This window comes from Anopheles marshallii, chromosome 3, assembly GCF_943734725.1.
Source record: "Anopheles marshallii chromosome 3, idAnoMarsDA_429_01, whole genome shotgun sequence".
NCBI lineage: Eukaryota > Metazoa > Arthropoda > Insecta > Diptera > Culicidae > Anopheles > Anopheles marshallii.
In genome coordinates, this window is record NC_071327.1 from 36,990,145 (window position 1) to 37,112,040 (window position 121,896).

The 121,896-nt window shown below is 40.8% G+C and overlaps 6 protein-coding genes across 6 annotated transcripts in view; 3 read left to right on the top strand and 3 right to left on the bottom strand.

Moving 5' to 3' along the window:
• LOC128713303 (UPF0430 protein CG31712) overlaps positions 1 to 248 on the top strand; it is a 4,915-nt gene extending 4,667 nt beyond the window's left edge. Inside the window, exons 4-5 of the mRNA XM_053808164.1 lie at positions 1 to 2; positions 81 to 248. The exon at positions 1 to 2 is cut by the window's left edge and continues 82 nt beyond it. Coding sequence (XP_053664139.1) covers positions 1 to 2; positions 81 to 248 — 170 coding nt within the window. The remainder of the gene's footprint in view (positions 3 to 80) is intronic.
• A 2,253-nt stretch (positions 249 to 2,501) lies between these two features.
• On the bottom strand, positions 2,502 to 8,673 carry LOC128714714 (tubulin glycylase 3B). The gene is made up of 3 exons (XM_053809592.1): positions 7,332 to 8,673; positions 2,953 to 3,474; positions 2,502 to 2,872 (listed from the first exon to the last, which is right to left on the bottom strand). Exons 1-3 carry the CDS (start codon positions 8,671 to 8,673, stop codon positions 2,502 to 2,504), a joined length of 2,235 nt encoding a protein of 744 aa, XP_053665567.1.
• Positions 8,674 to 9,552: 879 nt separating this feature from the next.
• Positions 9,553 to 13,492, bottom strand: LOC128714096 (tubulin glycylase 3A). The gene is made up of 3 exons (XM_053808972.1): positions 11,980 to 13,492; positions 10,813 to 11,325; positions 9,553 to 10,727 (listed from the first exon to the last, which is right to left on the bottom strand). The coding sequence occupies exons 1-3, from the start codon at positions 13,490 to 13,492 to the stop codon at positions 9,553 to 9,555; spliced, it is 3,201 nt and encodes a 1,066-aa protein (XP_053664947.1).
• A 34,306-nt stretch (positions 13,493 to 47,798) lies between these two features.
• LOC128711437 (germinal center kinase 1) lies at positions 47,799 to 60,650 on the top strand. The gene is made up of 9 exons (XM_053806314.1): positions 47,799 to 48,482; positions 53,141 to 53,236; positions 53,685 to 53,813; positions 56,408 to 56,917; positions 56,994 to 57,139; positions 57,404 to 57,602; positions 57,679 to 58,305; positions 58,375 to 58,547; positions 60,608 to 60,650. The coding sequence occupies exons 1-9, from the start codon at positions 47,799 to 47,801 to the stop codon at positions 60,648 to 60,650; spliced, it is 2,607 nt and encodes an 868-aa protein (XP_053662289.1).
• Positions 60,651 to 63,845: 3,195 nt separating this feature from the next.
• On the bottom strand, positions 63,846 to 66,285 carry LOC128714839 (uncharacterized). The gene is made up of 6 exons (XM_053809720.1): positions 66,233 to 66,285; positions 66,117 to 66,153; positions 65,895 to 65,975; positions 65,659 to 65,804; positions 65,419 to 65,595; positions 63,846 to 64,371 (listed from the first exon to the last, which is right to left on the bottom strand). Exons 1-6 carry the CDS (start codon positions 66,283 to 66,285, stop codon positions 63,846 to 63,848), a joined length of 1,020 nt encoding a protein of 339 aa, XP_053665695.1.
• A 6,796-nt stretch (positions 66,286 to 73,081) lies between these two features.
• On the top strand, positions 73,082 to 111,361 carry LOC128716090 (lachesin-like). Its single transcript, XM_053811011.1, has 10 exons — positions 73,082 to 73,220; positions 98,351 to 98,457; positions 102,349 to 102,565; positions 108,206 to 108,364; positions 108,517 to 108,648; positions 108,815 to 108,965; positions 109,164 to 109,306; positions 110,797 to 110,922; positions 110,995 to 111,102; positions 111,285 to 111,361. Exons 1-10 carry the CDS (start codon positions 73,082 to 73,084, stop codon positions 111,359 to 111,361), a joined length of 1,359 nt encoding a protein of 452 aa, XP_053666986.1.
• Positions 111,362 to 121,896: the final 10,535 nt, after the last annotated feature.

Genomic DNA, 121,896 nt, shown 5'->3' on the forward strand with positions numbered 1-121,896 from the left:
TGGTAAGTCAACGGGTTGGCCCATCCATAGTGTGATCGTATTTATAACACTTGATTTTCTGTTCTCCTTGCTTCTTCAAGGCCGAAGATCGTCTTGCGATTATCGAAGAGCAAAGAAAGATGGACGAAGAGCGTCAAAAGATGCGCAAAGAGCAAGAGAAACGCATCAAAGAAGAACAAAAGATGATCCTGGGCAAGAACAATTCGAGACCGAAACTGTCGTTCTCGCTGAAACCGGGTGTATCGTAAATGAGTGGATAAAAGTGTTCGATCGTGCGACTTTCAACGGATCATTGTCCGTAACATCCATCATATCTTTCGCGGGGTTTGAGTGACACGACCACACACACACACACACACATCATACCCCTCCATAACCCATCCATAATCCTGGCTCTGTGTCCTCTGTTTGAATGGCGCTACGTTTTCCCTGTCACATGTGTGTGTGATTCATCCATGTAAGCAGTAAGATGTAAGAATTTGCTAGGAAATCTTTGAAATCAAGTCTTTTAGGGGCAATCTCTAAATCTACCATAAGTAGTAGCATGCGCTACTAACTTCAAATCGGGGGAAATGTATCTATCGTTCCTTGTTGCAAAGGAATCACTGTTACAATCGGATTTTTCTCATACTAATTGTGATCTACTGGATTATTCTTACCTTATCTGGCGACGTCCATCACGTAGTCAAATGGTCAGTCATTGAATTGATGTAATTTTTCAGGTAATGTCGAAAATTATAGTCATTTTCGAAATATGTGTGCATTTTTTTCGCCGACTCCGCTAGTAAACGGGCTTTTGTTGTAGATTGCAGATCGTTTAGAATACACTGTAGACGCACGGAATGGTACGGTACGGTACGGTTTGTATTGATAAATTCGCGTATCGCGAATGGTGGTTTCTTCGAACATACTTAACGATCGTTTTGATTCGCCTTTTATCTGTATTGGTCTGTGTTGCCAATGTTGTAATTTTGTTTGTATTACCTGACAAATTCAGCGCAAAACTTTGACTGGTACATGAGCCGAAGGTTTTACGTGTTATAAAATTAACGTGATTAGTTTTTGAGTACTGTGTCTTGTTTTTAATCGTTTTTCAGCAAGACAAATGAATTAATGCAAACAATACAAAAGTAAGATTCTGTACAGACCCGAATGATTCGATCGCAATCCTTTGCAAGGCAATAATGACGCGCATCATGGAAGTGTCGAACAGTGCAACAGAATAACGATAAACTTGAGTCAAATAATAAATTTCGGAGAAAGTTTTTCCCTCATTTACTAAAAAACAGAAACAATATATAAAACACAAAGTTGAATATGAAAGAAAATTTTTAATTCTAACACTATTAATTAAACAAAACTTCCAAACAATTTCTGTCTTCTTTATACACTGAATACAACTTTTAACGAAATTACACAATAATAGAATCGTTTCGTAACTCAAACGGTACTTCAGAAGTAAACTTAACCCAATTAACTATAACAATAACTAATTTGCGGTCAACGGGAACAAGCTCAACGCTCATGTATCAACAATCATCTTTTTTACGGCCAACGAAACTGATGCCGAAATCGTCAAATACAGAGGCCAACAAAACGTATTTTTAGACTGTTACGTATGCACGGTACAAACTTGAAAGCTTTCGCCCATTTGCCCTCGGCTTTAGCTGTACCACACCACACTAAGTCGGTCGCGGTTGCCCCAATTCCGTATCAGGAAGTTAATTTACCTCGCCAAACTTTTGGACAACTACTTCCGAAAACTTTGTCTACGTAATGCCGCGGTCAGGTCGCTTGTGTTTTCCGGCTGGGGTTATAGCTTACCGTTGCGAATGCGGCCGATTGACTGATAGTAATGGCCCCATAATATGCCATTACTCCACCTTAGCAACAGCTTACCGTTATCGACAAACTGTTCGGTGCAAGCGAGCATCGCCCTGTTACATCCGAATGGGATGCGGTAATAGGAGAAGCTTTACCATCCTGGTGCCCAGCAAGGGACCATTATAGAACGGTGTAAGTTTTGCCTAATTATTTCTGATTATCATTGCTCTGGGACATGCTACCATTCTCTGCAGATACGGAAAGCTTTCTAAAGAGACAGAATGAATGAAAAAAAAACACCCGGCGCGCGTGAGTCAGTACCGTTTTAAAGTTAGAAAATTGCTGTTGCTTCAAACCAACTCCGGCGATGGGTGTCCCACTGTTTTACGAAATAACTAGCACACATTCCACGCCGATCTGTCCCAAAGAAAATTAAGGCACTATCCGTGCTCATTATCTCACGGAAGCGTATTAGAACAACCCGAACATAAAAAAAACACGCGAAACAAAACATTAACCTTTGATAACGACATAAAATGTATTTAGAAATATAGCTATGTCAGACGAAAGTATACAGTTTTTGCTTTGATTAACTATTTTGCTAGAAAGGAGAGAAAAAAAGGATGGGAATAGTCGGGGCCCATCGTGGCAGCACCAAAAGGCACGCGCGCGTTCGCTCACTTCAGTGTCGTACGCGGTCGATCCAAAATAACGCCCGTGAGCGATGTTTTACTTCCTCTGCTGGAGGATTCCGAGCTACTGGCGGTGTAGCGTGTATATTTCGTACTTCCGGTATTAATCCCGGTCGATATTGCAGTCGCTGTTGCCGGTACCCTTTTCGGCGTTGATGTGGCAGTAGAGGAGACGGTCGGGCCGGTCGATGTGTTTATTGGCGATAGTGGGCTTTTGGAGCGATGTTTTGACTGCATCGAGCGTCCATCGACGGTTAAGCCATAGCCGTAAGGTGCTACGCGCGGTATCTCGAGAGAATGTATCAATTCGAATTGACCCGTACCGGCACGTTTGTCCTTCGTATTGTCGATTACAACTGGAACAATGACAAGAACAGTTTCGATTAGCTACTAGCATCCTTCCCGAAGCATGTCGGCGTTTCAAATGGGCTGTTACCTTTAACAAGATCTTCCTGCACCGCAGGACAAATCACGGACGTTACATCCGTCGAGGACGAAAGGTCTGGACTGGTGTTGATCTCGATAAGCAATGTGCGAAAATTTTCCGTCACCATAAAATCTGCCCCATACAGCTCGAACATGTTCCGTTCCATCTTCATCCCATCGAGGCTGGCACAGACGATTGCGAGGATGTTCTTCTTCATGTCCGGATAGATCTTACGCTCCCAGTAGAAACCTTTGTCTAACGACTGTAGATGCTCCTGGAAGCGCTTGAGCGACCACATGTTACTGGCGGGCAGTGCGTCGGCACCTTCGCGCACCTCTTTGGCGTAGTTCTTTTGGATGGAATAGTTCGTCAGATGGATGGATTCGCTGAAGTCGTCAAGATTGAACATGCGTGAGCTAAACCGTAAATAGCAGTTCTTGTACATCCACACCTTCAGCACATTGTTCGTGTAGGTGATCAGGAAGTACTGACGAATGTCGAACTTGGTGCAATGTATCAACAACGGCCGTTCTGTAAGTAGGCAAAAAGCAACGAATCTTGGAAGCAAATGGAATAATCATGTTTTGCTACCGGACAATGTCGGTTTCTTGTGCAGTTTGGAGAAAAACAAGAAACATACCCCTTCCTGAGTGAGGCAGTAGCACGCAGCACTACTTGGAAATAAATAACGACCGAAATCAAACATATAATATAGAGGGTAGATCAAAACAGGTGATAATTATCTATCTGATTGAACAGTCTATGCTAATGCATTTCCATTCCTTCATCGGGACGTATTTTAAATAAAGCTGTAATGTCTGTAAACGACTTTCAATCTAAACATTGATTCATCCGTCCCTGCCGCAAACCTTGTAGGCAAGAATGCTTGGCGCTTCCGTACAGATTACTATCTAAAATCGAATGTAAAGCTTTCCATCGTCAGCAGCGATACGATTGGCCTCATTTATAAAGACCCCCAACCACTGCTGTTGATTTAGGAAAATGGTTAACTTCAATCAAAAGCTTCTATGCTTAACGCCTCGAGGTTCATCCTTCTGCTCGAGAAATGAGGCCAATTATCCAATCAAATCACGGAATCGCGATATCTTTTTTCAACTTACACCATAAGGACGGTAGGAGTGAACGTAAAGCAAGCTTTGCCATAAAATACTAGCTCGCGTCTCCCGGTGGCTATACATTGTGCTTGCGCCTAAAGCTTTTATGGAGGATCGCAAAAATAAAAGAACTCATCCCCCGTTCGGTTTACTTTTCTTCCTCGGATAGTACCTGTTGGATCGAACAGGCGACCTTCACCTGGAAATGTCCCGGAGGAGTGTTTTCGGGCTGCAGGTTACCACCGGAAGACAGGATAAGCTTCAACTAACTTCGAACGCACATCACCACTCCCCATCACCAGCACCCAAACACTTACCGTAACGCACATCGATCGTTATGAAGTTGATTTTACTATCCAAAATCAGTACGTTGGGTTGGTGTATGAACCCCCGGTGAACCAACCGCTACTTACTACCATCCCTGACCTGCTTGCACGAGGAGCCCTTGCGAAGGTTTCGTTACGAAAGTATCATGCCCCGGTATGGCCTAGTTATTGAAAAGTATTCAATTTCCGCCAAAGTGTCGAAAGCTATTGTTGGATTGCATTTTCCTGTGGTATTTCAGGCGTAACGCTACTGTCGACTAACGACATCAGATGTTGTGCATCAGCGTCACACCTTGCGAATAAAAAGGGACACTGCGGTAACCGGTGCCAGCACCCAAACAATAGCAACCGTACCACAGGAATGTGGGTGAACATTTACGTTCTACAGCCCTTCAGGAATAGCATGTTTGGAACACCTGTCGCAACATATTGCTGAGAGAGTGCAATAAAACTCTCCATACGCGTCGTATGGAAAACTTTACCCGTTTTTTTTTTGTCACGCTGGAATTTACTCCCATTCGAGGCAGATACAGTATTGTCTATTTAACAGGAACGCATTCAATGCATCAAGAAGCATTGAACCTAATTGATCAGATTACTTTTAACAGCAATGACAGTTGTCTGCCTAGGGGGTAAGTGGTAACGATGTCGATCCTGCACACGATAGAACCGCTATCAAATCCCATCCGGTCCGGTTTCCGGCCGATACGCTGGATCATTAAGACTTAACCAATCAATCTAAGGTATATTACAGTCGTGAAGAAAACCAGAAACAGATTCCTAGTACACCCAGACAACCTCTCACGAGATTGTAGTGTTAAAAAAAACTTCATCCGTGACTATTGATATTAGGAAAGTATATCATATACTAATATACCTGTTATAAGCCTTGACTATTGGTAATAGGAAAGTATATAATACACTATTATTCTCAGTTTATTTTGAAACACACTTCATCCTCAAACCTCCTCCTCATACTCGTGACCAGAGAGTCTTCAGCGACACGCTTATGAATACAAGTGAAGTACAACATGCGAATGTACATGAACACATGCGTCCATTAAGAAATCACTCGCTAATTGAACTTCTTACGTCTTTTCCAACACTTCGCCATAGCAGCATATCTGAAGGGCAAATGCATTCATTTCTCCACGTTTCACCTTCAACAATCACAAAAATAAGTCTAAAGTGCGAGGTCAACATAGAATGCACCTTTACACACCCTGCCTTTACCCTCGGCACAGTGAGTCACCGTGAAATATAATGGTTCCACAGCGAGAGATAGCACACAAACGCCATGCAAAAAACGAAAAGAAAACAATAGATGTACAATTATCAGCAACACTCCGGCTCCCTGTAGTCGTTTGACATTATCGCATTATCTTTGCTTTGCGTGGGCGCAATAAAGCGAAACTACCAACAAGGGGAGGCAAACAAAAAGAGGAAGCCATTTCTGTTTTGCATACAACACTAACTCCACCGATATCCACCTGGTTTGTCTGTGGTGGGTAAGGGTGGATGTGCCAACGTTATGCGAACCTGTGATCCGTTACCAAGGCAGTGTTTGGGAATGCAAAGTGTAGTCTGTTGGTGGCCCCGTTTTACTTTCTTCAACTTTAACCCCCCAATGGTTTCCGCATTGCTCTCTTTGCTTCTCTTTCGCACATTCCCGTGTTTAGTGCTAGGTCTTACGTCTAGTGCTAGGATCAGGATATGAGATGATTGAGCAAATTTTCATTTAACGACCCATCACCCTGTTGTGCGTTGGTAGCAAAAAAAATAATTACATTTAAAATGGATTTCCTTTGCCACGTATTTAGAAAACCGTTCGAAAGTTTTACAAATATTAATCTTTACAGATTTAATATTGGACAAATCGATCGATCAGCTCAACCTATTTATGCAACACAATGAACGTTACTGTACGTATGCAAGCTGTAACAGGTACCAAAAAACGCTTAAAACTAGGTTTCCGAACCAGGAATCTTATTTAGTCGATTTCATGTAACAAAGACAGGAATTTCGATGCTTTATGTTCATTCCTTTGAGGTCCTTTGGTGCTTCTCGCACCACTACGCCCTCCGTTTGTGTTGTGACAACAGTGGAGTAAGCTAAAGCTCCGTTTCCGAATTGAACCTGAAATCTGATCGATTGTGGGAACGAACTAATGCTTAAGCGCGGGGTAGTAGTGAATTAGTACCCTCTGACCGGAAAATAAGGATAATCAGGTAATGAAATCAGTTCAAGCTCCTTGTCCCAGCCCATAAGCACGGTAACGGAAAGCAATTAGGGAAATGAACGGGAAGAATACTTAGCAAAGCGGTGGTAAAGGCTGGTCGACGACAACGAAATACTTTTTGATCATTTCGTGATTTCCCGGTTGACAGTAAAAGGTGCTGGAGGAATGGGAACGAAGTTTTATCGCTTAGTGAACGGTCGGCGATTTGCTCATACTTTGCCTGGTTACATAAACTTGTAACATGTGGTTAATAGAAAAGGAAATCGCTAAGGAACCCGAATTATCATCATTTGGCAATAAAATTAAATAGCAATGCGTGAATCTGGTTCAGATCCATATGTCTGCATGAATTTTTTAACTGATTGAATGACTTAGAATTCGGAAGATTTATGACTCTTCAAAGATTAATCAAACTTCAAAGTTTCATTAATGGTGAAAAATTATATTAAAATTAAGAATCCTCAATCTTTGCTTGCAAAAAAATATTCTGTTCGACTATGCAATGTAACTGCTAGAGGACTTTCTAATTTTAGCTGAAAACATAAAAAATCGTAATCTTATGAATTTTGCAGTGTTCATGGGAGTAACTTCATGATTTGAATGAAAGTTCTCGAAATATTCATTAGGCACAGACACCATAGTAGAATCAATGTTATTCATTTATGTTAATATTAAAATTACCGATAAAGAAGAGCAGATTTAACTTACCGATGTACTTCTGTGCCACGTACTTCACATCCGGATTGCTGTCCACGTGCTCCAACAGCTTACGATCATCGTTGAAGATCATTATACCCAGTCCCCGGCATCGATTGCCCGGCTTCAGTATCCACATGTTCCGTATACCGTCGATCTTCATGTCCGGGAAAATCTTTGCCGCCTCGTGCACCAACTTTTTCACCTGTGCCACCAACGACAGCACCTCATACCCCGGGATACTACCGAACTGCGCCTCACCCGCCAGTATCTGTTCCATCTCGTGTCGATTTTCAGGTGTCAGCAACGGTTCGCAGAACTCTTCATGATCGATATCCTCATGCTGGGCGCAACCGAGATAGTACCGGAGATATTTCATCGCTATCGTCAGCACATCCGTCGGCAACGTACCTTCGTCATCGAACGAGTGTTCCAAATGTTTGGACATGTGGTACAAAAAGCTGCTCACAATCGTAAGCTGATAATCCTCCTGGAACTTGGTAATGATATCCTCCGTATCGAGCAGATAGGTGCGGGGATAGTCCAACTCCGCAAAGCCTTCCTCTTGATGCCAGTGGGACGCATTGATCAACCGGATTAAGTTTTCCTTCACAGCAAAATCGTACGGCCGCTCGTAGTGAATCCGGCTGCGGTACGGCGCATAGAACCGATCCTGCTTGCAATCGCGCATATTCCGATGCTGCCAGATGAAGTACGGCAGGTAAGACTTAAGATACTTGGACACAAGGGCCTCCTCGTACTCGTTTCCATTCGATGCCTTCTGCAACAGTGCGTGATGCGACAGCTCACGCAGCAAAACACTCCGGAACGTTTGCTTCTCGAGCCAGTGGCGTGTTTTCAGTGCTTTCCGCAACGCCGGATAATGGCCAACAATCGAAAAAATATGCTTCTTTTCCACTGCCGATGCAATTTTGGCTTTCAGCTGCTTTTGCTTTAGAAAATCAAAGCTGTAGTTGCGAAAAAACTTGTGCTTCGGTGTACGGTTCGAATCATCGTCATCCTCCAGGGCATGCAACCGTGGAGTCATGCGCGGTAAAGTGTGCACCTGCTGATTTGCCTTGGGGTTTGGGAATGGTCGTGATAGCGGTGATAACGGACGATTATCACCAGTGGCAACGGGGGGAGAACTACGGTGAGGATGGGACGGCAGTTGTTCCACTGCCGGTAAAGCCTTGAGAAAGCGTCTGGAAAGATGTACCGGTGCCTGCTCGTATCGTTGGTCTAGCTGCCTGCCATAATCGATCTCACCCAGTTCCAGCGTTACGTCGGCAAGATCAACACCGGGATCACTGTCCCATACATCACTGGTAACAAATTTGATTTTTAAATGCATTTCATTTATCTATTTCGTTCAACGCGAACTATTTTCAACACCTGACGGACACGTATCAGTATATGCTCCGCATCTGCAGATGCAGGCCACGCAGTCTATTAGACGCGTTTGTTACAATTAGCTAAAACTAGAGGCTAGGAAGAGGGGGACTTAAAATATTGTATCTCTTGTTCACAACAACGATCGCTTACGAAGAACCAAAACTCCCAGACGTCAGGGATGGACAACAAAATTTCATATATCCTTTCGGGGACGGGAACATCCGCTGCTACTGCTACTACTGCTGCTTTTGCTGCTGCCGCTGCTGCTGCTGTCCGGGATATCAGGATAACACACTTATACACCGAGTAAAACGTACACTAGAATCTACTGAAACACAAAACAATTTGGTTTAAGTAAGGAAGAACCTTGAATTTTCACCAGAGGTACACGGAAAAGCGTTTCGTGGAAACGTGTGGCGGGGGTTGCTGCGTTGTGTCTACTACTTTTTACAGTACTGTTATGATAGCTGTTGCTGTTGCTGCCGTTGCTGTTGCTCATGCTGTTGCTTATAGCAGTGGAAGAAGTGGTTGTTGCTTTGCTGATGCCGTAACCATGGGTACTGCTGGAGCTGCTGCCCATGAAGCAGTGGCCCCGTGTGATGGGAAGATTACAGCGCGTGTGCCATTGGGATTGCAGCGAACTGCACGGGAAGGAAGCGTTGGCCGACGGTATGGAGGCGGTGGAGGAGCTTGGGGAGCAGGAGGAACTATAGATAGGCGGAATAAGGTGAGCGGGGGATTTGCCGGTGTACGGTGCAAAGCTGGACCTTAGCAGTAGCTGAGAAAATTCATCACCGTTCTTTCCGCCCCAGCAACGGGCGGCGGTGTTCCACGGCTGCTAGAATGCTCCGGATGTGCCGCCGGCGGAAGATTCCGCCACTCCGGCCGCACTGGTACGGTGGTGTAACGATGGCGAAACGATGCTACCCGGATGCAGCATTGCGGACGAACGCTCCCCGGCTAACGATGCTGGCAGGTCCTCGGCTGATTGTGCGTGATGCAGTTTGTTGTTGCCCGTTCGCGAACCGACCGATTTCGGAGGTTTCGTGCGTAAGCTAAATCCAAGTGTGTAGAAATTGTTTGAGGTCGTCATACGACCACCACCGGCGTGTCGTGTACTGTAGCGAATAGTGGCCGGGAACCCATTGGACGGTGCGTGAAGGTTGTTTGCAGTGGACAAGTTTTCCACACTAGCGGTACGCTTTTCCGAGTCAGAATTCGACTGGCTGCTGCACTCATCGCAATCCGTTATCTTGATCGTACACTTGTTCGTTCCACCGGAGGAGTAACCGTTGGCCGATGCCACTACGCTAGGCACCGAGGGAACCGGGCGAGATTGTCCTTCGTCCGATAATTCCGACCCGATTCGTTCTCTACCGTTGCTATTGCTAGTGCCGTTACTAACGGTGAGCGAACTGAGTGTATTGGAGAAATTATGCTGGAAGAAGCTAGTCGTGGCCCGTTCCCAAGCTTCCACACTGTCAATGTACGTATCACCATCGGTCAGATATTTGGTACCGGTACCGCCGGCCCCATTACGCCGGAACAGTTCGCCCGTTTTCGAGATGATGTATGATTTTTTCTTCTCAAAGTCGTACCGCAGGTTGGTGCTTTTGTGCGAAAAGTTCGACCGCTTATAGAGGGTAGCCGAGGTAACACCGCATGCACCACGCACCAGCCCATGCTGGTGGCGTGACATATCATCGTCGGGTTTACCGTCCCGAAACTGCATACACTCTATCAAATCCATTATGACCGGCGAGGCGGTTTGCTTTACAACAGATGCGGCCGCTGCTGAAGTTGCCAACCGGGACACCTGCAGCACGTTCTGTACCGGTTTGAGGGGAAGCATACGCATACGGTCCTTCTTGATGGAGCTCTTGGGTGTGATGCGATGGCCCCGGAGCTGCAAATTAAGCCCCATGTAGGCAGGCGTTTTCGGTATGACCTGTTTGTAGATCAGCTCAAACGAACCGGTGGGTGCGTTAGAATCGGACCGTCGATCGATCACCACTGTGTTGAAGTAGACAGACAGACAGACAGAAAGCATTCCACATCAATCGATCATCCATTCGCCGCTACCACTGATGAAACTTACCTCTGATCGTATCCTCGACACACTGTGGACAGAGCCGTGCCGTAACGCTTGTGCTGGGCGCTAGATCCGGGCTCGAGTTGATCTCGATCAGCCAGGGATAGAAATCTTCCGTAATCATAAAATCGGCACCGTACAGCTCGAACGTGTTCGGCCGCCGGTCCATGTTGTCCTGGCACGCCAACAGGGAACCGATGATTGCCTTCTGCATTCCGGGGTAGATGCGCTCGGACCACATCTCGTATTTGTCGATCTGGCGTAGGTACGCCTGGAACGTGTGGCAGTCCCACATGTTTTCGTGCGGTAACCGCTCGTCCCGTACCGCGTTGTGGTACTTTTTCTGTATCGCGTGGTTCGTCAGGTGGACCGATTCATGGTAATTCATGAGATTGTACTGCTGGGAGCTGAAGCGTAGGTAGCTTTCCTTGTAGAACCATATGTTGAGCGGCTGTACGCTGGTGATCATAAACCACTGCCGAATGTCGAATTTTGTGTTGTGTATAATGAGTGGACGCTCTGAAATGGGAAGATCAGCGTATCCAACCACGCAAAGCAATTTAAATAGTATCGTAAAAAGGGTATTGAATAGTACTAATGGCTATGATGAACATCGAAACACCTAGCGTTGTCCATTCACAAATGAAACAAAAAACGCAAAGGTCCGTTCTCGTTCGTTAATAATAACTTCAAAAACTTTGCTTTTGACCAAAAGTCTATTAAATGGCTAAACTATTTCGAATAGTGTTGACGAATTCCACCACACTGCACTGCACAGAGTTGCAAATATCGAACTTCTTTCCGACAAAACTACATTTTTCTCTGCCCAACCGAAAAAACTGAACGCACAAGTGCACAGGAATGAAAAATTGCATAGCGCAGTTCTGGCCCTCTAACACGTACACAAACATCGAACGCGTTTGCAGGAGGAAAACAGCTGGAATCGAACCGTTGTTTCTATGGTAAAAAACATAGTCCCTAGCTGGTTAGAAAATATTCTACTACCACACCGCACCCTCAGGCAGGAATAATTATGCGTGTCTTGTGCCCCGGGGAGGCCAACCCTTTGCAAAACATGCATGCCAACGCGCCCCACACAAACACTACCAGTGTCTGGAATTCGAGAATTTGCATTCCTTCACTGCCCGAGAGAGGGTTAGTTTGCGAACTTACCGATGTACTTTTGTATGACGTATCGCGTTTTGCTGACGATCGGTGGATTTACCATGGCAATGATTTGCTTGATGTTGTTCATCAGATGGATGCCTCGACCGCGGCACTTATTGCCCGGCTTCACAATCCAAATGTTAAGATACCCGTCCAGTGCGTACTGCGGCCAGTAGCTCTTGATCTGTTCCAGCACGGATTTCGCCTCCGCCAGATAGTTATCGATCGCGTCCGTATCTCGCTCTTCCTTCAGCAGCTGTATCCGGTTGTCCTCGTGCGTTAGCAGATAGTGGTGCGTGAGAAACACGTCCCAATCGTGATCCCACACCTTGGTGTCCTCCTCGATGTCGATGTCATTGTGGAGGCAATAGTCGAGGTACTCCTTGCAGCGCGTCAGTGCAAAGGTAATGCACGTGCTCGGTACGTTACCATCGTCTGCGATGATGGCATCAAGACCTTCCTCGGTCGCATGCCGTTCGATGAGCCACTTGAGCAGACCCATCGACGCCGTCAGCCGGAAATTGTCGACGAACTCGTTCAGTTCCTCCGGATTCCAGACGTTGTAGCATCGGGGAAAGTAGGTCTCGGACATGCCCTCCTCGTAGAACCAATGGAAATCGTGCAGCGCCGAGCAGAGGCCTTCCTTCGTAGTGAACGGCGCTTTGGCGAAGCGGTTAATGATCAGCGAGGAGTTTTTCGTCAAATCCAACCAGTCCGCCTTCTCGCGGCGAGCCGTCCACAGGAAATCGATCGGCGTGTGTTCGAGAAAGCGTGACATAATGCTGCGTTCGCATTTGGCGATGTGATTTTTGCGTGATTCGCCCGGTTTCCGCTCCGGAAGCTGGGACACCAGATCCTCCAGTATGAAGCCGGAAGAGGATGTGGACGCTTGGGCTTTCACGCGAAATCCGTCCAACTTTTCCACCCAACCACGCTCCACCAGTGCCCGCCGGACGGTGTGAAACGATCCACGTAGCAGAAACACCCGATGGTGCTTGGTCGCGTCCTGTACCTTTTTCCGCAGCTCGTTCAATCGGTCCGCATTGATCCAGTTGTTTTTGTACGGATTGATAAATTTCACTGTCGCTGTCAGCGGCCCCAAATTGCCCTCGATAACTTTGCCGATGGTGGTGGCTGTCGTTGCCGGTCTACTAACGCCGCCACCCGGGGAAGTATCCTTATCGATGTCGCCCACCGCACTGGCGGCCCGATCCCCGTGGACCGTATCACCTTTTGTGGTTGTGCTACTTTTCTGTGCACCGGACCGTGGAGAACCTTTCCGTTCCGCATCACTTTCGTTATCCTTATCGTTTTCACTACTCAAACTACTGTTGCTATTATCACTGGTCTTATCACTGTCACTGCTGGTACTGGTGGCGGCAGGTGTACTCTCCCCACTGCTACTACTGATGCTGGTTCGCCCCGTTTCACTATTACTAGTACTGCAGCTGATTCGACACCCACTGCTCGAACCACTATCACTGCTGCTACAGCTATTCAGTTCATCTTCCATGCTCATGCTGGAGTGCCAACGGTTTTGCGAGACGACGTCGTTATCAAGCTGCAGAAGATGGCACAGTTCTTCCCGCTTCGGAGCCTTCCATTGAACTGCTCAGACCGTCATACAAAGCAGGTTACCCAGAGGCCCCCAGGGAAATGTTTTGCCCGACTGACTACAGATATTCGTGAGCCTCAATCATTCGTGGGGCTGGGCGTGCTCTGCATGGAACTGTGTCAGCCCGCCAAAACTGACGATCACACCGCGGCGGCTCTGTCCTCGGTGTCTTCTTCCCCGCCGATGAAACCTCATTGCCCTAGCAGAACCAGAGCTAGCAGAAAAGGATATGCTCAGCTGGTCTAGTTTGGCTTGGTTTCGGGCCAATGTGGGTTGTGGGCATCAACTAGCTGGCAGTTGTAGCTTCCATTCCTTCGTATCTTCGCTTCTTCCTCTACTCTCCCACACTTTGTTCCGCCCAATCAAACACAATCAACACGCTGCGCCTGCCGTAGTATTTCACAAGCTCCTTCCCTCCGTCTACAATCGATACAAGCACTATCGAACACCACCGGTATGCTTGGGCGGGTATCTGCCCTCCCTTCGACTTGGGCTGGATCGGAAGATTGTAACGGAACAGAAAAGGATAGTAGTTGTGTTGAAGCCGAGAACGTATTCGGTGTCCGCATTCCACACACTAAGCAGCTAAGCATCAAAGCAAACTAAGCAAACAACCACCAATTCCCCAACACACGCTGGAGGACACGCTCAAATTCCACACGAACATTCACTGGAATTCTGCTCACTATGGGCAGAAACGGCTGCTGCTGCTACTATCATCATCACTATTGCAACTACACTACACTAAATGCCTACTATCGCAGCGACCCTCCCCAGGTTTGTGCGCGGACACGAAAGCACATGTTCGGCTGTTTGTCTGTGTCGTTATTTCCGGTACTTTTCAACACAAAACCAAGCGCAAATAATTTCCCTACTCGCCCCACCCGGAACATCACGACCGTTTGCATCGCTATGGAATCGGTATTCCCCAACCACCCAACATATAGAACTCCCAAAAGCGACCCCAGAATTCATTCGTACACAAAAAAACACGACCACACGTTCACAAATTCACTTCGTTGGTGTCCACATGACTCAGGATTTCAGTTCAACGGTGGTTCGAAACAAACAGTAGCCACCAGTACCGAACACGTGCTTCTATCAGGACCCTACCGCGTGGGTTCACGTTGGCACTAATACTGAATGCTTCCTGGAATGTTTAGCCCGTTTTTATACCCTGCCGACACACAGTCGGCCGTGAGTAGTGGGTTTGTTTGGCACTCGTAGGGATAAACCCTCGGTGAGTCGGGATATCGGGTGCCCCAGACAGGCCGGGTGGTAACGATTTAAATGCAGTAGGCAACGCTTCGTGTGGTTGATTAAATTCTTCTAACCAATGTTGTGAATTCCTGGAAGAAATTTTAAAGTGTGCCAATTCTTCAAAACTAAAAAGAATCGAAACCTTAAAAACGATCAGTCTATGAACCGGTAGGATATCCCGGTACATTGAACTTCAGAACACATGAAAACATAATAAATGGAAAAAGGAATGAGCTTATGGTGTTCAGAATGGGACGATTTTTCCATGGAGATAACTACAGTGGGGTGCCGATTATCCTGGTGCCATTTAACCGGGTGTCTGAGTAACCGGGCACATGGGAAATGGCAGTTCCACAGGTATTTTGACATATTCCCTACAGGATCTCTGACGGAAGTAGTGAAAGGCCTAATTTGATAAGGTGAAAAGTGCTCTAAGTAAAAAAATTCAACTACAGTTTCTTGCAAAGTTGCAGTTGCAAATATCAAACACACAGGAAAAATAAATTAGAACTATCAGCAGATTTAAAATGATGCGTAATGAACGATAATGCAAATATTTATCGCACGTAAACCAAAACCTCAAGTTTTTTTGTGATTTGGGTTTCGACAATCGGCAGTTCAAACTTCGACGAAAGTAACGTCAAAATCATCCAACACTGAACGAAAACCAAACGTCAATGCCAGTGCCGTTTTATTTGACGAAACTAGTGTCAAAGCTGTTCCTCTCGCGACGAAAAGTGTAGAAATTCAATAAGGCACATTAATGAAAACAGAACAGTTTTTGTCTATTAGTTTAATATTCTTTCGGTTATTTAACATTGCAAAATGATTCCGTTGTCGATCGCCTCGTAGTTGAACCGCAGGTAGGGAAAGGAATGCAAACAGCAGTTCAAGCGATTCTGGCAGCAAAGCAAACCTTCGGATGTGTCGCGATTTTGCAAAGTCGGTAATGAGAAACTGCGACCGCTACCCACGAAATTTTTTGTAGTGTGTAGTAAAGTGCTGGTAAACACAGTTGCGCAAAAACGGCAAACGTGCACATCCGTGGGAGAACCTCGTCCACGCGTGGTGTGAAGCCAAAAAGCATACGTACTTTGTCGGAATTTTCTGCGCCACTGCTATCGCCACTGTCGTCTCCGGCAGCCGCCGTTGGGCGATTAGGGTTTAGTGTGTAAACCGTATTCCGAATAATAGACACATAAAGCAAGAACCGTGGTGGCTACTCTCCTCATCATGGTCGTCTGAGACACTTGAAACAAACGGCAGTCTTCTTACCAGACAGCATCCAAGCAAAAAAGAAGAAAAAAACAGTAAAAGCTTTCCCGTGGCAGCACGTCTTACCGTCGTCGGTGATGCAACGCGATCAGTGTTTCTAACGTAGGGCAGTAGTTTTGTTGTTACTTTTCTCATCGGCCGATTCTACCGACGAAGCGAACTACCACGCATTAGATGCCTGTGAATATAGCTACTCGACCGCTGTGAACGTCGGCGCATTGGAAGTTAAGATTTCTTCCGTAATTCCTCCACGGTTGAAGATGGATTACGGCGAGATCTTACTGGACTAGAATTGTTTAACCCGTGACCGCAAAGTATTTCGCTTTTAAGTGTTTTGTTGTCTATTCCTTAGGGGTAGATGGTGGCAGTCAGATCGGAAATGTTTCGGTTCTATTTCCGACCAGCTTCATCACCGTATACATTCCCATCGGGTGGTCCGGGCAGTGTCGCATGATTGGTGTCTCATGAAAGGAATCTTCGTCTTCCGATGATCCACCGTAACGGCAACAGAACACCGGAACACGTTACGTAACAATAATAGCAAGAAGAGACCGGGCTACAATTGTATTTAACTAAATAGTGTGGCTGGCCAACGCTTATCGAAGTCGACCTTGGTAAAAACGAGCAGAAAACCAAGCAGAAACACACGGCGGCGCTAGCTCGATCGAACGTGTCAATTAGTGCGGTTGCCTACCGAATGGAAAACGCAGAAAAAGTAACCAAAGCAACCTTCTTCGCTGGTTTCTAGGTGGGCAAGTAAGCCAGTAAAAGGCCCGTGCCAAGAGAACGTCACACTTAATTGGTCACACACCAGTTATTTTCGCTATTTTGGCCAGCAATTCCTGGCTCTTGGTCTTCGTTCGCGTTTAAAGTTATGGTTTTTCGTGTTTTGTTTCGCTTTTAAACTTTTGTTGTAGTAAAACCATTTCTTGCCTTGCCTACATTTGCGTGTAGCTTTCCAAAAGGCGCGCATTTGTTGCACTTTGCTTCCGTTCGTCAGCACAATCATACTAAACAAACGTCTGGTAGCTAGCTGTAGGACAAAACGCGAATGTCCTCCAGTTTTGTTGCTTGATTCTTGCTATATGTCGCAGCGCGTATGGGCAACAGTACAGCAGCGTGGTGCAAAAATACCACAGAAAACATAGCGCACCAGTCATTTATTTTGCGCATCCATAGGGAAAGGCCATAAGTGTATTTACAAACACAGTATCAGGTGAAGCAGAAAGCAAGTGCGGAGAAGTGAGGATCCCCATCGTTCGCGTGTGTATGTGTAAGTGTGTGTGTGTGTGCATATGGTTCGACGTACCGAGCGAATGCAACCGCAAGTCTATGTGCTCAGCGCAACGTCCTAGGAGTGTGCCAATTTATTGTAAGAACGGTAATATCTAGCGCATAGATCCTGCGACCGTCAACATTACATTCAACATTATCATCCCGAAGCGAACGCAGTAACAACGACAACGCGCCATGGCTTTCAACGAGGTAGGTGTCTGAATCTGCTAAAACATGTTAAACTTATCCTTTGATATCAATTTTAGTGTAACGATGTGAAAATCCTATATTTGGGTGTACCGCAACCGAGATCGCTGGATGTGTGGCCGAATGTACGCTAATACGGATCAGACTGCAGATGAACGTTGCAGGACATTTATCTTCTCCGGACAACGACCTTGACCGAAATGTTTCTCACGCTGCGGTTTACATTCCGCATGGTAGCACACCGTGTGAGGAGGCAGCATGAGATAAACCTTCTATTCTTATCGATCATGCTCGCTTGTGCGTCACTCGCATCTGCAGATTTAACGATTCGAGACCAGCGGAAAAGGATACATTCGATATCAATAACGGCAGGCCGTGTGTGCATTCGTTGCCGCTGGTGGCATATTGATATGTCACCAAATAGCTCCAAAACACCAGAAAAACACATTATCGAGGAAAGATGAAATTTTACATCTTTTTAGAATAACGCTGGTCCGTATGAATTTCAATTTTTGGGGGTTGTAGATAAAAATGCACGATTAAGGTGGTTTGTCAATTGTGGAACATACCGGAACTGTTTCACGATACCCAGTCATTAAAAAATGAAGCTCGCTTTTCTGAGGATGCGTATTTAATAATACGATTAAATGATACGATCTGAGATGTGCAATTTTATGTTCCAATAGGCAATACATACAAACATACAATTTCAAAGTTTGTTAACTTATAACAAATGCCATCGAAATTGGCCACCACGTATAGCATTATTTATGCTAGAAGATTCAGTACATAATGCGTTCGAAAAGCCATAAACTTTCGTAACCCATTTATTGCTCAACAAAAAAAAAACTCGAAAAATTGTTTAGCCAAATTTCACCTAACATTCGCAAATCTCGAATATTTATCTCTAAAAATAGATATACAGGATATAGCAAAACATTAAGTCACATTGTTTGTGGTTCGATGGAATGAATCACACATTCTGTTTGATAAGGACTAAGGTGCAAGTCACAACTCATATCAGGCATGTTCAGCAGTTAATATTTCGATTCGGTGTGGAAAAATTTCATCCGGGTTTAGATATTGATAAGGAATCCGATTAGGATGTAAGGCACATACATTTCAACAAACCATAGAACATGAACAATTAGGCCAAGAACATTTAGGTGCAACTTCTGTATTTGGGTTTTTATTATAAACTAATTTAATATTACATGCGGTTTAGCGGTTGAGCGTAATTCAATAAGAATTCAAGCAATACGCAATATGTTACCAATTCGCACAGTCATTTTTGTTACCGCAAACGAATTGCAATATCGCGGTTTTTTTTATTTCGTTAACCTCATTGGTACATTTCCATTCACCTGATGCGTGAGTTTTTTTAATGGACTGTTGCGAAGGGATCTGATGCAATCTATCAACGGGCATTTAGGCAAGAATGTTAGTCGTTCGATACCCAAAAACTTTCGCACACTAGTTTCAAAGTTTTTGGTGGTGTACACATTTCGCAGAACTGGTATTGCAATACGGGATACATGATATTCAACAAGGTTGTCTCCTATGGAAACAGCGTCTATTTTGAATGAAAGCAAAAGTATGCATCGTTTAGACGTGCACTCTGACACACCAAAACTGTAGTTGCCGCGGGCCAAACAATGCTTACACGTTGCAATCGTGCATAAAGCGACGCGATTCTCACCGTTAATGAAGGACAGAACGAGATAGTGAATGTGCATGATTGCGTGCGACTTATTTGATAGCTTCTGCACGGTGTTTCATTGGTCTGGGGTCGCACGTTCGAACGCGAAACGGAATGTTCGGTGGGCAAAGGTGGAACCATTTTCTTTTCATAATGATAATGAGTTTCCCGGCAAACCTTTTTCTCCTTCGGGAGAAGGGACAGAGAGGTGCTTTGTAAGGAGTTTCGCACAACTTTCAACATGCTTTCAACTGGCAGAACAGTTCGGAAATGATCATTCTTCTATTTGTTGTCTGGCAACTTTCGCTCTTGCGGCATGGTTTTCACCAGGCGCATTGTGCAATAAATTTACATGCTTGTATGTTTCTTGATCCGGGCCCAGTACATCGAATATAAACTAAACAACCTTCTTGACGTTCAATGAATATTTCTGTCTCATCGTTCAACATTTTGATCGGTTTTTTTTTGTATGTTGAAAAATATGTTCCAAGAATGGCGTAAATATTTAGTTGATATGTGATTAAGCTTCAGCCTCGTCCCGATCCAATCTATATTGGGTTGCCAGTTTTAAGTTAATGGTTAGGTGTAGCAAGACCCGCTTCACGAATCTAGGTTGGGTTGATGTTCAAACAACGATCGCACCGTGGATTGATTGTAAGTGGGCTCCATGAGATGTGGGAAATGAATTGTGTTTGTGGCTTTGAGTTGATTTGCGCTATAGCATCGATAAAGATATAATCTGATGTATGTGCGGCATGTTTATGTATGGCCGAATTGAAGTGCTATTGAACAATCGATGGGTAGTGAAACATTATGCTCCTCCTACTGATCGATCGCTAATAGTTGGCCATAGAGAGAGAGAGAGAGAAATTTACATCAGTTCATTTCATAAATTTGAACATGGTATTGTTAAGACTGTGAACACTAATTAATCATTATTGTGTTTCAAGATATACGGCCCGGCCGTTCTGCCGATAATAGTAAAAAAACTTAACCTTTGTTATCGTAAATTAGTTCATAACTGTTTATAATACTATGCTGTATTAAAACATTTTGTTTTTGAAAAGTTGGGGTTTTAATCGCGAAACATGATAACTTGTTTTATCAGTATTTTAAGAGTCTGATATAACATGATATGGAGGTGTATTGATAGCGTCGCCGGTCTTCACCCGACAGATGACTGGTCCAAAATCCCATCCGGACCAAACCTCCGTGCACAGGACTAACTATCCAGCTACCGGTAAATAAAGTCAAAGAAAGCCAGTAATAGTAGTTCTAGACCTCTTGAGGTTGTTGTGCCCATAAACAAAAAGATATTTGATTCTCATCTAGATAAAATGTAACATCTATTGTTTATTTTTATATTGTGTTGGATTATTTTAAAGAAATGAATATTAATTATGTACACTTCTATATAACCAAATATGAAATCCTAGTTGTCAATAGTGTTACCAAATAATTAAAAATTATAATGTGTTATTTCCTAAGATACAAGAACATGATACTTACTAAAGGCAACCTTTAAAATGGGAAATATTTATGATGTTGCAATTGTTAGAAGCTCTAAGACAATGACGCTGAACAAAACGGGTTCCATTATTCCAACGACAAAAGTAGGTCGGGCATTGGCTTGGGCTGTTACATTTTCAGCCTTCTATTCAATCTTCTTGGCGATGGGGCGATGCTCAATGGGGCTTTACACACCGGAGAGGCTTGCGAGAACTGCTGTTGAAACAACAGCGTGTGGATGATACCCAAGATCAACAAGCAATCGTATCGCGCAGAAGGAAGTGGATCCGGTTGTAGGCCGTACCGTTGACTTACTTCTTGTGACAGGTCGGAATGTTGTAGTCACTACGCTCGTCCAATGATTGTTTTTTTTCTTGTATGCGTTCGAGCGGCGGAATAATTCGCTGTAGCACCTTTCCCCCAAAAGCGTTCCCAGGGCGACACAAACACAACGCACCCCGGCAGTCACAATCTTGAGATTCCATTCCCTCCTCTTAAAACCGGTGATGGTCAGGAAGAGAACGCGAATGACGGAGCTAATTTCTCCCACAAAACTCACGAATCCCGTAGTAGGAAGTGGATTTCATCCCGGGAGCAACCTGCCACAATCTGGCTGACTGTGCAAGAAGTAACCTCTCAGCTCACCCCACTTCTCCATGCCCACAACATACAAGCACCCCACAGCATGTACGCACTTCTTGCAATAATCGACTCTTGAGGCAATCTGAGGCAGTCGGGCCGCGCCGTCTCTCAGCCAGTCGCGTTCAGTATCTTTCTCTCATCGGAAGCACACGGTTGTGCATTTCGCAGCGTCCGCCGGTGTATCTCGGTTGGGGCTTAATTTGTGTTTCGTGTGCTTTCTTTTCTTTTGCTGCTAATCGCCGGTTTGCTGAGGTTTCCATCGTGGAAAAAACAAACCCGGATTGGGTTTAACGAAACTTAAACCGAGTCTTCGATTGAAACATGTGAAAAACCTGTTGCGCGACACAAATAGGCAGTGCATAATTCATCCTGTGTGTGTGACGTTCCTGTTCTTTTGAACGTCGGGGAAGTATATAAGGATAGTGGCCATTTCCATCGCCATCACGGCAGCACCATCAGTTGCTGAATGCCGATTAAAGGTGTTCCAAATTTTGTTGCATTAGCCAGATCAGCCGTCCCCGTCCTGTGTCTTGTTATTGTTTGGTGACCTATTTAGTGCTGTGCCTGTTGGCGTCGTTGTTATTAAAAGTGTATTTATAGTGTTAAGGTTGTTTTAGCAGGGTTGCTGATAATAATTTCAATTAATTTTACACTTTCATGAATCATGTGAAGGTGCTTGATCGTGGATACCTTTATCGGTGATGTGTGGCTAATAGTGCTTTTGTATTGTGAGATAGCCAGGGTCGTTAGCAAAATTATCGCAAGTGTCCGTTGGGTGTGTAGGTGGTGGTATCACGACTGATAGAGCGCACCTTCCGTCAATCAACAAGCCATTTAGCCTTTGTAGAGAGTGTAAATTTCTCAGTGTGGAAAGGTCGTGTGATTGCGATAGCCGCTAATTGTAACTTGGTTGTTTGTGTATATTCGTTGTCATTTCGTGCAACTGTCCACAATGGTGTACTCCAGCCGGGACAGCTGCAACTATCCAATGTCTTCAATGATGAGGACATCTGTGTCCTATGATCCGGCAACTTCAACGGCCGCTGTCGATTCCGAAATGACGTCACATTCGTTGACAATCGTCGACGAAACGATTGTCCATGATTGGCAGATCAGCACGGGCGGCGTCGGTTGTACCGACAGCCAGGAAGCATTGTTGGCCGCTTACCATCAATCGTCGTGCACCCCCGAACGGCCACTGTCGGCAGGTTCTGCTTCCACGTCTTGGTCCGCGGCAAGTGGTATCGAATCGGCAACGGATGAGTTCACCGTTAATCAGCACCATCAGCAGCCGGAAAAACAGGTATCGAGTTCGTTTTTGCTGTTTTTTCTTACTTCTTGTTGTTGGACTACGTGATCAGTGGCCGGTGCTGGCCGGTTTTCTAATGTTGAGGAACTTGGCCCAAATGTAGAAGTAGCAGGAAAATGTAATCGGTGATAGGCAAAAGATGGCATAGCACCAAGTGGCCTACAAACCATCGGGTGGGGAAAGATGGGATCGACGGCACTACAAGATTCTCCACAACATTACGGTATTTTTATCGCAGCCAAAGTGCTTGCTGCACAATATTTATTTTGTTTTATTTTGAGCGTTGTTTGGGTTTGCGAACCTTACACTCTTCAAGTTAATCTTTCAGCGTTGTGATCTGTTAGAAGGTGTTGATTTTTAAAACATTGAAAGTTATCACAAAATCCCAACTCTCGTTTGCTATCTTCTTTATCAGCCGTTATCATTTGTACTTGTACATCTGTGCGAAAGGTTTAATGTTTTGTGTGGAGTGTGTCTGGAAAACAGCAGTGTAACACTTAGCAAAATTATTTGTTATTCTATGCCAGATACAATTGCAAGTTGGTTTCCGTTAAACATTAGCATAGTGATGATCATTATGAGACATAGGAATTTTGTATTTAATTTAATTGTTTGTTATTTACGAGTTTTTCTTATGTTTGCCACCATGCATATTTTAATAATAAATACTCACGTAAAAATCCCAGATCCAACGGTTAGCCATGAACCTCAAACGCAGAATGTAGCTGTGGGAGAAAAAGGGTATTTTGTTCATTATTTAGATCGGTATGGCAAAACGAAATGATGCACTGCATCACATCCCAGTAAAGTATTGACTAATTCATTAAGCTTTGAGGGCGGATTTCCATCGGCGAAAGGTTTGGCATTGGAATCATCTTTTTTCAGACAGTTTTTTCTCATTTACTTTTACTTCAGAAACACCGCCACCGATGGTTGCTATGATGGTATGTGTTATGTGGCTTAGGAAAAGTTTAATGGCCTCAAATGGCTGGTTGATCATTTCCTCTTCATTAACGGCTTACTTTCCTCCGTAGGACAGGTTGTCGGTGTATTTTAAGCTACTAAATATGTTTTTTAGGAAATCCGTAGCATAGTACAACACACCTGGTGTTAATTGACGCATTCGTATGCACATTTATTTAGTATATTTAGGAGTTTCTGAACAATTAGTTACATAATATTTTGGTATGACTAAAAACTTATTTACTTTTTTTTGTTAAATTTTTCATTGCTGGGTTGGAAAAGAGAGGAGTAGAACATGCACAAGTACACCCATATTTATCATGGAAAAAGAATGAATCATAGCATTAATAAAAAAAACTAACAAGGTTTACGTAAAAATGGTTTTATAGCAAATTATATAAACTTTCTCACATTACACTCCCGCACTACAATGTAGGAAGTTTTTAACTTAACTCCTTCTTTGTGATCGCCATCTTAATTTTGAAAAGTTATATCAACACGTTTTTCTGAATGAAAATGAATCTATCAGAACGCCATGTGGAATATTGGTATTCAACATTTCATAATTGTAAATTAAATATTAAAACTGATGAGAATTATCATGAAATACTTCAATAGTCGAATTTGTTATTTCTAATTAACATGTTCATATAATATTTTTTTCCTAACAACTATGCAATGTTGAACAAGTCAAAGGCACTAAACTACATATTAGTTTATCTTATTGTACTGTTTGATGCGATAACGACGTAATAGAAATGAACATTTCAACGTTTTCTGCTGTATGTTTTTCTGACGGTGATTAAGTAGAGCAGCTAGGTCGTAGGAATTTGCTAATGTACGGCGTTTGCACGAATATCCTTCGCGGATTGGATGAAAAGTAATTAAATTTTCGCATCCAGGATTCGGGCACTGTCAGCAGATGACATGTAATCGATTTTTGAACAAACCTTGTGCAAAAAGGAGCCGTAAAAATGGGGTTATCCATGCTGTAGGCTAGAATTATGGGTACATTTTATAACATTTAGAACGAACGTTGCAGTAACTGAGGTATGGCTTCACGTGATGTTGATAAATTCAATCTAACGTTAAAAAGATTGAAAATGCTTCTACTCAGCGGCGTTACACATTATTCATATTTAGTGTTGGTGTTTTTTTTTTTCAATATCGATCGGACTCTTTGCTCTTTTAGTCTGTTGTAGCCTTCAGATTTGGTATCGTGTGGATAATCGATGAAATATTGCTCCATAGATTAGGCATGACAGTTTCCATTATCCAGCCGGAAGTTAGCACGCATAATAGCCATGGTTGGCACAGAAAATACACACTTAAAACGAAATGAATGGCACAACATGATGTGCAAGGGTTGGCAGCTGCATTCGCAGAATCATGTTGCGATGTAGAGCAAAATGTGCATATTGTTAAGTTTTTAATTCCGCACAATGTTGCATTAACTTTTTTTCAGATTACATCTCCATTAAATAAGCTGTTTCGTCCCAGATGGCATGTGTCCAACTGAGAGTAAAACAGTTTTTTGTCTATGTATCTCAAGTTTGCCTATGGCTGCATCCCACAGCTACGATATGTCGCTTTCGAATTAACAACAGCACATTTCTTTGTGAATGTCGTGTATATGCTATAACATGTACTTCCCATCATAATATCGTTATAAAAAGTTAGTTTGTGAGGAAACTGTGTGGCAGTTAAAAATTAGTGTAAGACGATACATTTATTTATTTCAACATATTTCATTCATTCTAAGCACGATACGTAGAAGTTTAAGCAAAGTTTTTTAAGCAAGGATTTGGTAGAAGCCGAATTGGCATAAAATAAATTTGTAATGCAGTTATCACGTTCAGCAATCTATTCCTATAACAGTGGCCAACGAAAATGTTTTTTCCTGTAAATTCCACAAAATATTCAATCAGTAAATGGATTTCTTGGAGGAAGAAAAGAATTGCTGAGCGTTATTAAAATTCTGCTGGCATAGCTTAGGAATCCGTGAGGTTTCTTTTTCATAATAAGTGTCATTTTCTATAGTCATATGCTTAAAATTTCTCACATGATTGTTTTAACAGGCAAAAATGTGTCGAGTTAAGTTTTCGCACAAAAAAGTTTTTTTTTTGCAATTGAATTATGATTTTTAAACGAAGAAAATGTTTTCCATGTACCAAGACTTGATTTACAAAGTTTGTGCGTGTTTATTTTTCCCCTTATATACGGTTTAACATGATTCTGGAAAGCCGGCCTTTTTAGCATCCTAGCCGATATGGTACGTTACTCTCGTCCTTTGTAGAGTTTTCCGACTGCCGCTATACTATTTCCCGCTCTCAATCTGTTCTTATTTCTCTCGTTCTCTTTCTCACACACTCTCTACGGTATCCTTTTTACTCTCGCGATGTCACACATTCATCAAAATATGAGCAAGGCATCGGGACAAATTTTCACTCCCTTCGGAAAATTTGCTCGAATACTCCTTGAAAAATAGTAGTGGTCTCTCCTTTGTTGCCCGAACGGCCGTGTCATCTCTTCGTCAGTTCGGATACCATCGTTGTTGTGTTATAGTTTTCGAACTGGCAATGGTCTTTTGCCGACACTCTCAATTCAGATGCCGTTTGGCAGTAGCAAGTGTTACAGACTCGTGTTTAGCAGCAGGAAGCAATGAAAATTGTCCTTCCGTGATTTTAACCAGTTTGGAAAAGTGAAAGTTTCCACTTTAATTTTGAGTTGTTTTTTTTCGTGAGAACGTGCATTTTACCCGTTTGGAGGGGTGATACGTCGCGGTTTAGCGTGTGGTGTATTTGTTGTGTGTGTGTGAATAATTTAGCGAAGCTATTTTCCCTACGGATGCCGCGCTTTGTACGATGCCCATGTTGAGGGTCGATGAATTTTTCGTGCTCCACACACGGTTGATAGTGTCGCTGGGGAGTAATTTGTAGAAGGTCCAACAAATCGAAAACATATGTCCGACGTGGTGTGATATTCTGAGCTTTTCTACCAGTGATTATCATTGAAAGCTACAAAAAATCAAATAAAATAAAACAAATGCAACACAGTGTCAGTTTGTAATTAGTTGCTTTTGGAACTGATTCAAGCACTCAATAATCGTCAGAAACACGATTTTAGCTGTTGCTTTAGATTTTAATAATTTTGTTGAAGTAAGCTCACCAACGCTGTGTTAGATTAACAAGTTGTCACCATTGATAATCGCGTGCAGCGGTGCAAGGCAGGTGTGAAGAAGAAAAGGATTAACTTCTTTAAGTACATTCTGTCATTTACGATATTTCGCCGTTGGAAAACAGTCCACAAGGCTGAGGAGTGTCCATCGCCCAGTGGATTTGCGATGGTTCTCCAAAATGCCTCTGGGATTGCAACAAATACATCCACAGCTAGCAACGGTGGGAATACACTGTCGCGTTGTGGCCAACAGTACATCGATACCGATGCAATTTGCTACGATGGAGATAGAAACGGAAATGACATTGGCCATAATATCAACTATGGCCTTTCTTCGCCATGTTCGTCATCTTCGATCCACTCATCGACCATCGATTGCAACCGGAATCGGATAGTAGCAAAGGTGGACGAAGCGAAATACCATCACTATGAGTCATCCACGCCGATGAATCATGGCAACAACAGCACCAACAACTATCATAACAATAACAAAAGCACTGGTGGAGGCAAACGTCAGCATCCTACAGTAAGTGGAAAAGGAGTATGCGCGTCGCTTTTTTCCTCCGGTCGTTCATCGCAACAACAGCATGATGTGGACAGTTCTCGCAGGACGACAGCACTCAACTCTGGCTGCCGAATGTCGATGGTACGTTGGGAAAGAATGTATGATCGGATACCGTGAAGGAATATTAATTTGTGGCAAAAATGTTCAAGGTGGTGTTACTTCCTCATGCATTTTTTCCGCATTCTAAAAACGAAAGCGAATGTATACTTTTCTGAAATCATTTAATGAAAATTTACGAGTCACAATACGGTAGAATAAAACACTTTTTACTTTGATAACCAGGATGGTCCATGGCAAAGTGAATGAGATTTACGTTTGGTAACGGTTTAATCAATTTCGTGTTTGCTCATACTGCGACAAAAATATGAAATGTATTGAAACACATTTTTATCGATTTTTATGTACTTTCCACCAGGAGCCACGTAGGAGCGTATATCAACGAGAACTTTGAGGTGGTGGAATAGTCTATGTACACTGGCAATAGCATTTCGGTTTATTACCGGAATTCCGGTTTGTGGCAGGACGTATTTGCATACTGCATACCGTGTGGACTTTAGAAAATTACGAATATGAACAACTTTTTATTGGATTATATCCCTGGACGATGGCAGGAAGCGGTCGTTTTTTCGTTTTCCCCTATTCGCCATCGTAATGCGGGCATGAGTGTCATTTTCTATAGTCATATGCTTAAAATTTCTCACATGATTGTTTTAACAGGCAAAAATGTGTCGAGTTAAGTTTTCGCACAAAAAAGTTTTTTTTTTTGCAATTGAATTATGATTTTTAAACGAAGAAAATGTTTTCCATGTACCAAGACTTGATTTACAAAGTTTGTGCGTGTTTATTTTTCCCCTTATATACGGTTTAACATGATTCTGGAAAGCCGGCCTTTTTAGCATCCTAGCCGATATGGTACGTTACTCTCGTCCTTTGTAGAGTTTTCCGACTGCCGCTATACTATTTCCCGCTCTCAATCTGTTCTTATTTCTCTCGTTCTCTTTCTCACACACTCTCTACGGTATCCTTTTTACTCTCGCGATGTCACACATTCATCAAAATATGAGCAAGGCATCGGGACAAATTTTCACTCCCTTCGGAAAATTTGCTCGAATACTCCTTGAAAAATAGTAGTGGTCTCTCCTTTGTTGCCCGAACGGCCGTGTCATCTCTTCGTCAGTTCGGATACCATCGTTGTTGTGTTATAGTTTTCGAACTGGCAATGGTCTTTTGCCGACACTCTCAATTCAGATGCCGTTTGGCAGTAGCAAGTGTTACAGACTCGTGTTTGGCAGCAGGAAGCAATGAAAATTGTCCTTCCGTGATTTTAACCAGTTTGGAAAAGTGAAAGTTTCCACTTTAATTTTGAGTTGTTTTTTTTCGTGAGAACGTGCATTTTACCCGTTTGGAGGGGTGATACGTCGCGGTTTAGCGTGTGGTGTATTTGTTGTGTGTGTGTGAATAATTTAGCGAAGCTATTTTCCCTACGGATGCCGCGCTTTGTACGATGCCCATGTTGAGGGTCGATGAATTTTTCGTGCTCCACACACGGTTGATAGTGTCGCTGGGGAGTAATTTGTAGAAGGTCCAACAAATCGAAAACATATGTCCGACGTGGTGTGATATTCTGAGCTTTTCTACCAGTGATTATCATTGAAAGCTACAAAAAATCAAATAAAATAAAACAAATGCAACACAGTGTCAGTTTGTAATTAGTTGCTTTTGGAACTGATTCAAGCACTCAATAATCGTCAGAAACACGATTTTAGCTGTTGCTTTAGATTTTAATAATTTTGTTGAAGTAAGCTCACCAACGCTGTGTTAGATTAACAAGTTGTCACCATTGATAATCGCGTGCAGCGGTGCAAGGCAGGTGTGAAGAAGAAAAGGATTAACTTCTTTAAGTACATTCTGTCATTTACGATATTTCGCCGTTGGAAAACAGTCCACAAGGCTGAGGAGTGTCCATCGCCCAGTGGATTTGCGATGGTTCTCCAAAATGCCTCTGGGATTGCAACAAATACATCCACAGCTAGCAACGGTGGGAATACACTGTCGCGTTGTGGCCAACAGTACATCGATACCGATGCAATTTGCTACGATGGAGATAGAAACGGAAATGACATTGGCCATAATATCAACTATGGCCTTTCTTCACCATGTTCGTCATCTTCGATCCACTCATCGACCATCGATTGCAACCGGAATCGGATAGTAGCAAAGGTGGACGAAGCGAAATACCATCACTATGAGTCATCCACGCCGATGAATCATGGCAACAACAGCACCAACAACTATCATAACAATAACAAAAGCACTGGTGGAGGCAAACGTCAGCATCCTACAGTAAGTGGAAAAGGAGTATGCGCGTCGCTTTTTTCCTCCGGTCGTTCATCGCAACAACAGCATGATGTGGACAGTTCTCGCAGGACGACAGCACTCAACTCTGGCTGCCGAATGTCGATGGTACGTTGGGAAAGAATGTATGATCGGATACCGTGAAGGAATATTAATTTGTGGCAAAAATGTTCAAGGTGGTGTTACTTCCTCATGCATTTTTTCCGCATTCTAAAAACGAAAGCGAATGTATACTTTTCTGAAATCATTTAATGAAAATTTACGAGTCACAATACGGTAGAATAAAACACTTTTTACTTTGATAACCAGGATTGTCCATGGCAAAGTGAATGAGATTTACGTTTGGTAACGGTTTAATCAATTTCGTGTTTGCTCATACTGCGACAAAAATATGAAATGTATTGAAACACATTTTTATCGATTTTTATGTACTTTCCACCAGGAGCCACGTAGGAGCGTATATCAACGAGAACTTTGAGGTGGTGGAATAGTCTATGTACACTGGCAATAGCATTTCGGTTTATTACCGGAATTCCGGTTTGTGGCAGGACGTATTTGCATACTGCATACCGTGTGGACTTTAGAAAATTACGAATATGAACAACTTTTTATTGGATTATATCCCTGGACGATGGCAGGAAGCGGTCGTTTTTTCGTTTTCCCCTATTCGCCATCGTAATGCGGGCATGGTGTTGATGTTTTGTTGAGTAACTTTTTTCTGCATGTATATTCTGATTAGTGTAAGAAAATTAATCAACCAACGGTGACTTACACGCTACAGGGTTTTTATTATCGTTGGTTGGAAAAAAGTATTTTCCTCGTAGCATTTCTTGCTTATGGTAGTATTAGCTATCCCTGTTCTTGTTATTACACTTCATTTGGTGGTATGTGACCTGAAAATTTTAAACCCAAAATAGACTCCACTCAGTTATTGGGTACATACGCTATGTATACGTTCTACCTAAGAGTAACTTCAGGACAGGATGTAATGTCCAGCGAAGAGTTTAAATTCGTCCAGTAATTGACAATCCTTCCTTAGTGCGTTTAACGCATATGGATTTTCTATCATCATGGCTATTTGTTATTACCAACGATCGATACAGTCTATAAATAAACCAGTTCTCGTAGAATCTCTTAAATGAGGATGTTGGGTACATCGCCTACATTGAATGTAGCTGTTGATTGAGATTTATTGTATCTACATTACATCATTCAATATGGTGGACTACTGATGATAATTTTTGTGTTGGTTTTATTTCAAGATAATATATAGTTTGTTTTTTTTTTTATCTTGTTCGTGGTTAATCGACGTACTAAGTGCTGCTAAATGTACGATAGTTTACTACATATATTTTCACTTGCTAACCGGAGTTGGTTATTACCTTGATCCACTGATCTGTTGGCTTTTGTCCAGCAATCAACGTGTATTGATTTTAAGGAGTTATTTAAATTTGTCAACAATCGATCAAAATAGCAAATTATGCCTGAAGGAAATATTTGTTTTAATTATTTTTCCAATATATCTGCGCTACGGAGTCAATAAAAAGAGACCTAGTAGATAGCGATTAAAATGACCTACTGTAAAAGACGTTAACAGTATGTACTTTCTTATAGGGCCTATTGATAAAGAGGGGGAATTGTATCAACGCTACACGCTTTAGATGGAGACTAGCGTGTTTAATAATCGTTGATCTGATATTCAAATGAGCGACCGGACTTGAAATATGTTATTTGCATTATCTCTTTGACCTCAGTTAAACCGGACGATCGCTAGATAGTGCCACTTTCTTCTGAGATATTTGATCTCTCCTTGCAATGTTGGACGCGTTCAAGAGGGGTCTGGTTCAGACGAAGCAATTATTAATCTTTAAAAGGGTGAACTGCCTTATTTTATCATGATCAGCTAACGTATGTGTGGTAAGTTGTTGGGAGTGGAGTTGGAGTTGTTGGAATGCTTCAATATACTTACAGGTAATATGTGTCACGGGACTACTATTAGACTTCATGGCTTTGAAATACAGTCGCATATACGGAAAATATTTATTAGTTGAATTAGTTGAATTATTATTTATTTCTAATTTCCTTTTGAGTGCAATGTAAATTACGTTAATTTGATATTTTAAAAAATGTTAAAGACATCCGCGGAATAAATGGAGTATGAATTGTTTACAAATATTTAACTATTAGATTAGGTTGAATTTATTTTTTATAAAATTATTACAAAAATTAAAATTACCTTATTTTAGTATTTCCTTTAGATGATGATGTACCACTTCTTGTCCCTCTCTGGGGCTAAGAGGGACAAAGCTTTCTTGAAGATAATTTAATAAATCTTTTTTTTTTTTTATTCAATAAGATTGTATTGCTATTTAATAAATCTTTAACGCTATCTAAATCTCTCGAGTAGATTATTGTTTCAGCACTTAAAAAAAATGATCAGTCTGGTCACCATAATTCCTAACCTGACGGATTGTCAATAAAACGCCGTAGCAAAGTCTACTTCAAACTCAATGTGTTTAACAATTGATTTGATGATTGATTTCACTAATGCTAATGATACTGGATTAATGGTACCGGACACAAGAAAGGGCCTATGATATCACAACATTTAATATTTCACTAAAGTTTTGAAGATGTTAGTTAAAGTTACATTGGTTGTTATTGATGGATAAATTTCGAAGAGCTGGATAATGTTTAAATGCAAATGTCATGCGTGGACTATAACAAAAATAGATGTGATCGACAGGAACCAGACTAGTCAAAATGACTAGATAAATAGTTCCAGTTGTAATTATATTCTACATTTATTTATATACGGGTAAAATTTTTGTACTTGTAAAAGTACTCGGTATGTAAAGAATGCAAAGGAAGTACTTACCCCAGGCATAATACAATATTTAAATATTTAATGTTAGTTCAGGTTTCTGGGTTAAGGACTATTGGAATGTGTCAAGACTGAAGTTAAGGTATATTCCACATGGTCGACATCATTCCTAGAAAGTATTCCATAGCAGCTGTGCTAGTGCATAGTGCTACAAACCAAAGCCTGTCGCCAGTTAGCTAACTTTCCCGTGGCTTTGGTAGTGGCAAATTAAAAATAGCTAAGCTTTCATTCGGCTTTTCTTCACTCAGTTGACACATGTCATCCAGCTTGCTAGACTTTACCTTCCCTAGACACTGTGAGACTCTGAAATGTCACGTTTCTCTGGTTTGCTTATATGCGGCTACGTGTAGCAATATTTAGGTAGCATGTTCGTTTCGCACAGCTTCGTGGAGAGCTGTGGGATTTAGAACCTAGAAGAACCTATAGCAACGTGACAAACGTGTCATTGTCGCTTATGTTCACGAGGGACAAGAGTGTGGCATTCGATCGTAGCGAGTGTACAAAGTGCGAAATGTAAGCACTCCAAACATAACACAACCAAACGTGAATGCTATGTTTGGAAGCAGGAATTATCACTTCATCAAAGGGAATTAGTTGAACAGTACTTAGGGAGTAGTCGGTTAGGTGATTATGAAACTGTCAACGTGGAGAGTGGTACATTTGGAAATTTTTGCATTTGCAATCTATTTGCATGAAAGATGAGTCAATTTTCAATATGTTTGTCAATGTCAAGTTGTTTTGGTCTGAAAACTATCATACTCTCTTTCGTTTGTTTTCCTTATATATTACGCTAAGTATCTTATTTTGTATACAATTGTTAAAATAATCTATTTTTTTATTTTCGTTTCAGGTGAGTAACGAAATTGTGACTATACTTCATGAATTCCCGGTAGTTAATGGTAAAGCGGTTATTTCCTCCAATATGACGGCAGTTGCCGTATTATCTAATGGTAATTTATGTTGAAAGTACAATGAAATCAGTGCGTTAATTAATTATTTCGTGTTTGGTTTGAGCGATTTGTGCAAACACACAAACTTAAAGTTTTAATTAAATCCATCGTACAGCTTCAAGTGTTTCTAAACATTAGAGATTTTTGAAGAATTGCATTGGTACAAGATTTGTTTGATGACAGTTAAACGTGTTTTGAATAAAAAGTGTGCCCGACAACTCTTGCATAGATGCGCACTTGATGCACGTGAAGTTCTCGTGTTACGGATGGCATTATGTCACGTTTTCGCTGCCGGTTTCGTGACGTATCTATTTTCACGAGTTGACGATATTCTGTTTTTTTGTGAATGTTTGCTTTATTTTGGGCTTGAATTTGGGTACCAACTGTGTTGATATATAGGAGGTAGACATTGTTTTCACTATTAAAGTGGATTACTTATAGTGGAATATATGACCAACCAATGGGGAGCCGAGTTTTTAAACCAGGAAATGTACATTGTTGAATTGAACAATACGCTCGATAAAGCTATATAAACCAGTTGTAGTTTATAAAGTAAGCGGTAAGGATAGTTTAATGTTTTGCCCATGAAGATATATAAAAACCGATGTGAACTGATACGTTGTGGACATGATAAAATTGAACGTTAGCTTTGAAATGATTTTATTATCGTTGCTGAACTTTCTTTGAATGGTTGCGATGGCTTTATGGTAGAATTTATTTTATTAGTCTATTGAATTGCTATACTGCTTAACTGTGATCGAATTGAAGAAATAGTTGTGTAAACTACCAAAGCTATTTGTTAATTGTACTGATCTATGGTTATCATGTCCCTAAGGTACTTCTGTGTAATATGCATAGATAGAGGAAAACTGTTTTACTCACTGCATATTCCAGCGCGTAGTTGTCGATACTTGCTGAACAAATTTAACTCAATACAGTCCATCTTCTTATATCAAGTATAAACCTTTCCAGTTTTGTAGTCGTTATATATGAAGGTTTTTTTTTTGAAGGAAACTTGTGTGAAAAATCAAGTAATTAGTTCCAAATCGAAATAATGTGAATGAAAATTACAAATGCATTAAATCAGATTGGTAAAGTTATGATAATATCTCTTAATTGATTCTTGCACGTTGTAATGGCTTTATTTTCGTGATGCAGAAATGGTCAATTGTCATATTGATTTTAAATGAGAAGCAGCATTAGTCCCATACAGGATTATGTTTGATACGATACGTGGAAACAAAGTGTCAAGCTTTCACTGCCTTTAAAATGTCTTTTGAAGATTTAGGATTGGTGATACATTCATAGATGTTTTGATACAGAAAATTATTCTTCGGCATCAGTAACTTTACAAGTTGAACGGGGTGGGGGGTGCAAGAGGCTCCTTAGCTCTGTGATATAATCGTTCTCAATTCCTACTCGTAAAATTGTGGCAAACATCAGAAATACTTTAAAATTTCCTTTCTTACAAGTCTGCTCGTTATGCGAGATGTTGTAGCTTTGATATCCGATTTTGAGGGGTATTTCAACTGATGTGATATAATGTATCCCAATTTTAGTGTTTAATTGTCAAAATATGATTCAATTTTCAAAGTAAATTGTGAGCTAAAATGATGTTTTAGTGATGATGATAAAACGATGAGATGATTATAAGTTTTGAATATTATTTTTATCACAAAATGACAAGTCAAAATGTATTTTATTCAAATAGTATTATGATGATAAATATTCGCTCGTTAGTACCATGCCGCACAGTGCCTGAATTGTTTGCCATCAGCTGGCGGCAAATGCTACAGATGATGATCAGTGCACGATTTTATGTTGGTGTTTGTTAAACCCCAATGCACCTGTAGTATTGGTGCCGTGTGTACGTTCGCATCATGGTGTTCGTAACGCCGTTGATGATTTTGCCTCCCACCATGCACCATTCACAACCATATCGTGCGGCAATCGAAGTGGTGGTGTGATGGAATGTTTATGCTGAAGCATATGTTTGCCCGTAGCCAAGGCAGGGTTCGGTGTTGTGTGGTTCTCTCGGATGTTGGGGCCACGTAACATGCATAGCCTTAAGTACGGTTTACCCCTGCTAGCATGCTTTCAAGCTTGTTGAAGTATTTTGTGGTTTGGAACGCGAGTTTAATTTTTCTGTAGCGCAACACACGCTCGACTGCTTTCGCCTGACGGCCGTACCGGAAGAGCAGGATAGCAACTATGTTGGATTAAGCAAAGAGGAGACGGAAAAACAATCGCTCGCGGGACGCATCTCCATTTTTCAGTTTGAGCTTCCCTTACCCTACGACGAATGCGCCACGCAGAAGGTAGACGGGTGCGTCGCGATGCTTGAATCGTATAATGGGATTGTTTGGCGTTTGGTTACTTTCGTAGGGCTTTTTTAAGGTGGGCAAGCAGGGGAGTAAAAGCGTCGGAAGCACACGCTGCCAAGCGGTATGTGTTGGTTTCGTGCGCGACGTGGTTGATTCCGTTGCGCGATCGGTTTAGGCGCTCAGTTTCAGTTGAACTTTCGGTCGGGAAACGCTGCGGTGGCGTACGTTATGTACTAGAGACGTAAAATAAACTGCGCGTAAAAACTTGAGTCTATTCCGTCTGATCTTTGCTTTGCTAGTTTCTTGGAAGATATTGGTGTTTTAACAAGCTGTAGAGTGCTTATTATTCATTCGTTAGGTTGGTGAATACTTTGTGTACAATTGTTTGTATGTGGTCCATGTGCTAAAGGCTAAATCTGTGTAAAAGAGAAAAAATGGTCTTAGCCAGATAGAAGTGATATTGCTAGTGAAGTTACTTTAATCGTCACGATCGATCTTTAGCAAAGTGTTGAAAATGATCGTGCAGTAGCTGTTGTTGTGTATCGAATAATTATTAGCTTGATCGTGATTCCACATTCTATGATTGTTGTGAATAGTTTGTTTATAGCGTGTGAAAAAGCGTTGGGAAAATTACTTACACATTGTGTTCGAATGCTTTAGTACGGTTAAAAGGCGATGAAAAGATGTGTTATTTCAAGCAGAGTTGCACAACTATCCACAATTTAGCATAGCACAAACGGTCTTCCAATCAAAGCAAAGTGGAAGAACAGGAAAACATTCGTTGAGACGAAAAAAGTGTACAGACAGTTAACATTTATTTTTGTTGAAATCATCAGAGGTTGAATAACAAATGAATGTAAACATGCAAAATTTACATGTAGCGGACAGTGCATAAAAAATGTATTCGTATGACCGCAGTTCATTGGAGTGGGTTATTATTTGCAAAGGGGCAGAAGCTTTCGGTGTACTGTTGAAATGTGTTATATATCGCAGTATAGGAATGTTTGAATTGTGTCGTGGTACGTTTTTCTAACAAACACATGCAACAAAATGAACATTCGTTGTAGAGAATGATCCGAGTATATTCAGATTATCTATAACTATTATCATGGATTATAAACCCAGACACACTGTTCTACTTATAATTTTATTGCGACGCATTGCCTTGTTAGATATGTTTTTATCACGAGGTTTGACATGAGTGTTATATTTAAGGACGTTTTCTTACGTTTCTTATCATGAAACAGGAGAATATAAAATGGACGAAAGGTTCGTTTATATGAAGAGTTGATCAGCATACGCCTTATGCTGCATTAAAATATAAAAATATGAATGTTAAATATCGCGAAGAACGTACAATTTAAATAATGCGATGTTTTATATTGGTGGCATGAGTGACTATTTATAAGTTAAAAAAGCTATTAAGTTAATATGTTATGAATATATATTCCCTTCAATTTTTCACTCAAAAGTGTTTTCGTCGTAACGCTCTCTCGAAGGAAGTTTATAATTTCTCTTGGCACCTGGTACGACCATTAGCTAGCAAAGATGAAAGAAGAAAAATATTTTAGCAGTTTTATGATGTGGGTTTGCCACCAAATGGATACAGATTGATTTAGTGTGGTCTGTGCATAATGCTGATATTTGAAACGAAGGCGAAAAAACTGTTGGTCTAGTGCAGTTTCTAGTTTCTGATAATGGTTTCGATAAAAACTAGAGCATAACGAACGTAACTATGGATCAGCATGGGGTGAATGTGGAAAATAGTTTTCAAGTTCAATTACCTTGAGGAATGTTGGAATTTTATACATTTACTGGAGGGGTTGGAAGGGTACAAATGTTTATGTTATGTGAACATTTATTACAATATTCTCTTTTCATTGTTTTAACTACATTGGCAGTATCTCTTGAACGAAATAAATTTGAAAATTTTGGTTGATGAATGGTTTAAATTGTGCATAATGTTTTAAATTTTTTGCACTATGTGGAATGCCATAAATTGAGGTGTTTGAAAATAGGAACAGAATATTTCGTTTTTTCTGCTCTTTTTTTTTTTTTGTTTAGCAGTTTAAACACATGCGTCCTGCCCATTTTCAAAAGATATTCGTGCATAATCGCGCAATTAAAATGCGATACCATTGCAAGTGGTTTGCCAAATCGATGGTCAAAATTCGGCCAAGCCGGCCATGATACCCGTTTTATTTGTTGGCTTAAAATAAACTTGAAACCTGTTCGATAAACCGGTTGGATTTTAAGACGAAGAAAAAAGATAATATTTACACGTACACAATCGCGAAAGAATACGTTAAATGTACGGTTTAAACTTTCGCTACGAACAATTCTGAACGTGCGTTGAAGAGATATTATTTTATATTCCAGCTTCGAAGGATGAAGTACCCATTTCTGCAGTATTTACTTTTATTTTGTATATATTTCATAAAAGGCGCGTTTAAAGAACCTACAGTAATGTTTCAAATCTATTTAGTTATCGCCTTCCAACTGCAAACGAGTCTATCCCAATACACTGACAATGTTAGTGACCAAGATGAAGTTCTCTTCACAATTTTGGTTCATCCAAATCTGATGTTCCAATCACGGTTTCGTACTGTGTGAATTTGTGCGTGTGACTCCTAAAGGTGAGGCGTCTTTCACCTACCGAAGCATATGAATATTTATACTCATGTGGCATGAATCGGATACCTTCTGTTTCTTTCGAATTTTTTAAAACTATTTTCACTGTCATCGGACAGGTTCGCATTCCCGTCATTGGGGCATCGTTGCTGCTGCTCAGAGAATAACAAAAGGTGAAGAAGAGTACATTATACGAACATCATCTCAAACGAAAGCTTTTCGTACAGGTGTGCGAGTAATGGTGGGATTGGCATCGTTGCAGTGGAATAGTGGGAGACTTTCGACCACGATCAGTAAGCATACTCTTCGTTGCGTCTCTATGTTGGTCCACTGCGACGTGAATCGCTGAAGAAGTTAAAACAAACTATTCAAACATTCCGCGGAAAGTGATGGGTATGTGTGTATTGTATTGTACCACGGCACCACAGCAGTAGTCCACAACCTTCACCGGTTCGACCACGGAAAGGTAACCTACTTTCTCCCGTACGAACGTGCCGAAGTCTCTATGGCCAACTCGGCCTGCGCCCAATTTCCTCCCAAACACGCACATTACGGTTGCGTTGCTATTGCCGAAATGAAACGGCCCCAGAAATAAGCAAAAGAAACGCACACACAAACACACAGTTGAGAGCCCGTGCCTAGCATCGCTGAGGTATGTTCGCGCATAAGCCTAATACTCGCCCTAAAACACTGCGGTGGGATGTCGTGGGTCTAAAACTAGTATCATATTGTCATTTTATTTTCCATTTGGAGATCTTCTATTTTCGTGGCAGTTTCTTATCGCTATCCAACATTGGTGTCATATGGTTCCAACATAACTTTTATCGAATACTATGGATAAACTTTTGTTTTCCAAACGAATCAGGAATCATTCGCATGTTGCTGTCTCTGTCATACCCGGTAGTGTGCCGAGCAGATCCAAAATCGGGAACAACGATTTTGGTAACGGTGGTTCGAATTTGGAGTTCGTGCAGGTCTGCTCGATCAAGTCTAACCTTCTTTCGGGCTGCACAGTCCAGGCTGATTGACACATATTTGCTGCTGCAGCGGCTCTGCGATAAGCCGCGCTATGATTGTCGAATCGTGCACAGGCACCCCGTGGACTTTATCCATTCGAAGAATAATTATGAGCAGCATCACCATTTATAGCACGTTTAAACTTTGCAAATCAGGTTATGGTGTAGATGGAGAATAAGTGAAATGAACGCACCGTGCAGAGCATGGCGATGGTGTGAACTAGTTTTTAGAGATTTTCCTGTTTTCGTGCGGTTTTGGTTTTATTAGACCCTTACTTATTTCCCAAACATAGAAAAGAAACAACCCAAATGATAGCATATCTCGCACACGGTCCGTTTTATGATGTTGTTACTATTAACAAACGATACATGAGAGAGTGTTTGGAAGGTGATGAGAGAGTAAGAGTGTGTGAACGATTTCAGTGATTGCATAAAGGTAGCCTTCTTGAGCAACACCGGTCACCGGTGCCTAGCAACCTTGGTGTGATATAACAGCAAGGCCTCCCGAATGGAAGCTCCGCTAACCTAGTGGCATTCGTCCACCAAGAAAAATGCCGAACGCTTTGTGGACGTCACCATCATTTGTCTTGTCTATCTGCGGCGATGCCTGCCGTTTCCACCGGTTTACGAAGCCTACAATCCGTTCGAAATCTGAAAACAACATCCAAGTCAGGCGCACATACCTTAAGGCACTGATCAATGTTTCGTCACCACCATCGCCGATCGTGGAGTTATTTTTTTAATGGACCTTTATTCATTTGTGAACGTAGCGCAAAAGTATGAGGAACTTAATTGAACGTCTCTGTGAATACTTATAGCTGAAATGCTTCAAAATACCTATCTCTTTAGAATGTCAAATATGCCACCAATACTTTAGAAACATGTGGGTAAATATCCCTTGGAAATAAGATTATGTTGAAGTAAGTTATGCAGACTAAAAGCAGAGTTATATCACACTGAACAAGTATGGGATCGTACACCAGCAAACTTCAGTTGTATATCAACAATTATACTTGTTAACAATCGTTTTGCACTTTTATTTTTGCTGATAAAACAACCATGTTCCGTTGATGAACATTTTCAAATATTGTTTTCATATTTGTTACATATGACTGCAAGATATACTGAGCAACTATTTTACCTGTCCGTTGTTTCTTAACCGGTATCCATCAGTTGATTCGTTCGCGAAACTATAATGCATTTTCAAAAAAAAAAAACAAACAAACGCTACGCAAGTTGAGCACAAAGCGCAGATTGATTGTGATGCGGTGATCATATGCCTGTGACAGCCTTGAGAAGTTTGCTCACCAACAGCGTCAGCACCGCTATCTTTGTAAGCATATACCATCATCATCATGTCTGTCCCGCAGTATCGTACCATTTGATGGATAGATATCAAATGCGTTGAGCCTTCATTCAGGTAATGTGTCTGGCTCGTGCGTATATATCCAAATGAAGATTTGTTGTTGGTGCTATTTTGAGTTTCTTGTGAAATAATAATGAAGAGATGTGTAGAAAAGTAGTCACTTTAAACCAGTACAGCATTACGCCCCATCTTCGCCACATTTCTGGCTACACCGAAATCTCCATCGATGTTAAGCACTGAGAGTATGCAACCGCAAATCAATCATCAATGCTTGGGCAACCCGAATTGCCCCAGCTTGTCGACATGCAGATTCCTTGCTAAATTCAGCAAACTGTTTCTGCGGTAGTTGGCAGCCCAGTATGTATGCCGTTCTGCTGACGACCAAATGTTTTCTCGGCAAGGCTCTCCGGTTGTGTCGTGTACGCGGTCCAATGCTCAAGGTTGCTCACCTTGAAGCGGATAGTAGCCGTAAAATATGTTGTGCTCCCTCACTCCCGCGGCGAAGAACGAATGATTTTGGGTGGGGTTCGTTTGATACACAAGCCACATTTGGCCTTTAGCCACCTACAACAACTCGGCAGTCATAGGATCATGCGACAAACAATGACAAAAGTGCACCCAAGGCCCGTGCCGCAACTCTCGGTTCCGGTGCCAAAACGGTGATTGCTTTCAAAGGGCGCACCCCAAAGCACACGGGCAAAATGCGGTGCAATCTCGGATACGGCATGGAAGCGTCGTGTTGGCGACGTCAAGCACTATTTTTGCTTCATATCGGGCTCGAATTATGTTTGTTAGTGTGTATTGATGCATAGGATGTACACCCGGCCCGTGTCTCTGACAGTGTCGTTGATCATACTATTCGATGATATCGTCTCAAAATATAGGCGTAGGCGATGGCGCGTGGCTGGGCTGATGTGGTGTACGCGTTTGAGGAAAAGACAGTTTGACCTCGCAGGACAAAAAGCCGTTGCAAACACGAGAATCCAGTGTTATACTCACAGATTTAGCCAATTGATTATCGATTGTTGAACTCGCTGCACCATTCTACAGACACGCAATGAATGCTGGAAAAGCTTTTGCAGCATTTGGCATGTATTGAAAGTTGCTCGTGGCATCGCATAATTTTCATGAATTTATCGCTTCCGTTTTCGAGAGTCATGCCAAATAACAAATTTCTTAATAGTTTCTGCAATGGTATATGATTGTTCTGTATAAAGTGCTAGGATGCCTAGCCTTCTTAAACGTTGATGTTGCGTTTGTCCAAGAAGTACAGTATGGTGGGCATTCTTAGATGATGGATAGTCCCTTACGTAGCACGTTGGACATGAAAAGTTTCTTTCTACTATGCTATAAAATATCACATCGCTATGCTGTGAATTGTTCTACCCGAAATCCCAACAATTCGATAGCAGTACTTGGATTGTGTACGGTCCCTTTTTCTTACCTCTCGCAGGATGCATGTTTTTCCGTCAGCCAACAATTACCCAAAACATACATAAATTGTTGCTTTAATTGCCCTCTGCGGATAGAACCATCTCTCCAGCAGTGTTGGTGCAGGTGCTTCCCTTGGTCAGAGAGTGTGGAATTTGCACTGTCAGTGCATCGTTGCGATGCAATTCATTGCGATACATCATTTTTCCCTGGCACCGCAAGGCATCGACTTGGAGGTTTGTGTTTTCTTCTCTACTTTGGCGTTGCCACGCATGGCACAATTGGCGGATAGAAGGGGACGGAATCAAACATAGCATGAAATGGAGATGATGATCACTATCATTATCCGAGTTGCATGAACGTTGCATTGCTTGACAGCTTTATAGACGTATGATATCTTCTATCATGCTATGCATGCTTAGTGTGTGCAGATGAATGATATAGTTTTTAATTCTGCTGCTCATATATATTACTTAAAACATATCAGGTGATAAAAGAACACGATAAATGATTTATTATCTTAACAACACCTTATAGCTCATACGGTCATTTAGTGTCAAATAGCTCAGATATGTCAAACATATGGCCTATACGTACTTATGCATAGAGAATATCGAGCTCTTTATATCGTAATAAAAGTTGTTTGGTTAATTGATGGTATTGACAATCGATTGTAATTGTTAGTTTTAGCTCAGAACAAGTTTTTTTTTGTATTCAAACTGATCCTCAAGCCAAAATGAGTTTGATATCAAATTTTGCAATACTACCTGTTGTTTTAAAGCGAGTTCAAAATCAACAAATGACCTTGAAAATTACCATGATCAGAATATGAGTTCTGTTTCATACGGTGTGGATTTGCATGCTTAATGAGGAAATGGTGTTAAAACATGTTCACATTAATTATCCAGTTTGTCGTGATTGTGAGATACTGCCCTAGGTTGCGTTGGCCTTTGGTGTTCATTTTATTGTAATTGAAGAAAGTTGAAATCAAGGAATTATACATCATGTCGATACATTTTTTGCACATGTTTAAGAAAACAAAAAATCAGGTGGTTACGAACTCCAAATATTGTATAACACTGGTTGCGTTTTTTCTCATTTAATACAAGTACATTTAGAGAGTTACGAATTTTTGAAGCGAAAACAAAGAAGCTAACCCTGTTTCTGTCTATGAATCCTGATAAACTCTCAGCCGGGAGAATAAGGATTGATGGTTGATAAAGTCGGTTAAGTGTGATGGGTTGGTTCGTTGGGTTTCGGTGTGCCAATTGTACCGTAACATACAGCCATAGCATTTGCTGTTTCATCGTCGACCACCTAACACGTCACCGGCAATGCTCATATGCAGGTGTTGGAAAGGCAACCCATAGTGTTAGAGCTTAACCAAACAACCTGCAACGTATACCCACAACCACCCAAACTAGTACGGTCGGCAGCGAACTAACCAGTGTTGGGGGAGAATTTAATGTAAGCATTTTTTTTTTCATCCACCTGTTGCATTGCGAACACACGGCCAAGCCTGTTGTGTTGTGTTATGCTATGTTCTTTTTCTCTCCGTTTTTGCTGATATGTATGCCACAGCGGCAGTAACCAGTTGGATCGATAGAAAAACGTTGTACCACTTTTTGCTACCAGTCACACAGTGGCAAGTCAAAGTGAACCATATTTTGAATTGGAACTCCCTACATTGAATGCTGCTGCTGGGTGCTTTAGGGTTGACGTCAATTTGACTGACTGACCGACTGACTGACCATGCGACGAACAAGCTAAAACCACTACGACACTAGATGACCGGTATCCGTTAATTTTTGTTGTGCCACGATTCGAGGTGGGTGTGTGAGTAAAATATTATAATCAGCATTCCATGCCATTCAACCATGATACGGTCGGGTACTGGAAGGTGTTAACTTATTGAAGCGGCGAGTTACGGATCATAAAATGCACTCAACTTTTCTGTTGGATTTGCAACTAGTCGGCTCTAGGTATATTTCCAGCGGCATTCTGTGGATACTTTAGTAAAAACTTTATTTTCAAACATTTTGTCTGTACATTTGCTGATGCCAGTTTGGTAATACATGGCTCGTATAATACAAAAAAAAATACAATTGTTTTATAATCTTGGCAAGAATTGCTGGAAAATTGCATATCATTCTAAGTATCAAAAAGGGACGGCTTTAAAAAAGTCATTACGGCAATAAAAGAAGATGGAGATCAGAAAACAATACTTTTGTTGTCTGAATATGTATGTTCTTCCCTTCTTTAGCTGTTATTCTCAAGGTTCTTTTGTCATGTATTGTTGCAAGGTTGGCAGATACATTTCAAATCTTTGCTTAGGAAGCCCTATTCTGTTTGAGAAGTAGTTCATTTCCTTACAGATTAACAACAGAAACTACTTCACCAGTTTTTGTCTGCGAGGCAGTAAATTGGTGGGAAACTGAAAGTTTTTATGAACGTGAAATAAGAATCCGGCATGTTTTCTTCGTTCGCAATGTGTGTGTGTTGCAGCGCAACTGACCAGGTTGTGTTCGTCCGCCCCGGCGTAGAACAATTTCCGTTAAGCACAGGAGGAAATCAAAATACTCCCAGTTCGTTTTGTAGCCATTACTATCCATACTCTAAAACGCTTTGCTATGTGAAGGACGGATGGTTTTGCTAGTACCCGCAATGGGAAGAAAAGAAGGCTCACCTAGGAGAGGGAGATGGTCTCGGAACCCTTAACTCAATTACAGCTTTGCTCGGCATGGCAGATTTCTTCATGGCAAAATTATACCCATGGTAGCGAAGTACAGTACCGAGAAGTTGATTGGAGCTTTTCGTTACTTTTCAGTACGAAGTCGACAAGATCTGCTCACTATTTCTGCATCACGGTTGCATCTAGTGGAACTTTTTCGCCGTACAAAAGCAATATCAACTACACACCGTCGTGATCGTGTTGTGAATAAGTGGGGCTTTGGTTGCGTTGCAGCCAAGGGCTTTTCCGTTGCTGGGAGTTTGCGCGTTTAGTATATGGTCGCCGTATCGTCGTTATGTCGTCTGCACTATCATGCCACGAAAGCCTGTCGTCTGACCGGGTATTCTAATTGGATTTGAAGCACACTGCGTCATCTTTGTGGGAGGATGTTTGCGCTGTATTCTGGTCGATTCGTTGCATCATGCAAAATTGTCGCAGCCGGGAATAGTGTTTTGAATAAGTTATGAATCTTCCATCATGGCCAGTAGCTGGAAAGTAGTTATTGGAAACGTGGTCTAAAGAAGTGTAAGCAAAGGCAGATCTCCATTATTTATTCACGAGTGGAGTTGATCTTTTGGAATGCCACAACGGTGAAAACGGGTTAAACTATCTACATTTATTTTAATTTTAAATTAAACTTCAGACAACCGTACTTTAGAACTCGTGCACCGGGCAGTCCCTCTTGAACAAAAAATAAGCTTAAGCGGTTTGAGTCAATATTCTTCCAGTACAATCTCATTTCTGACATTGTAAAGAATTGATTCAACTCTTTTGAATGGATATCTTGGTTTGGATTGATATTTTTCCATTTTTGTAGTCCTAATCATTTAACACGTAATGAGTTTCATTAATGTGACAATGATGCGAATCTGTTAAAAAATACGATAACATATACGACAGCGATAAAAAAACACAAACGCACTAGAATCCCGTATTTACAACGAAATTGACGAAAATGTTCATAATGTTCTCACCATCGCGCACGATCGACTGCTGCTGGCAGTAATAATTTTCATCCTCATTTATTAATCATGGAAATGAGGTTGATGCATAACGAGATGTTGAATGGGGAAGGAAACAGAATCAAAGCAAAGACCCCAATAATTCTGTTCCGTTCGGGACGTCGCTTGAAACCCGCGTTCGTATGGTGTAGGCAATCGGTCGCTTTACTTCAATTTCTTACCGGTGGTTTTCTCCGGGTGAGAAGTTTTGACGGTTATTCCCTCAACCGTTAAATCAATCAACCACACTGTGGTCAGGAACATAGCCGGTTAGCGTCGATTTAGTTTCCTTCTTCCCGATCGTTGCTCTTGGTGCTGACCACGGACACCTTATGTTGTTATTGATCGTTTAAATGATTTTTGATGTATTTTCTTTGTGGTGGTTCTCTTTTTTACATTACACTTGCAGCTCGGAGCAACAAACGTGCAGTGTGGGTTTGAAAACGTATTTCGCATTTCGTGTGTTTGACTCGAGTTATGTGCGTTTTGAAGAATAGGATAATCGATCTTTGAATATCGATGATAATTTTTTTTTGTGCAACGATATGGTTGATTGATTTTAACCATTTAACGACACTGGCCTCGGCATGGGGCGGCTTTCGTGTGTGTGTGTAAATTTACAACACAAGTTCATTTTTAAAGGTACGATGTTTAATTACATTTGTAACTGTTTCGCCGTTTGTTCTACATGCTTAAGGCGCATTGTTTTTGACACAGATTGTTGATTGATGTTACTCGTCAGGTGGCTATTTAAGTTGAGGTCTGGTTATAGAGCACAACGAGATTCATTGAATGGTGGTAATAAATCGAGATAAAAAACAAGAAATGTTAAGTAAACGGTCAGAGCGTTAACTTTTTTCGGATCAATTAGCGGTATAAGTACGTATCAAACAAAAAAAATTGACATTCGAGAGAAAAAATGACTTGAAAAATTGTTAATTGAAATCGTTATTTTCTTAAAAACGTTTATCCACTGTATTACGTGATATGTTATACCAGAAGTCATGTTTGTCTAAACGAATCTACTTTCTGCTTTGGAACTTAATGTAACCCCGTTCAAAATCCCGACGAATCCCACTTTACATCAGTCAACCAGGGGCTGAAGAGGGCAAAACAATTCTAAAGCTTGCTAGAGGGTTCATATTTCACTATGCTTCGTCCACTTAACACGCTTCGAGTAATCTAACGGTATTTTCCCCCTAATCTAATCAGTGAAACGGTGCGTAAAGTTAGCTGACATTTCTGTAATGACATACCAAAGACCTCAAGGGCTCTTGAAGACGAATCAGTGAAGTGAAAAGTAACTACCTCAACGCTTTTTACACATGCAACAGGTGTACCGTATGTACATAGGTACAAGCAAAGTGCCAACGAGAAGTGTCAAAGGTTCAGGTTACAAACGTATCACAAATCATTGCAGTGGCAGTGTCTCGAACGAGCTAGCATGCTGCAGCTTAAAGTGCCTTACAAATTCCGATGAACGCATCTTTGTTTTGAGAGAATTGCATCGTGGTTGAAAGAGTCAACCGAACCGTGTAGTTGGAGCACACGATCATGAGCACACGATCCTGAGCAATCAGAGCACGTACGAAAGCGCGAAAGTGTTCGAGCCGAGCAGAGGGCACAGCATTGCCGTGCATATGAAGCGCGACGAGGAACGTGCGCGCAAGATGTGGAGGGACATTGGTGTTGCAGCGATGCAACACGGTCCGAACACTCTTCATCATCATCAACCGACACCGATGTACGGCGGTCCCGGCAACGGTACGGCCTCAACTCTACCCAGTAATCCCCACTGGAATCAACCGGGATACCGGAATTCCTACAGTCTGCCTCATCCAACGTCTCAGAACGGTGTGAGTGAAAGGAATGGTGGAGGCAGAGGCGTAGACGGTGGTGGCAACCGCTATCAACACTACGACGTGAAGCCCCTCTCGCAGGCGCCCTCCTTTCCGGAGATCTCGAGTGCCAGCTACAATGGCAATGGGTACCATCATCCGCACCACAACCATCATTCCCATCACCTCCACCAGCAACAGCAGCCCCATCATCCGGCGGGCCATCATGGACTGAAGCCTCCGCGTCCCCTATCGATGTACGAGCTTAGCAACGGGCATCACAATGGAAGCAGCAGTAGTCCGCAGTTACACTCGCTACCACCGAACTTTGTGCCACACCAAACGCGTAATGGCAGCGGACGGTCGCCACCTCCGTTGGTGATCCACAACAACAGCCAGCATGGTATGGGACCGCGATCACCTGTAGGTCACGCTAGTGAAGGCGTCGGTGGAGGTCGTGCTCTTTTACAGCAACCGGAAGAACTGGTGAGTTGTAAGGTTTCATCTTGGTTAATTGGATCTTGAGGTTGGTGTGCTCAGTGGCGCAACTACATGCTACCAACGACACAGAGCAAAGACAAAGACTCTTTAAAAGTGTGGACTATATGTGATTATAAATTGAATAAATGACCGGGTTCTGTGGGTCATTCAAGCAAAATGCAAAATTTGCAACCAAAACAACAGTTACTAAGCTATTCTTTACATATGGTAATAACTGTTGGTAATAGTGTATTAAATATATCACCAAAGCTAGTCAAAAAATATTAAAAAAATCAACCAATTTTAAGTTTTATTTATCTATCCTGCTCAGTTATTACAATCGATCTTCTGTTTTTTATTAGAGAATAACATCTAGAAGCTGCATTGAATCGATTCCCTCAGCTGATAGATTGATTTGTTGCAACCGTAACCTTTTCGGCAGTTGTGGTATTGGTAAAATGGTATTCTCATAGACGAAAACTGTGCTCATTTGTAGAGTGGGGACAACCGCACACAGAAAAGTCGATGGAATTGGCAGAATCGAAAGTCATGAGACCTTCACGGCAACCACGTTTCATCGCCGGCAATGTAAAACCAAATCCTCAAAACATTTATCTGCCCTTTTGTCAGTTCAGTAAGGTTTGCGTACCTACGCCGTCGTTCGTTTAAATTATGCAACATATATCACGCAAAACAGCGGGATTGTAAGGGAAGTCGTGTTTTTTTACTTGCTCATATCAAACTTTACCTTTTTCCGTAGACTCTCTGGTCCTACCCTCTTCATAAAGGGTAGTAATTAGTGATCTATATTAATGCTTCTTTTAAACTGTATAATTTTCCGATACTTTTTAACTCACCCATTACGGGCGGCAAAAGTGAAGCAACATCGAAATGTGTTAAACGTTTTGCCAGCTTGTATGCGAACGAAATGATTTTAATTGGACTTTTCTCTAAAAACATTAGGCGCATTTTTTTGGGTTTTTTTTGGCTTCGTTTTGCACTCGCATTTATCGATGCTTTCCTTTTGCCGGTGCTGTGCATCCTTTGCCTGCTTTGCCTCTCTGAGAGCTGGTCACTCGTGGATTGAAGTCGGTAAACTTTCCTTACCGAGCGCAAGGAATTATGTCTAATATTGTCTAAAAACGCGAAACTCTAAACACGACTGATTTCACTTTTCGGCTCGCCTTATGGGCCTTTCCCTTTCAGGTGGGATGGAAAACCTAACGCCCATCGCCGACAATCTGCATTGGCAGAGGCGTAGCAAATCGAGGAGAAGCGGGGATGGCGATTTGTTTTTGTCGGGATCAGGGTGTATCGAAAGTTGTGATTTTCCATTTCGTGTTTCTTTCTCGGCGAACATTATGCTAACGGAAGATTTCATCATTATTTCGCTCTTTGCATTATTTTTCGATTCGTGCTTAGTGTGAGCACTCCCTTCCTGCTATGGCCTAGGTACTATGTACTTATCTTACAAATCTCAAAGTAATACGCTACCAGCGGCAGCTGCATCGAATGCCACGAATCCGATTGGAACGGAAAATCATTCGCATGGATCCGTGCTTTTACGATTGAGTTCCGATTCGGAAGCATTGCTGCTAATCGCTATAGAGCCGCCGCACCGCTTAATATTCGAGCGATGGGATGTTTTCCAACGGAAATTTGGATTTCGATACGTGAAAACAACGTTACTTGAACGTTTTGCTCACAAATATTGTTAAAGAAAAGCGTCTGTCTTATTAAACAGTTAACCTATGTTTTTGTTTGATACTATACTATTGAGCATTCTGTTTCTTCCGGAAATGGATTATATTAGATATACCCTTTTTTAGAGTTGATATTGCTATGCGCACCACATTGTACTACGTAGACGGCCCAAAAGAGCAATTAAAATTTAATTAATCAAATTTATACTTGAGAAACATTTCTTCCAACAAAACCACGTCGAATTTAAAATTGGTTTTTGTTAGTTTTAGTTCATGCGGCATAGCAGCGTAAAATTGTAGCTCATTAACCGAATTGGTTGCTTAATTGTTGATTGATGTGAGGACAAAACTACATTCCGAAAATTGCGGAGACACAACATCAATCTTTTTAAAGGTCAATCTACAAATTGATTCTACTAGTTTGGTAGAACTTTGAGATAAAGGAAATCATTATAAAAAGAGCTCCAAGGCAACGGCAAACGAGAGCCCATCCATCCGTGATTCCTGCCTGCGAATGGACAAGATAAGGCACCTATGAAAACGTCACTTGCATTCCGATGGTATCGTTGGTAGCATTTTATCATGTTCGGAACATAACGCGCTAAACGTGTCTTTAGCACCACTACAGTGAATTTGTAATGTAATTGGTGGCTTGCTAGTGACACATGATAAGATAGTGAAACGTTTGTTTTTGCCACCTATAAGTGCGGGAGTGAAACGCGATCAAGATACACACGACAATTGTGGGATGTTTTAAATAGATTTTTTGAACGTCGTGTTTAATTGATTGGGTTTATTTGTATGAAACCTTTTCATAACTGAGCAATATATTTGTTGTTCCCATTGTTCAAAGATCGACATAGGAAATACGAAATTTGGATTCAAATAAAAAAAATGGTATGAAGTTCAGTTTGCACAAAACTGCTTCTTTCGTTGAGTTACAAAAGTAAGCGTCCAATGCTTCATACAATAAGCAATTTGATCGTTATCCTTAGTGTGTACCGTTGGACAAAACCTTGAACAGTGAAAGGGCTCGCGTGAATGCGTCGCCATGACTTGATTTCTGGTCATCTACTCGTCTCGTGTCGACCCTCCTTCCGTCTACTTCCAATACCAATTACCTAACCTGGCCTGCTGACACACATAAGTTATGCTATACAGCACGGAACGGATTAAACGCTGGGTATGAATCAGCACATACTGGTCGAAATGGAAGAAACACTGTTCAATGGCAAATAAACGTAACCAAGATGTCATGCCCGCACCAAGTATGATTTCTTGTGCAATTTCGAAGGCGGTAGTGTACTAGGAAAGGCCTACGAGCGATGGTAATTGTATGCCTCCGTAACCGCACCGTCGCTCGTGTCAGATCAGCTGTGGCGAGTGTCACGAAAAGGAAGCATATGTAAAGCACGCAGCGTACGGCAAACCACTCCCTAGCAAACAGTGCCTTTATGAGGCTCTATTGTTTTGTTTTCCAGTTAAAACTCCGTTCAGTTTAATTTCTGTATACCTCTCTCGAGCCAATAGTGCTGGGCTAGGCAGAGGAGCGTAGACTGTTCCGAAAACCACATACCTCCTCTCGCTTGCTTTATGTAAAATAAATCTCTGATCCGTTCCTAGCGTCATCCATTTCGATGCACTCGAGTATCTAACTTCTGACGAAAGGCAAAAAGGAGACAACGTGACTTAATAATGTGTAGTCGATCAAAAAGCCACGGTCGTACACCCATTAGAGGTAATTTAACTTTCATTTTTCCGTACCCATTTTCTTGTTGGCAATTTCTTGCTTCTAAAAGCTTGCGATGATGCACAACTTCAGTTGACGTGTATGGATGGAAAGAGGGCGCATAGGGTGGGTATGGATGGAATATTGCATTGTTGAACTCCTACATTCTGTCTTTCCTTCTTACTAAACTAGGCACAAGCTTTAATGCATTTTTGAGCATTGCGTTAGAAAGTGGCGAGTCATAAGCATTGGTTTTCTTGCGATTTCCTAGCCTATGAAGAAGGCGGAATGCAAAAAATGTGACGTCATTCTCGATTCTTAATGCCATTTGTAGGTGATGGGCCCGAAATAGCACAAATGCCAAAATCGATTACTTTGCTAACCACTTAACTTTACCGACGTGAGAAATGGGTTCTTATTCGCCTTTCAGGACGGTTGGATTACCAATTCATTCAATGAAAATAAACTTTAATTCTTGAGTCAATGTCTGACCGTACGTCGTTCACAGCGATTTCACTGAATTGTGCGACCAGTGAGTTATACAACATAGCGGATTCAGCTACGGTTTAATTTAGAATACATAGTTTGATAGATTGTTTAGTTGAATATCTTAAATTATGTAAGACGCAGTGAACTAACTTGCTTTGAAATATAAATCATAAACATGAGTTGAGACTGCGCAATCAATTGAACGTTTCATTGATTGATCAATTGTACGAATGATTACCAATGTCATAGTTTGACGTTAACCAACATTATATGATAAAAGCTCTTTCGATAAAGTTATAATTTTAAACCTTTTCCAAGCAAGCATTTTGAGTATATGTACAATTTTCTTTTGGATTTATTGTACCAGTAGTAAACACTGTACCGTATTGTCGGCAAGTTTGTGCAAATTGAGGATGTCCGGTTCGTGCGATGTCCGGTTCGTGCGATGGTCTTATAGCTTGACATTTAAACGAATCAACTTTTAATTGAAACTTTTTAATTAAATCATTCACTAATTCTTGTACCGGGGGAGAAGGATTGCACTATGAACAATGCTTGTTTCGTTTCGTTATTGTTTGCCTAGGAGCCCTGTAGCTATTCTTGCAAACGATGGTGGTTACTCGCTAACAGACATCGTACCCATTTGTATGAGCGTGGCTAAGTGGGTCGCTGCTATCTAGTCTAGAGTCTGAGTATATTGACAACGGTACTAATATCCTATTTCCTTTTCTTCACTTCTACAGAAAGTCGACCCGGAGCTTATCTTCACAAAACAGGAGCGTATCGGTAAAGGATCCTTCGGTGAAGTATTTAAGGGTGTTGACAACCGGACACAACAGGTAAGAATGGAAGAAGAACTCACAAAAGATCCTTCCTCCCAGCCGTCCCAGGCCATCGAACGAAGCTGGAGTGTCTGTGTCTAGTGATAGTTTATCGGTGACAAATGTCATTCCACCATTTGTACTTGTCCTCAGCAGTGCAGATAAGAAATTACCTGCACGCTAGTATTCGAATCGAATTTAAAGTATTAAGTTTCGTGTACTAGTGCCAGCTCTCAGCGAGACAGATTTATATTTCTCTAAATACTGTGTCATCAAAATTCTTTTCTAAAATGAAACACATTAGTTTGCACGACACACACACATCCAGGTGTTCGGATATGCACACATGATGATTTGACCATAAGTCTTTGTTGTAAAGATCCTTCATCTTTCTTTCCATTCAACGCATCTATTCTATTTAATTATTTTATTTTCTTGTTTATAATTTATCCGTGATTTAAAATAGGTGGTCGCAATCAAGATCATCGATCTCGAAGAAGCTGAAGATGAAATCGAGGACATTCAGCAGGAAATTATGGTGCTATCACAATGTGACTCGCCGTTTGTCACCAAATACTTCGGATCATATCTTAAGGTACGTTAATATTCGTAATACATTGAAGTTTATTTAAAGAGTAATTGGTTATTTAAATTGTTACACGCTTTTAAAATTTCCCCTGTCGACGTCAATAGTCAAATCAATAGTCGTGAAGTCATGGTACGACCCTACCTTATACAACCTGCTGAGCAATATGGATGACGTCACTCTTGTGATAGTGATCTAATCAGTTGTATGCCATATATGAACTAACCGTCACTGTTCATCCGTCTTATGGCAAGAAGCCTTTGGTTTTACTCACCAAACACTCGTAACATCCGTATGCAATACTATATCCGTCTTCTCGAGTCAAGTAGTCTAACGGAACGGTAAACAAATACACAATCCTCACATCTGGGCATGACAATTAGCATTCAAAATTCATTGACAAAAAATGTCGTTTTGCCTCACGGATATATGCTTTTGAGTTTGCTAATTTATTTATTTTTTTAATTTTGGTGAGTACAAGCATTTGCATAAACGCTACCATTGATGTTTTAGACATATCTGTACATGAGTCCAACAGAAATTAAACTTGTGACAAATTATAAAAATCATCAAATCAAATCATTATCATAATTATTATAATCAATGTGTTATGTTATACTACAGCAACGAAATTTAATGCTAATTACATCAGAATCAAAGCCCAGCGTTTCTTAATCTTTTTATCTATTTTGGCCTATGGTTAACGATAATTTGATCAGGTTTTGGTGTATAAATAGAAGAAATGCACAAAAAATGTGATTGTGAGCGAATTGTAAGCGTCAACATTTCACTTCAACGATTGTAACATAATTTCTCAAAGATAACCAATCTTTCAAAGACTAGTACCTAAATGTGTGTTTTAGATGCTTTTTCTGTTTTACATTTATGTATAATGATGTAAATAAAACATAAGTAGAACGTGATTTTTTAAAAGACGGAAGTTTATATCGGTAAAAAAAGAACAAAAATTGTTTGGAATCCTGTTGAATATACAAACGATGGTTCTAGATCTTCTTGTGCCTTAATCTATATCCCAATCCGTCATCAAAATTGTCATGGTGTGGAATGAATATCAACAGAGCGTCGCTGATGTCATGGTACCAGCTAGAGTAGAGTGCTGTTTAGAACAGAGATGCATAATTATCAAAGAGTACGTATCATCAGAACACGGCGCCATGAGTCGTACATTGCTCTCTTTCGTTGGTAGTATAATGTTCGAGCTTTTGAAGTGAGAATATTGTAGACATAGTGCGTATTTTAAGTGTCTTCTTCCGTATGCAGAGGGTCTAGTTGGTGAAATCGGTTTTATCTAAATCAGCACGACACAACGGGACCCTTTCAGCTTCATACATGGTTTGCTATGTGCGTGTTTGTTTTAATAATGACCGCAAATCGCACCACAATCGCGATACAGTCGGCCACGATGTGAGGTGGAACGTTTTTGCCAATGTGTTCTGTGCAATCCACCCCAACCAATCCATAATACGCGCACATGACCATTTGTGAACGATAGTAAAGAGAAACATGACTCATACAACGCGTAGATACTGTACGTGTTTAGGATTGAACGTTGGTCACACTGGATCACTAACGGGTCGATGCAAAATTCAGTCACGAACCTGGGTAGCATAAAGGTGTATGCCGTTAGGTTTAGCTTTCGGCATTCGTAAATGTCACGGTATAACTACATTCTTTAGTATATTATACACGCTATTTTGTTTCGTCATATTTGAAAGCAATGTCACGCACCGTATGGTCAAATGCAAATATTTGTGGTAACATTTCGAGAAACAGGACGGCTGAATTATTATTTCACCTGGTTATTATTACATATTTTACGATGAATAGCATTTAATTCGTCGCATAATTTTACTGTTCAAATTTGTAGTAACAAGATGTAAAAATGGTTCGAATAATTGCCAGATTATCATTCAACAAAAATGTAGTGTTTTTTTACTGAGCTGCGTTTCACTCAACAAAAATATTGTTCTACATGCCATCCTATTGTGGAAAACCATGCACAATTATGATGGTTCCACGCTGCTGCCCATTTTTTTTAACCCATTTGAAACACATTTTCTCCAATTGGCTTGTTTCAAACGATCGCATTCGCTTGTTTGATAGTATCTCTTTGATGTGTCTCGATACCACTTTCCTCTTTCATAATTGATTGCGAGGTTTCGTTTTCATTGCCAAAGAAAAGCGAAAGATGTTTCACTCGTACAGTGCTGCATATCATTTTGGGATGCATATGCAGATATGAACAATGGACTAAATTTTCCGCCTGACCGTGCAATATAGGTTTGCAATGAGAGGAATTGCATCCGGCTGAAAGATACACGGTATGCGTGGCGTGTAAGGTAAATGCGGCTGAATCCAACACCGCTGTACCGTCTGATGCATGGTTCCGTTTCGATGAGCCAGACAAATGCGTTTTTTCTGGAGAAACTTAAACCAGGCACTAATACTATACCCGCGGTAAAAAAACAGCATTTTCATTTTTCTATTACTTTCTATCGTTTTTCCGCTTTTATTACGATCAAAAAACATAACAGCTTGATTTTCGTATGATTGATGTGTTTTTTTTTATTAACGCAACGCAGGGTACCAAGCTATGGATCATCATGGAATATCTTGGAGGTGGATCCGCCCTAGACCTTATGAAAGCGGGTCTCTTCGAGGAGATGCACATCGCCATCATATTGCGTGAAGTACTGAAAGGTCTGGACTATCTACATTCCGAGCGCAAACTACACAGAGACATCAAGGCGGCGAACGTGTTGTTGAGCGAGCTGGGAGACGTAAAACTAGCTGACTTTGGTGTTGCTGGACAACTCACTAATACCACTTCCAAACGGAATACCTTCGTTGGGACACCCTTCTGGATGGCACCGGAAGTGATAAAGCAGTCCATGTACGATTCCAAAGCCGACATCTGGTCGCTAGGTATAACCGCAATTGAGCTGGCGAAGGGGGAACCACCCAACTCCGAGCTACATCCGATGCGGGTATTGTTTCTCATCCCGAAGAATAATCCACCTCAGCTAACCGGTAGCTATACGAAGCCATTCAAAGATTTTGTCGAAGCGTGCCTAAATAAAGATCCAGAAAATGTAAGTCCAACCGAGGCCAGATGGGTAGTGAAAACAAAGCAATAATTCTATCGATTGTGCTTCCGTGTTATTTCAGAGACCAACGGCGAAGGAGCTGCTAAAGTTTCCTTTCATTAAGAAGGCAAAGAAAAATTCATACCTAATCGATTTAATCGATCGGTACAAAAAATGGAAGTCTCAAAAAGGCGAAGAAAGCGAAACGGAATCGGAAAACTCGGATTCGTAAGTTGTCTATGTTTTTGTTGTAGTTTTTTTTTTTCGTTACAACGGCGTGGCCGTATCAACTTATTTTACCACGTAGCCGGATAGTCAGTCCTTGCTACGAAGGATTGGCCCGGATGGGATTTTGGTCCGGTCCGTTCGTGTGAAGACCGGCGCCGCTACCATCATGCCACCGGGTCGCCCCATTTTTGTTGTTGTTGTTAAAGAAGTTAAAAATGTTTCTTTTCCTAATGTGTTCCACGCTCCACTTTTTTATTTTCGCAGTGAGGATTCAAAACAGGATAGTGATCTCGATGAACCGTGGATAATGACGGTGAAGGGATTGAATTTTAATAACTTTAATAAAAATGTGATGGAAGACCCGCTTGGATCACCGGTAAAACACAATGGTACTAGCAACGTCGGCGGAGTCAGCTCGAACCGTGATAGGGATTATAATTTGAATCAGCATAAAACAAGTCAGGTAATTTGGCATAAGTTATTGCAATGATTTTAAGAGTAAAATGCTGAACACCGTGCCTTTTTGTTTTTTGTTTTAGCCACGAACGTCCTCATCGCCATCGCATCAGTCATCTTCGACACTGATTGCAGCCAACAATGCCACCAACAACAGTAACACCAACCCAATAATAGTGGATTCGCGTAAGGAGCGCGAGTTGCAAAATCAAATCTCTGCTCTGCAGCTGCAAAAGGAGAAGGAAGCGAGCTTAGAACGGCAACAGCGGGATCATCGGATGGAGCGTGATTCAGAATGGGAAAAAGATCGTGAAAAGGAACGGGAACGCGAGCGGGATCGTGAGCGAGAACGTGACCGTGAACGGGAACGCGATCGCGAGCGGGAGCGTGATCGTGAACGGGATCGGGATCATCGCGAGCGAATAGATCGCGACCATCGAGAAAAGGATCGTGAAAACAAAGAGCGAAAAATCGTTGCCTCCGACAGCCTTGGCACCTCGGGCAATGAAAACGAGAAGCGGAGCAGCAGTTTGCGACGCGAACGGGACTCTCCGAGCCACAACAATACCGGCAGCAATGGCAACTCGCGCACCAACAGTATTACGAATGTAAATAATAACTCCAGCAAAAGCTCGAGTCGAACGTCAGCGACGACAACTTCGACAAACAGTGGATGCCTTAAGGCAATTATTTTCCCCCTTCTATCTGAAGTGAGTAAAATAGTTTAGTTTTTGGCGTACGAAACAGAGGGTTTAAAGGACTCGCTTTCTTTGTTACAGATGCAGCGAAATTACAACAGTGGTTCCGATATGGGAGACCTACGGCTAGCCTTCGAGAGTGCCGAACGGAGTAGTCCGGGCGTGAGTGATCTGTTTGTGAAGGAAATCATCCACAAGCTCGTGCCCGGTTTCTCCGAGACGCGAATCAATACGCTTATAGACAAAGTGACACGGTAGGTTCTGTCCCAATGCGCTAACGGAGCACCACTATCCCTATCCGGAACGAGCGTGATTGGTGTGGATGTGACGATGGTGATGGAATGGTTTTCTAGTGCTAAATCGTTCGTTTGTTACTAGTATGTAAAAAACAGAAAACAAAAACATATTTTACCAATGTAGTGTACACAAATCCAACCCTTGTAACTTTCGTATAATGATGATTTTCGATTCAATTAATGCGAAATTAAACCGCTCACGAAAACCACTTCTGGAACTGATCTTGTAGTTCTACACATGTGTAGTATATTTTCACAGTACTACTGTTGCACTGGTGACATGGGTTTCGCATGAACTTACCGTGATTGTATAATGACTCACTGACTAATTTTTCCTTACAAATCCGATTTTAAAACAATACTAATTTAGCATAAGCTGTTTCGTCTAACAATGTGGAACATATTTTGGAAACCAAATGAGTGTTACTACATTGGATGTATACATTGGTCTTTGGTTTTAATGCGATTGTAATGTTGGTCTTTGTATTGAGCAATTCCTACTCTTTGATTTGTTTTTTTGTTTCAGTGAACCCAGGATAAAGCGATAAACTAGTATCTCGTGTTTTTCTTTTGTTCGTGTCTCAAAGAGGGAAATTAAGCTCAATCGTTTACGCTGTTTCTTGTGCAGCTATATGAAACTATGTTCATGTGTTGTAAATCAAAAGAAATCTATTAGGAGGCAAGTCATAGTCGTATGAACTAACCCAGTTCAAAGCGTGCCGTTTAATCGGTGTAATAATTCTTGTGTTCCCGTCAAGATCCTTCCGGGATTGTACGAAGAGTGTGTAGACTTTCGAGTTAATCTATTTTGTTTTTAATTTTTTTGTTAAGAACTTAACGGCCACTACTACCCTACCATAATAATTTCAATTGTGCGTGGCCCATAACAAAGGTTCAAAGGTTGGACGACGATTGACGCCGCCCTTTTTTTTTTGTTTTCGTTACAATTATTTGCACTGTCTGAGCATAGTACGATACAATGTTAATGAGAAAGATTGAACAACATGTAACAAGAATAAATGAAAAGGATAACAACGTACTGATGGTGTGAAATGATTAGAATATTTAAGTGACAATTCTAAAGCTATGTTACGGTGTATCCCCAATAAAAAGTATGAAACCCATCAATTCGCAGTTTATACGCGTGTGTGTTGTGTAGCTTGCTGAAGCTGTAAACATCAAACACAGAGAGTGTAGGGGTTGAGCTGAGATGGTCACAAAAGAAAAATCACAACATTGCGGTGGTTTATGACAATATTAACTGTTTTTTGCTAATTAGAAAATAAGAACACAACTCACATGATCTGATGAAAGAAATGCCGTAGAATGACTAACATTATTCGATCGCTGGTTCCACAAAATAATCGTGTATAAAAACGTGTTCCCTTTTAGTGAGTTTCTAAACGAATCATTCGAGAATAACGACACAGTATCTAGTTCAGTCGCACATAATTTGTTAAATTATTTCAAATATTTTAACCCTCTTAGTTTGAAACACCACTGAGTAAAACGTTTTTTGTTATTTAATTTTTGTTGTACGTATAATTGTTTGAGCACTTTCAATGTATATGTTTTCATTTGTAAATTTTATCAGGAGTTGATTGTTCAATTGAATAGTATTATTTATGTTTCAGTTATCAACATCAATCAATTATGTACATTTGGCTTTGATATTGTTGTATTATATTGTGTAATAAGCTAACAAAAACAGCAATAGAGTTTCGAATCATTCGGACCTGGGATTGAAATTCATGTTTACTTATTTGGCATGGATTGTAACACATGACACACTGGTATGAATCTTTCAAGAAACTAGATTAAACGAACCAGTTCTAGTTATTTTACCGTTTTTGTAATATTTTCCGGCACCATCAGGCGTGATTGTTTTGGAGTAGTTTATTGCAATACTATTATTTCATTTCCAAACTATCCAACCTTCGCAAAGAGTGGCTTCGATCTGCACACTTGAATGTTTTTGATATTATACTACTTTTCATTTTTTTCCATTCCTCCTGTAGCCGAGCTTCCGGTAACTCTTCCAAGATGACGGTACTTTACTAGGACATTTGTTTTGTCTGTCGTTATCCTGTCTGTGCAGGGCTGTTTTTGTCATACTTAAGTGCAGATAGTAGTGCCTAGGATTAATGAATTTACTTATGTTTGCTATCCAATGTGTCACAATTTGGAACAGATTATACATACACATCTGTTCATTGCTGACAGTGATTTAAACTTGTCTGGTTTTTGTTTACATTGCTCGCGGTATTGTGAATGTTTTAAATTGCAAAAATACATAACAGCGAAATGTTGAATCCAGTTGAATGTTCCTGTTTGTGTTTCCAATAATCATCAAGCTAAGATAGTCTGGGACATGATATTACAAAGTGTAAAAGTGCGAGTGATGTTACAAAATCATCAAAATATTAAAGCAAACAAAACACTTCAAGCCGAAAAGAGAATGCACAGGGAACTATCAGGCGAGTTGGTTACTGCCGATTTGGAAATAGGCAATCAATTAAACTAGGTACAGATGTTAACGAATGTGGAAAAACATAAGAAAAGGTCTGTTGACTCGTTGATCAACATGCTAAACTGGTTAAAATTAAAATATATTTGGTTATATAAATCTATTTTTTAAATTCACATTTTAGGTTCTCGTCAAACCGTTACACAAGAAAACAATCAAACGGTCGATAAAAAGTGTGAACTAAAGGTGCGAAACAAAACAACATCAATCAAAACAATACACATGAAAAAAAAACCTGTCGGGTATCAAATGAGAAAGGAACAATATAAACTGCTACCAGATCTTAATACTATTGAACGAACAGAGCATCTTGAAATGTCGAAATAGACATTTATGAGAATAATTTACGGTTTTTTGGTGGGAAAAAATACAGGACGTAATGTGAGGGTGGACTAAAAAGTGCATCGTTAATGTATAGATTGTGCATAAGAATGGCGGGGAAAGAAGTTTCAGATGAAGTATACATAGTTGTTTGCACCTTGTAATACACACATACAACTCAACAACACGTACCCACGTCGTCAAGTGAATGTTTCATAGTGAGAGACTAGACATAGCAAAGGAATTAACTAGAAGCAAGGGGAATGAAATATGAAAGAGCCGTGAAGCAAATAAAATTAACAAGAAATAAAAAGAAACAATAAAATAACTTATTAAAAGAATCACTAATACGAATGGTTTTTCTTATGTTTACGTTCTCATGGAACTGCGACACCACTTTTTATCTATTTTTTGGTCTTATTCTTAAGAAATATAATCACTCTCCCTCTGTCGAAGCGCTATGTCAAATAGTTATGGTCAATCTGTTCTAAATGTACATTGAACAATATTCGAAACTAGAATTTAATTATCTCCCGAGTAAATTAGGTCGAATAAGCCAGTTAAGGCAGACTTGATCTATAATAGGCCGTTACGCCAACAAGAAGAAAGAGAATAATTTACTTGAAACAAGATCTGCTGCAACAGGATGGTTATAGTAGATTAATCTACGATCAAAATGGTGCGAAGAAAGAAAGTGTCGTTAGGATTAAAATTAAACACAAATTTCGAATTATGTTGAACAGAGAAAATTATTTAATTATTGAAAGAAAAAGAAAAAAAATATTGGAATACGAGTTTTTTTTTATTTAATCAATTCGATGGGATAATGAATCGATGCCTTGCGATCGGATTCGTGGTATCTACTACACGATATTGAAGAAGGTAGATAAGATATTAAAGAAGGGACATGGAGTGTAGCAATTCGAGGGGTATTGAATTCACAATTTAGGTTCTCATCGTACCAAATGTGAACTAAAGATGCGAAACAAAAAACTTCAATCAAAATAATAAATTAAAAAAATATAACAGTTTTTTCCATCCTGGTTTAGGGTGAGGGTGAGGGTAGTAGGAATGATCATGTGAAGAGAAATCATATGCGATGGATGATGGTGGATGGAGTTCAGGGCCCATTGCTACCACCAAGGGCCTGCGCCAAGGAGACGGTCTAGCTTGTCTATTATTCAAACTAGTGCTAGAGAGAGCCATCCACAATTCGAAGGTAGAAACTTCGAGGACCATCTTCTATTAGTACAAAGAATTGAGCGGATGCTTATGTCCTCGAAGTCGTCCATAGCTTCACCTATCGTGGGTTATAAGTCCCGACAGTAATGTTAACCTCAACAAGCGTATCAATGCAGCATTGATGTTGAGTGACATCTTTCGGTATAATGTAACATCTCCTCGACCACTGCAATTCCTGTTGTAACAAAATTGATTAGCAGAAGTTTCTACTATAGCACAATATGTGCTATACGCTAACGTCGTTCGTATTGATGTCGACCACCTGTGTCACAGTTGGTGCTTAATAAACTGGTCTTACACAGCTCTGTCATCAGTTTCAATAAATTCAACAACAAAAAAATTGCATCACTTGAAGTTTTCTATCATTTATGTATAATATATTCATTCTCTAAATAGTATGAATTTTGCACTCCGTACAACAGAGGCCAACAAATGCACATTTCATTGTTACTGTTGTTCCGCTAGTGAGTTTCGATAGCTGTTTTGCTAATCTAGCCTTTTACAATAATATATAAAATAAGTATTATTTTAACACGACAATACAACTATATCGGAAAACTGGGAAGGACACTCTAGTTACCGTGACGCTACTATTGGTGGCTAGTATTGTTCACAAACAAAGAAGATAGAAACGAAGATGCAAATGCAACGATGCTCTATATTTATATTATGTATAAATTGGTGTATGCGTGTGTGTGTGTGTGTGCACATATGTGTATAAATAGATCGACACTGTACCTAGAGGAAAAGCGATAAACGAACTGAGGTGGAAATCCAGCGGACGGTGGGTAACGAGAACAGAATATTTCCATCCGCCGCTGGAAAACGTACAAACCGGGTAGAAGATGGATGTATTTAAAAACGGGATTTAAACCGTGCAAACGGGAACCGTTCAGTTGGTTGCATTCCTACAACCTACCGCCTATTGGTTGTGTAACGATGTTAGAATAAATACTTTTCGGAATTCACTAGCGTTTAGTACTGTTCTACACATTTCACGTTGGTGCTAATACATTCATACATACACACAATAAATATATCCATCTGCTGGAACTCTACTGTACAAGGCTTAGGCTATGATGCATCTGTTATACAACGTAATTTTCATCGTTCGCCATGTTTCACCATTATCAATCATCCAAATCATCCCCGTCTCTACTGTCCGATCAGCTGCTCGGTACATCATCCTTCAGCGTTGCTCCAGTTTCGTTAAGTACGCGATTTTTCAACTGTTCAATCTCCAGCAGCAACTCCTTGGTGTCGTAATCCAACGATTCGTTCTCCGACTTTAGCTGTCGATCCTGGTCGATGTCCCATTCGAGTGAACCCTCCGGTGTGGATGATATGTGCGAAAGGTCGGACGATTCACCGTGGGTCATTCTGTCCACGCGCGTGAGACTGGCCGCGTGCTGTTCGAAGGATGGAAATGGGCGAGCACTCGGCACTGGATGAATGCAATCGAGTGACCCGGTAACGTCATCACCTCCGGTGGAGTTTTTGGACGACAGATGCAATCGGCTGCTCTGTGCCTGGTTTACTGGTTGCTGGTGATCCAGTTTGCGCAGCGCGTTGATGCGATCCTTGCTTCGTTTGAGTGTGGACCACTCTTCAATTTTAAACACAGATTCCTGAACCAAGGCGGGAAAGCTGTGCAATTGCGAAGGTCCCGTTTGATCGTCTTCTTGTGACAACCTGAAATGATAGAAAGTTTTAAGCGAACATTGGTGAAATACAGTTCACTGAAGATGCAATTATACAAGCATCTGTATTATAAAATAAATGCAATTAGAACATTTCCGGAAGGATAATAATAATAACATGCATTTAAGGAGAAATTTGTTTTTATACTCATGCTGATTTAACTAAAAAATCTCTATCAATGTCAGGCCTTTTAGGAAGAGTACAGTTATTCTTGGTAAAGAAGTTGTTTAAAATAAATCATCGGTCAATTAGAGCACAGCAATTATCAAATGGGCAAATTTAGTCTAAATTGACGAGGAAAATCTACAGTCAGCATACCCAAAACAATCGCAATGTTCTTTTTTAGTTTCTCAAAGTTCTCAGGAATATATGGCGAAACGTTCACATCACTATCATGCGTTTAAAAACGTAGTCGCAGCTTGAAGAGTAAAGTTATCTCCATTTAAAAAAAAATGTTTCGCAACTAGTCACAAGTTTTAAAACTTTGCATCAATTGCATATAATTTTCATCATTTGCTAGCTTTTGACGAAATAAAATCATCCTACGTGGATTCATGTTTTGTTGTAAGGTAGTATATCCTCAATAACTTTGATGTATCAAAAGCAGCAGACCCTCCTTCTATAAAAACTAAGCAATAGTTTTTGAAGGAATAAACCTGCTAAAATCAGGTTGTTATCATCTCTATATACATTTTTTACAATGAAGTCCATCAGAATTTTGTCAGACAATCGGCCCTTAATGTGCTTTTCTTATGTTGATTTTTTTATCAGATCAGCTGGTGTTGTTAAATTTTACTCAATAGCGACATATCCCATGTAGCACATTTAATCCGCTGGTGAAGAAAATATGATCGGAAGTTGGTCTAAATTACAGTTTTACTGAAAACGATGAAACATTCAATAATTTCAATGATACACAGGAAAATACGATAAGTTAATTGTTCCAGTATCAATACGCATCAATAAGTATTAGGCGTCTCCACCATGAACGCTTATGAAAGTACGCGCCACAAAACACGTGGAGACTTAATCACTTACCACTGACTATGCTGATAACCGTAATCATTTTCCCACTCCAAATCGATCGAACTACCGGGCGTGGAAGTTTGGTCCGTTTGCAGATCGTTGTAACCGTTGGCGTTCGTTTTCCGATGGCCATCCTTCGATACGAGCAGCAAAGAATGTGCATCGAGGCACTGCAGTTGAATGTCCAATCTGCAATTGGTGATATGGTTGTAAATGTAATGTCCCTATAGGGCTTTATGTGTCCCAGCTTACCCCGACTTTGGATGCTGATTATGTTTACTTGCGTTGCTGCCTGCGTTGGTAGCGCGTTTCGAAAAATTATTGTGTTTTGCTTTGTTCAGTCTTGCGTAGTCCACATTCGTTTTCGCCCAGAACTTGTTGAAAAAGTTTGATTTTCTCTGAAAGCAGCAGATGAATGGGAGCAGCATAAGCGGAAACATCGGCAGTCTGCTGGTCTGGGAACGACCCAGTTCGACCTGGACACTTACATTTGATTTGATTTTTATTGCTTCGTGCAATTCACCGCCATCCTGATGACCGTCCGTGCCTTGCATTCCCTCGATCAGGATCTGTGGTAAATGGATTTTTAATTAAATTGTGTCACTGCTGCCTCATTGGGTAAAGCATTGTGGAGTAGGAATGGAGCAACCATGGAACAGTGTATGTTGGGGATGACGATATTACGTTGATAAAGCTTGCACTTTGCTTACCTCGTACTGACTATCGCTTGCACTCGTTCGCGTACGGCTGGGAAAAGATGCATTGCAAACGTTCCAATGTAAAAGGAATGTTGAACATAACACCCCCTACACCTCTTCATGCTTACCTCATCCCTCCATCGGTGTTGTCGGAAAGGCATCCCTTGAGGCAGTTGCCCATTTCGCACAGGGTGCAGAAGTTTCGTACGGGAAAAATGGAACTTTTCCCACTTCCGTCGCCTTTGCCGTGCCTTGCAGCAGCCCGCAATCATGTGATTAATCTTCAAACGACGGTGCAGCAGAACTGGATGCTCCCAGCATGTACGCATACAGGGTAGGCCTTCAACCGGAAGGGTAGGCTGGTGTCTATCCGGAAGTGAACACAAACATGGACACGTTTCCGGACCTGTGTCCACCGTAGGTCAGTATGTAGTGAGTCATTATGTTTGTTGATGCATGGGTGTGTGATATGTGTGAAGGCTTTGTTTCCTTCCTGACGGCTTCACAACAATTCAACACGCGTACATATAACTCGTTTGTTGTACAAAATCACCTCACTGTACTGTACTACCACTGAACTAAATGATTCATTATCAATTCATTCTTTGCAAAGCTGATTTTTTCACACCAGAAAATAATAAAGAAACAAACCAATCTTCTAAACATTCGAACCGCACGGGCCAAACGTCCAACAAACAAATGAGAATGCGGGACCTACTACGATGATCAATAAATTCAACAACTCGTTCTATGTGGTTCGCTCTATCTCGCTCGTACTTCCTGCATGATGATAATTGGGAAAATATTTTCCCAGTGTTCCATTCACAAGCCCCTCGCTGCGGCAATTACACTTGAATTACACGAAGTGAACTTCAAAAATTGCACCTGATCAAGTTACAAGAAATGTAAGCAATACTACGATAGAAAAACTTGTTTTATGGAAGCAAAACGATAGAATGCGTGTTTTGTTGGAAAAGCAACGAATCTTGACGGCAAACAGCTGACTCGAGCAACCCCTTGCATAGCACAATTGCGTTTTTGTGTGGCGCAGGTGCCATTGCTTTGTTTACGTATGTGGCGCGTATCCACCGGCCGGTTCTTTGTTGTGCTGGTGGAAAAAGGATTATCTTGCAAGGAAAATGGTTGATGATTATTTTCTTGCAACATTGGTACCATTTTTAGAAAATTGTCTGATCAACAATGGGCAAAAGTCATGGTGTGTAAGGGCAAAATTGAATTCATAATATTATACGTTTGATGGTAATGTTTCTTTCGTGTTATTTTTACTGTCTTATGCAGCAGTAGTTATCACTTATTGCTATTATAAGTAACAATAACAGGTTCTCTGGTTATTTAATTAAAAACCAATGCATTGATGACTACTGATCCTGATTCCTAATGATCGTAACGCACGTTTTTTTTGGAATTTGGTAAAGCTAAAGCTAACAAATCTTAAAGAAACAGCAGAAGCTAAAAATGAAAATCGATCGCAAAGTGATATCTTCGTCATACCGAGTGTTAGGAACTGCTGGTAAAAGTTGAAGGAGTATTTGGACAAGTAAAATGACTAGTATACTTAAGTGTCAATCGAGATCGACAGCAAAAAAAGGCAAAAAATAATTGTTGAATAATAACATCATTTCAACAAATCGCCAAGTCGAGGTCTGAACGAATGACGAGTTTTACTTAATAGATGATTTATCAATACATCAATATATCAGCGATAATGAATTCTTCGTTCGTTCAGTACTTGCGGAGAATTTTGGTGTTAATGTTTTCTACAAGTTGCGTTAACATCAAGAAGAAGCATGAAAAAGGAAATTGTGTGATGAGGAAGGAGACAGATTTTTTGTTTGTTTGAATCTGGTCTAAGGATATCATGCCAAAAGGTCATCATATCGCAGGATAAAGATGTACTGTTGAAGGTACAAGTACTTTTTTAGTACCCTGTCAATATTCCTGAGGTTCCCTCAATATATCGCAATATCTACCTGAAGTGATCTTCAAGGAATGTTTAAAAAAAAAAGATCAAATGTAAGTATGATTTTGTGTTTCCATTTTGTTCATTTTGTAGAAAGTATATTTGTTATGTGTACTTTAGATACACAACTTAGTGATACGCTTAGCTAACCAAAATCAGTCAAATTAAATCAATTTAAATGGATTCACTTTAACAGACCTAGCCTATTAATGATCAGAAAGTTGAACCATTCTTCAAATTATAGTAGCTCGAAATAGTGTTGTAGCACTATACTGTATTCAAGATTATCTGAAAAAGTTGTCAAAAGGATAAATTGTCTTTGAATAATATAGCATAAAGCATAGCATCGCATTCAAAGTTAACGGAAGGTATGAAATATTTTATATAAATCCACCGTTCAATAACAAAAATTAACAATACGCCGACGATCACATCGCATACCCGTCGTCAGTATAGTCAATCCTACAACCGCCCTGTTAGATATGTTTTTTTTTTTGCTGTATCTTGCCTTGCTGACCGCGTATCTGGATAGTCAGTCCTTGCTACGGTAGATTGGTCCGAATGGGATTTTGATACGTTCCGTTCATGTAAATACAGGCTCCGCTACCATCATGCCCCCGGACCGCCCCAAGATATGTCATTGCACCTGAAAAAAACTAACTTTTAACTTATTCCAAGTATAATTTTGTGAGTCGCTAAACCTAGATGAAGAAAAAGAATATGTGACTATAGACAGCTATTGAAATCGTAAAAATTAGGCAAACATGATACTAAAATGTGTATAAATATGCATCATCCTTAAAAAAATAATACGATTTCATTAAAGTTCATGCTTTATAAAATTGAGGAAGCCGGAGAAAGTTCACTGGTACAAGGTACATCGCAAAACCATGGAATCGATTGGAGATCGACTGGGGATCACTTGGGAGTTATTTTTTCAGCACGCAGGAGCAAAAACAAAGTAAAACACTTCTCAATTTGTAATTCTAATTTGAAATAAAATTATAAAGTTAAAAATTTTGAAAAACTGCTGAAGCTATGAAAACTCTCGGAAATATTACTTCTAAAAACGAGAAAACACTCGGTGGGAACTGCGTTAAATCCCTTTTAAAACCGATGGGAAATGTAAATAAATAAGATTTTGGGAGACCTATGTATGGTTGGAAAAACACATGCGTAACTATACGATAAAACACAAGTAAATGTTCTGTAACACTTACTTAAATGAAAAGGTCTATAAAGGAAAGGGTCTTTAAAGGAAAAGACGAAATGTTATTTAAAATTTTCAAAATCCCTATAAAAAAAACTTTATTTCAACAGTGCGTAACAGCGTCCATCGTTCATCTAAACAAGAAACACGCATACAACTTAATGGTTCCTCCAAATTCAATTTAAACCTGGGAAAGCTTCTCATAAAAATAGTGAAAAAAACTTTGCTTTTAAAAACCATTTCTGGTAGTCTAAGAAAATCTCCATGAAAACTGTGGAAAATGCATATGCAAATTATGGGAAAGTTTAAATAGAACCTTTAGAAATACTGTGAAAAATTCCAGCGTTGTAATAGAAACATTAAAAAAGAAATTAGTCAAAACCATGTGGAAATCATCAAGACCGTGCAAAACATGACAAGAACAAACTGAAAAAATCAAATTTAGTCAAATTTGATCAAATAGTTTTTAAATATAAATTTAACTAGTGGTATTAATCTAGACAATGTGTTTATATTGATATGTCCGCCAGAATGCACTGGACCTTAGGAAAATGTTGAGTAAATTTAGGTTTAATATATACTAAATACTAATATGGTAGGCCCACCAACCACAAAAAATTAATTCTTTTTACCATTCGACTTAAAAATAATCGTCTACTACCTACAGAGTGCGGTCTCGGAAGGATAAGGCAGTGCGAGAACTATAACTATTTAGGGTCGTCGCGTCTTCTTTTCGAGAAGCTAAGAGCTGGTTGGGTTGATAAAAACATTGATTGATTGATTTGATTTAATTTGAATAATTACTTTCATTCCTCATGAAATGTATGACCGTGTAAGCTTTCCTGAGTTCAGGATTTTTTTTGTTATTAAAAAAATAGTATGAATTGAAACCATAATGCTTCACACATTATATCTTATATTTGCTAGATTCATACACTGGTATGAATGTATTTTTATGTATGTATCTTTAAGAAATCCGCATATCCCTTTAAACCACCGTTGTTGTAAAATTCAAATCATTAAAAACATGGACGAAATTTTATTACACCTTTAGAATGGCTCGGCACCGTATGAAATGCATAATGTATTTTTGATGGTCCTTTCGGTACGGCGTAATGTCTGCTATAATCGATCTTAACCAATCTCAACCCTCCGTATCAAACAACTCCCCCTCGCCACTAGCAGACACTGCCGTGTGTCGTCTGGTAGAACAGCTGTTTCACATCTAGAATTAAAGTTGATCTCAGCTGTCTCGAACGTTCCCGGCTCATCCGATTGTCGACGTAGATTAACCGGCCCGAGGCGGAGTGTTCACGCTCACTCCACCAACGCATGTGTACATGGGTGTGCTGGAAATGGGATGACTCCTGAGCACGTCGTCCTTGGGGTCAATGTTACCGTGTGTACCCGCCCCAACGAAGAACGGCAGGCGATAGAGCGCGATGGGGAATTAGGAGGGACGGCACTGCCAAGACTACATTCCATCTTGCCTGCACAGTCTGGTCGGAAAATTGATGACACCTTGAAAATGCCACGCAATGGCCGATTGCTGTCGGAACGAATGGCAAATTTTTGTTTCGGTTGCTATAAGGATTTGGGTGATAGCTGGAACGGAACGGTTCCATTTTTTCCCCAGCCAAAGCCGAAAACGGCACGAACCTTGCCTTGCCAGGAGCGTGTGGTCCTTAGAAAATGAAAAGATTCGAAGTACTGGCGAGCTGAACAACAGGCACACTTCGCCTTAAGGAGCGGCCAACGAATGAAGCAAATCTTGGGCTGGAAAATGCGCATCTTCCCAGCTGGTTGAACCGATGAGCACGAAAAAGCTTCCTCACTTCCGAGTACAGCGAGTGCGAGAAAATGTAGCAGTAAGACTTGGAAATAAAACAAAACACCAAAAAAAAAACTTTCCATCCACCGTTTTGCAAATCGGAGGAAGAAAGCTAAGTGACCGTAATATTGAACCGAAGAAAAACGATACGCGAATCCTTGAAAACTAAAGGATGTCCATTGCGGAAAAGAGACCAGAGCAGAGCAGCATTTTCTACCCAAAGCTAAGTAAGAATAGGTGAGATGAAAAGCTGGAAGAAAAATGCAAAAGAAATGCGCGATTCGAAGACATACCTTTTTGGAAAAGGATTCCTCCTTCGTTGGTTTCCGGCACGCGCGAGAAGATTGGAAGACGAAAGCTTTACCGAGCGGCTTGGTTAGTGGGTAATGCTGGAAACCGGAAGGACAAATGCGAGGGATGCCCGGTGCGGAAAAACGGGTCCACCATGAATCGAATGAATTTGATTGGTTTACGGATAGCGTACGACGGGTAAGAACGAAATGGAGTCAGTGTGGTAGCTGTCTTTGTCTACGCAATGCTCACGAAAGAAACAGCGCCAAAACAGCTGTATAATTTTGCGCCAGCCCGAGCGAGACGGTGTGCGCACATGGGTGAAAAAACAGAGCAAGGAATTCCTATGCGCGCCGGAAGCAGGGAAATTTGAAACGTCGTTTTTCCATCGTTCCGCTAGTGGGGAAAAACTGTATCGGTTGCTCGGTCGGTTTGTTGTTTCCTTTTTTTATTACTGCTCGTGCGCAATAAAACTCGATCAGGTTTAGAGGAGAAACACTCGTCGGCTGTAGTACATCTGGCCCGTGATTCCCCGTGATAAATACAATACGACCGGGTGCGTCCTTTGTCGGATAGGGGAAATATTGATACGAAGCGTTTGGGCCGTATGCCGTGGCTTTGATCATTCCGGATGAAATGTAAACAAACGATTCAACCGGGAGAGCGAACGATGATGCTTGGCTGCTGAGATGCTGTACGCCGTTCTCTCGGGAAGCGATTTCCCATTTCAGCCTGCACGGCATGACATTTCGAAAGGTAAACACGGAGAGCATCATCGGCCGCGTGTCAAACCACGTTGCTGCCGAGATCGATGATGATGACGATGATGATGATGCTGATGATGCTGACGATTGGGTGGTGATGCCGCTCCGGATACACATGTGCGGTGGTCGTTCAGCGCAGTGCGCTCGGTTGGATGCGATACACGGAATGCGTTTTCAGTGTTGTCTCGGATGCAGCGTCGTGCGGAAGCCAAATTTCCCGTCAACTGTCACGGTGTTGTGCGGATTTGTGTGTTGGATAAGCGGTGTGTGCTAGCAAAACCCTGTTCATACGTAACGACCGATAACGATCAGGCAATTGGAAACAAATCAAATTATCGATAATATCAGAACGGAAAACAACTCGGAACGTATTGCGCTTTCGGACGGTTCATCCGGAGTGAAATTCGCTGTGCACCAGCAATGATTTAGTGGCAAAATAAAGGTGGAAATCCCACAGGAAAGAGGGAATGTGTTATTTTGTGGCTGATAGAATACCACACTATTGCATGAAGGAGACATGAATGTTACTTCAGTGATCGTGCTTTAGAGAGTTTCAATAGCAGGACGTAAAATGTTTGAAGTGTTAATGCAACTTAATGTCTAATTTCAGAAATCTGATTAAAATAAAATCACTAAAGTGAGTTCTTAAAAAATAATACACGATTTGTCCAGTTTGATAACCACTACGATTTGGCACTAGTGAAACTGCTTTGTATATATATAAATAACTTCAAACACCTTTGATAAATCAACATCTTTTGTCCAAACTGCAATTTGATCTCTGTGCATCGAAAGATCGTGATCGTGAGTGGTAATAGAGAAATAGTTGTGCGTTGGACGTGGTGAATATTTGACAGCTAGTTACGGTTGCCTTCTGGGCATTGGTTTACACCAACAAGGATGGCCCCCTTTGACGGTGCGGGGGCCTTCCTGATGATGGCCACCCTGTTGCCGGTGAAGTTGTTGCTGTTTGGCCTGTTGGCTCACGGTGGACTCGGAAGTCCTTCGCCTTCATCTAACACGGGCATGGTAGCGAATGGTAAGTAACCATAACGTTCAATATCTTAACATTTTATGTTCTTCAATAAATTGCTGTGTTGGATCTATTCATCTTTCAAAGAGTGGTCAAATTGTTTAACACAGCAAACGTAAATAACAAAAACCGTAATAACAAAAATAAATAAAATGAAATAATACATTTGCCACCACCGGGATGTTTCCTATACAACCAAACCGGTTCAACCGGAAAATTCAGCATCTGAAGGTTTCGTCTCAGATTTGCGCATTTACACTTGTTTGTTTATACAATTAAACTTGTGCCTGAAGGGTAGCTCATACCAACAACTTGTCCACTCAGGGTTGGCTTCTGTCGACAAAACGACAAAGGCACCCTCAGGGGGCGCCTACTCTCCTTTGACGACCTTAGCTAAAGAGACTTTAGGAAGAACACGGTACAACGAACGGTAGAACAATCGACGGAGGCCGATCCTGAAGTGCCACAAAGGATAACGGAGGATAAGCTATTTTGTTTGACTTTTACCCTCTCGTGCATGGGCTCTTCTGGGCTGTCCCTGGCATTGCCGTCTGGTGGGCGGAAACGCGTCCTATCGATAGACGTCGAGTGGCCGACGATAAAAAGATGGCAAATGGAAGAAGCGTTACACCAACCAGTAGTAGTAGCGTGTGTTGCCAAGATGTCGGTCGAGTTCGCGCCACATTGTTTTCCCGTGACTTCGTTAGCAATGATGAAATGTTTACAATTCGGTGGTACTATTTGTCGAGTCGTTCCTTTAGAGTTTTGTGAAAAGGGGTGCTTGCCGGAAGAGTGCACTTGAGTGGCTCCTTGAGGATAAATTGTGAGATGAAGTGTCCCGATGGATAGAATCGATTTTGGTAAAGGTGATAAAGGACTTATTCCACATTTCCTGCGAATCACGAGAGGGTGTACGATAATAAATGATCACTATTTAAAAGACGATTAAGAAGCCAAGGTGCTGTACGAATCAGGTACGTACGACACCGCCCGGCTGACGTAGCAAATTGAATAATGCACAACAACGTTGACCTGATTTCCTCCTAACGAAGCTCGCATAAGACGACGCATCGTGCATACGAGTGTCAATTTCAGTGCCACCCGATAAAGGAAAGATTGTTTGGAAGACGTGAGAAATTTTCTTTCTCATCTAATCAACCGAGTGTGAGAGTGAGTGAGTGCTGCTTCGGTAGGTTGGCAGAGTTTATAGTCACCGTGAGACCGGTGGTCCTGTCGGCTTTCAAGTGTGCGACGTTTTGTATAGCTTATTTGGCGAAATAAGCCTGTCCAAATCGAATGTTCTAGGCCGTCTGCTCGGGTAGTACTCATTATCAATAAATTGAAATTCATTAGATCTCAATGGTGCCAATTAATTGGGAAGGATTATTTCCACACTCTGAAGGTGCACGGGAAGGACTGTCCTTGCGTTGGCAGCATTGTTTGTTGTTGTTTGTGTTGCCGGTGCCTGCGAAACGAATGCAAAGTAGCACATTCAAAATCCCATCTTTGCCATAACAATCTCCTTCAAGTGTTCCATAATCACCGACCGTTCCTGACGTATCTTCGTATCGTTGGGTAGTTATCAGCATCGTCATCAGTTGTCGTATGTTTTGCTGCATCAAGGTGCGATCAGCATCGTAATCAGCATTAACCTATCACGAGGCTGTGGGAGTTCCACCGATGCCCGTACCCGTATCAGGACAAACCTTGCAATTGATTTGAGTTTCAACGAGCACGCTTTCGGCACGTACCTGACGCGCTACCTTGCCAACACCCACCGCAGTGACCAAGAATAAGCTTACCCACCCCGCACGAGTTTATGTTGATCTTGTTTCGTCGTGAAGAATTTAATCGAATCCAACGCTTAACGCAATTGCCAGCAGCTTCGTCCCATTTTCCACAGCCAACACAGCATTAGCCCTCGGTACTGCAGAATGTATTCGGTCATTTAGCATTCATCAGGCTCCGTCTCGACGTTCTTCGTGCTGCGAGGCGAAGCAAAAACAAACAACACCACTAGCGGGGGAAATCCTACTAAAGCAAATAGAAAGTACACAACGGTAAACCAGCAACAAGAAAAAAAGTGCCTTACACCGTAATAGAAAGGAAAAAAATCCAACAGATAACTTTTGCATCTTCCCTTCGGGTGCTGCGATAGTGTGTGAGACCGTCCAGCGAACGATAGGAGGCCGGGTAACGTACGGAACAGCCAAACAACCAAACCTTACCACCGCACTTTACATAACGACTTTCAGTACATTCGCAGTACGGGAAAAGAACACGGGAAAAACTCGCTGATCTGTATGCATTTGCCGGTGTGGCCCACTGTCCACGAACCCGCGCGTTCAGGTCGAATGTTTATTTTGCAAATTTAACGTGAAAAGTTAAAGCGTTAATCGCCAAAGGCCAGCAAAAACCAACACTGCCAAAGGGCGAGGTGGGAGGGTGTTTTTTTTTTATTCGTAATTTTATCTACACCGACTCAAGAATCCTGTACCCTACCCCGAGATGTACCGGTACCGTGTGTTCTGCTCAGGCAGCAGATGCTTTCACTGGCAAGTCTTTCACCTACGGGCAACATTCGGGAAAACGTGGGAAGTTGGGAACGCCGGTGGTTCGGCAGACCGGAGACTGACCGGCTGACTGGAATGACCATTAGAGACCATGCGCCTGCAGACATTTTGGTTGTGGCGTCCTCTGCTCTGTAAGCAAGGCACACGAGGAATGTTTTAAAATGCTATACCAGCTCGTACACAACAAGCGTAATGCTTAAAGGTATTTTTTTTATTTACTTCACATTTACCTGTCGGGAAACGTCTCCTGCTTCAACCAGTGTCCTCACAAGTTTTTGTTTTCACCCCAAAGATATGAAAGCCAAAGGAATGCTTACCGGTCTTCTGGTCTCGCTTGTCTTTCTCGAAGGTAGGAAAATTTCACCCACCGCTGGTTACAGGTCGTTTGCTCTCGAAACGAAGTGGATAATCTGTAGAGTTCATTAATTCAGATTTCTTCTGGCGAAAGATGTGACAAGAATCGATGTACCACGTAGCACGGTGTCAGGTGGTGATAAGATGCTGTTTTCGATGAGGCTCCTGTTTTGCTTACCAATGTATGGGTTTCGACTGGTTGGGAAGGAGATTAATATGTTACCGACCAATTGCACGTAGTATGGACTGTTATGATTTGATTACCACTAAGGACAAAACGTGTTTTCAAAATGTCCGTTCGCTTTGCATGTTGCAAGTGGGGAGATGTGCGTGTATTTGTTCACGTACAGGAAGCAAATCTGCAACATCACAGCAAAGAATGTTTTACAAGCTCAATGTTGTTTCAAGCCTTTTCTTTTGGGGGGTATAATATACACAGGGTGTATTGTTGATTTTCTCTATCATGTGATATAAGCTCAATTTTGTTGGAGATTTACTTGAAAAGGTTCATTTTTTTTTGCTGGGAATTTGTGTTAAATCGTTCACATCCTTGAACGTATCCTAAAACAGCAAAAAAAATCAGTTTCAAATTATTTTCTCTCGGGGATTATGATTTTGGAACCTTTTTATAAAAATTAATTAAGGTTACAATAGGTTTATTTTTAATTATGTTTTATAACGTTTCATTAACTCTTGCTAGCTTATGTTGCCTAAAATAGGTTAAATATTATACCTTGTGCGAGTGGATGGAGAAGATTAATTTGTTTCTATTCCGTACCAGAAAAGGATAATTTAATGTCTGCACACAATTTTAATGTACTTTTTCTTGTTCGCTGCTTACCGGTAATGTTCTATTTTTCGCTTCTAACGCCATGTCAAATCTATAAACCATCAGTAAAAGCATGATCGAAGTAGTCACGTAATATTTTGACAGTGTTGTGAAGGGTGACTCTCGGGCCCGTCAGACATTCGGCAATGCGCAATGATGGAGATGGTAAAATACAACAATCAACAGTCAACATCTTTCTAAAAGACTTTCTTTTCTCATAAAAAGGGATTCTTTCCCATCACATAAAACATTCGCTACGGTGCGCATTTTGTCACCGTGCATGCGTCATTTACCAGCCCACGGAATGATTTCGTGGGGCTGCGGAGGTTTTGCGGCACCAATCGTTCTATTAACCATTATTAGGTGTGAAGGGAAAAGATTTGGAAATTAAATTGAAATTCGTGAAATTTTCTGCATAATTTAATCGAACGAATAGCCATCCCGCGAACGTCACGCCATCCGACGCTCGCTTTACGTGTTGCGCTGTGCCCTTGTGCTGGCTTTGGTTAACATTCTCATCCTCTGCCACCGTTGGGACGCAATCCTTTTCCGGTAGCGGATAAGTTTTACGCATCGCCGAAAAGTCAACCGTTCGTTTGTTGTTGGTCGGCTCTTACAAGCGTACTCGGTAGACTCGGTTTATTATTCTTTCGTTCGCTTAACAATTCCAACGGGGCACGCCTGTGAAAGATTGGTGAAAAATGATACTGTATGAACTTTCACTTTAGGCTCTGCGTTGGAATCTTACCGGTAGGGGAGCAAAAATTTAATTCTTTAAACACGAAGGAAGAGAAAGGAACCTTCATTCATTCACCTGATAGGTGATGCGTTTGTTTGTATATTGAATTGTTAAGTTCACATTAATAAGCAAAAAAAATCGGTCGAGTACACCCGGGATATGGTGCCCGTGGTGGTAACAACAAAAAATTTTATTTGTTGACAACGCTATCACTCGAGAGTTTGAAAATTGACATTTTTGCGTATTATTAATTATTTAGAAATTGGGTTGTAACTTTGTTACTTTTTGTTTTGAATTCATTTGATTGATTGAACAAACTAAACTTTACTAAATATCTGAATAAATATAAATAAATAGAAATTCGCAGACATATTTAAAGAAACATCTTCAATTTCTTCGACGTTAACTTAATGACTTATCCTTTATCGAGCTTTGTCAAATTCTAATGCTAAAGAACTAACATAAGCAATACGGCCTGGCCGTTCTTATTGAATAAAAAAAAAAGAACTAGCATAAATTTTGGTCATGATTCTTTCAATCTTATTAAATTCTTCTCTCTTAATTAATGAAATTGATCGACAGCTTATTAATTTCTTCTACTAATTGAATTCATGCCAAGGTAATAGAATTAAACATGATTTTAGGAGTTTATTTTGAGATTATTATTACTTTATTTATTTGAACTTTTCCAATTATCTCAATTGTATAAAATTAGCAATCTTATGGCAACAGCACTAATATAAACAGTTGTTAGAGTTAAATATTAAACTTGAATATTCAAAGTGATAATAGTTAGTATTTTGGCTTATATGTTCAATATTTATCATAATTTGCTTTGAAATTTGTACACCAAAAATTTTAGTCAATTGTATCTTACATAGCGATTTTATTAGCATATAGCTCTTCTTTTTCAGACATGGAAGTTTTAGTTTTCTGTTTGCATCAATAGTAACTTAAATTGTTTCATGTATTGCGAATAAGCTCATCGCTAATTAATTCTTCGTGTTTTGATCGAATGATTTTTAGGTATCGTTTTTTAACATCTGTCAAGTAACGTTATGATTGCAGTAGTTTGTAAAGTCAACAGCTTCAATTAAATCATGCTAATGCATCAACTTTGAGCACTCCGGCCTGGCCGTTCTTCTTGAAAAAAATCATCACCTTTGAGCTAGCAATACATAGTAAGATAAAATTAAATGGTAACCACATCCTTATCGCCGACATGATCGAAGGCACGTTTTTCCGAATCATTGCCACCATCGGTCACGATGATCACCCATCAGTTAACTGGGAACCATGTAAACTGTCAGCATATTACGTATTGCGATCGAAGGTCGTCACGGGTGTACTCCCACCGGCATCACACCCACCCAAAACGCACCATCTGTGATCGTTTAACACCACCGAAAATTAATAGCTACAAGCCAACATTAAAAACTGCCACAACCGTGTCGCAGCCGTGAAATGGAAACATCCACCTCGGGCCACGTTCCTCGCCCACTAATTGCTTCCTTCATCCGTTCAACTGGGACAAAACTCGATGTCGCTTTAGGTGCGGTTTTATTAGACATTTCTGTTTTAAAAGCAGAAAATGCAACCAACGGAATAAATAACGATCGTTCAAAAATAGCGTCCACTAGACGAGAAACTCAGTTCAGTTTCCATCCTCGAGCAGTTTTGGGATGCTGGAAACACCGACGCAATTCGTGCCATGCCACCGTCACTGCATTTGCTCGACGCCAAGTAATACTAGCTTCGATTGGACCGAAAGTGAAGCAAAAAATCTTATGACTCGTGGTCAGAATTCAGATTTTCGATTTCTGTTTGCTGTGCGAAAAGCGTACCGAGAAGGCGCCTCATTTCCTGTGTTCTATCTTCTGTGGTGATATTCCGATTTTGGACGAAAACCGCCAAGATTGTGTGACATGCTGGTCGATGCATCGCACACACATACCCACACACAAAGCGAAAAGTTGTACAAATAAATGTCAATAGTTTTCCAATTTGCAGTGTGAGCCAGAGTGAAGTCCCCCGTTCTGGTCGGACGTGAAAACGTAACCCCGGCCGTGCTACTTTTGTTTCGTAAGTGCAGCGTGCATTTTAATTTTGCGTCTTCCAAATGCATCCCGGTCGTTGCGGGAACGCCCGAACCATCTTCGGTCCTGTAGTTTTGCAGCAAGTTTCAACATGGCAGGCAGCGTTTTTTTGTTTTTGCTCCCCAGCGAAGCCGATTATATTTTCCGCTTTTGATTGCTTCCAGCTCGGAGCGAATGACGTGCAATAAAAGAAAGTAGATTTCCGATTACGGACCTTCATTCCGGCATCGGTAGGTTGAAGCTCAAGATGTTTGGGCAACGTATCGTATCGGGTTTGGAAAAATGGTGCTCCAGAATTCATCAATCGCCAGTTATTGGATAAATTTTTAATGCCATTCCATTCACGACACAAGGCGGGCACGACTTTATTCCTGTTCCTGTCTTCCTGTCCGTGGAAATAGTTGTCGTTGTCGTCGGTAATGTTACAGAAGCCGTCAGTACCGTTCGCTAAAGTACAACATTTGAGAGTATCGAATTTGTTGAGCCAAAGTTAAATATGGGATTCGTAATTCTTTAATTCCCATAAATTAAAAGTATAGCAGTTTGGTTATACAATGTTTAAAAAAGATCCTAAAATACTTCGTTTAACCCAATTTACAATAATTAAATTGATCGTAATCGAATCAAGTTATTGAACATGAAAATTCATTCGTATTACTATGATCAAACTCAACCATTTGTAAGGTAGTAAATTAATTGAAATGTGTTAATTTAAATTAAATAAATGTTAAAAGTTCTTATAAAGTTAAATCTTTTATTTGAACATGTTTACACTATTTTTTGTAATCTATCGCACTACGCCACCAATCAGCGTTATAACAAATGGAACAAACAGTTCCTACCGTTTCGACAAAGCCAACAGTTGTATCGGTAATTGGTTGGGCTACAAAACGTCATCCTTAGGCGAGGGCACCACACCCGCACCGCAGGAAACGAAGCCCTGCAATGCGCTCCAGGCACGTGGAACAACGTCCTTCCGATACATAATACATTAGGGTAACAATGGCGTAATTTCGTTTCGCCAAAAACCATCTGCTTCATTTTGACGTTTTTTTTTTCATCGCATCGTGATGAAGAGTCTTGTTGTGTTGTTGATGTCTCACGTGGTAAATCCTGTGTACAGTTGGCAGGACCTTTGCACCGTACCGCTTGCGGCATATCGCTTGTGCAGCCCCTGCGGCATACATTACATAGGTGCGAATGCGAAATGAGGGTGCGAAAGATGAAAGTGCAGATTTCTTTCGGAAATTTCGCATTGTTTTGTTTGCCCACTAATAATGCATGTGGGTGTAAAGTGGATTGGTCGTATTATGCCATTTTTGTACATAGTTGTGTAAGAAGGTTGTATGAAGGGTGAACATTTTTAGATTAGTGGAAATGTAAAATGATTCTTTAGGTAAAATAAAAATTTGGACAAACCTGCCAATATGGGCAAACCTCTATCTTTTAGGACATTATAGTTTTGACGAGTTTCACCTGCTTCCTGTTTGAAATCCCTACTTTCTAAAACTTTGCTTGAGTCATTATTTTTCAAATCATTTGCTTTATTTCTTCTTTAGTCCAATAAAATCTGAGATTTATAATACCTATAAACCAGCAATGTAAAGGATGTTTCCATGAATTTTAAGCAACCTAGATGCGTTATCAATCCCATAGCAAACAGAAACTGAAAGCATTACTCTAAAGACTCCAATTGAAATGTAGTTATATTATTCATCAATTTATAAATCGGGACTATAAATTCCACTATTGCAACAAGTTTTAATAAAAGTTCTTTAAAACTTACAAATAGATGTCAATATTGTTATTATCATGTCTTATTATCAAGTCTGACATCTTCAGCATTATCAAATCTGACATCTTCCCATTAGAAGTGCGCTTTAGGTACTCGTCGAAAGAACATTGCATTGTAATCCTGATGATAATCTGCAAATGATACTGCTCTAATGAGGAAAACAAAACAGTTGCACTCGACTTGACAAAAGCGGGCCGGTGTGATCGAATTTAAATTTAGCTAATTCACAAATCTTTCCTCTGCATCGTCACGGTGCGGTTAGTTAGCGGCATCACTAAACCACGATCTCATGTTTAGAGGATCACAGCGCATCTTGTCGTGTCTTTGTCGCCTCACACAATGTCACGCGGGAACGAAACGAACGGACGAAGCGCGGTCTCGACAGGATAGATGACAAACCACCGCTAAAAGGTTCAACCAACTGTTCGCTCACTCACTCCGATCGCATCACTTCACGATCATGATGCATATGGGCACGCTGCATGCCATGCAAACATTGCAATGATTCCGAAGGGTGACAAAGCGGATGATGCCTAACGATGAGGACAAAGTGAAGCGGGCCCCCGGGGTTAGTTCCGTATGAGAGACCGTGACCGGGGCCTAGCCGTACCGGAGTTCATTAAAATCATAATGTTTAAACGCATAAAGTTGGCACCGCAACGTCGGTTTTTACGTGTGGATGTTGCTGTAGCGTGCATCGCGAAGAGAAGATTCCCTCTCGAGTTTCTGTGGTTCCGCATAAAGTCTTGTGGAAAACGAACCCCTCGACGGGATGGAGTAAAATGAGGGATAAAACACGATATTCGTTTAACTAAACGGTGGTAAAAATAGCGCACTGTTATTTATGCATTAAAAAGCCAACATCGGTTGACATTAGCTGCATGTGGAGCTGCATGGGAAGACGTGAAAGATGCTGGCCTGAATGTTTGCCAGACTTCACGGCTACAACAAACTGGCCCAGTCTGCGTACTGGATATTTCCCATTCGCTGACGTTCTATTGCACTTCAGCATCGCAGGCAAAAGTTAGAGTCTGGTCCAGGTTTGTCACCTATTGCTTACATTCCACGCTTGTTTCTCATTTGTTTGTAACACCTTCTGACCGTTGGAAACGGAAACACTGTCATTGACAGTGTTTACTTTATAGATTTTCGATGGAAATTGTATCATTTCTAGGAAGAGTACTGGGCGTTCTTCTGGTATAGAGTTGTTTATGATGCACACGTGAGGAAAATGTGGAGATCGGAAAGAGCTGCTAAGTTTCTTTTAGATATTTTCATCCGGTTTTCTGCTAAAGGTGGATAGAAATTTGCCTCTCGATTTGACGCTGGATCACTGAATTTGAATCTCAAACATCGCTAGCCTATGTTTTCTTGCCGTTTTTAAGCCAACAACTCGTAATCACATTCACACCTTCTATCTACGCCACGTGCCCGATACGAGCGAAACCTACCAAAGCAATGGAAAAGGATTACATTAGCAAACCTGTACAGCTGCTTCCAAATGCCGGTGATTTTGGCGACTTTTTAGGGTAGCTTGAAAAATGACTGCAGTGATAACGGGTGATACGCCGGTTTCGGACTTGAGTTTGGGCTGAGTTACCGAATGAAGTGTAAGGCAGGCCAAATGTTTTCCTGCGTTCGCCCATCGGTAAACGTGCAAAATGTGGCAGACAGACTACCACGCTGTCGGTGGTGGGCCAGTTGGTTGGTATGTGGGTTGTTGAAAAGATTTGTTTTGATAAGTCGTTCTTTCGTGCCACGGTTAAGACGCGTCAGTCACGTGAATTTTTCGCTATAGATTATAAAACTTTTCCCTCGATCAAGGTTGAACACGAACAAGGTACAATGGATTTGCACGTTTTTTTAGACACAAATTTGTTTGGCTGATACGTTTGGCGGATAACTATGTACGAAATGGAAAGGAGAGTTTTCTTGGGTTTTGTAGTTGGTGAAAGAAAATGGTTTGTTATTTGTTTCCCAAAACCACAACTAAGCTTAATAAACTGTTCGAAAATGTTATGTTTCCTTTATTTGATTTTTTTATTTAAACAATTTTTATATTAAGCATTTATAATTAGTGCTACTATTAATAAATAAGATAAGCATAGAATTAAGGGAACAATATTGACACATCAATTAAATTATTGTTTGTCATTGACAATAGAAACAGATGTGGCTTGTAACAAATTATAAAAGTATATATGCGAATTTAATTTCTGCGAGCCATAAGATATACAGCCCGGCCGTTCTACCGATAATAAAAACAAAAAAATCAGGTAAAAAATTAGGGGCGGCCCGGTGGTATGATGGTAGCGGCGCCGGTCTTCACACGATCTGACCGGACCAAAATCCCATCCGGGCCAATCCCCCGTAGCAAGGACTGACTATCCGGCCACGTGGTAAAATAAGTCAATACGGCCAGGCCGTTCTAACGAAAAAAAAAAACAAAAAAAAACAAAAAATTCTGCAAAACCATCAAAGTGACTCTTGCGACTCTCATTTATGTACCTAACATTCACTTTCAATTTATATTACGTGGGTGTATTTTTTATATTTGAATTCAGATTACAATCAGAACTTTTAGAAAGCTGCACTGATTTGTATAATCATCTGTGATATTTATATTAATAACTGCGTATAATTCAATTCGAATAGATTATCTTATTTTCAATAAAAACGGTATTATTTGCTAACAGAAAAATGTATCAAGTGATGTAGGAGCAGCAACCGTTTTTACTGTGATTTATTTTACCTCAGGTTAAACGGAAACACGAGCCAGTAAAGATGATTGAAACTGTTCGGTTTTACGATAATGCTTCATACCTGGAATGTTTCAATTTACTCGTTTGCTACGGTAAGGCTCACTTTGCCCCAGTTTGATTGCTTTTACCGGCGCTAGCATAATGGTAATGCTTCATGCAAATCAAAAGTCTGATGAATAAACACAGCCCGACGTGTTACAAGTTAGTAGCAAGATGTTTATTTCCTATCGCAGGCCCCAACCGGGTGGAGGCCAGCACTAGCAGAAGAAACAATCATAGGTCAAATAAAGGTAAACATCTGAGGTGAATGTGTTTGCATTTCTATCGTTTCGGATGTGGTTTACACCAGGGTAGGAAAAACGTTCAACCATTGTCCAGAGAGTTTTTTTCCTTTTACCAACAACTTCCCTCTGGATACGAGAATAGGTGATGATCAATTTCATACAAACATACATTCGTGGGCTAACATTAAGTGAAAAGGTTACCATGCTTTACAAATATGATATCTGCACTGGTTGATGAACAGAAAAATGAGAGAAATAATTATTAAAAATATCCCATTAAGGCAGGCACTTAATCAATACCGAAGCCAAATTATATCTAGTATTAGATAAGGATATCTTCTTCTTAACGTTTTTAACATTACATAAACAGATTAGGGAACAATATTTCACCACTTCAAAATTTTGTTCAGTTCCCTCATACTTTTTTCTTCCACAATCATTCACTGCCAACACGGGTGACCTTAGTATTTCATACTGCTGCCATGGCATTAGTTAAATGTTCCAGAACATGTTGTTGCTGTCCCATTAGTTCACCCACAAAAGAGGTAAAATTGTTGGCACCGATTTCACTTTCCACGACATTTCCTCTCGCTCGAATCGGCACCGTCCAATCGGCAAGGCGGAAGAGCATCGGTTCGGTGATATTGACATTTTAAAAAGTTATTTTCATACACACTTATTAATAAAATCCAGAACACTGGTCGGTGTATGCCGACCGGCGTCCGATCGAAATGCACGTGTAAACTCTGGCATTCATGCAGCAACTGTCAAGCGTTCGTCATATATTAATTTACAGCCACGACACGACACCCGTCGTTTGATAGCAAATGACATGAAAAATGAAGAAGAACTTGCTCCACTTTTACGGCGCGCAGCATAGCTTACATAGCTAATGTGCCGCCTTTCATTGCTTAATGTAGTGCCGATAAAACGTGAAACCTTGTCTAAAACTCTTTAAATTACTACATTTCTTCGCTGGCACAATGTGACGCATCGTTCAACCGCGCAAACCGGTGGCAAAATGAATAGAAAAGAATGATATAAATATTCTGATGCCTGTGCCAGTGTGCGTGCCGGTTACGAAATTCGATGCAATCAGATCCAATGCTACCGGTCATAAATCAGAAAAGCGAAAGGGTTGGCGCTTTATTTTGGAACATATTAACGTTAAGTAGCGAAACGGGGTAGATGGTCAGGGTCAAAAGTGCGGAAACGTTCCGAGGAAAAGCGGATATTGGAATATCCGATGACAAACATAATGTAGCAACAAGTTTTTCAACCCGACCGGTTGCTCAACACCCCCCCATAGCCGAATTGCGTTTCCTGCACCCGCCCCCACGCAAGCTACCTCATGTGGATACCGCATATCGGGATATCATTTAACAATTTTCATAATTTCCATAAATTACCCCAACGCATCCCGCACACCGCGTTAGGTTCGTCGGCCACGATTAGCACACCGTTCCCGTTAAAGGTTAGTGGTGTGTGAAAATTGTTTTTCTTCAACAACAATATCAACACCATCCTGGCGAAGCGAGTGGAATGTGGAATAACACGCGCAACAATAACTTGCTCCAATCCCAAAAAAGGGCTCCCGCTTTGTCCGAGGTTAAATAGGGGAAAACTCGTCCTCTTTTTATCTCTCTCATTTAACCTCTTCTGGCTCTTTTTCGTTCATTTGGTGGTACGTGTACGCCCCGGCTTGCTCAAAGGCGAAGTAGGCGACAGCGAAAACCATTCGAGGTCGAAAGGGTTTTTCCGTCTAAATGGTCGGAAAATGCTCCGAAGCGGTACGGCGATCCAGTGGCGGAGGTGGGCCAGAATGTTTACACATTCATGAGTACGTCTCGTCTGTGACTGAAGGCGAGCTGTGAACCGGGATTGTGACGCGTCCGCTCGTATCGCGCTCGGTTCTTCGGCATGCGTGATCTGTCTTCACACGCCGGCCCCAGCTTCGGGCACCAGTTCGTCAGTTCCGGAAGGGGAAGAATGGCATAATAAATAATAGAAACATTGCCATCAGCTTCGAACAAATACGACAACGCGGGCTCGATTCATTTCGATTCTAACGAAATCTATGGGCGGGAAAGGAATTTTTCTTCCCTCGTTATGTGTAGGATGCGTTTAATTCAATCGTCTTGTCTTGTATTGATGCCGCTGAAAAGATGTTGGTAAACAAGGGGTTGTTCTTGCTGAAAAGGTACTGAAGAATGCCACGTTGATGTAACCGTTTCCCAATTATTTGTTCTACCAATTGATGGTCTAATCCTTGTTTTAAGAGATTAAAGCAGTGATGTGAAAGAATGTTCGGTAAACTTAAACAGCAAATTTAATATGGATAGATAAAAACATAAAAAAATACAAACACCGTCCGTTTTGAGCACGCTTACATTACGCTCTTGGGGAACGTCCGCGCAGTTCGAATGACACGATATGTCGAAAATCGTTTAAAAGAAACGGAACTACATTTCAATGGCACCGAAATGCTTTACAGAAACGGAAATACATCTCACGAACAAGAAATTATTTCTCGCACAATGTGAACTGTCCTGATAATCCCTGTAACGGGTAAGTCTCATAATCATACATTATATAATTACTTGTTTTTAAACTAAAAAATGGTTTTGAACATCGATTAATTTAAAACTGTGTAATTATTAGTTTAAACAAACACGGTGTTGCTGTATAACTTTGTTGAATTGGCGTCTGTTATGTTGATCTTTGCATTATATAAATTTGATGTGCACTGAAATTTAGATGACATTAATGAACAATATTATATTGCGTAAACATATTTCAAACAATAAACTTTCACTTTCATTACACTTTCAAATGAACACTTGGTTCAGTACAGTTCATTAACTAAACCCTTCATCCTAAGCACACATGTGGTGATGTGTCGCACATGGACGCATTAAATGACAGTAAGTGGAAGAATACAGCCAATCCTCGGATTAGTTCCGATTTATTTCTTCTGACCAAGAAAAGCAAAAAAAAAATTGTTAGAAACGAACTAAACCGGCTGTAAACTATCGCGCACCGGTGTGTAGCAGCCCTCGGAATGTTGCCCGCTGGGCCGTAAACAAGTGTATGCCAAGTAAACATTTTACGTCCGCGAGAAGGATTGTTTTCCGACGGCGTAAGGCACGTGATCGATTGCATACTGTGGGCAGAGACAGAAACTATCCAAACTCGTACGCGGGAAGGGTAGAAAAATGTGTGGAAAATCTAAACCGATAACTTCGGATGCTACTTGGAAGAAAAAGGGAAGAAAAACGAGGCAAGGTCCCCTTGTGCGTCAGGATCGTCCCGCTGTGGACGGATGTTTTCATTTCGGCTAATGATATCATCAGTCGCTTAGAACGTGGTTTCATTGTTTATTGTTACAATCGGCAGTCTAAATGGCTTGCCTGTGACCGTTTACGACGGGGTGTGTAACATCACCGCGTAGCATTTCTGTTAGGAGGGGGGCCGCACAGAAACCTATCGGCGTCTGATGGGCACGCTTAGAAAAATAAATCATTAACCCTTAAACAGTTGTTGTTTTATGATGGTAGAACGATGACAGCAGTACAATGACAGCAGTTACGTTTTATGTGAAACAATATTCAATTTTGATTGTTTAAATCATAAATAAACATACGAACGAGTTCAAAGTAGGACTGAAGACAAATAATATTCAAGGTAATTTGAAAAAAAGGACATATCCAAATATTTTCCAACATTTTTCCATTTAGTCACATTTCCAACAACAGTACAAAAGTGAACGATTCACTATCATGCTTAATCAATAGTTCTAGAGAATCAGTGAAGTTTTTTTTCTATAAATAATAATAGCTAAATCCATAATTTTACATAACACAGTGATGAAATTGTACGAACCATCCGATTAACTACTGTCGCAAGTAATTAAATGCCTTCGATTGTCGTAGAAAATTAATTCAAATAATTGTCCTTTCTTGTTGGACGACGCCAAACAATAAATATTGAATCATAAATTGGCTGTGTGGATGAGTTGCTATCCATTTCAACCCTCCATTGACGGTACAACCAGGAGGAAAGTTATTATTTATGTGTTCTACAGCTGCTGCTGGGGAAGTTGTAACAAGGAAAGCAGCATCGCGATAGAATTTTTCACATACTCTCGAATGCTAATGGCAATTAGAAAATCTCGAAGAAATCATCCCCATGGTGGCCCTAGTGCATTGCATTGATTTATCCAAAATCCTTACTGGCAATAAAGAAGGAGCATTACAGATAGCTCGACAAGGACGCTTCCACGTCCTAGGACAACAACTGGCGCCATGGACAACACACCCGGGTGACTAGCGAAGAAAGTATAATAAAAACAAAAAAGGAGGGAATGAGCGTCACTATCAATTTATTACATTTTAACGCAACATGTGCCGTAGGATTAATTTTGATGCCGACCGCAACGAATGGCGGAACGAAAGGCACGACCAAATCGCAACCGTGTGTGTCCGTTTCGAAAACGGACTGCTTATCTTTGCCAAACACGTGCAGACATTGGGCCGAACAGGATGAAGTTACTATTTGCCGGGGAATCGTTGTTGTGCTGCGAAGTAAAATCCTATGACAGCATGCTTCGGCCCATTGTATCGGAAAGTCGATATCGGTTCGATCGGAAATCTCAAGCTGTTATCCGACCAAATTGAGCCCTAGCTTTTCGTGATCGTGTGCCAACATAATTCACGCAAGTGCTTTCCTTCCATTCTTCGCCTCCCATCCAGTAGCCAGTGGTTCGTCGATTTCCAGCCTGTTGTTAGTGTCTTCCGACGTATTTGGAGCATCTTGAGCCTTTTGCCCTGTGAATGGCACCAAAAGAAATGCGAGGACACAGATGGGTCGGCAGATAGCGATCGGATCACATAAGGAAAATGAGTTTCCTGCCCTAGCATCTACCACTTTCTGTTCCAACTCTGCTCCTCACACTACCGACGGTGTTTCGGGAACTACGCGTAACTGTTTCATCGCATTTTCACAACCAAAGCCCTAGAATGTTAACCTGCGAAGGGGGAAATTGTCGATTTGAATTTAGTGAAATTATTTGACTGTCGTACAGGCAGGCAGAAGTCACGTTGGGGTTTTTCCTTTTAGCCAAGTTTTTTTTGTTATTTTTGTATGTGAAAAGCTGCACGATTCCGGAATGCGTCGTAGACTCTTGGCTTATGGCAGTAAAAATTCGGAACCAAAATCGCTCCTGTGTCGTTTGCAGTTGTTGCGGTTCCGGACGGTTCCGGTGGCAGTGACACGGTGAAGCGAATCAAGTAGCATTAGCGGAAGCACTGAGAAAGTGTGCTGGCCACAGTTTCACGTTTGTGGGAAGGAATCCAAAAGTAACCCCTTAACGGAAGTCTGTTTAGCGTTGCGTTTGTTTTACTTTTCCATTCATGCTTCATGGTTGGTGCTTTTTCGGCAGTAATAAAATAGACCGATCCACCCAGGAGAACGCTTTCGAAGAATTGTTATGAATGAAGGAAAGAAGAGGAAGATGATGCGCATAAAATTACACTACACAATGTTTTACCAAGCCAACGTGTTTTATATACTTTCATATGTGTAGCACCGTTTCAGCAATTACCTTACATGACTTTTCTCGTCTTAAAGGGAAGCGTATTCCACGCTACGATGCGATGCTCGGGTGCCAAATGGACCGGAAAAAATTCCACCATGAATTGCACGCATGAAGGCACCATTAACAATTCAAAAAGGTGGTTTGATTTATTTAGCACAAATCTGAAACAAAGCCAGCCGACATTTGCAACAGGGGAATTGCTTTCTTTGCTGAAAGAAACGTTGGGTAAAAGCATTGCACCGCAGCAGAATTCGGTAAGAATGGAGTAAATTTATCTCCATGAATGTTGGAAAAGTGGGAAAATTAAGAGCGGGAATTAGAATATAATTTTATGTACTTTTGGTTGTGTTTTTGTTTCGAGGTTTTATATGCCGTTCAGTTAGGTTAATAACGTAACAAATGTGGATGATAAAGCGATATTGGAGGGGATAAAATGAAGGTTTTCAGAAGACTCATTTTTTTCCTTTTGAGGTATTGATAGGAAAATGCCTTCAGCCGTGCTTACAGTAAAGGAAGTGGTTGTTAAATCAGATTTTATGGTCTCATAATACAGTCGTAAATTTGGGTGACTTCTCAACCGCGATGATTAGACGAAAGACACACACACACACACACACACACACACGCATAACCGACTCAAGTGACTGGTTAGAGGCAGAACATCGCATTGCGCAATAATCAGGTCGGGATTGGCCCCTGTATGAAAATGACGACAGATGTCAGGCAGGAAAAGTGCTCGTGTGCTGGTTGGTGACACTGGCGCCAGCTTCGTTCATTTACCATTTCCGTCTCCGACGGATAAGTCGCAGTCAGTTGACGAAGCTGTTGCCTGTGCTGTGTTTTGCCTTTGGAATGTGCGTAATGAAGCGCTGTGTTTGTGTTTTTTTTTTCTTTACTTGTGCCCATTAGAAAATGTTGATCATTTTCGCCCACAAAAAGAAACCACACGTTCTAAAAGTGAAAGAATGCTTCCACAGGCACAAAACTAATCACCGGTGACAAGTGACAACAGTTTCTTGTGCTACATCGACCTTTACGCCGATGGGGCATGAAAGAATGCAAGAAATACGTTTGCCGATAGAAATAGATCGCTGGTAAAAAGGGGTAAGCTTATTATATTCGATAAATGAAAAACACTCGCATTCACATGATTGATGTTTGTGCGAAAGCCATTCTGCTGGCGTACGGACTATTAGCATAGGCCACAAGTGTAGTGCATTAATCGATGCGTATGTCAAACTTAGAGTACGTATTGATCGTTTATTTTCAGGGCAGTAAAAGTCTCTTCCATAATAAATGGTCTGGCCATATTGTTCAGATCAACATTTTAAGGCCAAAAACAAGAAATCGTCGTGACATATGTAAATATGTTTAAAAGGTAAGGTTTGTTAGAGAGTAAATGGATGAAAAACAACATTGAAACGAAAAAAAACATACATTCCATTAAATGACATGTCTATTTTTGAATACCTTTTACCGTGTTAGTACAATTTGATTCCGCTACTCTGGCGATATATAGCAAATAGTTGTAAAAAGTCAGGAACAGTTCAGCTGCATAATGACTTCTATTCCATTCGTATTGCAAGCATATACTGTCAGAGATAGTTTTACGTCCTCTTCCAGCATAACCAAAGGCCCATAGAGTTATTGAACAGTATGATTTGGTTCATAGTAGTTAATGCTGCCCATATTAGGCACGATTCACGCTGCAGTTCACTTGTTAGAATATTTGCAGTAATGATCATGGCAAGAGAGCAACACGTATCTGCATCCTAAACATTTCCGTCGTCAACTGATCCTCTGTTTCTCAATCATTAGTTTTAGACAAACTTAATTTGGTAAGTCTAAGCCTTAAATTTTCGTGTTTTAACATTTCGGATGTTCACTTCGTCATAGAATGGATAGAGCTTGTATTCTGTATGTCGGTATATATGTGCACTTCGTATGATACCACTCAAGACTCTGTCGGAAAATAGATGCAAGTTCTATTTCTAACCTTCTTGATTTCCATTCGATGCAGTTATACCGGGAGAGGGTTGTAAATTCTTACAATCAACCATTTTTATCCTTGGAACCAAGATGCTTAAAGTTCTGTACCATACAAATAGAGAAGAGAAAGTCAGTCAAACATAGGATCTGGCGGGAACTATTCTCCTTCTTTTCAATTTTCCGATTTCTTCAATCCTTCAAAATAGCTGGGATTCCCTAGCTAAAATAGACATCACCAATGCACCAAAACTTGACTAGTGCAATTCGCTAACCAATCGCAAGATCATCGTAAATTCGTAACGTAATAAATTCGATCGTTTATTGTAGATGAGTTTGTTAATTTGTTAATTTATTTCATTCATTCAATGTACCTCATACGGCCCCTTTGAAGCTTAAAAATACATATACAGTTAACACGTAGTTGGCCGCACAGAACGAATAAAATTTAAGAATAAGAGACGCGGCAAGTCAGGTTCGAAACGATCACAAACAGCGTTGAACTCCCGGCACATGGACAAAAACGTATCAGAGGAGCCAAAACGACTACGACGTTCCTCTACGTCAAGTAACAGCCTTGCACGGAGCGATCTCGCCGGAACGCAGAGGTTGTGGCCGGACAGCAGTGCCGGTGAGTCAATCCGATGGTCAAGTAGCCCTGCGACAAATAATCTCTGCGCGCTAGCGACTCCAGGCCAAGTAACGCGCACCGTCCGTCCTAGTCAACATGGACGCTCCAGGTGCGCAGAGCAAACCGCGTAAACTTGCGCTGGATGGACTCCAGACGGGCCTGGGGACGCGCAGCTGTAGGCCACCACACCATAGATGCGTAATCCATCACCGAACGTACTAAGGAACAGTAGACCGCGTTAGTACAGACCGGATCAGTAATGTCGCGCGCTAACTTCTTGAGCAGGCCAATTAGCTGGTTGCCGTTAGTGGCGATGAGTTACTGCTAGAAGTATCCATGGTGCTCATAGTCGCTTAAAAATCTCCTTCATAGCAATTCCCTATAGTCCCGTAAAAATGTTAATCAGTCCTGTCAAGTAAGATGCATTTTGTATTAATCCGTTTGAAGACTATCTGTAGGATTGAATACCATGGCAATAGACGAGATTGTATCTCATACTGGGTGGGGATATTGTTTTGTCGCCTATTAGTTTAGATTCATGAATAATTCTCTTTACATGTGACTTTTTTGCAAATGGGACATTTCTTCAGATGATTTCACAAATCGTACTACTCAACAAAATGACGAACCATCAATCAAATTAGAGGCTAGTGGATATTCAAAAGACTTACATTTCGTCGGTGTACCACGACAACAATAAACCTTCACATAAAAAATGGTCTCCGTATGATTCCCGGCCCTTTTAACGAAATCAATCAATATCTCCAATGCCATTGAGTTTATGTTTCGTCGGTGACATTGCGTTCTTCGGCAAGCCCCGATGTTGTGGTGGTTTTTTTATGAAGAAGTACTGGCGTTGGTTTTTTTTTCTTCGCCTCTCCCAAGCCTCCATTGTCATTGACATATGCACCGAGGTACATTGTTTGGCGGAAACATACTTTTGACATCGTTTGACAGCAGGAAATCGAAATATGGAAATGGCGAGTACGTAAAAATCATAATGCATAGAGCAGTTGGGACTTACGTACAGTGTTGCTTTTTTCTAACTTCCTTTCATACAACCCCTTCATCCTTTGGTCAAAGTTGCCTCGCTGAGTCTGCCAACGTGAACAAATCTGGCGAGAAAAAAAAAGCATACGATTCGGGTTATGTTTCCCGAGTGCTCCCGAGTGTCTATTTGATTTTGTGAAGTAGCGTTTTTCCCCACACAGGCCATTTGTGTTTGGTTTTGGCTTTTTGGGAAAGGATTTTTCAATCTACTAGCAAACTTACTCTCTTTCCGCTTGCGGTGGCACGAACGTCTGCATAAATCTTTCGCTTTTCCCTACCCTGCATCACCCATCTGCTGAAACCCTTGCACACATGCATGTGTGAAAAGGCATGTGAGAAAACGGAAGACAACCATACCTTCACAAAATATGACCCTACAGAAAGGTAGCGTTCGGTCCCGCCATCCGAACGTACGCGCCTTTGAGGCAAAACCCTTTTTGTTGCTCTGTGTGAATTTTATTATGTTCCGTGAAAAGGAAAGCAAATAGGTGGAAAATGAATAAATGTAAATATTCGCAATATGGACAGGTGTGGTAGTCCAAAAAAATTGGAAAAATAATTCCTGAAACGTGCGCTTTATGAAGTTTAACATAGAGGTTTAGAGTTTAGTGTGTACTATTTCTAAATTGTAAGTGATTCAAACCTGACCAATTCTCGACTAACTGTCAGATAATTTATAGTACATGCATTAATACGATGTCTTTTGTGTAGCTGCTCATATCACGGTCTCAGAACCTACATGTAAAAAGCAAAAATGTTTACCATTTATCCCACAAAACAGCAAGGGAAATTCTTCCACGTAATCAGAGTTAGATAAGCGCATGAAACAATTGCATTTCAGGTGGCTTACAGTTCGATTCTAAAGCAATTGAAACATTACTCACTAACTTTATGGCGCACCAAATCATACACTCAGCACCTCGATCCTTCGCTAACGATGGGGCGTTTTAAGTTCTACTGATTCGTTCCACATTGGTGCTAAGATATCAACAAGGGTGCCAACAAACAACTAGCTGACAAATTCCGCCCTGAAACGCGTGTATTTTTTTTCGCCAAGGTTTCCAGCGAACACTCAAATGCATCCATGCAACGAATGCCGTGTAGAGGTCTTCTAAGCTGATCTGTTGGAAGGCGGAAAAAATATATTGAGGGGGAAAGGAGCACACAAGATAAAAGAGATTCGTATACTACAACAGTGCACTAAAGTGCAAACTTTTCCACTGCATATACGTGTTGTTTTTTTCTATTCTGAACTCACGTTCTTTCTTTCCTTTTAGATGTTCTGTTCGACTATTTTTGCGGTAAATGTGGTTATGGGGAGTTGTTTTCCTGACTGTACGTTGTGTGATATGTATTTTTTACCATTTGCTACCATTCCTCTTCCAACTTTGGTACCAACTGTCTTTGGTTGTCTTTTGCTGCATGGCACCGAGATGAACAAAAAGTTTATGTTTATTGAAAAAGCTTCGAGTAAATCGTATGCAGGAGAGTCTCGGTTCATGATGGGCACCATCGAAACGGCGGTAAAAGAATGGGTAAAGTATTTCATGCGTACTTAATTTAGAAAAATATGCTCCTTCGTCATGGCATTCGCCAAACCGTTGCAGCTTCTTTGCACCGCCTACACTTTGTGCGAAGCCGGATGTTTTCGAGATTGTTCCGGGCATGTGTCATCATCCTTTTCCATGTGTGAACTAAATATATTGTTGGAATGGCATTTGAGCGGCTGATCGTAGACAGAAAACCAGCCGGTTACATATCTTTCTTCGTCAATACATTACACCCTCAAGTAATCAGGTTGTATTAATTGTAACCAAATATCGATTTTCACTTAATGATGATAAAAGAAAAAATTATCTTTTTTTTGATACTTAAACACTATTCTGTGGTTTAATACTAATTATTTAATATGTTTTATAATAGTTTAAAACCATGTTCAAAACTAGTCAACCAAACATGCCAAACTGGTCAAACTTGCCATACCTTATTGTTCCAACAATTAAACACCCATGGATAATTGATCATTGATAAAGAAATCAAAAACAGAATTACATTGAAGAAATTTTGTGATGACTTTCAAAACTATTCCTTAAATCTCCTCCTTTTATATGAATGAAAAGGTAATAATTTAATTGAAATAAAAGACTTCCATTTGGAATCTATTTTAAACACTGACACTCCAAAACTTTTTCCCAAAATTCAAGCACTTGCGATAAAAATTTTAATCGTGATCTTCTTAATGATACAGGACAATCGTTCTTTCACGAAAGAACCGTTCCCATCGCTTTATATCACGGCAAGGCGGAAAAAGTTTTCGAATGGATCGGTTCTACGGTTGAATTCAATGCTCATTAAAACAATCTTGAACTCATCGACTTCATTAGACTCCTTTGGCGAATAAGGAATGGGTAACCCCATTCGGCCGAACCTATACACATCACCGCATGCCAAGGATGGAACGCCAAGCGCGCCCAACAGAAAGCGAATGGAAGAGATAAAGGTTATGTCTGGTGCCGCATACCCTGCATTCGTACGGCAGACCCGAATGGCCGCCACAGAATTGAACGCGACAGCAACGGCTCCCAACGAGTGTAGCCTTTAATTTTATTTACTTCGGCTGTCGACATTTCCGGAATATTAAAAGAATATACGTAGCCCATCCCTGAGCCCCCGGGTGGATTCTGCCGGACTGCGGACTTGAACAGTGTGGAGCGGTAGATAAATACACTCCACGGAACCGTTGTTCTTCGGCGCAAACAGTTGGAAGAATGCACCTCACCTAGAAGGATCCATTCCGTATGTTGCGGATGTATGTAACATTTCTTATTCGCCTTTGTCGCTAGACCGACGACCGTGGAGATACGGGAACTGCGCTCTTGCGTCTAAAAAGCAGAGAAGACACGAAATTAGGTTGAATCACCATTTCAGTATCAACCTTAATTGAATTACAATTGTATCCTTTCATTCACCATAGCCATCCATACGATTACGTGCCACGGATTGTGTCCTGATCGTCCTGATCGTAGCGAGAGGACCTCCGTCCGAAAGGGACAGTTTTTACCCGGAGAAGTTGTTCGCTTACTCTCGAGGGTTCGGCTGGATATGGCGGACATTATCGGTTACGATTGAAAGTGAACTTTTGGAGAAGCATTCTACCGTAGTCTGGAATCGTTGCGGAAAATTGTCGTTCGTGGTGAAATACAGACAAAGCGAACCGATGAGTTTTTGGTGGACCGTTCTAAGAACTGATTTGATAGATTAGTATTCGTAGACGGTATCCACTGTTTGAAAGGATAAATTAAAGATATTCCATGGGACGGGGCAAGGCAAGCATCGTTCTGATATGGGCAAAGGATCGATTGTTTTAAAAAAAAACATAGAAATCATTTACCTCCGCAAAACAGCTTGCAATTGGAATTACTAGTTTAAAAAGTTGTAACCATCTTTCATGAAAGTCAATGGCTGAATTTTAGATCATTATATGTTATGTTATGCATATGTTATGCTATTATGTTAGTACATATTTCTTAACTGCTTAAATAAATATATAAATATCGAAACATTTGTCAGATATATTTTCATGTGAGTAAAATCTACTCATTCAATTCATAATCATTCGAGCCAAACGTGACCTTCACAAACAAAACATGAACCAGAAACAGAACTTTCCTGTTAAAGTTAACCTTCAGGATTTAACTCTGATGAGCTTCTTCTGCTTACACATCGTCACATCGTGTTTTCTGCTGAACACATCTCTAGGGATCCCGAAAAAACTTATTACACGTGACGGGAATAAGGAAACCAGTAGTTCATTCGCCAGTAGTCACCGAAATGATGAAAAGGGTTTTTGTTAATGTCGTCCCTGACGAAACGCTAATACCTCAAACATCATGTGCATCCATAGTACCCGGAAAATAATTATAACGTGAAAAAGGATAAATTTTATGAATTGACGGTATGGTATAACTATGAAGTTATTTTTTAATAACCTGAAGCTCTCTCTAGTTTGAAGAATTTTGAAATTTCACACTGCATTTGTTTGTAGTGTGGTAATTTAAATTCAAAATATATCGTTACACATTCACTAGATTTTTGGATGGTACATGAGCTCGAAAATTAGTTTCCATGGCAACATTTTTTTCCTGAATGAAAATGAAACTACGATGCATAAGCATTAGTTTTCATTCTGAGCAAACACGGAGGATGGTTAGTATCGATTTTAATGAGCACATCGTACGAACAACGCTCACTCGGGTTGCAGTGGATCATATGAACTTTGTTACCGGAAGCTGTCGTCTAGCTGACAGGCACCACACCTGTTGATAGTCAATAAGTTAACGTACATGTCAAACTGCTCATCTACTATTTACAGATCCTACGACTGTCTTTACCGCATTCAGTAATCATTGAGTAATTCTTTTCTCTTCGCTTTGTTTTACAGCCGTGCTGGAAGATCCAGAGTTTACGGATGTCATAGAGAACATAACTGTGCCAGCAGGACGAAATGTAAAGTTGGCATGCTCGGTGAAAAATCTCGGATCGTACAAGGTAAGCTAAAACTAAAATTGTGTCCAACAAACATGTTTTAAATACAAAATGTTCGGAGTGTTTATTACAATTTTATTAAAAAATCTGCTCATTGTGTAAATCAAGGCATTACAATGTCATGTAAATTTGAACACATTTCAATGGGGATTTAAATAGGTACCGTTTAGTTTTTAAAATGAAACAATAATAATTCATTCATATCTTTCATAACAACCGAGTATGCCCGGGATAAGGCAATTCGCAAGGAGGAAATGCCTTGTAAAATTTGAAAGATTTGTACAAACTCAACACTTTGTTGATAATACGGCAAACGCCGTCATCATGTAAGAAATAAATAAATAAAGAAATATCTTTCATAACTTTACGTGTTCAAATTAACCTCCTTTTGATCTTCCATATTGCGGAACCGAAAAAACATTGCTGTACGAACATTTAGCTGCAACATCCCACCTCATATCTGACCTCTATTTTAGCATTCTCTTTGGCGTATCAGCATTCCAATTTCTGTCGAATTTACTTTTTCTTTGCTCACCTTTTACGAAGCTTCACTACGAACTTCAATGCGACCGAACACAACTGAAATCTCGATTTCGGACGATAGTGTCGGTTTGTCCTGATTTCCGCGTCCCAGAATAAATTCTTCCCATCTCTGCCCCAACACTTCCATCAGCAGACGAGACGATTTATAGGTTTGTTTACGAAATTTTTGCAGCACACTTTTCGGCTAGACTGATGTAATGGATTTTCACCGGTTCCCCCAGGACTCGGGAGCGTACTGTACGAATGACTGTAGACTGGCAAATGTAGAAACGCAGCTTTCGCATAGCTGAGCTTGGTTCAAAAACCACCAGCATGCCACTGAATTTAACTTCTTTGGCCAGTTTGGTTTTACTTTTGCTGAATGGAGGAATTCCGCATACGAATGGTAGAAACAGTCAGGATAGCGTTTGGCTTGGGCCGTATTCGTGTCGCCATCGCTTCTGTAAGATTAGTAGATAAGGAACTTTTGCAGAGCATGAAGGATACTGATGGCAGAGCGTATCGGTACAAGCTGGTAGATTTTGGGGCTAATACCGTTCACACTATCGACCACTTCAAGGGCTCGATTCGGTTTGCCCTTCGACTTGTACCGGTACCAGTGGTTCGTTCGATAGCGACATAAATTATGTATGGTCAGCGAAAGCGAAGAATCGAAGCTGTTCGGAATAGTTTTGATTTCAGTAGTAGACATCGTCTCGTTCAATTTCTTGCCGAAAAGCATTGCACAGTACGTGACCCGGGTAACGTTTAATTAGTTCCCGCATGGCGTGAATGGTGACACATTTAATACAAATATGTTGCAAATAAACATTATTAATAAACATTAGCACAGTTTTTGTAATTATTTGGGCATAGGTTCACATAGGCAAAGGTTACGGAAAACTGTAACTGTAGAATAAGCTTGAATAAAATACTTTGTTATGATTGATTTTTACTTTACACTAGCAAAAACAAACGTTAGGAATGTTTTTGTAATTTAGTTTGCTCATTTTTCGTCTCATTCATTTTTGTTGAGACATTGTAACTAAATAACCGTCACCTTAGTTACAAATAAAAAATAACTCACTTTCTACAGAAGTACGAATGCACGGATGTAAAACGGATGGAATAGCAAGAAAAATGTGACGAAATTCGGAAAAATTGAGTCAAGATTGAATGATAAGGCATGTTTCTCATGCCCATGCAATGAGCCTGTATCCGAATTACGAAACCATTTAGTGACACCTTTTTTGTTGCAGCAGAAACAGCAATTTCGGTGTCCGGAAGAGCACATTGTATGGCTTAGGTTCGTTTTGTGTATCATCTCAACAGTGAAAATTGGAGACACAAAAAAGTTGCTACAACATTTGATTTCAAAGGAATAGTTTATACTACACAACTTTTAAAATAATATTCGGTGTATTGCAATGTACTCTGAGGTTGTAGTACATTTTTATTAGCTCAATCTGTTATTACCGTAAGCGTTTTCTTATTTTGATCTTTAAAATTTAACATTTTCCCACTATCCATCCAGAGTAGGAGGACGGCATCCCTTTGGGTGTCACTTTCAGTTGACACCACACGGCCCGTTAAACGCTATATGCAATGTGAAACAATCACGATTAGAAGAGAATCAAAAAGCAGGGAAATATGAAGAGGGACACAACTGCGGGAAAGCAGGCTCTGGCTGGTTGCCTGTCTGCCATTTGTAAAAAAGGGGACCATCATGCTCGTCGATGGTTTTGGGCAACCATAAAAGAAGCTTAGCACATCGGAAGCCATCTCTACCCACCGGGGCATCCCGACTGAATTCCCTTGCCACTCACTACTCACTAGCACTACCGATGTAAACAATAAAGGTCGACACAAAAGCGATAATGGGAAGAAAATGACGATGGCTGTTTTGTTGACTCAGTTTGAAATTAGTTTAATTTTAAAGCTCCCCCATATTAATTATGGAGGCGTGAAAAGCAACCCCGTGGCCACTCGTGCACCTCAAACGGTGCCCGAAGGCTGCTAAAAAGAGAGATTTTTTTTTCAGGCATAAAACATTATTTTGTCGTTATTTGAGTTTCGTGCTGAAGGTGAACACGATTTTCCCCGACGGAAGTATTCCTTTGAGGTATTGTTGTGCATAATGTTGATGTGCTTTAGCGGGAAATCTTATATGCACGATCACGATTTGTTTAAAATTATTACGATCCAGTAAACTGTCCACATTGGTGTACCGTTTGATTGAGCAACCCGGACATAAATATGGCAATAAATGCACCGTACATAGCTAAATCTTCACTAGAGCTTCAAATACGTTTGACAATGCATGTTATTACAAAGCTAACTGAAAGTTTTGGAATTAATTTTGGATGAATAATTATGAACTACAAGGCAAACTACTACAAGTAAGAGCATTTATAAACGACTGCAACAGCCATTTAAGATTCACTTTGTCCACAGAGCACTATTACATGGCACATGGGAAGTGTACTTGGCTCGGGCCCAGCACCGAAAGTACCGGTAATGTTTGTTTTATTTAAATTACACCGTTTTAGGCCGTCTCTTTAAGCATTCTGTTCGATTGCAGTTGTCCCTACTGGGGAGCGTGTGACTATAGGCCAAGTCTAGCATATGTTTACACGGTTGTGTCATCCCTTGAGGCTGCCAACCGGACACTGACGCTGGGTATTCAATTAAAAGAACATTTTCCCACTCTCTCTCGCTCTGTCTTTGCTTATAAACCTTTTCAATGAGCTAATTTTACCGTGACGACAAACCCGCTGCAGCGATCGTTTATCGCCACGGCCAGAGAGATAGCGTACTCGGGACAGAATAGTTCCGTCCAGTTTACGGGCCCGACAACTTGGAACGGAACTCTCCAACAGCCATAAAACTGACTGGTCTGCAGCGAAGGATTTTACCCTTTTCATCCGCATGGAATTCATAATGACCATTTTGCACTCGATCAATTTAGGACGGGACGCTTCGGCAGGACAAAACATCCACACCGGAATGGTTTTGCCGACGACCGAAAACCTTGGCGAGCCAGCGCCGCATTGAGCGTATGTGATTTAACGCCTTGGCTGCCTTTTTCCTTTATTACGAGTATTTTAACGTGGTACAGAAGTGAGGAAATTTATGTTTGCAGCGAACATTGTTTACGATAAATATTAGCCAACAGACTAGCCTTCAGAAGCAGGGAACCGACTACGATCAAATATGATACGGTTTTGGTTACTAGTTTTGCAGCAAGCGGTTGAGTTTAAATTAAATTTGTTGATTATTGTAGTAAAAAAGATTCCATTCTGCCGTTCCCAAACCATAATAGCGGATAAATTAATTTCTTTTCTCTCCATTCTACTCATTTGTCCTCAACAGGTTGCGTGGATGCACTTCGAACAGTCAGCCATACTGACCGTGCATAATCACGTCATCACACGAAACCCGCGGATCAGCGTCACGCACGATAAACACGACAAGCACAAAACGTGGTTTCTCCACATCACCAACGTCCAGGAGGAGGACAAGGGCCGGTACATGTGTCAAATCAATACGGTCACGGCAAAAACACAGTTCGGCTATCTGCATGTCGTGGGTAAGATACGTCACCATTTTTTTTATTTTCATTTTTTCGTTACTTTGTATAATGCATAGAATTGATTGGTTTTTAATTAAATTTTAGTGGTGTCTTTTTGGAAGTTTTTTTTAACAGCACCCATTTTAAATTATTTCGTTACACTCAGTACTCTATTAACTAGAATGCTTAACTTCGTGTATATTGAAATATTCGATTTATTCCGATAAAACTTATTTCATTCACCAGTTTTAAATACACTGCGGGAAACATGAATAGCAGCACCTCTTATTTTGGCAATATTTTCGGATGTTAAATCTCTCTTTAATATCAGTTTAATAGATTATTATAAAAGGTTTCGCATCCTTTTAGTTCATTGCATACATAATTGGAAGAACTTTTTTTTTCGATTAAATAAATTCTTTAAACCGAGCGAAATAAAAAGAACACCACAAAGTAAAAGATGCGCTGAATGAACACTTGGGTAGATGGTTATTTTAGTTTTGATTCGGATTTCATTAATTCGGACTTGGTATACTTACTCACTTATCCGGCGCTAAAACCCCTTCACGGCATTGATCTGCTGCAGGAGTACTTTGAACCGCTCACGGTCGAGCGCCTTCGTCAGCCAACCCATTATCCCGGGATTACTGGCAGGCGCATGAACGATCAATCACTCCATCTCAATTTGGGTCTACCTCGCCTCCTCTGTCCATGTGGACGACCTAAACGGGACTAACGGGCTGGGTCTTTCGGTGTCATTCTTATAACTTGACCAGCCCGCCTGACTATGAAGCTCCATAAAACGACCACTCCATTGTCCTTCCACAAATACGGGGCCAAAAATCCTCCTGAGCATCTTTCTCTCGAACGCGACTATGAGGGTTTTACCAGTTTTTTACAAAGTCCATGTCTCAGAGGCGTATATGAGTAACGGAATTGTATAGGTTCTATGTAGTCTCAGCTTCGTTCGTCGCGATAGGTGTTTTTAATAGAGAAGTTTCCTCAGACTGTAGTATGACCGGTTGCCAGCCAGCACCCTAGCGTGTATTGCAACATCAGTGCAATTGTCGGTGCTGACTTTTGACCCAAGATAGGTAAAATTTTGGACGACTTCGAAGGAGCGCTCACACAATCCTATAGTAAGCATCCGCTACGTAGGAGAGCCGTAAACCAATTATGTCTATGTCATCAGCACATGCCAGAATCTGGGTTGACTTATATAAGATGGTCCCCAAAGTTTCCTCCTCCGAGTCGCGGATGGCCTTCTCTAGCGCTAGGTTGAAGAGTAGATAAGCTAACCCATCTCATTGGCGCAGACCTCTGGTGGTAGAGAAGGACCCTGAGAGTTTTTCATCCACCTTCACCTGGCATTTGACGTTGGTCATTGTCATTTCGTACTAGTCTGGTAAGTTTGGCCGGGATTCCAAGACAATTCATTGCGTCGTAATGTTTTGCCCTGGCAATGCTGTCGTATGGGGCCTTGAAGTTGATGAAGAGATGGAAGAAGTATGGCTACTGCTCCGCCATCTTCCCCAAGATCTGCTGCATGGTCAAGATCTTATCGATTTGCCGTTTCGGATACCCCTCTAATAGTTTCCAACTACCTTTGCAATCGATTTGGTATAGGTGAAGTTTTATTCAATAAGTGTCAAAAACAATATAACCACAATGGGTCCCACTGGCATACCTTCGGAAAATCGTTACAAATTTAAACTGAACATGTTATAGCCCCCTTTTATCCAGATTTTTTTTTCAAAACACTTTCAGTCACGTTTCAGATTGTTGTAAAAAGTGTCTGTTATAATGACAAACCTGACGAACAAGGGTAGCAACCCAAACTTACGAAGCAAACAAATTTTAGAGAAATAATCAATCAGAAATGAAAAAAGTCAACAGTTTGAACATAATTGCAATTTCCGGAGACAACATGACGTAGTTTCTGTTGAGCAACAAAAACTTGTAGCGACACAAAATGTTTAGCAAGCCCTACTTTGTGCAGTTAAGCTTAATCTGTTGATTTATGACTTTTTGGAACAAAAAAAGTTCAATTTCGATTTTGCCGATGGTCACGATGTATTGAAAGATTCCGAAGTTACTATGTGCCAAAGCTTTGGTGATGATACACTGACGGTTTGCAGCCCTTTTTTCATTTCGGGGAAAGCTTCCATTGGTGTTGAACCTCAATGCTGAGTGAAAGGTAGAATTCTAAACAAGCTTAATCAAACATGGAACTTGAATAACGTAGATCTCATTTGCCAGCAAAATAAATCAGGGGTTCTCAATTGTAATTTTGTGAAAGCCAGGTTTTTGACATAATCCCAAAGATTATTCACTGGCGAGCATATTCCAGAAATCCGTCGATTGTTTTCGGTCGTGTTTATGAAATCAGCTATCAATTCTACAACGTTAATGTGTGGCATGATAGTATTCCTGAGTGCTGGGGTAGATCGAACTGGAAAGTTGATTTTCTCAATGGCAGCACTGTCTATTGAAGTAATTAGAATTAATGGCTCGAACGCTCTCTACTTAGATGGCAATGATACAGTTGAATTTGCTGTTTGTTTTAGATTTATCAAAAATTGATCAGAAGATTAAGTGACGCTTTTTTATATCGCAAGATCTTCACAATTCCTCGTCTGCCTTAAAATGTGGGCCAAAAATACCGACATAAGGAAATTAAAATATGCTGGTGCTACTCTTATTTTGCTTAGTGTACTATTATGTTTTCTCTCAAATCGTCATTGGCCGTATGATGTTAGCTAGTTGAAAAGTAAGTTCTCGTGAATGGTAATGAAGCTACGGTGTATTAAAATTGAAATTCGATACTTTTTAATTACATCACATCTCGTTAAACGCACCAAACGCCATCTCGTTTATCAATTGACGTTACTGAATGGAAAATATCCGAATGCCCATTTAACCACAGATTTAACCCAGCATCACCATGGTCCCTGCCAAAAGAGCCATAATTACAAACCGGACTGTGACTTGTTGCATGCAAACCGAGCAAACGGATCGGAACCGGATTCATGCCTCATGGGTTGCGTTGCTTACGGGATGAACTTAATTGCCTACGAGCGTCACATCGTCTATTCATCACCCGTCATATGTGGCGTCCAGCAGCGCCTGTTGCATGTTGGTGGTCCGTTTTTCTCCACTACCGCTGGTCAGCCTGCGGAAGGATTGGAGCAATTGTATAACGAATAGGCTCGTGTCATTAGTAGTCGAATGAAGCCAGTTGATCGATATATTACTGTTGTGTGTGGCTGGATTGGAGCACATTTGGTTACGATAGTGACGGAAAGATGATTTAATAGCCGACGCCTGGCATAATGTAATATGATGTTCGCTTTTCCACACGCTCCATGGGTTCCACCAGCTGAAGCGAATGGTTCGAACGAGCAGAACCCTATCATATTCGTCATTTACTGTCGATTTATCAGTACGTTAATTCAATTACGACACGGAAGGACGTCTCGACGAGTCAATCGTGAAACGACAGTGATTAAGCTGACGTACGAGTACCCCATACCATAATGATGTTCATTTCATTTCGAGCAGCGTTTCTGAGCACAAGCAAGTGTGGTATGGAAACTGTCGAAAAATTGAAATTACCAACAGGAACATGTGGTGTGTTATTTCCTTTGTCCGGAAATAGTTGTCGATTGAGCAGATTTCCTAATGTGGCAAATGAAATGGCAATCGCAATAAACAATAACGGCTGGTTGTATTGGATCATTTCTGAATTATGATTAAAGACATCGTAGAAGCGTTTATTTTGTCGAAGAACCAAGATACTACATTGTAAAAGTACTACATTGCTCTTAAGTAAGAAACACAGAGAAGAATCCCTTTTCAATATCTTAAAACAAATTCTTTTCTCAAGCGTAAAATCTGTTGATTAGTAGATACGAATGCAATAGTCCGCTGTCTTAAAATTCCACATTTAAGATCTCGTGGAATGTAGTTCGCCTTCAAATGAAAGAGAAACATTCCTTCACATTAAAGCATTTGCCAAACAATTCCTACTACTATCTTGCATATTATGGATTGAACCGTTCCAGAAGCTGCATCCCTGCTAACTATCATCCCGGCTGCTTTTTCTCTCTTCCGTTGCACTGTATTTCCCTCGTACCCTTCATGACAAATGTTCATTCCGTGAAAAACAGTCCGACAATCTTCTGCTCTAGTTTGGGCACAGCAGTTTTCCCCACACCGCCTGTTGGTTTTTTAATCAATAATGGCCACGTTTGGAGCGAACAAGTATTCCCGCGCGCTTCACGGGCAATGTGTCAGACCGCCAAGGCGTTATGTCTTCGGTTCGGTAGCAATTATTTTTGTTATGATTTCATAAGTTTTGATTAAAAACGAACACCGAATAAGTTTTTTTTTCTGTTTTGTTTGCGTTGTACTTTTATTTACCGGTGCAAATGGATGGTTTGATTTACATCAACGCTTTGTGCTATATTTGTGTATGGAATGATAGCAATGTTGGATTGTGAAACGGTTTGTTTTTAGTTTCATTTTTTCAATAGAAATATTTGTTTCGTATGACAACTTCTTAAGCGTTTTTAAGCAACCAATTTATTTATGCTTTCATGGGGAAGTTCGTAGCTTGAAGCAAAAAAAGAAGAAAAGTCTTAATTTTTGGCATACATTTAACACCAAATTTACATATTGGATGGCGAAATTTTGTCACCTTACATGTGGACGTTTCCTGCTCTCGTGCCAATCCCTCAAAAAAGGCACCGCAAAAGAAAATTTCGAAAAATAAGCAACGCCAAAAGTTTTCGCCGCACTTTTAGTGAAGTGAAAAATTGACGACTTTTTTCCGTAAATTAAATGTCATATCCACTGAAATCACACTCACAATTTGAATAACCATAATGCACTTGCCCCGCACTTTGGAAAGGGAAACGTGGCCGAAGCCGAATGTTTTCTACTTTCTTTGGAGAAAACTTTCGATTTCCCCGTCCAAAAACCGTTCGATCTTGGGTGTGATGCGTATTTTATGGTGTGTGCGCTTGAATGTTCCAAACGGGCGGTGAATTTTCCGATTATCATCGCTTCCACTCTCTTTAAAACTTCCCTTGCGGTTCGATGTTTAGTCCGGTACCCACGGTAGAAAAAGTGATTTGAGATCATTTGCATTATTTATGAGATCGATATTGCCGGCGACATGGTTCATATGATTTTTACTCCGTTCGTGCGATAGCGGATAGAAGAGAGATTTCAGATCCGCCAACCGCCGGCTGGAAAGCGTGAAAAACCGAAGACAACTTCCGTTCTGACTTTTTTTGGGTAGCTTCACACCTAAGTTAGTGCCCGGCCAAGGCACACCGACGACCGACAAAATCGCAAAGTTAACAGAATGAAAAGGCTTTAGAAAGTAATTGAACGATTTAAGAGATTTCACGTCTGTCAGAAATGCTCGTCCTCCATCGTCATGTTTTGATGATTGAAGATGCTACCGGCTGTAACGAATGGACCTTCATCACCAAAATTACCAATAAACTGATCCGGGACGATGTTCCACAATTCCGGTTGGTTTTGGAAAGTTTTATGATCTGAAACCACACGTATTCCATTCTGTGCAATTTGATATACGGACAAACTTTTACCTTGACCTCCCATTTTGCTCACTTCTCCTGTTTACAGTGCCCCCGAATATCGATGACTCCGTTTCATCCAGTGATGTGATCGTGCGTGAAGGTGCCAACGTAACGTTGCGCTGTAAAGCAACCGGAAGTCCGCCGCCATCGATAAAGTGGAAGCGAGACGATAACACAAAAATTGCCATCACTCGCAACAACAGTGGTAAGTTGAGAGGCGACGCTGAAGGCTTCCCTGTGTTAGAGCTCTTCTCTTTGCAACGATGTACAATGTCCACTACGGACCAATGCCGCTAATTGGTTAACTTTCTCTCTGTTCATTGCCGTGGCATGGTCGCGGTTTGCTCATTTTTCCAGTAGTCCTTGAATGGGAAGGGGATGTACTAACGCTGTCCCGAGTGTCGCGATACGACATGGGAGCATACCTGTGCATAGCAACCAACGGTGTACCGCCAAGCGTTTCGAAGCGTATTAAAGTCAGTGTTGATTGTGAGTATATACGGTAACACTCGGTTTACTGCTCTGGAGCACACTTGGACCCACTATTGCAGTAATTACCAAGCCATGATAGCCGTCCGTGAGCAATATAATTCAAATTATAGAATGATTGATGTACGTTTAAAGAAACGCATGTATTCCATCTCCCTCATTTCAGTTCCACCGATGCTCTGGATACCTCATCAACTGGTCGGCATTCCGGTCGGTTACAACGTGACACTAGAATGTAATATAGAAGCTCATCCTACCTCACTCAACTACTGGACGCGAGAAAACGATCAAATGATACACGACTCCCAGAAGTACAAGTAAGTACAGTTGCTCGTGTTATTTGAATCAATGAATTGCTTAAAGAAAAGTATTATAGTATGGTTAGAACTTAAAAATACCAACCAGTGGTTTAAATCTGATGAGTTAAACACAAACTATTGTGATTGTTTTAAACTATTTCTCAGTTTTTAAATCGTAAATGACAGGTTTTAATTGCGGGTTTCTCCTCATTCCAGAACGGATACGATTCCCGGCAATCCTTCGTATAAGTCAGTGATGCGGTTGCACATAGGAGAAGTGCAACATAGTGACTACGGGATCTATAAATGCATCGCTAAGAATCCTCGTGGAGAAACGGATGGAAGTATCCGACTGTACTGTAAGTATTTTCTCAGGTTGTTTAAAAGTTTAAGTTTAAAATTTCAGTAAAACATTATGACTATGTATGTTATGTTTTTTTTATTTTTGTTGTACGTTTTAAAAATTACTCCTTGTCATTCTGCATGATGCGCAGCTTTAAAGAGCGAAAGGAATAAACATATAAATAAACCACATAAACAGCACATGGTTCCATTGGGTTACACTTCCGAGTGAAGTTGCAGTTTGCAACCTGTTGCACATTCCTCAAGCGGAACTGTAGCCAAAGTGCATTGTACAAATATCGTCCCGGAGTAGCTGGCAGCTAAAGCTTAACTTTCCTGCTGGTTCACCCGAGTGTTATTGTCCAGAACAACAAGCTCACACGTCATCTGTGAGTGTGTGTATATTTTTCGAGTGTGTAATTTGCCACACACTTCCACCGTCCCACACCGCTTCGGAACGGCTTCGAACAGTCCGTTGTCACAGAAACATATAACAACAGTGCAATGAAGAGCTCAATGCCAACAAGCCAACGATTGCTGCGGTGAGGACGACAGTCGATTCCCCGTCACCCGGTCGGGCTTGGTCGCCATCTTCTGAACTGTGAACGCTTGAGACGATGGCAGAATGTTTGAGTAAGAGTTGCCTTTGTATCTGGTCTAGATTTCATTTGCACGTCTTGTCGCTCTTCATCCTCGTTGACAGAGTTGGCAGAACTTGCCGTCGAAACGTGCCCGTTGATGACGATCTGTTTGCTATCCGTGACGCATGGTGACGGTAGTAGAGTTGTATGTGCTTTTTTAACATATAGTTGCCGCTGTTTTTATATCAGCACTGTGACCTGTGACTAAAGTACATGTTAAAACAGTGTTTTATATCTTTTGTTAATTTAACGTCAAGTTGAGTATTGTCATTTGAATATAAGTTTATTTAACAAGTGTTTGACTTATCTGTAAACTCCTCATCAGATATCGGTAAATTATTGTACAAATTTTCGTCGATGCGGATAAATGTGCGTGCTCTTAAACGCTTTGTTGCGGCAACTGCTGTTCTAATAAACATCCATCACTTTATGATGCCAATCAGCCGGTAATATAACATTTATCAATAGTTTGTATTGGTCGCAAGACGATAGTAGCTTTTGAGCTGGAGCTCGAACTGGAGTTGGAGTACGTTTCCCTTTTCCAAAGTGTGCAAATCAATAATCATCAGACACCTTGATATGTTCATTATTAACAGAATTTGTTTGCGTGTAATAAAATATCGGTCATAGTTAAACATTTTGAGATAGAAGTGTGAATTTGTTACAATTAGACACTGCAAGAAGTTATCTAATGTTTACGACAGTGTTTCATTGATTAGTCTTGTCAAACCTATTTGGCGATTGACTGTTTATTTGAAGGCACTTACTGTTTACTGTTGATTTTTGTAAAGTTTTGTTATCAAATGTTCTTAATTGTGCTACATTTAATTTCCTTTCCTTACGTATGCTTTGTAACATTACCACAGCATCGAGTCCTCCAACAACGATACCCCCCTCGACCACAGAAAGTATTACAACAACAGTACCATCGACACGAGTTTATGAGTCACCATACGGTTTGTCTACGATGACGATAAACCATTTTGATAAAGGTAAGTCCATAACGTAACAAGTTTCTGCAGAATGAATAATAATTTTGTTATGCATCTTTTCGTATCACAAAGGTATTCGCTACCAGTCCGACTACAATCAGCTGGATCGTTCCGAGCATAAAACCAGTGATACGAGTCCGAATCGTGACCGATCGGTGGATGAATCTTCCGAAGTAAATGGTAAGTAAGGTTTGCTTTACTATTCAGTTTGATATACTGCAATCAACTCAATCATTTGAAGAACCATTTCATTTAAGTCAGTTTAGATAAAATGTTGTCCTCTTCGTTCGATTCTGAACTTTATGCTATTTTGACCATCCATATCCTGTAATATTTTGTGTTTATTTGTATTGAATCTCAAGGTGCTACATCATCATTCGTCCGATGGACAACACTTTTCGCGTTAATCTTGCACATGTTGCTCCTGCTTCACCAGTGACGGTGACTTTCATCATTCAGTTCCGTTGATAGGTCTAACGGTGTGCAGTGAGTGCGCCTTGTTAAGCTGTTGTTTATGTTACGTCCCACAGACACGGAGTGCAGCTAGGGAAATTATGTGTATCATGGTGATGTGCAATACGCCATTTAGTAGTAAAATAGCGCAACAGAGAATAATGTATTCCACAGCATTTTTGCACTAGATTTATGCAGTTTATTTTGTGCCCTAACGTTTCGTGCGTCTACGCGTGTAGTTAAGTTTGAAGTGCATTTGGCAAAGTGCAGCCGGTTGTGTTACTCCTTTCAGCGTGGATCGAAACTGAAGTAAGAAAAGAGTGAGCTTTTGTGGTTGAGCTAGAGATTGTGTTCTAAAAGCATGCTGCTTTGGCATGGAATCGGGAACTGTGGTACCGAATGGATGATGATCAATGTCAAGAAAGCAAAGCATATACTTACCACACCCAATGCAGGCACAAATCGTTGGATAGTATGTACATTAAATATGCCTTAATCTAGAAAGGGTAGAAAGTTGCAAGTGACACTGGTGGTTTATATTACAATAGAAAAAATAAAACAACACAGTGCGGCACCGAACAATCTGTATGTAGTGTAAATTTGAAGCAAGCATCATTTGCAGCGTAAGGAGATTAAACCACGTGGAATCGTTAATTTAATTTGAAAAAGTTGTCCCATAAAGGATCCATTTGTTCACCAATACGGCATTATTTCGCAGCCGATTTGCCATACGTTACTGCTTTCTTTTATTAACTCCCCTGTGAGTTCTGGGTGCCGCTGGGCAAAGGAGCAAATTTAACAGTCGTCAAATAAAATTGTGTTTTTATCTTGCGATCTCACTTCGCCTCCATTGCTCTGGCTCTATTTGGGGTTTGCGGCTCCCGTTAGGGGGTCGCCTTCCGCCATTGCACAACGATCGAATTTATGCGGCACAAACGACCTACGAGCATACTTTGCGATTTTATTTTACGAGCGTAGTTAGAAGCCAAAACGTCCCCATACGTGGTTGTTCTTTTGTGACTGGGAGAAAATGCAATGGGACAAACAAAAAAAAAACAAGGATTGAGTTATTGCTGCTTCGACAAGATGCTTTGGTTTGTAGCATAGTACACAATTCAGTTGGTGTGGATGTTGAGAAGAATAAAAAAGCAACTAAATATTAACAAAAACCACTGATAAAATGCAGGTAATGAAAGCAGTTTGCGAGTAGATGTCGATGAAAATCAAACACATCAATTACGATTCGTGGTTTCGGCGGGTGTAGTCGTGAATCAATCAAACCTAATCTTAAGCTACCTGTTACAATACTTTTGAGCAGAAACTCTATTGGATGCAGCAGCATGTAACAAACCAGCAGTAAGTACATGCGAACGCCGATTTAGCATGTCCATTCATTTATGTTGGATAAGAATCAAACTGTACCGTTGTATAATATTCGAAAACAAAAGTGTAATAGAAACTGACACACACACACATACACACACAAAACAGTTTTACATGAACTGCTAAATGAGCTAAACGTAAGTAAACTGTTAATCGTAAAGGCAAATAAAAGGCGTAAATGGGCATTTCTATCCTAGCATGAAGTTGAAAGATTAAGACAAAATACAGCAGTGCAGATAATTTAAAAGAAACCCAAGCAAAATCAAACAATAAATCAAAGTTTTGCAAACCCCGAACCATTACCACAGCGAGCTAACTAACCAACGAAGTTAATACCAACACACGCGCACACGCAAAAACCACACGTACACGAGTTTCCATTGGTGTATGGTTACCGAACTATGCTGTAAGCTAAACATTAGTTTCTTATTAGAACATTTCAATGCATCCCCTATCCTACCCCATAGCTGGATAGGTGAGCGCATATACTAAAGCAAAAAATGAATACAAATTACTCGTAATACTCAGTAGACGCACGGTGTGGGTGCATGCGATAGGTTAAGAAGAACAAACAAGAAGTAAACGAAAAGAAAACAAACAAACATACACACCCTATGGCAAAACCAACCGTGTGCAGCACTAGCATTAAATAGTACATTGCAAAATATTGTTTCATAGCTAGAAGAAAATGGAGCGGCGATCAAACAATGAAGACGACAAATGTTATCAGAATGTAAAATTCAAACACTCAATGATCGTTTGGTGGAGTGGCGTGAAAGCAAACAAGCAGGACAAGGGACAAAACTAAACTGGACGGTGAAACATAAACAGAACTGAAATATATATATTTTGCTTTACAAAAGCGGCAAAACTGGTGGTGTTTGGGAAGTTATTTTTATAATATCACATGTTTAGCATACATTGTGCATTGTGTCCACGTCGTTGTGAACATGCTTATCACCAGAAAGCTCGGAAGACTCCCAAGACAGTGTCCAGTGTCCTCTCCTATTCCTTCAGATTCATTGATGATTTTTCCCACATCCGGCAGGTGTTTAATCTTAAAATGTTTCATCGGATTACTAATTACAATGACTGTTCTCCCCTTCAATCACACCTCGAGTACTTATCGCGTTGGAGTTACCTCCACTTTTCAGATTTATGCCGTTCAAAATTATTTCATTCTATTCTGCGTACTGTAAACGTCACACCCTCATCCAAAATTATTTCCTAAGCTCCGTCATCCGTGTCTTGGGTGCGACTCCACTTACCTTTTAGATCTTCAAAGGTGTTTTAGTATAGGACCAAATGATAAGTTTCTTATCTGCTTTATGTGTTGATGTAGTCTCTACCCACCTTTAGAAGCTGATAAGTTAATTTTAAGTATAATTTCGTTGAATCCTCCGTCCGCACATTTCACAAGAAAAAATTACACTATCAAGCATCATGTCACGGTTAAGAGGATAAGTGTCATGTAAGTAGGGTACTGGTACAGTATTTGAAAATTCCATATAACATTAAATTCATTAAAAATTTTTAGACAGCTATTATGAGGTTTACATTAAAAAAAACCAACCCTTATTCCATGATGGGTCATATTCATTTGCTTTTTCTGGTCAAGTTGGTTAACATACATAATTCATGTTGCATTCGCTGTAACATAAGAACTATTCATCACGGAACATTCGCGGAACAGAGCTCCAGTAATTCATTGCCTTGCCATAATTGTCTTCCACCACGAGCTGCAAACGTTCTGCCGGAGTCGGTTCATAGACTTCACCATTGAATTCAATCATTAAAAAAAAAAACAAACATCCTCGTTAAAAATTTTTGCAACACTCATCCACTCGCAATGTGACGCAGAAAGTCGTCATAATCTCATTCAATCGGGATAAAGACACTCCAGAGGCTCCACTTCATTACACGGCTGCACGGCCTGCTGAATAGGGTGGTCGGGCACATTTCTTGTGCCTCATTCACAACCACAGCCACCGCCTGGTGCTGGTCGGATTGGGGAAAAGCGTTTCCATCCTTGCCATCTCGGAAGGATATTTCCCTGCGCATCGCAATTGAATGTGACAATTCAATGAAGCGCAGCATAAGAAAAACACATTCGCCAATGCCAATGCACTGGGTGAATTTAAACGTGACTAAAACGACTTCGAGCACCCTGGTGACAGTCTGGTGGCAGGTGAGAGCCACCGAAGAGCGAGAGACTGCAGCGATGGCAGCAGCAATTGATAAAAAGGAAACTACATGCCGGTAGCAAACTACACGGCAAATGAAGTGCGGCAAGGAAAGGTTACTGGTTTCGGTGCGTTACTACTGGGTGCCTTTTAAAAAAAAAACCGTCACCACTCTTCAACCAATGATGCTCAACGGTGCCGTTCATGTTGGTGGTGACGAATGAAGGTTTTCCTAATTAATTTTCAACGTAATGTAATGATGCTACACCTGAATAGTAGAAACACGAATACCAGCTTCCGGGTTAAAGTAAATTAACAAGCGCTAAACCATCACCGACAGATGAAAAATAGGCACGATTGAGGTAAGCGAACTCAGTGGGACGTGGACGAGAACGAAGGGCATATTGCGATTCTTAGGCTGAAGCAAAGTATTGCGACGTGTGGCGCATGTTTGAATATAAAGCCAACTGTTTTGAAAACATACTTGTACAACGTGAAATATTTTGAATACGAGTGGTATCAAAAAGTGGAAAGCGAAAAGGGAAGTTGGAATGGGGGGAACGGGCCGGATCGGGGATAACATCGAAGCGGTGGCTCTTCTGACTCAGTGCGCAAAGTATGGTACCTGTGAGTGCATCCGTTTGTCTGTGAGCTATTTTTCTCAATTTACTACGTTCTGGGCGCTCCTCAACTTTAAAAACTCAGCCACTGAGCCACTCAGCCACCCCCAGCCGTACGTTTTCACCGATAGTAACGCTGGAAAAATGCTCACAGACGAACACTCACAGACTTTGCCTTTCAGTCAGGAGAGTCACCGCTTCGAAGACCCACTGGAGAACTCGATTCTTCATTCCGCTACCCGGCCCTGCTATCCAATTCCCGTGATTTTTGGGTTTTTCGCAGCGCAACGGAAAAAAATCGTTAAATTTATTTAAGGAGCTAGATACGAACCCAGAAGTGCTATGTTGGAATGAAGCTTGAAAAAAAACCAAATAAATTCATACGTTGTTTAACGAGTACCTAGCAACACTGCTGCGTCAAAACGCACTTTGAAAATAGTTTCGTTTGTGATTCTCGCTTGGTAGTAAAATATAACTGTATCTATTTACATGTTGTTGGCCAGGAGCAACCACATTGTGATTGATACAAACATCGCCATGTACAAATCCGATGAGCTTCTCACAATCCAAACGATTGCACTATGCCGCTCGATTCCGCACCAGGTTTGAAGCTAAAATTCGATACAACAATTTGAATCAATGTCACAGATTATCGATTACAACCAGCCACGCCGGCAGCACGAAAATCCTTTAGCAAATCTCTGTTATGCCTCCAACAGGGATCACCTGCGCTATATTTGGGTGTTTTATTCAAGTTTTTTCAGCACTCGTAACACACCGCTCGGTCCCACTGGCCCGGGCCTCGTAAATGATAAAACACGAGCCTTCCCGCGTAATAGATCTCCTATCCACCGTAAGTCCGGTCCGCAATGCCTTTGTTAAAAAAAAAAACGTACACAATTGAAACAGATACAAACAAAAGGAAAAAGGGCAATCCAATAGCTGGGGCTGTGCGTTTCCCGTTTTCCCGTTTGACCATTCACGGGAAAATATGATCCCCGGAGTGATACACTCTCGCGAGAAACTCGACCTTCCGTTGTCATTTTCCACCACAGGACAACGCAACGGAACAGCAACTTTGGCATGGGTCGGTGCTAATGATTTTGCTCTAAAATTCATGCACTTCCGCTTTCCGCCCGATCTTTGGCCGTGTGCGATACGCAATGCATAATGAATGGAAAATGGGTGAAAACGGATACGAACAGTTGGAATTCAACGGTGTGGCTTTTGGGTTACGGTATCGTAGTAGTGACCAAAGGTGAATCGAAGAAGATATGCTGGGTTTCGCTTTCATAGTATGACCGTGGATTAATTCTGCGGACCGTTTGGAATGATGGGTTTTATTGTTAAACAATCCGATTTGGTTGTGTACTTTTTTATTCTTCACCCCATGATAATACAGACTGATTAAAGCATGACTGAGTCATTGAGTGGTAGTTCGCTTCATGTTTAAATACGTTTACACTGGAAAATAATTATTTAAAGCTGCGTTAAGATTTTTATCACAATTTTGTGACGTTTAAAAATTCGAGACATCCGATACATTCTAAAGCTTAACGAACATTGAGAAAACGGTGAAATACTAATTTATTTTTAACAAAAAATCTTTCACCATCAATGAGTACCACCAAAAACACATCGAATCGTGTGCACTGTTTTGTAATGCAGCGCACGTACCTATTCCCTTTTGTTCGTCGTCATAAAAGAAACGATTTGAATCTAAACCAGCGCAAATACAGTAAGCTGCTGAGCTGCATCTCACCTGGCCACGCGACACTATGGGAGACAGCGGTGTGGAATTAACGGTCGGATAAGGATGAGGCGCGAGTTTCGGGTATGAATTGTTGGTTCACTTTCACCATTTTTAAGATCGTGCCTGCTGCTCTGGTGCATAGAGTCGAAGAATCTGCTAGTAGACAAACAGAGTGACAAACTGCCAGACAGATAGAACGTGAGCGCGATAGACAGACGGACGTACAGACAGACCGACAGACAGACGGTAAACTAAGTTAATTGACGGTGCGCTTCCGGAAACTCGTATCGGTTACGTGGATTCGATCACCTAACGCATCATTCAAAAGCCAGGTGCAGCCAATCAGCTGCATTTCCCGTGGTATGATTTACAAAAAAAAATATCTAGTATGTGTAGCATAGGTATTGAATCTTTTTATGGATTAAATTTTTGAAGTCACTATTTATTTTTGAAATTAAATAAATTTCAAGGCAACTTCCTAGAGATATCGAAGTAAATGTTTTTAAGAGTTTTTAATAGATGATACCAAAAAGGCATAATGATAACCTTATTCCTGATTCATTTTGACTTGAGATTCACTAAAACTACCGGTGGTCCTAGTCTACCATTACTGATTTTGCTTTAAATCTTCAACACTCGTCAGGATCAAACATCGTAAATTATAATCATGGAAAGAGTTTTAATGAAATTTATTATATTATGATGTCCACCAATTTGAATTACATATTTCAAAATTGTTGTAAAATGTGTTTATTGAACATTTCGGCCAGGTAGATCGCAAAATTTTAAACGAAAACTTATTTTGCAATTTCAACAAACATAAAATGTTACGTAAAACAGCAATATAATAAGAAAAACTAAAAACTAACTTTAAAGAGCCTTAAGATATTGTAAAAAAACACTGAAATCAGCATTCAATAAAAAATATTATAATAGGCTCGAACGAGAAATGAAAAATACAGGGTCTTTCAATATTTTTTGACTGCGCCCCATCATGCATTAATGTAATTTTAAATTATATACATGTTTCTTTTGCCAGTAATGCATTTGCACAACACTACGATTTTAGAAACAATCTATCAGTCTATCTATTTTCATTAGCAGTGACAAATAATTTTTCAACTTGCTCTAACAGTTGTAGTCTAACAGCTATAAAAAATCCGATACCGTCGTGCGAATCAATGGAAGTAGCTCGTGATTCAATCACATTACTTACGATTCGATAAAACCAGCGCGTAATTCGTTCGTAGTGGCAGGCATTACAACGCCCGATTCCACGTAGTAGATCTTAGGTTTGAGCCGAACAATTGAGGGACTAAATTGAAAATATTTTAGAATCCGTCAAGAAACCTCGAGATGAATTTAAAAATATATGGGACGCAGTCAAAAAAAATCGGGATGGAATCAAAAAACCTGGGAAACTCTAAAAAAATTGTGGAATGTGTAAAGACCTTCTTGTCATTTTGACATTGTTACGCATTTTAAAATTATTTTAAATTAGAAAATATTTAGAAAAAGTGAAATTGCCTTTTATTTCTATCTTCTCCAGATTTCAAGTGAACCACAAAAATCAAATGTCCATACAGCTATGGAAATTTAAGCAATTTGTTAATTTCGTTAGAATATTTCGGCAAATCAATAACATAGTTCAAATATAGCTGTATTTTTTGGTAAAATTTGAACCAAATTATCATCATTTTCGATGAAGACCTACACTGAAAGTTCCAAAGAGTCGCATGCTGCTTGCGAGTCGTACTTTAATGACCACTTTAACGAATAAATTAAACAGTTACGGTAAAGAAAACACTGAAATGTTATGACCGCTTAAAGTTAAAATACCACAAAAAATATGCCAGTAATCTATGAAGAAATACTCGTGTAATTTTAGAACCAAATAACAAGGAACGGCGTTATACAATGGTAATTTACTCGCAATGACAAATATGCCACACATGTAAAGGTTGAACAGTGGTAATAAATCTCAGTGGCATCTTCTAAAACGCATCGCAAATTCAATCGATCACAATACTGTGACGAGTGCCCGAGTGTGGCCTGTAGATGCTCGTGATAAGAGCATCAATGGATGACAGGTGCCGAGGTGCCAGCATTTATAATTCATTTTAAATCTAATAACCATCATAATACCATCAAGGCGTAGCACCACCAACAGCAACAATGGTTTAGAATGTTTTACCGGCACCGTATCGTGTTGTTGTTGTCGAAACCCCAACTTAGGCAAGTGTTCTGGGGGGATGTATGGTGATGGAGAGATTCTTGAATGAGCATGCTGCGGTGGTGGTGTTGAGAACTTAATTTGATTTGAACTTAATTGAAATATGCAACCTTGCTGGATGCAGTAGCCTTGCTTAATGAATATTCATCCAGTTCGATATCGATAGGTCTTGTTTTTCTCGCAGCCCGCATACGATACACAGGCAGATGTTTCTGCTGCACAAAAGAGGTACATCACACTAGATCGATGCGATGAATGCATGCCATACAGCCGATACATCTCTTGCGAAGATTCAAACATCTTGCAACCCTTCGGAGCTTGATGAATGCACAAGAAAGCTGATTCAGTGGCAAGTTGCTTTACCAGCATTCCGCGTCCATCAGCTCCACCGAACTCCAGATCATGTACGGGATTATTATGATCCTGCCTCGTCCTTTTGCCTACAGCTGCAAATGTTTATGATGGCGCAGCGATGTGTCTAGTTTACATTAAAGACAACCGAATGCCTGCCTCGTAACAATGGTCGATTCCATCGAAACAACATCGATTGTACGCTCACATCCGCAAACTCATCAAATGCAACAATCGCACCAAGTTACTACTAATAATTTGCCCACATTATGAGATACGTGATGGATACAATGCGAAACGCGTTCGGAGATGAATGGAAGTGGTCAATAGGAAACCATCAGTGTGAGCCTTGTATTAACATGATGAAGTACATTACAGAAAGGCTGTTGGTTCAGCCAGCTGTAGCATGTTTAAAAGTGATCAAAGGCTAACATAAGTTCCGAGACAATTCAAGCTCAGCATGTCAAGGTCAGACATCTATACTAAGTAGAGATAGTAATCTCACTCGAAATAGCTACATTTAAACTAGCTTTGAACATTTTTTTTTGTTAATTGAGGAAGTTAGTGAAAAACATTTGAACCTATTAAAACAATCATATTGAAAATTTGGAATGCAAACGAGTTCAAACATGTGAATAAATCCCGCATATAGTCACAAATCCCGCCAAATTACGATCTAACGAAACATATCTAAATCTCCAGCAAAGAAGTGCATCTTTTCAGTAGCTATTGAATAAGCCTTTCGTACAACGAAACATTCTGCTTTGCTCCCGTTTGATGAGGCTTTTTGTGGTATTGGTTTCGGATGGCTTACAGAGCAGCTACGTCCTGCAGTTGAACCGTTTGATTCCCACTTTATTTACGGCTCATTGCACATTTTGTTGTGATGTAAACGCATTTGTTTGGCTGCCTTGCCCGTGGTGCGTGTGAAGCAGGGATGAACAGGATCAACCATTTCAGCGTTTACCATCATCGTGACCGCACTATCACCATTACCACCGGCCACCGGTCTCATCCGGGGCCCCATCAACGGTCCATTTGTCTGTGGCGCATACAACTCATTCCGTCACAACGACTGGACGTGTGGGAAGAGTATGTTGGTTTTGTACATCGTTGAATTGCAAACACTCCAAATTACCCTCCCATGCAAAACCAACCCAAAAATCCCAAACCAACCCAACGCTCAACGTCAATGAAGCAAACGAAACGAAATCGTTGCAAAAGCGAAACAATAGTCGTAGGCGCTTTGCGGACCAGAAAGCCAGCAACAATGGGCAACACTATCTGTCACGGGCAGGTTTTTGCGGTCGAAAGAGATTGTGGGATTTGGGCTGGATGGCAAATGTTGGTGCGCGTTACGAAATCTCGAAAACCTCGCACGCATGCTAGTCGATAATTTAATTGATGTTGCTACTATTTCCAGTGTATGCTGATGAGCATTTCATAAACATTGTTTGAAGCTATGCAAGCAACTTGGAAACTCAAAAGTGTGAATACTAAAAACGAGTAATTGCTCTTTGTTACTACAAATATTATTTTTGTTCTCAACGGCTCTTGTCAGACAAGGTATGCTATGTTCAACGATTCTATGTATGTGTCTTGAATTAGACTGAAGATTCAAACCCCAAACCTGGACGAGTGGTTGTATCGAGTAAAGGCAAAAAAAAACGCCGTATAATAGCGGTTACTCTCCATTACATTTTCATCCAATTAAATTATGGTTTCTAGGGTTGAGTTTAAAGTTGAACTGTAACCCACCACAATTTGTTATTCGCTCGATTGTTTTTGCAACCGGACGGTAATGTTGGCGTTGAATTTAAATTGCAAAAATGACGGGTCGCTTAAAATTTTGCCCAAACAGTACAAAAAATGGTATCTACGGAATGTAAAAGTGAGCTTCGGCCGAAAGATAACAGCCGATAATGACAACAATGCTGCTATGAAACCAATGAAATCATTTAAGCAGCATAATTACTCATCTTACATGTGACCATTTGT

Bases quoted from the DNA above. Each gene is read 5' to 3' on its own strand.
- LOC128714096 (XM_053808972.1), bottom strand. From the start codon at position 13,492: ATGAGCATGGAAGATGAACTGAATAGCTGTAGCAGCAGTGATAGTGGT. The intron at 11,326-11,979 runs GTAAGTTCGCAA...TTCCCATTTCAG, and splicing joins CGTCATACAAAAGTACATCG to AGCGTCCACTCATTATACAC. The intron at 10,728-10,812 runs GTAAGTTTCATC...ACTTCAACACAG, and splicing joins TGTCGAGGATACGATCAGAG to TGGTGATCGATCGACGGTCC.
- LOC128711437 (XM_053806314.1), top strand. From the start codon at position 47,799: ATGAAGCGCGACGAGGAACGTGCGCGCAAGATGTGGAGGGACATTGGT. The intron at 57,603-57,678 runs GTAATTTGGCAT...TTTTTGTTTTAG, and splicing joins ATCAGCATAAAACAAGTCAG to CCACGAACGTCCTCATCGCC. The intron at 58,548-60,607 runs GTAGGTTCTGTC...TTCCTCCTGTAG, and splicing joins CTTATAGACAAAGTGACACG to CCGAGCTTCCGGTAACTCTT.
- LOC128714714 (XM_053809592.1), bottom strand. From the start codon at position 8,673: ATGCATTTAAAAATCAAATTTGTTACCAGTGATGTATGGGACAGTGAT. The intron at 3,475-7,331 runs GTAAGTTAAATC...GCCTACTTACAG, and splicing joins CGTGGCACAGAAGTACATCG to AACGGCCGTTGTTGATACAT. The intron at 2,873-2,952 runs GTAACAGCCCAT...TCATTGTTCCAG, and splicing joins GCAGGAAGATCTTGTTAAAG to TTGTAATCGACAATACGAAG.
- LOC128716090 (XM_053811011.1), top strand. From the start codon at position 73,082: ATGGCCCCCTTTGACGGTGCGGGGGCCTTCCTGATGATGGCCACCCTG. The intron at 108,365-108,516 runs GTAAGTTGAGAG...TCATTTTTCCAG, and splicing joins CATCACTCGCAACAACAGTG to TAGTCCTTGAATGGGAAGGG. The intron at 110,923-110,994 runs GTAAGTCCATAA...CGTATCACAAAG, and splicing joins GATAAACCATTTTGATAAAG to GTATTCGCTACCAGTCCGAC.
- LOC128714839 (XM_053809720.1), bottom strand. From the start codon at position 66,285: ATGGGCAACTGCCTCAAGGGATGCCTTTCCGACAACACCGATGGAGGG. The intron at 66,154-66,232 runs GTAAGCATGAAG...ATCTTTTCCCAG, and splicing joins AACACCGATGGAGGGATGAG to CCGTACGCGAACGAGTGCAA. The intron at 65,976-66,116 runs GTAAGCAAAGTG...CATTTACCACAG, and splicing joins CAAGCGATAGTCAGTACGAG to ATCCTGATCGAGGGAATGCA.